Source organism: Pseudopipra pipra, chromosome 2 (assembly GCF_036250125.1).
Source record: "Pseudopipra pipra isolate bDixPip1 chromosome 2, bDixPip1.hap1, whole genome shotgun sequence".
NCBI classification, from domain to species: Eukaryota; Metazoa; Chordata; class Aves; order Passeriformes; family Pipridae; genus Pseudopipra; species Pseudopipra pipra.
In genome coordinates, this window is record NC_087550.1 from 75070965 (window position 1) to 75215143 (window position 144179).

Consider the following 144179-nt stretch of genomic DNA (forward strand, 5'->3'; position numbering starts at 1 on the left):
AATGACTACATTGTTTTTACAAATTTGTCACAAGGAGACTGTCATAGCAAAAGCAAATGGTAGATTAAGGGTGAGAGATACTGGACACAGTTTGGAACACCTGAAATACTGATTAGGTGTAAGAAATAATTTTTTTTTACCATGAAGGTCATAAAATCCCTGAATTATTTTCCCAGAGGTGTAGTGGAATTTCTAACCTTGGAGTTGTTCAAGAATTGACTAAAAATCGTCCCGAGCAATTTGATGTTACTGAGTCGGCTTTGAGTGAGGAGGTAGGACTAGAGGTCTCCCGAGGTTCCTTTCATCCAAGTCATTATGAGATTATATTATATAATTAAAATAGAAGGTACAGATGAATTTTTAGCATAAAGAATTGTTCAATTATCACAGTATTATAATGTACTTTCATGAAATTTTTTCAAAGTTCTGTCTTTGAAATACATTCACTGAGACATCTTGCAGTTTTGGAATTAAGACAATCAGATTCTCCAACTATTTCTAAACTAGTTGAGAACAGAAAATTAGAAAACTGGCAGATTTAGAGTGTTAAAGATTTTCTTAAGGGACCCTGACTTTTTAAAATATTTGGGTGCAACCTTAAGAAGCATGACCTAGTGCAGGTTAAAGGATTAATAGTTATTTAGTGTCACATGGTTATTATAAGCACATATATAATACTTAGACTCTGATTCCATAATATGCTTAGTATGCTGGCTGCTCCTGCTGAAGTCATATATATTTTTGCAGTATTGAGGTCAGATTAAAATAAAGGACTTCAGTACATAAACATGAAAGATGCCTGAAGTTAGCTGATCACATTTGGAATTAACAAAGTAATACAACTTCTAAATTAATCTCTTAAATGAAAAACATCTGCTTGTGTTAAACTGAGACATCCAGTAATAGGTTTGCCTTCATTCATCTCTGTCAAAGTGAGTTACTTTTGCATGCAGACCCTAGGCAGCTACCCCCATTTTTCCAACTGTGCTAACATTAGTGATTTAACCAGGATCCAGGTAACTATTTATCTGTAGCTTTTTTTTCCCCCCCTCAGGATTCAGCTTTCTTCCAAAGTTATTTTTAGTTCAAACAGCTGTTTAGTCACAAAAAGAGCAGTTTCAATCCCAGAATAACAAGCTGTGCAGAGAGGCAGAAGCTCTGCCGTAGCACTAGGCTAACTTGCCTTCAAGGCTTCCTGGTTGGAGCTGACAAGCATCTGGCTAGTGACAGGCTGGTCTGTAACACTGCATGAGCTCACTTGTATCTGTTTGCAAATTACCGTGTAAACATGGGTAAAGTAAAACAGACTAAATTGTTGCAGCATCTTGTCTGTCAGACTCAGCCTATTCAGGAATTCATTGTGCTGATAAATAAACCGAAGCTTATAAGATTCTCACAAAACAAATAAATGCTCAGTTCTATGACACTTATTGTCATAGAATGACAAATTCTATGACAAATTCTATTCAAAATGACAGCGCCCTCAGATAGCAAAATTACAAACCTATAGATTTAGTTTTCTTTATATCTTCATAGAAGGCTATATACAGCTGTAAAACATAATTTGACTTTACTTTGGCTTTTTTAATTGCTAGAATTTCAATCTGAATGTTAATAGCAAATGAATATAAAATTATGTTTCTTTTTAGATGGATAGAAAGATATAGTTTCTTCATCTGATATATACTGTGTACAATATCTGATAATCTTTGTTTATCTGCAATCCTCTTTCATTTTGTTTCTCAGATGATAAATGTCGAACATACTTTTTTAAAATATAGCCATTAAACCAGTTGTGATTTAGACAACAAAAGACCATTGGAATAGATCTGATAAAGAGCACACCAAACAATTTCCAGCTGATCCTATTCTGAATGCAAAAGCTGCTGGTGCTGATCACATTTAATAAATTATAAGGAAGGTTAAAGAAGGTGTACCCCCCCCAAAAAAAAAAAAAAAAACAAAACAAAAACAGTGCTGCAAAACTGGTAACAATGGATGAGGAGGAGGCTGAGGTGCTCAAAAAATGTTTTGCCTCAGTCTTCAATTGCAAACTTTCTTCCCGTACCTCTCAAGTGGATGGACTGCAGGACTGGGACTAGGGGAGCAAAGTCACTCCCACTGCAAAAAAAGGTGAGGTTTGTGACCCCCTGAGGAACCTGAATGTACATATGTCTATGGGACCTGATGAAATGCATCCCAGAGTCCTGAGGGAATCGGCTGATATAGTTGACCAGCCACTTTCCATGATATTTTAAAAGTCACGGCAGTCAGGTGAAGTTCTTGGTGATTGAAAAAGGAGAAACTTTGCATGTCTTTTTAAAAAGGATAGAAAGGAGGAACCTGGAAACTACTGACCTGTCAGGCTCACCTCTGTGCCTGGGAGGATCATGGAACAGATCCTCCTAGAAGCTATGCTAAGGCACATGGGGAACAGGGAGGTGATTTGAGAAAGCCAGCACAGCTTTATCAAGGGTAAGTTCTGCTTGACCAACTTAGTGATCTTCTAGGATGGAGTAACTGCATCAGTGATCAAGGGTAGGGTTACAGATAGCATTTGCCTGGACTTCTGTAAAGCCTTTGACACGGGCCTCCAAAATATCCTTCTCTTTAAATTGGAGAGAGAAGGATTTGATGAGAGGACTGTTAGATGAATAAGAAATTGGTTGCATCTAGAGGGTAGTGGTCAATGGCTCAGAGTCCTGATGAAGGACATCAATGACAAGTGGTGTTCGTCAGAGGTCTGTATTGAGACCAGTGTTATTTAACATCTTCATTAATTGCAAAGATGAAGGGATTAAGTGCACCATCAGCAAATTTATAGAGCTGAGCAGTGCTGTTGATAGACCTGCAGAACAGCATGCCGTCTGGCAGGAACCTGAACAAGCTCAAGGAGTGGTCCCATGAGAATCTTAGAGGTTTAATAAGACCAAATGCAAGGTGCTGCACCTGGGTCAGACTAACACCCAGTATCAATTCAGGCTGGGGGATGAACAGATTGAGAGAAGCTCTGCTCAGAAGGACTTGGAGATGCTGGTGGTTGAGAGGCTGGACATGAGACAATTGTATCCTGGGCTGAGTCAAAAAAGTGTGGTCAGCAAGTCAAGGGAGGTGATTCTCCGGCTCTACTCTGCTCTGGTGAGACCCCAGGTGAAGTGCTGCATCCAGCTCTTGGGTCCCCAGCACAGGACAAACATTGACCTGTTGGAGCAAGTCCAGAGGAAGGCAACCAAGATGATTAGAAGAATGGAACTCCTCTTCTATGAGGAAAGGCTGAGAGAACTGGATTTGTTCAGCCTGGAAAAGAGACTGCTTAGCAGTGACCTAACTGGGATCTTCCAGTACCCGAAGGGAGCCTATAAGAAAGGTGGAGAGGGACTTTTTTCAAGAGCATGAAGTGATAGGACAAGAGGGAATGGATTAAAACTAAAAGAGAGTAGATTTAGATTAGATATTAGGAAGAAATTGTGAGCATGAGCGTGATGAGGCCCTTGAACAGGTTGCCCAGAAAAGTTGTGGATATCCTATCTCTGGAGGTGTTCTAAGGTTAGGCTGTATGTAGGTCTGAGCAACCCAGTCTAACAAAAGGTGTCCCTTTCCATGGCGAAGGGGTTAGAACTATATGATCTTTAAGGTGCCTTTCAACCCAAACCATTCTATGATTCTATGAATGTAAAACACAAACTCCCTATTTGCAATTTCAGACTTTCTGCAACAAGTAAGATTGTTTAGTCCCATAAGTCAGTCATGATTCTGATACAGTAAAGTTCCTAAACATCCAAATTTTATGTTTTACCCAAATTAGATTTTTTGGTATTTTGTTAAATATTATCCATGTGCTTGATAGAGCAGACTTGACTGCAACTAACAGCTGTACAGAAAAGCAGTTCATCAGCAGTTTCCCAGATGATGTGGAGCTCACAGTAAAAAGGTGGCAGAGCTATCCTATCCTAGCCTTATCCTATCCTAGCCCTTCCCAAAAATTAATGTAGCTTGCATTGTTTCCTATAGGAGACTGAACTCCTTTGAATTATTTCTGAAATGTACTCTTTACTATTAATTGTTCTTCATCAAAATACCTTACTTTAAGTAGCAGGTAGTGCAATTAATTGCTTACCACAGCTAGTAAAGATAAGTATTTTGCATCGAGCAGGTCATATAGAAGACAAGCTTAAAAAAACTTCATTTGTTATGAGAAAATTAACTTACTTCTACAACTTCTGTTGCAGGTAAAGACATAATCATGACAAAAAGTAATAAATATATTAGAATAGAAGAAACATATTATTTGTATTACGAGTCTTGACATGTATCACAGTACTAAAATATATTTTCATGAAATTGATTCAAATTTCTATTTTAGAAAGACATTCATTGAAACAGCTTTCAGTAGTGAATATAAGTATTTTTGGGAGCTTCAGATATAGCTGACAGCCAACTCATGAGCCAATATATTTCTTGAACTCCTACACATTCAAAAAAGTGCGTAAATACTTTAAAACTATACAATGAAGCTTATAAAGAGTAAATGAAAACTGGTATTATGTACCTGTAAGCTCCAAGTAGTTACTGCAAAATAAATAATAAAAAAAAGTCTTGACAAAGAATAAAACTCCTCTGAGAAGAGAGAGGGAAGGTAAACATTACTTACACAAATGGTTCTTTTCCTGTTCTAGGAAGCAGATTAGGCATCTAGAGTGCATTTTTCAGTTCTTTAGAAATGTTGTATTTGGGATTATGAGGAAGATCATGATAAAAAGATTTGCCACGCACTTCTCTGAAACTCAGGGAGAAACAGAAAGTAGTATAGCATTTAGTTATACGTTTTCTTTCTCTCTGCACATCATTATTTGTGGAACATTAGTTTTCCTATTTTGGTTTTTATTTAGACTACCCACCCAGCAGAGCAGGAGTTTATTATTTTAGCTGAATGTCACACTAACACTACACTAAACAGGCTAATTTTTTCTCACACTTTAATGCTAATATTTCAAATGTTTTCATGTCTCTGTTCCATAATTCTAGTCTTCATGTATGTGGGTGTATGAGGAAAAATTATTTTTAATTTTTTTTTGCCTTTTTGGTTGGTTTGAGGTTCTTTTGCTTTAGTTTGTTTTGGTTTTTGTCTTTCCATTGCTCACTTCACTGAAGGTTTAGACTATCCAGTGCAGAAATTACCACTTCTGGAAAATACTTTCATGACTGCATCATCATGTTAGAGACTTCTAAGAAATGAAAAAAACCCTAACAATCCATTTTATACACAAGATTAACAACCAAAACAACTGAAATATACCATGTAGGACTGCACTGGTAAGCAGCTTAGGGTACACTCCTGACCTCACACTTAGGTGTCCAATCTTTCCTCCAACATTTGCCTGTAGTTTGTGTGCACATGTAATGTGTGCAAATACTGTGTTTACCCAGCATACAAATGATATTTTGGTAACACATCTGTGTTGCTATTTTGGAGGAGTTAACATTAGACCTGCTTCCATTTGCAGAGTTTGTCCTAAATATTACAAGGTAGGAATTAACCTTTTAGCTGAACTCCAGTGCCAACCTGTTTGTAGTGATTTCTTTAACTTTTCAATATGGGAATATGATGCTTACAGAACCAAGATTAAATATAGTTTGGTTGAGGTATTTCTTTTTAATTATTATTGTTATTACCAAATGCTATAGCACTTCTGCAGAGTTCAGTAGTTTAAAACAACTTTTTTACAATATACCCAAAATTCATGTTCAGTAGAAAATATCAACTCACTTTAAAACTATTGCTGCTTTACCCTGCTAGGTTTACCTTCTGGCAATATTCAAAATTAAATGCTAGTCCTGATGAATCAAGGCTTAAACTTACATTGAATTCATTCATAGCAAGATTTGACCTTTAATTGACATCTAGTTAAATCTCTTTTACTGGAATAATCACTACAAAACAGAATAAAAATGGTAAATCTAATTACTTTTAACAAGTGCCAAATTATTTACCTCATCTGTTCAAATGGTAAACTGGTGTTATTTTTAAGTCTACACACAGTAATTATCTGAAAAAAATTGCAGCTTTGCAGAACAAATGTCTTTTTTATATAAAATTTTAGTCCTTCTATTTTCCCTGAGGTATTCTAATTGTGTTACACTTACTTTAAAGAGCAAGACTGTTAAAAGACATGGATCCAAAATTAAGGAAGAGATTATTTGAAAGAAATTTTGAAAATACATACAATGGATTTAGCCTCATCCCAGATACCCTAACACATGAGTAAAAACACCTAATCAAGCAAACTTTCTCTAGCAATGAAAACATGCTGTGCAGCAAGTGGGTAGAAAAATTAAATGCTAAAAGCCTTACCAATACTAACTCCACTTTAGAAGAAAGATGAAAATATACAGGTTGTTACTTAGGAGTTCAAAATTTTTTGCTATGTTAGTGAATTGAAAATCAACTTACATGTAATTTTCTAGTGGCCATGAGGCTCATCGAATATATTCTGATACAGAAAAGAATGAAATAAAAAGAAAATGTTAGAAAATTTTAATAATCACACGTAATCAAAAGAATTTTGAAGCATAATTTATCTTAAAATCAATAGTGAATATCTAAGTCATTACTTTTACTGCCATTTATGAAATAAAAGTGTATGTTGCTTCTATCAGCAGGTTCCAATTAAAAAAATATAATGTGTGCTGATGTAAAAGGCAGCTGTAGCATCTTAGGAAGTGTCAAAGACTCCTGAAATGTCCTGCAATTCAGCATTACATCATCCAGTGTAAAATTCCCCAGTCTAGGGAAGGTATTGGGGGTTTTCTCACCTAGCTTAAGCTGTATAAAGCCCCACCAAATTCCCTCACCACCCTGGACTTCCCTTGACGGCAAGGTAGGCATTGAGGGGGTTTGCCTGCCACCCTGATCAAGGACTTGCCTCCATTCATACCTTTTCTTTGAGCTACTATCTTCTGGAAAGGGAAGGATACAGGATCCCCCTTGATTTGTTTTTATTTTCTGGTGGCTGTTCCTGTTTCTGTCTCAAGGAGGGCAGAGCATGGTTCCACCCGTCTCCCTCAGATTCCCTGATATTCCTTAAGCTTTGTACTTCCTCTCATAGTTCTACCATGAGACTGAACAAGTTGGCCACTTGGTCACTCCTCACAGAGTTGTTCTCACTACTGCCATCAGGTACTAGTGAAAACTCTGGCACTCTCTGCACCTTAGACCTGGACAGCTGCATGTTTTCATGGAAACTCTGTCTGGGTTGCCACATCCTTTCTGGTAGATGCAGAGGTCATAGATTTCTGTCAGGTGGATACCATAACTAAGCTCCTTCTGAGAGGATGATGACCACAAGTTGAACTCACCTCGAGCTGATAGGGTAACAACACTGTGTGTGCCCTTCCATGTGAACTACTGTCTAATTGCTGCACTGTGACCTCACTGACACCCCATGTCCTGTTTGCCTGCTCTGATCACAGTGTTCCTGGTCACTTGTGTTCCCAAAACTACATGCAGTTGTGGGGGTGGCCATAATTCCCAGGCTCCCACAAAAGCTGTTGGTACCTCACTACCTCCCCCCTTCATGGTGATTCTCTGCCCCAGGAAACCCTCTTGTGCATCAAGATCTACTGCTTCACTGTAAATAGTCCTGGCTTCAGAACACCTTGCCTCAGATTGACTTTCTTCCCATTCTACTTTTCATTCTGGCTACACTGGGGTGCATGATATCTTGAGCTTACATGAGGACTTTATCCAATATTGTCTATCATCTTCAAAGGAAGATGAAAGTAAATTTAACCTATGTGAATTATTTTTAAATCTACCATAGATTGTGGGGCTACTTTTTTTTTTCTTCTCTGTTTTAACTAGTTTTTTTCCTATCATAAGTATATTAAGGTGATAATACTTTTAGTTTCATTACCATTTTGTACTTTTATTCCTTCTGCATGCAGCTAGTTTCTTTTTGATATTCAAAGCAACAAATTATGTTAATTTCTTCAGTAACTTATCCCACTCAAATTCATTATACTGTTCCACGTTGTGAACAGCAGGAGTGTGATCCCTCAGCTAGCAGAGGCCAGAAAACAATAGCATTATATGAGTGTGAATGGCAGTTCCTTTTCTTCTGTTTTTTTTTTTTTGGTTTTGTTTTCTTTCCTTTTATTTGGTTTTGATTTGTTGTTAAAGGCAAACAACATTTTATTTCATTTACCAAAAACCAGCTTATATATTGAAATAATCACTTTTCAAAATATTTAGTGTTCTTTGATGTAAACAAAGCAAGACATTGACACTAACGATGTTTTGATACTTATGTTGCATCTCCATCAGAATATATGCGTATTGCACCCATTAAAATATCAAATGAATTAACTATGATCATGCTATTAGGATTAGCACCACGTGAATTCATAATGTCAGAATTTATTTTATTGTTTCTCTATTTCATTTCAAGTGTCCCATCATTTTCAACATATTTGGTATTCACTGTGTTAATAGTGATCATTACTAATTCATTCAGAACTGTCATGGAAATTTCCACCAAAATCTCACCATAATTCCTATTTATAAAAACATTTAAGCCCTATCCTTAGATAATGATGACTGATGTTATTGATGAACTGAAGCTAAACAGTTTAGCTACATAGTGTCACTTCTGTAATCTCTGAAAATATGTTTTGACAGACATCAAAAACTTCAGACTATAACCATGAAATAATATGTGTGACTTTTTTGCATTCTTACGGAATTTTCATACTTTAACATTCAGAAGGATAATTTTTAATCCTTTAATTGTGATAATCTAATTATTTTCTGATTTTATAGGAGAAAAAAAGAGAACAGTGTATTTTCAACAATACCGTCCATTATGTTTTTCAAGTTTGTTTGTGTTACGTTTACATAAAAATATTTCAAAATTGGTAATTTGAAAATGTATGGAGTTACAGTGATACTGTTTTTACCCCATTTCCTGATTTTGTATTGGAAGGAAGGATTATATTATTCAGTGAAAGCTGAAATACAACCCTATGAGTTGGATTTTAATCATGTTTTATTCAATAGGATATTATTTTGCAAACAGTGACACTGGCTACACTGTTAATAATATTTGGCCTTAAATCCAAAATAACATCGTGGAATGTGAAACCACATTTCAGAAAATGAAAACCTGAACCTTTTTCTGTTGTAGTTTAAGCCCAGATGGCAACTAAGCACTACACAGTCATTCACTCACTGCCCCCAGTGGGATGGGAAAGAGAACTGGAAGAGTCGAAGCGAGAAAAGTCATGGGTTGAGGTAAAGAAAGTTTAATAGGTACAGCAGAAGCCGTGAACTGAAGCAAAGCAGAACAAGGAGTTCATTCTCCACTTCCCACCAACAGGTAAGTGTTCAGCCATCTCCAGGAAAACAGAGCTCCAACATATGTAATAGTTACTTGGGAAGACAAACAGCATCACTCTGAACGTTCCCCCCTTCCTTCTTTCCCCCCAGTTTATAGACTGAGCATGATGCCATACAGCACAGGACATCCCTTTGGTCAGTTGAGGTCAGCTGTCCTGGCTTTATTTCCTCACAACTGTTTTTGCATTCCCAGATTACTGGGTGAGAAAAGGCCTTAACTCTGTAGTGAGTCAGAAAAGGCCTTAACTCTGTAGAAGCACTGCTCAGCAGTAATAGAAATGTCTTTGTATTATCAACTCTGTTTCCAACACAAATCCAAAACATAACTCCATACCAGCTACTATGAGGAAAATTAACTCAGTACCAGCCAAAACCAGCACAGGAAGTAATTTAATTGTTAAGCTGTACCATAATGCTTCTTTTTTTGGTGGTCGTTTATGGTCCAAAAAGTTTAAATTAAATTGCACAGGTTCAACAAGTGGAGGATGCTGTCTCTGAAAATAATTTACAGATTAGTGAAAGATGCATGTTTGAATCTGTTCTGAGATAAAAGATACTTGAATCTGTGAATCACACATCTTGGGCAAGGCTCTCATGTACTCGAGTTTGAATAAAAATAAGCTTACCACATCCAAGTATGTAAACACTCCAGCTGTTATTCCAGAAATATATTGGTTTCCAGTACCATGTTTTTGCTAGCCCAAGGCATCTCAATAGACACTAGATACTTAAATGGATACAACTGAATTTTACGCTTAGAGTGGTATTTATTTGCATAAATACAGATATTTAATGTAATTTCAGTTTCTCTAAGATATTCCTTCTGGTCTTGAGCAGTAGCAAAAGATGACAATGGATATTTCATAAATTCTGTGTTATTCTCATAGCCTGGTGTGCTTGTCTCAGATACTCTGGAGCATCTGACTATGTTTAAGTCATTTCATAGAGCTCTAGATTTTCACTGACAAAAATGAAGTTGTGAAGGTGAATTTGAACAACTTGCTCTCATTGAGCACCCCTTTGTATGCTTCTGTATTTAGATACTACAACCTGGAGCTGAACTATGCCATCGAGTCAGGATTTAAAATTATTCCATTCTGTTTTTTTTCATTAATTTGAACTGTCTTTTGAAAAATATATTGTAACACTACTTCTGAGTAAAGGACTGAATAATTTAGATTCCATCAAGTGGCACCTAGCTCTTCTAAAAGCACATCTTTATGGTTTCAGACTCCCTTTTTGGAAGCTAGATGAGTGAGTAAGCATGTGAAATAATCAAGTAGGGTCTTTATTAAGCTGTAATATCAGTGGTTCTTCAATAAACTCCAGTACTCCAAAACCACCATGGGTTAATTTGTGTCACTGTAACAGAAGGCACGTACCTGTCACTGGCAGTTCTGTGACAACCCATTGTTCCAAAATGCTCTCCAAACCTTTTGTGCAGTGCTACCTTACATCAAATCCACAAGCAATCAGCTATGAGACCATGTAAGTACGTTTGCTTTTTGTAAAGAGACGGGAGAAGAGGATACAGATTTCCTGATTCCAAGATTAATCACTGGCCAAACTACAACCTTTGGAATCCCTTTGGTTCAGAGTATTTACAAGTCCTTCCTCTGTCACATAAGGACCAGTTGGAGCAAGCATGCCAGACCTCGCTATCCCAGCTGACTTTCATTTGAGAAACTCTATTCTAATAGGATTTCCTGGTCTGATATTGTTTAATTTTATTTATCGTTCTCACTTAATGTAATTTAATTTTTCTCTTCCCCAATGCCATCGTTGTCTGTTTATATGAATGTATATGCTCCACATCTTCTTTGAAAACTTCTTAGTCTTTGAAGAATCTATGAGTGTATACTAAGGCAAAGTCAATCCAATTATTGCCTTAACCTACTCATAAATTTTTTTCTTGCCTACATGCTACTCCAAAACTTTCTACATATATTTCAGATATTTCTAATTAATTAGAATGCACTACTGTTTGTGGTACTTGTCTGAACTTGTCCTTGAATCTGTTACAGGAGGGTTACTGTGAAGAGTAAATAGGTTCTTACATTGTACTAGATATAGACTTTTGTCTTCAGTGATGGAGTCCTTTGTTCACAGAACCTAGTTTAAAACAGTAATGGTATTCTTTAAAAAAAAATAAAATTAGGAATACAAGTAATTTCTATATTAGAACACCAGAAAACAGGTTTGAAAGCAAATATCTAATACATTTTTGTATCTCACATATTAATCAAAACTAATTTTAAAGATCTCTAGTTATGAAGGTAGTGTTACCTTCCTATTAAATTCCTTTTTCACTTTGAGATCCTTACTTAAAAAAGAAAAATTAGGACTTCTTTATTTAAATATTTTTTGTCTTTATGTGGCAGACATGAAAACAGTCTTTCTTTCCTGCTTTTCAGGTAAAGTTTGCTTGTTTTTGACATTTTTGAGATAGATTATCCAGCTTTCTCACCACTTCCTTTCTATTAAAGTCACCCTGTTCTTCCCAGTTTACTTAGTATATAATATTTTTTTCTACAAGAACAGTGACTAATAACAAGACCAGCTTTAATATCAGTTCCAAATTCTAGATGCTTGTCCTTTATTGGAAGCAGTTTTTTTTCCTTGATGAACCTCAATATTTGCTATAAGATTTGCTTATTTACTATATGTGTATGATACATAACAAATATACATATATATGACTGAAGCGTCAGTACTTATCTAGCTATTACATGAATTCATAATGTCAGAATCATGATTTTTTCCTTTTTCTCTTGCCTTCAAGTACATCGACTTCAATAACTTTGTAAACAAGGATGATACCTATTCTCCTGGCCATGGCAAGTTTCCCTACTTCCAGGTTCACTGGTATTCTTCCAGAATCTTGTGCACGGTGAAGATTAAATACACACCGACTATATGTGCAGGGACTATACATTTTTTAACTATGCCAACGATCATATACACCTATTTTAGATAGAGGTCATACATTACCTATGATTCTAACCCATGCATCTGGATTAGCCATTATGTGGATCTCTAATTTCTCATAAAATGATCTTGAGATCTGGTCACTATATGTCTTTGGTTTTTTTGGTAAAACAAGACCCAGTAAAGATGCCCTGTTATAATTTATTTTAGTTTGTACACCACCAACATTAGTTCAGAGGTTAATGTTTTCTCATCGTCATGTGCATTCTGACAACCTTGTAATAGCTAAAAGACAGATTTCACTAACTTTGAAAGTTAGTGAAATCTGTATTTCACTTGTTGGTTAAAAAAATAAAATCAACGAACAACTAATCTTGGGACAAACACAATAACTGAAGTTGATGTCCCTTGGTAATGTAAAGCTGTATGACTCACAGTTTCTTTCTGAATATAGTCTAAATAACTTTATTTTGAAATATTTTTTTTGTCACAAATAATGATGTCAGTGTTCCATGTGAACAGAATGGTTAAATGACTGAAATAAAGAGAACATTTCAATCACACATTCGTTTCTAGTGGGGATTAATTAAAAAAGAAATCTTTTTCTGGTCTTATTAGTTGTGAATTAGGCCTTTTGCTGAGTTAAAAGAGTAGGATGCCTGCCATGAAATTAAAACAGCATAGATAGAAACAAACAAAAAGCCCCAGCCTTTTTCACATTAAGACATTGATGGTGGCATTCATCGCTATCTACAATTAGTTGCTGGAATTATTTAAAGGAACTAATGATTCACATGAAGGTCGTTGTACTATGAAAAACACTCTTTGTAAAAAGTAAGAATATTAAACTTGCATCCTAGATCTTTTCAAATTAAATGTTTTCAGAGAATAGGTCAGGTACTATTTCGTTCTTATTACCCATGGAGAGAATATTAGCAAAGTTCTAATAAAGATTAACCTTTAATGAATTATCCCTATAAAATAATTCCTTCAGGGAAACAGGCAGAGCTACCTGCCTGCTCCAACAGTAAATCTTTTTTTTCAATATTCTAAGCTAGGAACATGAGCACAAGGAATGCTAAAACTCGGTTATGCATTTTTAAAAAAAAATTGCATGTAGGGGAAAATAAGCAGGGAAAAAGTTTCAAGTTTTAGAGAATTCAATCTCATTTGCAGGCAAAAATTTCCAGAAGAATTACCCTAATGTTTCAAGTCATTGTTTATCAGTGTTTATATTTTGACCTAGGTGTTGAACCTAAATGCCACTACAAATTTCAGATTTTTTTTAATAACAATGGAAAAGTGGGCCAACATAAATTTTTGCCTACAGTAAGAAGAGTTTTCTTGATAAGAACTACTTTGTAGTTAAATTTACTATTTCACGATTGTTTATTTTTATGTTTTATCAACGTAAGAAGAAAATACATCTTATTGCAAACACGGTACACTACTAAGCAAAAGCCACTCTTAACACTTCTAGACAGTAATTTCTTGTTTCTTGAGAGATGAGATAATTTGCTTAGCTGAATATGAGATTACAACAGGTATGACACCGCAGCTTTTTGTTTTGTTCTGTTTTGTAATTGTCTAACAGAAAAAAAACCTTTCAGAAAGAAAAATATTGAAAATGTTAAAACATTAGGGTAGATTGAAATGGATTCAAATATTAGTCAAGTAGATCTCAAAAGATAGATTTTTTTTTTCCAATTTCTTAATATCAACATAATACAAGCTGTTTCACTGTCTTAAAATTGGGGATTTAGATTTGGGTCTTGAAGTTTTTTATTATATGATGAAGTATCTACAGTGGATTGAGCTTGGCTGGCTGCCAGGTACCCACCAAGCAGCTCTATATCTCCCACTTCATCAGCATAATAAAGGGAAAAAATACAACAAAAAGGTTTTTGATTGTGTTAAGGGCAAGGAATGTGTGTAGTAATAGGACTAGGAATAATGGGTACAAATTGAAAGAGAGGAACTTTAGGGGAAATTTAGGTAGGATATTAGGAAGAAATTCTTTACTGTGAGGGTGTTGAGGTACTGGAACAGGTTGCCCAGGGATGTTGTGGATGCCCCCACCCTGGTAGTGTTTAAGACCAGGTTGGATAAGGTCTTGAGCAACCTGTTATAGTGGAGAACAAATAACTCTTCACCTTGGAAACATAGATTTCTTGTAGAATCTTGAAAAAGAAACAGCATTTGCAATATCAGGCAGATGGAACTTAGTCTTAAATAAGAAATCAAATTTAAAATACAATATTTTCTTCTTTCTCTGCACTTTATATGTTACAATGTTTTCTTACATCTTTTTGTTGTGAGATGATTTTCTTAATGTTACAGACATTAATCATGCATCTCTTTTCTTGTTACAAAGCAGACACTGCAAATCACAACAAAACCATTAATACAAAGACTGGATGAAGTGGCTACAATAAATCATCTTCAAAGACACTTTTATCACTTTCGTTCTTCAGTTTTCATTAGGTCTATTGAAATTTTCAGTACAATCTTTTGCAAGTGAAATTTGTCTTTTGTTGAGTTTTAACTTGTGAAGGTGATCGGACTTTCTGAAAATGTTAAACTGTGCTATAGCTTAATTGATCATTTTTTGAAGATGAATGGAAATCATAGACTCTATAGACTGATTAACTTCTCTTTTACCATTCATATGGAATATGAATGAAAATTTTCATTTGCTCAGTTTCTTTACCTTATCATTAGATAATGATGTAAAATGGAATCTTTTGAGTTTTCCATGGTAAGAACTTAACAGTGTTATGGAGTGATGACTGTACTACGCTTTTTCATGAACAAATTGATTATCATAGAATCATAAAATCAGAGAAGGGTTTGGGTTTTAAGGGACCTTAAAGATCATCTAGTTCCAACCCCTCTGCCATGGGCAGGGAACCATACACTAGACCAGGTTACACAGAACCCCATCCAGCCTGGTCTTGAATACTTCCAGGGATGGGGCATCCACAGCTTCTCTGGGCAACCTGTTCCACTGCCTCATTACCCTCATAGTAATTAATTTCTTCCTTATATCTAATCTAAACTTACCCTTCTTTGGCTTAAGACCATTCTCCTTTGTCCTATCACTCACTATATGCTCTTGTAAAAAGTCGCTCTCCAGACTTCTTGTAAGTCCCCTTTAGGTACTGGAAGGTGCTATACGGTTTCTCTGCAGCCTTCTCTTCTCCAGGCTGAACAACTCCAGCTCTCAGCCTGTGAGAGGTGCTCCCATCCTATGATCAAGTTCATGGTCCTCCTCTGGACTCATTCAAACAGGTCAATGTCTTTCTTCTTGTTGAGGGATTAAGACCTAGATGCAGCATTGCGTAATGTAATTCTCATTTTGGAGAATTTTAAGCATATCTTTTAGTACAGGACACTTAGTGTACTTAATACACACATAGTGATTCTCTCTATGAACCAAACACATATGAAGGGCACACCCATAGTATAACTATGGCAATACAGTAATTTTTATGCACATAGCTGGATTTTCAGTCATTTTATTGCTTTCAGATCAGATGATCTGAAAGGTGCAGTGATAGTGACACATCGCTTGTAAGACTAAACAAAAAAAGAACGTGATAAAAAGGGGTCTTGGTGCACATTTGCTTTTTTTTCTTGTCTTCATAAAAATTAGAGACAAAACCAGACAAAAATGCTATTTGAATATTTTATCTAGTATATTTAGATGCATTTAAAGGAAATCACTGGCATATTTACTACAGAGAGTGGTGATTTTAAACAAACATATCACATCCTTTTCTCCATGTACTAGTTTCTCAAACTTGTTCTAGATAAAGACTAAGTCTAGATATATTAAAAAACTGACTCATGAAATATTACTATATTAATGGTTTTGGTTATTTATGGAATGTTATGAGATTTTTTTCACAAGAAACACTCAGCTGTATGCATATTTTCCTTATTCGTTCATTGCAGATGGCCAAAAAGAAATATGTTAAGAAAAAAAGTAAAAAAAACCCAAAAAACATACTGTGCTGTGCAGTTTTCTCAGAATAAAAAAGAAAAAAAACTGAAAAAAATAGAAGCCTTATCATTAATCACTTGATTGTAGTTTGTAATTTTCCCACAATATACAGGGAATATTCTGGATTATACACAGACTTTTGTATCAAAAAATATCATTAATATATTTGTGAAGAAAAATTCTATTCTTGCGCAAGAAACAGTGATTGGGTCACTTTGAAGTTCAGGAAATCTTGACTGTTTATGTAACTGGAAAAATTTCAAAAGAGAAAAAAATCTTTTTGCTTTTTCCTACTCTGAGAAATTAGGTCATAGTTATATCCATGTTAGATCATCTTGGACCATTTGGTCATCATAAATACTTGAATAACTCTTCCTTGTAGGTCCCTGCATTTTCAAGACAAAGTTTAGTTTTCGGTTACTTTGCAAGGATCTGAAATGCAAGCACAAATGTCTAGTACATAGTGGTTAAAAATTCTAATTCAATATTTCTGCCAGTGATAATAGTTTACTAATTTGCCACAACTATGCAAAAATATTAGAGAGTCTGTAATGATCCAACGACTTAAAATGGAAAATTAGCTTACATTCTCCCCATATCTTACTCAATGGTATTTTCAGTAAATGTGTACTTGTAAAATTTTTCATTGTTAATAACTAATAAATTTTCTTAACATATCTGCTAAACAGTAATTACAAACCAGAAACTCAGTAAATCTATTCATTTACTGAGAGGATGATGAGTGTCATCAAAGAGATGAAGTGTTTTAGAACTTTAAAAATATCACACCTTCTATAATTTACTTAGTAATCTATAGAATTTTCTGACAGAAAATTGTCCTTCCCTATATTCTAAAGGGCAGAAAAAATATGTAGATAAATGACATAATTCTCCATTACTGTCAGAGAATTCAGAAAGTTGAATAACTGAAATAGTTCATAATTACAGGTCAAAAGCTGTATGATATCCAAAGACTCTATCTGGCTCAGACAATTTCATTTCATTTTCAGGTACGGTTCTGTGTGTATGTTACTTCACAAGAATAGCTGTATCCACTACAGTTATGTTTTTCTTGGATGCTACTTAAAGCACTGTCATTCTATAATATGACAGGAAAAATGGCATCAAAGATTATATGTCAAATTTCTCTTAATGGTTACCCAAAATATAGCCTTACATTCCATTTGAATCAATCATTAATAGATCATGTATGAGCAAATATAAAGATATGTTTTTTCATTTTTGTTTTCCTATATGCAAATTCATTATTTGGGCTGAAAAGCCAACGTTGCTTTTTACCCTTCTTAATTCTGTTGACATGGCTTTTAATCATATTTTACTCATGTTACCACCCATAAAATATTCTGAATTCCTGATTTAAAGAGTTGACTTGCAGCACCTTTTACGCCAAATATTGAAGGTGGGTTACCATGGAACCAGAAATAGAAGATCCATCAATTTAGATGAACAGAAAAAGATCTGGATTCAGTTCAAATCTCCACTCTATTACAGAAAAATTGGCTTCTACTCCTACAGTACTGAATCCAAGGACATCAGTGCTCAGTACCATCCACGTATATAAGTGGAGTCACGGTCAGTCTCTCTAAGGAAGACAAGTGCTTTTCATTTTGAAAATGGCACATCTGGGAATGTTTGGACAACAAAAATATGGTGCTTGTAAGACTTAAGGGCCAGATTGGAGATATCTAGAAAATGTAACTGACTCTGACTGTAGGCACTGCTTGAACTGCTGTTTGAGATTGAGGTGAATTTTGGTTTCATTAGCAACAATTTCAGCAGACAAGACTTGTGTCATTGTTATCACTTCACTTTCAAGTCCAAGACACTAGCACAGTAACCTGGTCTATGATGCCCTCAGCTCAAGCACTGGTGAGGTCACACCTGAACTCACGAAGATGGTTAAGTGAAGGCTGAGGGAATTGATACTTTTATCCTAAAGAAGAGGAGGCTTGGATCACATCAATGTATATAAATACTGAATTATCTTTATTAATGGTCTGGATGATGATTGTCAGAAAATTTGCAGATGACACTGAACTGTGAAGAGTGGCTGAATTTGACTTCTGAAAAAGTCAGATGAATCAAAAATTTATCTTATATTTGCTTTCACATATCTTCAGAAACTTAGTTGGTAACATCCATGCCTTGAATAGTCACAGGGATGTGATACAGGAATCATAGCAAAGGCTACTCTTTAAGTTCACATAGTTTAGACAATGCTGTTAGTGAATGATTTGTTCATTTGTTAATGAATAGTGTCTATTGCAAAGCTGGTATTGTGCCAACTCTAATCAGACTAAACGACATGTACATGTGCAATCTGAAATTGGAAAGTATCTAAGAACTAGAATATAAACAGTTCAGAGTAGAAAATAAGAGCCGTCAATAACAGAGCAGTTCATATATTAATGACTGATTATTTGAAAGCTGAAATGGGAAATGACTTTCAAAGAAATAAAACTCCTGAAAGAGACACAAACTGTAATTTTATGCATAATAAACACCTATCATCAAGGTAAGAGAGGGATATGAGTTGTGATGAGAGACATTTAGAACACAGGAAACTCTCCAAACAATATTTTTCAACCTTAGCCACTAGTGTCTAACAGTTAGAACATTAAAAATTTGAAAGCAAAAACTGCTGAAACACCAGGAATGATTCTTACAGCTGAGCATATGCTAGGATGAATTTATAATTATTTCACTTGTAATCTTTTGTTTCACACTGTTAGCTAATTGTTGACCTTCCCTCTGGTTTAATTACCTTTTATTACTTTTTCATTAAGGATGCTTAGCTTTGAACAAGATGCGCCTAGATGAAACTAGCATAGAAAAGCATTGACTTCCAGCTATGATCAAATTCAGGTCCTGTTTTTGAGTAATACTAAATGATATATCTCAGGATGAATTTAGAAAATCCCAGTTCTGGAATCTATTTCTCGCCAAGGTGAAAAGATGGTGAACGTGCATCTCCTTTTTCTAAGGAATTTCCCTAATTTCTGAGGGAACCAATTTTCCAGCCTTTTATGGAGTAGCATAATTTGATGAATGGATTATGGAGTAGCATAAATTGATTAAATATTTTTTTACCAAATATTTCAAATTGATGAAACCAATTTTCTAATTAAAAAAGCTAACTATAATTCCCCAAAAGCAAAGAGTCAAACAAAAAAAGTGGGTTTTCATTCTTTTGTTTCTCATGTCATCCATGGTTCTAACATATCTGTAATAGCAAATGATAAGTAAAAAAGGATTTTAAAGTACTAAGATAATTGAAGCTCAGGATGTGGTACTCAAAACTGGTTTTGACATCAGAACTTCAAAATCATCACAAAAAAAGTCATTAAAATACCTTGCTTAGTTTAACATAGGGGAAAAAAAAGGATTTTACCCCAGTCTACTCATCCTCTGTACCTAAGCATTGAGTTATGTACCTCTGTATTTTCAGTATGCCATCAATATGTACTTGTTAGTTGCACTATTAGCAGATATTTTTAATCTGGCTCACTTAGTTGGGTTACTGAAGCATGTGACTCAAAATATTTTCATCAGCTTTACTTCCATATGCCACCGATTTCTTCAGTCTATAAGCATGTCACATAGCTTCTGGGTATGCTGATTTATCCATCTTTGCTAAAATTTTATCCATGTGTCTAGTGGCATTTCACACAAAAGTGAAAATGCTTTCACTAGAAATGTCTATCCTGGCTTATTTTACTAAAAAAACATATTAAATAATCATAACACTAACATTTCATGAGTGTAATGGCAATTTATTAATTATAGTTCATAGAGAATTTTTATTTCCTAAAATTGTTTCTTATTTTTTTATTTTTTTTATTTGTTTATTATTTATAATAATTTGTGAGTTTTAATTAGTAAATATCAATATAATTTGAGTAGTATATAAGATTTAGTCAAGGAACCAAACTGCAAATGAAAGTCAGTTTCTGTATTAGTATGCTAAGACTTTAAAAATATTATACCCATGTTTTACAAGAATTTTACAATATAAACTATTTACACAGGGGAAATGAATAAACATTTACTTATCTGTGGTTCAGACATGATGAAGGAGCAGAGCAATTATTTAATTGCTTTATCTTGCTACTTAATAATACAGTGCATTTTGCAGAGGAAAAGGAATCCAATTGTTATAGTAACAGCCCTGTAGTATGTCTTAAGACACAAAGATATAAACTGAGTGAATAAATTTAGGATTGAAACAAGAAAATTTCTAGTAATTTCTGCAGAGAGATTTCAGAATAATTTTTAAATTGGATCGTAACAAGCGCTGGCCTTCACTAAATTGTTAGCATAATATAGCAGAGGACAGGGACTCTCTCTGAGTTCTGTGCTTATATAGGTGATACTCTTGTTTCAAATACATTTCCTGAAGTACCTTTAAGAATTGTCTAAGCATCACGTGTCTCAGGCTTTCTATAATAAAAAAGGACAATTATGTTCCCATGGAGAAACAAACATTTTTTAATGCATGTTAGTTTTAGAGCTAGCACAAAGATGAGAATCAGACAAAGCAATGTAACGATAGAACCTCTCACAGTTTCAATTACAATTAAAAACCAAAAAAGTTGTTGAAAGTTTGTCAGGGGACAGGATTAGCTTCTGACTTCAGCCTTCAAAATAACTTATCTAGCAAACTGAGAAGAAGGACAGACTCATAGCTTAGGTTTGTTCTTTCAGACATACCTAAACTTCTCCAAGGGAAAAGAACCGATGTGTCAGGTTCAGTTCCTTCAACTAAGCACGCATGTGGGGGGCATAAATAAATAAATAAAAATAAAGCATCTTATGTTTTCTTCCTCAATGTGTTCCAATCCATTGAATCAAATCCCTGACCAGCTGCCACCCATTCCCATTACGATCTTTCTAAATTTGTTTGTTCGAAGAGGTAGTAAAACAAGTATTCTCTTTTCGTTACTGGTGGCCAGTTGATTAAAGCCACTTCCTAACTATCTTAGAGTTAGGAGGTATGAGTCAATTCCTGTTATGTTGGATAAGAGTCCAGAACACTTTGGTTAGAAATCTACATAAATGTGAATAACTGCTACAACATCTGTGATAGCACCTCTGCATTTGGCTGTTTGTCCATGATAATCTAATATATGTTTATGCTTTGAGTGAGAGAGAAACTATCACTTCCATAACAGCCTCTGAGAATATATTAGAAAGTAGTTGGTAGGGATGTAGAAAAGGTGACATTATGCTTGTCATGTATTCATGTAAACTTTTATTATGTTTCAGTGAGAAAGAGAGGAAATAATATTGTCCCGGCTATGTTAATGTGGTGTCATGTCAAGTTTTAGTTGCTTAGGACGGTGGGATCCCTTGTTTCAACATAAAAAAAATCCTCACCTTTGAAATGGACATGTGTTAAATACTAGATATTAAGGCATTATTTAAAACATTTTTGATCATATGCTATAGTTTTGCATTCAGTTATGTTTAAGGTAAACAAGTGACAGAATTTTAACTCGGAATATTAAGGAAATACCTTCTGTGCAACACTTCTATTGCAAACTCAGATCTACAAATATGGATCTTTTGATGCCAAATTTTACATTGTAGTATGTTTCTCTTTTTCTACCTGTTAAATTAAAACATACTTTCTGTGGTTTTGGTCATTTATGAAAGAAAAAAAATAACAAAAAAAGGAAAGGAAATGAACAGATTTTTAAGCAGTCATAGGGTTTAGGTTTATTTTTTCTTCTGATTTCAACACAGAGACAAACTGCTGTCAGCAAGTGCCAAGGTGCCTGATCAGGGGTCTGACTAGCTGTTACATTTTTTGTCTGACATGGTAGGCATCTTCTTGCATCAAACTTCAGATGTCAGCAGCAATGAGGGCCTTTGCTTTTTCTGGAACTATAAAATTGGAAAAGACCATCTGCTCAGCCTTCTGTTATCTGAATTCTTCCCTAGAAATAGTTTTCAAGAATATATAAAGAACTGCAAAGAAAGAGATAATGTGCAAGATGTTGGTAATGTACTTTTAACCCTTTCCTTTCACTTCATGAGACATAATTTGTTAGAGATGCTAAAAAAATGAAAAGCAAAAGAAAATTTGTGTAGTTCACAACAGTTTGATTCAAGGCATTGAATTATTTAATACCACAATTCTTTACTTTATAATTAATTTTTTTCTGTACAATTTTAAATGTTATTGGGATCATATATCCAATATATAAGATTCTCTAGATATTCTATTCACATCCAAAGCTTGGGCAATGTGCATTCAGCAGTAATCTGTGCCAGAACAAGTAATCTACTACCAGAACACTCGCAAAACAGCAACAGATGAAATATAGCCTATGTAAATTTTAATTTGGAATAAAAAATTTGTATGGATTTCTTTGTGAAAATTACCGTGGATAAAGGGTTTTTTTCTCTCCTAAAAGAGGGTCCACTCTACAGCTGCTTAATGCTGATCTCATATACAGAGTTTTTTTATTCACACTTCATTGGTTGTATACCCTGTATACCATTGCTGATTCCGCAATGAGAGTACAACATAGAAGTTATCTAGCAGTATATAGAACACTGGGGTCCCAAACATGGACAATGCTAAATACGCGGTTAACTTTGAAGGCTAGCAAACACCTTCTAATTCTTTACAGTTGCAATGAGTGTAAAGGCAACTTTAATGTTCAGTATTTATACAGACAGAAATCTGATAAATATTTAAAATGTTTCACATCAAACAAAAATTAAGCCTATGGGAACATTCTCATTGTCTTGAATGAAATGTGGAACTAGATTTCTCATCATTAGCCCCTCTCTGCTTGGGAAACATGAAATATCCTAGGCTGTAGAGCTATTAGGTTTTTCAATATGAGCGTACTGCAGTAGTTTCTAACACTGAAAAATTTTCCTATTTTCTTTCTATTATTACTTGGAAAAGAAAAAAACCTAGTGTAATTACATTTTCTATAGATCAGAGTTCATTTGAAATGCACTGTCATAACTTAACAATTCATCTTGTAACATTGTGTTCATGTAATGGAAACTTTTAAAAAAATCATACAACAGCTCATTGTTATGTGGAGCATCTATTGTTCTCCTTTGTTTTTCAAACTCAAACAAGAAAACTGTTTCCATAGTTTGTTTCATTAAGAAGACAGATGTGACTGGTAGTGTGCCAACATTGTTTTATTATCAGCTGATGACAGAGTATTAAAAGCTATAGTCAAGAAAAAACCACATAGCACTCAGTGCTTGGCTTTTTTATTTTATTTTAATATAACTTTGCAAAGCAAAGTTTTACTGAAAAAAATACACAACTGTTGATACTGTAATTTGAAATCAATCTCGACTTCCTTTTCTGAATGAAGTAATAAACCAGTTTAGCAACTTGAAAAATTAACATTTTTGAGTAATTTTAATTTTAACATAAGCCTCTTTCTGAAAAAAATCACGCACAGAAAGGACCCACGTATCTTTCATATTGGAATTGGTATGAAACTTGAGCAGGGCTTTACTTCAGAAAAAAGCAGATCTTCATTTAAAAATTACACTTTATTTATAATTATCTAAATAGCACATAATACTAATAATTACAAAAACTGTTATTATTGAATTTTTATTAGTAATTATTATATAAAAGCTGCTCAGAACATAAAAGTCTTCCTTCTTCCTAATTATCTAATCCCAGATTGAACAAATGCTGCACAAACAAAATTTTCCTATAATATTTTGAAACCTAGACACTTGGACACCCCTGTAAGTGTTTCTCTACAGTACGGCAAAAGATTGGGGTCAATTTCCTAACTATATGACCACTAGGCTACATAGAGTGAAGAATTAACCATTGAATATTTTAGGGTTTTTTTATTCTTTCTGAGAGGTCAAGCCCACTGTGATCTGGTCGGAAGCAAAACTTCTACGTGGCCCTTGAAGTTTAAGTCTATATTTTGATGCTTCATTGCATGTTTGAGAACCTGCAGTCTTCCTGACAGTCATTGGAGAAAAAGTCTGTCTCTGCTGACCTGTCTGGACCATTACTCCACTGATCCTTCACAGAAGCAGTATAGATACAGTTAGGCTAATAAAAGAATGACTTATTTTCCTTATGTAACTGCATAAATTTTTCTGTTTCTCTTTGTCCAGAATTCTCGGCTTTTATAGTCAATATCCTCCTCCAAAGTTTAGCTCAATTAATCTTTCCCATGCCAACATGCCCCTTCTCTTTTCTTCTCTGGCTGGGGCAAAAAAAATGAGCTCTTCTCAGTAACAATAAAAGTTGTATTTCCATTGCTGTGTAAAGGTCTAGGTTGTTATGCTGGGAAGCAACCTTAGTATTTACCTTGTCAGCATCTGATAAACTATACTTTTCTTCAACTACCTATGAAATTCTCTTTTTTCTTTGTAGTGGTTGTTGGGTACTCTTCAGTAAGGAATAGATAATTTGCTGATTCTTACTTTTTACCTCGGACTACACATTAAAATATGCAAAAAAATTAAACAGATGTTATATGTAGAGGGCTTTTTGTTTTTCTGACTGTAACAGACCAGAGATAACAGAAATCAAACACTCTTAGGTGTAATAGGTATAAGGTAACAAATTTTCAACCTGTGTCTCTCAGATAAACTCAAGGGATGATCATAGCATATATATAACTTTCTTCAGATAAATCTATTACCTACTTCAAATTATTTTAAAAAATTCAAATAAAATGTATGATCAAGATAAGTGCAATATACTGTGAATTTTGAATCACCAGGATGCATTTTCTAGGATAAATCTTATTTTATATCTGTTCTTGATAGAATAACATTTCAAATAAATAGCTTTTGTTATTGACAACTTCAGGTACCCAGAAATGTTATGCAAGTGACAGTGATTATAGCTATAGATTCTGAAAGAACAATAAGGTCAAAATGGTTCCATTTTTTTTGTTTAGGACGGTGTGCTGGTTTAAAGGTAAACCAGCAGGGGAAATGAACTCAACTCAAAAGAGAGATTATAAATCAGAATAACAATTTAATAAAATAATACAATAAGTACGATTATACAGACAAACAATTGGTTGTAACCCACAAAACCCAAATATATAACCCAGCACCCTGGGACATGAACAGAGTGGTGTTCTTTGGGCCCCCTGAGTCCAAAGGAAAAGGAGAGGGGAAAACCTGTTGGTGAGAGTGCTGTTGCAGTCTGGTCAAGAGTGGTGATTGCAGTCCGGTCGAGAGTGATGGTTGCAGTCTCATTGAAAAGTGGTGGTTGCAGTCCAGTCGAGAGTGGTGGTCTGCAGTCTGGTTGAGAGCGGTGATCTGCAGTCTTCCTCTGGATCCCATAAGTGGTTCCAAAGGTCCCAAAACTCCAAGATTATGTATCCTCCAGTTCAGGCAGGAATGCTCAGTACCTCCCTCAGGGCGGGAGGTTCCTTAATGGGTGTGCGGACAAGAGCAACTCCTATCTCGCAGGCCTCTTAGCACCTAGTTTATAGCCTGAGGAGTCAGGCTCTATGTGTAGATAGTGTAAATGGTTCATTGATAACAGTTTCTGGGAAATGGTTTCTGGGAAATGGCATGGAAGGCTATAGAATGCACAGTTTTGGGTTACACCTATCCAGTGATGAACTGGTCTCAGTTCTCCTAACTAGGACAGATGGCATGAAGTACGTCTGATGTTAGACATGCAAAAGTCACAATTTGTTATTCAAGCAGAATGATTTCAAAGACCATACTTCTGGTTACCATGCTTCTTTTCTGGTGCCTGGGTAAATACATAGCAATCAAATTAAGCAAATCAAGTAAAATCAAATATTCTTCCTTTTTATATCATTGTCTTTATCTATTTGATGAATATATCATTCTTAGATCCTTATAGCCTGCAGTCTTCTGCCAGTAAGTTACATGCTAAGGCAAGATTTCAAAAACTGTTGTCAAAATTGTGAAGAAAAGCAACACACAAGTTCAGCATGTGAAAGAGAAAATAATCTGTCTCTTGTAGGATTTGACTATCTCTACACATTAGAGATAGTCTACACATTCCTACTTTTAATTAAAAGGTAGGAATTATTATCTTCTCAAATAAAACAGTGACTGCAGTGGGGTGCAACCATCATTTTATCAGTTTTAATTATCTCAGTTCCTCACACTTATCTTTCCCAACACTGACATATCATTCTTGAACTGTAAAGATCAACAGAAATGTTATGCTTTTTTATACCGTTCTGTTACTCTCAGCCACAACAACTGTTTCTATTTCCTCGGTGATATGTATCTTTATATTTCAAAATGAATGAAATATTTATGAAGTTTCCTTCTGGTCACTGGGATACTTGAAATGAGAAACTGTTTAATTTTCAGTGAAACACACTTTCCTGATGTTATGAACAGGATAAAAATTATGGAGGTACCAACATTGTTTCCTAAAAATGTATTCATTATTTTCTTTAGAGTCAAACTCCAAACTCCATACTAACTATTCTTAAATGCTGTAAAATTTATTGCATCAAGTTGGTCCTACACTTTACTTTGACTCACATGACATATTCAATTTTATTTTTAGATTGCACATGAAATTCTTAATTGGAAAAATAAAGACAATGTTTGATATTCCTGTGATATTTCTGTGATTCTGCCCCTTTTTTTTCCCTTTAAACATGTTATAAAGAATTTTCTATTTCACTGGAATACTTTGAACTTCCAAAATAAATATTCTGAGTCATGAAAACCCATGATTGTAGTTGCAGGCACACAAAATAAGCTAAACTAAATCAAAATACCAAACTTTAGCAATTTGATCTGCCCTATCTGGCCTCCATCTTCAGAGATCTTCAGAGATCTTTTCTGTCATTTGATAAAATGAGCCTATAAAAGGAATTTAATTATTCTGATGGACAAAGAATAACAAAAATTCAATGTATTTATGTTTTTTGTGAGAATGTAACTCAGTCTCCCCAAAATGTGTTAGAGAGAGAGCAAGAAATTGTCTTGGGTTTGTGTCTGTAGTTGCAAAAAAAAATGTTTTTCTGTTCAGAAATGGTTGGACTGTGTTGGCAGGCAGCCCGGGATTTGGTGGCTAATTTACCCAGGGAACACTGGAAGGCCAGCTGGGGAGTATTCACACTAGCAGCCAATAAAAAAATTAGAAAATCAGCTCTTTTTAGTGTAGAAGAGAAACTCAATATGCACAGAAGACAGTTAAGAAAGGAACTAGTTTTTTAGGCAATATCTGTGTGTGTCTCAAATCCTCTCTTCCATTTTGTTGTGTTAGATTAGTTAATGAAAAAAAAGGTGTATAAACCCTACTTTCTTTCTGTTAAAAAACAGATCTTAAATTATACAAGCCCACCTGTCAAGTAACCTCACATGATTTATTACTTTGAATGTCAAGTTTCAGATCAGGAAATTTCAAGGAAAAGAGGGAGTAGAAATTGTAAGATGTTGGACAGGAAAAATGACATCAAAAGTATGTTTTCTGCATCCTGAATACACACTTCCCCTATATTCTACAATATCAAATGGGCAAAAGTTTGGTTACGAAGATTACAGCTTTCTCCTGACATAATTATCATATTTTTTCTTAATAGATAATCCTTTAGGCTTTAAGTTATCAGTGTCAGAAGGGTGAATTAATTCTTTTGTTTCCACTACTGATATTACATCTGATTTGTCACTGAGTCAGTGCCCTTAGTGATACTTCAGGCAGAAACAACAGAATGAATTATATAATCAATACCACTCCAGGAGAGCATTCACCCATAGACAAGAACATTAGATTTTTACGTTGTGTTCAGTCTTCAGTTGTTTATTGGCTTGTTTTAAGGTTTAGTAGGAGGTCAGTGACTTAGGGGATAATTCATAAAAAAACCATCTGTGAGAGTACACTTTTGCTATGCCTATGGGAAGGCTGAGAAAAAAATTACAAGCTTGTAATTACTTTTAAGAAGACATATATCAGAATGAGACCTGCTGTGAAAAAAGTCACATGAAGATTGTTACATTTATGAAACAAACCTTATTACCATTACATATTGTAACCAAGTTCAGACAATTTCACTACAATCTGATATGAATAGTGTTATGGCTTTGAGTAAGTCCAGGATGTCTGAGATTAGAAAGCGTTTGAGAAGTCCTTGCCCAATCTGAAATAAGCCCAGAACGTCACATGGTACTTATTATAACTGTTTCATGGATGGATTAAAAAGATGTGGTTACTACAGAATAGGAAGCTATGTAGGGGTAAAATTATGGCCAAAATATTGATGTTTTTAAATCGCATGTCATTGTTTTAAGCAGTATGCTATACAGTTTAGGAAATTGTATTCCTCAACTTTCCTTTTTATAAAGAGAATATGTAGTAAGAATTTATATTTATGACATAAATAATGTCATATTTACGTGAGAATAGAGACAGCATTTAAATACAAATACTCTTTACAAGAGCTGGAACAACAGCACGTACATTTTGACATAAGGCAAAACCCATTATTTCCATAATATAAGCAAGAGCAAGACATGCAACACTTGGCATCCCAGTTCGCTGCATATTTCTCCTTTCCTTTTTCCACTTGTCAAGTAGTCAGTGAGAACCAATTAAGACCACTGTTCCCTCAGGGTAAAAAAAATAATTCTATGCTCAGTTACTCAGAAGTGATACAGGTCTCCATTTGCACTGGTCTTTCCACTGTTTCTCTTTTATATTTCAAATTCTCTTATGATTCAGAGTCTCTCCTTTACTTGATTTTCTTTTTTCTGTATTAAGGAAAAGTACCAAATTTTATTTTTTTTTTCTCTCAGAACTCAATTCAGTTCAGTCTGAGGTTCGTTTTTTGTAGAACTTCCTTGGTTTTCTTTTTTCTCTTCTTTTCCACACCCACTCTTATTACTTTATTTCCCAGTTATTTTCCCAATTTTTCTGTCATTTATTCTAATATTTATACATACATCTAGCAGCTTATGTACTCTGTGAGCAGTTACAGTGCTCTATGACTCTTTTAAGTTTGCTTGTTACAGTATATCTTTGGACTTTCCATTTTGGTGGCTATTGCATTTTGGAGCACAATGCAACCATGAATTTTAAAGAACCAAAAGATAGGCATCATATTATCGTAATAGGACTTGACTTGAAGTCCGTTCTTCTTCACGAGTGTGACAGAAGCCAGCGTAACTCCAGTTGGACAGCAGCAGCAATCACAGTACACTAAATAATTAAACTGAAAATTATCAAGACTTTGTCCTGATTTTGACAGTGATAGTTATTCTTCTTCCTAGTAGCTAGTACAGTGCTAGGTTTTGGATTTATGACAAGAATGATATTGATAACATACCAATGTTTTAGTAGTAGCTGAGCAGTGCTTACTCTAAGTCAAGAAGTTTTCAGTTTTCCACTACCAGTGAGCAGGTGCACCATAAGCGGGGGGGTAGCACAGCCAGGACAACTGACCTGACCCAGCCAAAGGTATATTCCACACTATAGAAAATCACACTCAGTAGGTAAAGTGGGAGGAGCTGATCACTGCTCAAGGACAGGCTGGGCATAGGTCAGTGAGTAGTAAGCAATTGTATTGTGCCTCACTTGTTTTCCTTTGGGTTTATTTCTCTCTACTTTTCTTTTTTTTTTTTTTTTTAAACTTAATTTCAGTTATTAAACTCATCTTAACCCACAGGTTTTACTTTTTTTTTTTTCCTGACTGTCCTCCCCATCCCACTAGCGCTAGAGGGGGTGGTGGGCAGATTTGGAAATGAGTGAACAGCTGGGGTTAAACTATGACAGACTTGTAACATTTTTTGCCCTCAGATATGTCTTGACTGATGAAGACACAGTTGAATAACAAGTTAAGATGACCATGCACCTTTTTGTAAAAGATCTGTCCCTTAGAGTGATTGTACATCTTGTGTTATAAGGACACAAATCCTTTTTAATTCATTTGTCACAGTAAGTGGAAACTTCAATCAATCAAACCTTCACATAGTAACACTAAGGTTGCAACTGATGATTAAATCTAGCTTTTTTATAGCATTCAAACAAAAAAAAGGGTTTTTTAATAAAAAATGCATGGCAAAACTTCTTTTTTGGTATCTTGAACAAGGATAAACAGCAAACCTTTAAGAAAAAGTTTATAGGTTAAATATTTTACTAGTTAAAATGTCTAAACTGCTGTATTTCACACATCCAACCTTAAAATAATGAAAGAGAATGAAAGAAAAGAAAGTTCCAAAAAATTACTATGGAATTGGACTTTCCTGGAAATGTTGAGTGAGTACAGAAGGCATAATGTATCTTTGTTTTGCACTATTAAGTAGGTCATGGCCTAAAATTTTTTTATGAAGGCTATTCCACAGCTCTCAGGAATGTTCCAGTCCCAGTAACTTATAAATAGAGGAGAACTCCAGTTCTCTCTGAGATTAGCTGCTTGTGGCGTGCTCCTAGCTACTGAAGAGATGAAGGTGAGCTTCAGAGATGTGTGTGGAACAAAAGACAAGGAGGTTCTTTTGAGCTTAGGCACAGGCCAGCATAACGCTTAAAAGAGTACTGAAGACTCCCACAAAAAAGACTGTGCTGGTTCTTTCAGAACCTTTACTAAGATGATGTTTTGATGCATGAAGAATATGAGACAGAGGGAAGAATCTGGAAAGGACTGAGAGAATAATATGATTATTCACTTCTCTGGCATTTCTTCAAAACTGAACGTGAGCTGTCGTTGCTGAAAGTTGTCTCATTTGCCCAAGCCAGCAGTTGTTTGAGAACAAATTCTATTCTCTGATCTCAAGAAGCAATATTATGAATTTCTTTAGAACTTTTTATACTGGAAGATGTTAAAATTCTTTTAAAATCTTGTCAAAAAGAAAGAAAAAATTAGAGAGAAAGACAAAGAGCTGAATTCTAAGAGAACTGTAGATAGAATTGTCTCGTATGCTCATGCTTTTGGCATATGAAGTTGAAATGTAGAATGAAAATCAATAATCAAGTGCTAGCTACCTTTACATACCCAGTTAAATTTGTCAAAATTTTCTTTTCATGACTTTTAAAGATCTAAAAGGCTTTAGCATTAGCTTTCTCTTGAAGGTTTCATAAGCTGCATTTACTACACATGTACTGATTGTCTCATGTTAAAGGAACTGTCAAAGAAACATTAGGTAAAAGTTAAGCACTCTGGTTAAGTGACCTTCCTCTGGTCAAGGTTTCCTTGTATAAGTATCAAGCAAAGTGCACAGTTTATACTGAATATTTATGTTAAAAGAGTAACCCTAAAACTTGCAACTATTATCACCTTTTTAATAAATGCTTTGAAATAAAAAAGATATATACTTAAAAGTAGAAAAAAACACAGGGAGAAAAGAACTGTAAGGATATTATGAATGCTAATAAACCATAACAGAATCACTTAGATATATTAATTGTGTTGCAACTACTTAATATGATACCACCTGGTAACAACTGGTAGTTTGGTAATATCACATCAGTTTTTCCAGAAAAGGAAATTATGTAATTTTTTATATGATTACCACAACATTCTTTGTTCAGTAATTTAAATTCAATTGTTATGAAAACATATAGTTTTTATTGGCTTATATCAAAATCAGATGACTTTTAACAAATACAAAGCTTGTAACCCAGGAAACTTCTGGATCTTCATGCTCTCATGTAGCAAAATTTCTTTCCATAAAACCTTACAGCTAAAAGAATCTTTATATTTGAAAAGAAAGAAAATCTGAATGTAGAGATTAAAAGCACTCATTTTGGCATTCCCATAATGAGTTCAGCAAACAAAGTCTGTTAATCTGTTTTAAGTCTTTTTTGTGGATAAAGGGAGAGTCTTTTTTTGTTTTAAGATGGAAAGGATTTGGACCATGAATTTACAGAGCTGTAGTTAACATCCCACTTTCAGTATTTCAGGTTTTGGTGTTAAAAGGTCTGTTAGAACTAGAATTTGCAAACAAGGGAAAAAACTGACTAATGTGTTCAGTTATAATCACATAGAATAATTTAGGTTGGAAGGAACCTGCAGAGGTCATCAAGTCCAAACACCTGCTCAGAGTAGGTTGAACTAGACCAGGTTACTCAGGGACCTTTCTGGTTAAGTTCTGTATACTTCTGAAATTCCACAACCTTCTAGATAACTTTTTAAACTTCCTTAGATAACTTTTCCCCCCCTTAATCATGATTTCCCACATTCTGCCTTGTGTCCATCATCTTCGATCCTATCGCAATGCACTCTTGAGAAGAAGAGTCTACCTCCATTTCTTTATAGACTCCCGTTAGGGAATTGAAGAAAGTAATGAAGCATCTCTTTAATTTTCTGCTCTTAAGGCTCAACAAACACAGGTCTCTCAGCTTTTCCTCATGATAAGCCTGCAGTTCCCAATATCCTCCTTCTTTCTTTCTGAAATTCCTCTGACTTCTGCCAGGAAGTCGAGGCCAGCGGAAAAAAAAAAACGGACTCAAGGCTCCCCTCTCCCAAACTGCCCTCACACAGACCCTGTCTCCATTCCAGAGAGAGAACCCAGCAAAACTGCCCTCTTCCTTCTGAGAAGAGCCAGCCCACCCCTCCCCCAAAATTCCTCCCCTCTCCCCCCCAGCCTCTGATGGACCATCCATTAGAAATGCAGTTCAGCCAGCTAGGTTCTTTTGTAAAGCTAATTGTCCCCTCTTTCCATTCAAACTCCACCTCTCCTACAGTGGGGGTAGGGAGAAGAAAAATTCCCCCTCTAGGATTTCTAACCTATAACACATCCATAGAGAGGTTCTTTCAGTTGCCTTTTATAGTTTCAGCTTCAGTTGAGTATTGGAGTTTTGAGAGTCTTTCTTTTTTCTTAGGCTACTTCCTCACAGTTATCTAAGTCTTTTCTTCAGGTCATTTCAAAGCCCTCCTCACTAGATTAGCAATCCTGTTATCAAAGATGCTCTTTTCCCAATTTTTCAGATGGACTACATTCCCATGCAGCAGCTCTCATTCTTGAGAAGAGCTGTGACATCACCTACACAGACAACTGTTGAGCTGCAAGGTGCATGAAGTCTTAGCTGACTCTTTCTCCCTCACTGAAAGGACTGAGAAGAACATTACCACAATCCCTACACCCTTATCCTAGCATCCAGAGCTCTACAGGCACTCTTTATGTTTCAGGTTATTTTTCACAGTGTCATTGACACCCACTGGATGAACAGCATATTGTATAAGTCAGAGAATTAGATAAGATCTCTTCAAAATCTCTTGGATCTGAGACCTTAGCCAGCAACTAGCCTGGTCCATAGATGCTTCACGCTCAGCTGTCTGTGATACCCTTGCTAATTGCCTAGTTCCTCTTTATCTCTTTCCAGAACACCTTATCTATTCTGTAATTGCAGATTAGCAAAGCAAATTTCCAGCTTTCCCCGTCATGAGATGGACAGCCACTCCTCTTCTAAGTGCAGTTGCTTTTTGTCCCTTCTTCCTCACATCATGGGGCTCAAGTTCTAACCTCTGCAAGATCTGTGTGAAAAACCTCTTGTTCAGCTCCCTAGGTGGTATGCAGTCTGCTGAACACTGCTCACAGCCCCTTCACTTAGTAGCTCAGTGCCCACAGCAGACTTCACATCCAACTAGCGTCTGACTAGCCCAAGCAGGAGACACCTTCTGTTCCTTCACCCTAAAGCCTTCCTCTGGGGTGAGGTATCTGATATGCCAGTATTTTCTTCTGCTTCTGTTGCACAGTCTCAAGAAGTTCTGTACTGTCTCAAGTAGACCTTCTGGGACCTCTTTGTGCTCCACTGAGATAGCTGTTTTGAAAACCGCTGGATTTCTGGTAGTTGCCTCTGTTTGCAGTACTCATCTTTAGTATTGCTAGTCACTGAATCCCGAGGGTTGATACTACAACTTCTTTCAGGAACTTAATAAGTGCTTTTAATTCGTGCAGGGATAAACAGGGAGTGTAGAATTGTAGGAGTAAGCCCACTAGGAGGTTTCAAGAATCATGAGTTGGGATAAAGACAGTAAGATGGCAAGAAGAAAATGCAAAGCATTTCTTAGATGCAAATCCTAGTCCATCAAGGCATGGAAACATATTATTCTCTTGAGCTTTTAGACTAGCTTGTAGTAAGTCAAAATTAATTTTGCTTACCACTTCACTTTCTTTTTCTTGTCTTTTCTCTTGGTCTGTTTTCACCCACTTGATTTTTTTTTTTTTGACAAAGCGAATTTTTCACTTATCAAAGCCAATTTGTATTATTCACAGACTTATAGAGCAGGCTTATTTTGCAAATCTAAGCAGACTTTTTAAAAAATATGCTGAATCTCAAATTGGAACTATATATTCAAGTAGTTAGTGCTGTACGTGGAATTCAGGTTTGCAAATACAAAATGGAATTAAAAGAGAACTTTTTCAGTCTAAATTTTACCTACAAAAAGTATACTGTGATTTGTTAAAAACATACACCAGTTTTCTGCAAGTAGTCAGAAGACAAGATTTTTTGAAAATTTTGATTGTCTTGTCTTTTATATTTTTTACTTTTTTTCTCTCTCTTTAAGGAGGAAGTTAATTAATTTAAAATCATGTGTTTAGAATAATGAAAGACATAGGGTTTTTTCCCTTGCTTTATTGGTCTCAGTTTGGCATGTCTAGAATTGCTAGCATTAACTCTTCAACTTGTCTTAAAACACTTATCTATCTTGCTTTATATCATACAAGGAAAAAACCCCAAGCTTTCACTCTGTGTAAATTTTGAATCATGGTAGTTGTTTGTGCTCTAGCAATAAGTAATAACTTTTAGCAATATATATGTAACGCTTTTATAGATATTTTTATTTCTGTGAGCGGGGAAGCTAAATTAAAATATGAGAATAGGAAACAATCTGGATTAAACTAAAATTTAATTAATTGAGTTGCTCTAGTTCCAGTTATAAAGTTAGGTTCAGCCTGCGTAGCTTCATTAATAGCCTGAGACTAGAAATCTTTATGAGACTCTCAACCTCAGCTTTGACTTGCTTTGAAAAAAGGGCATGTATTAGGCTGAAGGCTCTCTGCACTTGTTTTCACAGGTAGAAGGAAACAAAATCCAGGCTATGTGAATAATTAGGAAGAGAAATGGCAGCTTTATAATAGTGTTACTTATTACCTCAGTCTCACACAGTCTTTCACATTGATTTCCTGCATTCTTGTCCTGAAGCAGAAAAGACCACACTCAGAAAGTCTCATCAGCCTGACAATGTGAAAGGGATTCTGTACAAACAAACACTGTAAAAACACAAAAGGAAGGAAAAATCATAGGGTGGCAGCAGCCTGACAGAATGACAGGTAACACATTGTCAAAAGAATTAAATTTAATTGGAAGCAATACAGGGGAAAAAAATCTTTTTTTAAGGGTAACAAAAGGCTGACTTACCTGCAAACATATTTTATTTCTCCACTGGTCTATCGACTCATACTTTTTTGAAAGTGTCTTTCTGATAGACCTTTATAAATTGAACCAGATGGATTTTCCTGTATGATCATAGAATCACTCAATAGTTTGGGCTAGAAGGCACCTTTAAAGGTCATCTAGTCCAAGCTCCCTGCAATAACGAGGGACATCTCCAACTAGATCAGGTTGCTCAGAACTCTGTTCAATTTGACCTTGAATATTTTTAGAGATGAAGCATCTCACACTTCTATGGGCAACCTGTCCCAAGGTTTTACTACCCTCATTGTTTCATGATAATTTCCTTGTGTAGAAATGTGGAAGTAGAGTCCCTATATGCATTCAGACTGGTTCTTAGAAAAATATTGGCTTTCCAACTTGAATCTGTCAGAGACTGAAATTGTTAATGATTTATGCATTCTAGGAGACTTTTGCAGGCTTTTGACTTGCATGATACCTCTGATAAGCAGTCGGGCCCCTCCCTCCCTCCAGTGCTGAAGGTGTGAAGTCCTGAAAAGGCAAGAGCTGAGCTTGCAGGCTTTTGACTATTGATACATCTGACGAGCAATCAGGACCCTCCCTCCCTCCAGTGCTGGAGGTGTGAAGTCCTGAAAGATAAGAGCTGACCTTGCAGGCTTTTGACTATTGATACATCTGACGAGCAATCAGGACCCGCCCTCCCTCTGCCAAACTTGAAAGGCGGGAGCCAGGCCAGACACAGCAGCTCTCTTGCGCAGGGCCCAGGGAGAGGTTGGAGGCTCGAGGCATGGCCTGTGACACTGACCATGGATATGATAATTCATAACTTCTTGGAGTGTGGGGGCTTCCCTCCTTCACCCCCAGCAGATCAAGACCACCACTTCAAGTGACAGACATGGAAGCTGCAACTATCAAGTTTCATCGCTGGACCCCGTGGGCGGTGACTATGGACATCTGTCCACTCTCAGCTTTTCTTTCCCTTACTCTCCCTTGCTCTTATCCTGCCTTTCTCTCCCCTATGCATTTTTCTCCTCCCCAGAAAGGTTATGACAGCACCCAAAAATGTTAGCTTACCTATTGATTATGACAGCACCCAAAAATGTTAGCTTACCTATTGATTATGACAGAATCTAACATGTCAAAACTCACAAATATTTAGAGCACAAAATAAAGGGAAATGTGGGCACCACCTATCTGATCTAATGTAGAGGTTTCTTTATTTTTATTATGAATAATTAGGCAATATTATTACACAAGTCATATCATCCTAAGTTAGAATATTCAAATAAAGCAAATGAATCCCACTGTCCAAGTGCTAACTTGGGGGCGTTGATTTTAAAGACATCTAGACAACTTACCTATAAACCCACATACTCTAGAAGTGTTAAATAATGTGACATGGATTCATGTTTTGATGCATTATTTAAAAATGTCAAACAGAAATCAAACTTAGGAGTAATATATCATCAGCTCCTTATCTGGCAACATCATCTTTATGAATAATGGATATTATTAATAAAATTTTAAATTAAAAAAAAATTAATGATGTGTTGATTACCCCAAATGAATCCTTACATCTGACACAGAGCTTAGATGTTATGTGTAGTCACTAATATGTCAATAAATGATAGAAATATTTTATTCTCACAAATTTCCTTCTACTATTTTTATGTGTTCTAGGGAAATAATTTTTAGATTAAAAAAAACATTTTCTTGCTAATTCAGAAGCTTAGCCAGCAATGTAATTATCTGGTTAATTATTGTTTTCTTTGTGAAAGAAATCACCTTTAAGGATGAACTTGTTCAAAGATGAAAAGCTGTATATTTGACATACACTTTTGTTCCTTGCTGATAAAGTGCCAAGGAATCTATTTTGGTCTTCTCTCACCAACGTACTTTAATCATCATAAAAATCACTCAAAGGATCAGCCAATGCCTAACTGACATAGGGCAAGTTCCTTGAAAAAGATATAGAGAGTTCCAGCTGAAACATTACAAATAATTTGGTTTCATCTTCCTTGATGTTGCTGGTAAATGACAAAGTAATATTTATGATTATTAAGCTTTCAAGTAAATCAGAAAAAGTTTCTTTTTTGTTTTTGGGGTTTTTTTTTTAATGTCAAACCACTAAATATAAAATGTTTGATTGCTCTTATAGGAAACAAAACCTCTTCAAGTACTTTCCATAAAGTGTTTCCTCACAGTCATAGGAGGTAGATCTTAATTAACCTTTCTAGTGCCCTTGTGTTGTAGTTAATTAAACCTGCACAAACCATACTTAATTCTAGTTTAGTTCTGAATTATAAACTTATAATGATCAAAATGGTGAACAAAACCCCTTTTTTGAGCTTTTAACTGACCTTGTAATTTAGGAGTGTATAGCTCTTGTTAAGAATACCAACTTTTAAAGGAACAATTCATTCACGCCATAGATTTTTCAAAGTGTCTTCAGGTAATCATTATTTCTAGAGCAAGTTAATGGCAGTTACTGCTCCCCTACTGTGACAGGTTGTTACAACCCACCCTTAAAGGCAAGGATAACCCAAGTTCTTGTTAATAGATACCTTGGGGCAGGTTAGAGAGAAACGACTTTGAATGATTGGTATTTGTAAATACATATATGTAGGGGTTATTTTAGAACTATTTGGTTGCAATGGAAAGCAGGTGTGTAGCCATTTTGGTTATGATTCTCTATCGTAATGTGGTAATACAAAAGCATAAAAATTTCACTGAATAGACTGTATAAGGGAAAAGCAAGAAAGAGAAAGAAAGTATAAGAGTTCATAACCACCACCCATGGATCTACAATGAGACTTGATTGTTCCATTGGTTGAAGTGATGGTCTTGATCCATCAGGGGTGGGGGAAGAAGACCACAAATAAAAAAGTCCAGTGGGTTAATTGGACTTAGGTTCAGATGGGAATGCCCTGGTACCTCCCCTGTGTGTGTGGAGGGGACCTTTCTCTGAGGGTGTTTCGGGGGGGTCTTTGATGGTTTATGACACCTTCTAAGACACAACAGCTGCATGTCATGTCAGTGCAGTTGAGCCAGTCATGCCCCATTAGACCTTCCTCAGGTGGAGGGGGAAGAGTTTTACAGCTGATCAGAGGACAATAGCAGCAACTGAGCAAAGGATCAAGAGCACTATCCGAAATCAGCCTCAAAGCCCAGCTTCAGCAAAGCACCCTGGTGCTTCCCTGAGTGGGCAAATGTTTTGAGTCATTAACCATTAATGGTCCAGTTTCTCACAAAGGTACCTTTGAAAAAAGTTAAATATCACACATATATATGTACATTCATACATACACACACACAAACATGTATATATATGTATATATATGAATATATCTATCTATAACGCTGCTGCTTTTTTTGAGAACACACGCAGGATCACTCTCGAGGAGAAAAGACAACACAGAAAGAATCACGTCTTGCTGATACCATCCAAAGAGTCTTTCTGCTGTGCCTTTTGCAACCGGACTTGTCTATCTTGCACTGGCCTCTTTAGCCACCAGCACACCTGTAGCAAATGTGGGTAGAGTCCTTCCCAAATCTTCATTCGCGAAGCCTAGCCATGATGATGATATGAATACATATACATGTTTGGTGTACAGATGTAGAAATAGTCTTTAGACAGTTTCCTAGATGTGAATAAAAATTCTACTGATCACCTATACTGTTACAATTAGAGGTAAAATGAAACATTTAAATCTTTATATTGAGTAAACAAAGAATGCCAAAAACCTGTGTTTGAGACTATATGAACAGGAGCACGTGTTTACCTAAGAGCCAGTGAGATCTCAGGACCAAGGCAGCAGATCCACCTTTCAGGAACTAAAGTATGCTGATATGCAATCAACTGCTCAGTGTTCTCATTTTCTTTCCTAATGTGGTTTAAACATGGCATCTCCAGGGAATTTGGGAATCACTCAATTAGCCTTCTTATGTCCATAAATGATCACATTCCTCTACTTGCTGTCCCTCTGCTCCATTCATTAAACATTGCAAAAATTACTTTGTTGTAATCAAAAGTAACACTTTTAAGAGGAGATTTATGGATGTGAGGACAATGTTCAGTCTTGAATAATTTTCTTCATCTTCATTGAAAAACGTCAAGAAGCTATACAAAAAGATAGCAACAGGAGAGTTGCAAACAGGCTGCATTTTATTTTATTTTATTTAAATAAAACATTTAAAATATACACTATCAAGTGGTGGTCTAAAGAATAAAAGCTAGACACGATCCCAGTATGGGGAAACTGGAATAGTTTATTGAACACGAGAACACTATTTTAAAGGCATCTGGGGCTGTATGTTAATGAAGGGGACAACCTATGTTAATTGGGGAGTTACACAATTTTTTACTGTAATTTCCAAATAGTTAATTTTTCTTCTAGTAGGATTATATGGGATAGAGGGATTACAGGGGTTTAGACATGGTTTGATACAATCATCTCAAAAGTCTTTTCTGATTTCTGCTGGAGCCAAGCTTGATCCATGAGGTAGAACTTTAACAGGTCTTGTGAGAAGGGTCCAGCTCCTTCAGATCACGAGGTTTTTGTCAGCCCTTGTTTTCCAAGGTTTGTGATTCAGATTTATCGAGTTTCCTTTTGCTGAGAACTGGGTTTTGGTTCCCACACTATGATTTATTTATAATTCAACAAAGGAAATGTAGATTAACTTCTCTCCCTTTAATCTTTTTATGGGCATCTTCCTGCTTCAAAGTTTAAAGCAAACTATCTTACAAGTGATACCAACCATTTCATGACATAAATCCTCGGCAGTTTCTATGTGTTCATGAAAAGCCGGGACTATATAAAATGGCCAGAGTTACATTTACTGGAGAGGAATTACAGTGATGCAGAATTATACATGGATACAGTTAGGATATGAGTGTGTTAGGTTTTATATCAATGAAAAATGGCTCAGTTTACCTCCAGGTAAAGGTACTCTCAGTGAAAGTATTAACATGAACAAACAAAGCTGGTAAAATAGATTTTTTTTTAAAATTCAATTTAATTGTAATCAATGTAAATTTAATTTTATATTTTCTTTAATAATCATAACTCTGTTAGATACCCACACTCATTTTGATAAGACCATTTTATAACAGTTCCTGGTATCAGGTGATCTTATTTCATTTGTTGTTAATCAAATACACACCCTCCCAAAAAATCTCCAAAAAATGAAGAACAAACAAACCAACTCTTCTCTATCCAGTGCCTCATGAGTCTTTGAACAGTAGTCACACAAGGACCCACATGTTGTGGATTTATACATATATTACATCTGTACTGATACTCTGAGCTAGATTCAGCACCAGTGACAAATTGTCTCCTTAACAATATTCTGCAGATTGCTCATAATACAAATTTTATTAAGAGATACAGCATCTTACATTGGTGCTAGCTAAATCAAAGCCTCAGTGTACTTTATAAATATGTATAATTAACAATAAAAGCTTGGAGAGTAACAGATCAGTCATTAATAGTATAGTCTGAAGTGCAATGGATTACCTACAATATGTAATATAAGACCAAGTCTTCTAAATTACATTTTCAGCCTTATTGATGAGGACTCAGTTTCATGAGATTTCATGGGAAAATTCAGGTCTTTTCCTTGCACAATGTAATAGACTTAGTTAAAGTTTGCTTCAAAATCTGCAAACTGCAGTGTTCATACATTTCATGCTGGGGCACACCTTAATTAATGAGCAAAGATTTTCTCAATCAGCATTCCTAAATAGTAGGGTTTGATGGTTTTTACTCAGACTTCCATAGAAGAACTCTCTAAAAAAGATCCATCAAGTCTCTGAAATATTTTCTTTATCTTCTGTACATCTGCATGGGATTATATGGCAGGAAAAATCCTAAAGAGTTCCATTGGATTCCGACCTAGTAGAATGTGATTCTACATCTATAAATATCTATCATATAGACCAAAGTTTTCATGCATCTGTCTTTCGGTTCTCTGCTACTGGGCTGTAAAATAATTGCATAGTCTCCCAGGCTATATTTACATTTACCTGCAGTGATCTGGAAGGATTGGATCCTAAGGTAGCCCATGTCAGTCACCTGGAAATACACTGTTTCCAATCATAGAAGGTGGGGCAAAGAACAAGGAAGGGAGCCTTCATCTTGATAAAAGCACTTGGTTTTATTAAAAGTTCATTCTAAGGTCAAAGCTTGAAATTGCTATGCCAAGAATTCTCAGTGACTTTGGTTTCAAGAAGATTTACTGCTCTGCTGACAAAATATAGAATGACTATGAACAGGCTATATTGAGAACAGGTAAATGGAATGGGGAGAAAAATCTTCCATCAGAGAATATCCTCAAATTGAGTGACCATCGGACCTAGAGGTGTTCCCAAAGACATAGAGCAGGAAATGACTCATTTTCCCCCATCTTCTTAATGAGAAAGAGAGTATTATCCAATTTTTCTTTCCTTCTCTGAACAGAAGGAGTATGCATCTGTCTTCTTTCACCTCCAGCTCCTAAGAAGGATGGGATGGACAGTTTCTATATTTGTTTTGCATTAATTTGCTTCAATAGAACAAGAGTTCAGGTGACCTCATTTCTCCTTTGATTAACTTATCAGCTTGGCAATTTTCCTATGATATTTTTAATCTGTGTGGTTCTGTTCATTTGTGACTATAAATAAAATTATCCTAAAATAATGCCTCTCGGCTGTCAGCATGGCCATTTAATACCCACTTCACACACTAGGAATCTCACTAAAACTTCATATTGTTAGGTTTAGGGAACTGACCTAGTGATTAATTGATTAATAAAAGAACAGGAAAATAATTTCTTTACTGACTTCTGCTTTAATTACCCGATTTCACTCATAAGTTGATGAGTGAACTATGTTTTATTTATTTCCTTCTGCTAATAATCCTTTTTTTTTTTTTTTTTTTAAGAAATCAGGGCCCAATGGATGTTTACATTAAGTTTAGGAGTCATATGAGTAATTTTATTAAGAAAATTCATTTAGCTATTTGAATTATCAAACACATTAGTTTTTTAAATATATAAGCTATTTTAAAATCTTAGTGAAAAGAAGCAGTCATATAGCTCCCACTTTCAAAATACATGCTTATCTAGTTAAAAAATGGGGCTTGGTGGGAGGGGAAAAGTTTTAGTTTCTGATTTGGTCAAATGACAAATTTTCAAAAAAGACACCCTGATGCTAATGGAGACCTTTCCAAATATTTCACTTGGGTTTATGTCACCCTTTAAGACATTTATAAATAAGAAATATTATATATTGAAAAAAATATTCTACTGTGATGAATGAAATCTTGGTAGGGGAACAAAAACCTGTTTAATAGTGTCTAGAGACAAAAAACCCCAAAAGACAAAAAACCCCCAAAAAAACAAAACCAAAAAACTGCCAGAAAAATCAGGAATATATTTTCTCATCTTAACATATGAAAAGAATATAATGTGGCACTAAGATCCATCATAGGAATTCTATGTTTTCCACCTGTCAATCAAGCATAAGCTATTGACAATTTTTTCTGAGTGATAATTCTCAAATCTTTACTGTGTGATTAGATGGATCAGTTATGATACAGCATAAAAGATAATGTAGTAGTCAAAAGTTTAAATTGTGGTAGTCCACAACATCTCAACTGTCTTCATTAGCTGACCCATTACATATAGTCTTTCCTTGAGGTTTAAATATATGTTTGGTTTTGTTGTGTGCCGGCAAAAGCGAATGTTTTATTGACCAGTTAGGAAAGCCACAAACGAGTTTGCAGGAGAGTTACAAAGCATTATGAAGCATCGTGTGGACAATAGTAAGTATAATATTCAATTCTGCCGAGCTGTTGAATATTAGTGACTCCAAAAGAACATAAATAAATAGATAAAATCAGACTGAAAATAAAATAAATCAGGCAAGAGGAAATAGCATTGTTCCAACAACAAGCCATCACAACAAAGCAAGATAAGCTCTTGGAAGCAAATCTAAACTGACATGGAAAAATGAAAAACACAAACACATAGAATGAAACATTCATAAGTTTGTTTGAACACACTGGGGAGCCCTGAGAGGTTTATAATTCACTTCAGTGAGGATAGAATTAAAACCAGAGACAGACTTTTAGATGCACTAAGACATTTCATTTGCTAACTGCCAGAATTTAAGCGCAATACTGGTATTAAATGGAACTGCCCTCTTTTCCTGTCTGAGCTGCCTTTAGCAACTTAGGGGGAACATCTTTCCTGCTTTAGACATCTGAGATCAGTAGATGATTACCAGAGTAGTTACCAGAAATGTTGCCTGGGTTTCTTTTGCAATCCTTCCATTAAAAAAAAAATAAAATCTACTATCAAGCTTTTGATGAGTAATCAAGAAGTAAGTAAAAGAATATCCCAAAAACACAGTAAAGTCTGAACTTTCACTTCTCTGAAATGCACGTACCTAACTGAAGGCTGCACACCGGTCATCTCCATTCTCAAAAGATGTGCAGACAGTACAGCTCAGCTGAGTCTTCTCAGAAGTGTTACATTTGAGAGTGAAGGAGTGAAACTAAGCCTGGTAAGGGGGAAGAGAGGTATTCATTTAGTGTTGGTCTTTTTGCCCTCATCTACCTGAAACAGTAAATAAATATTTAATGGACAATAAATTTAGTTTTTTCTAAATTTATTTTGTTTTGCCTAATATGATAATTAGTAGCAATCTCCTTGTCTTTATCTCCACTTTTGCTTTGCCATTCCTATGCTTTCTATTTCCTACCTCCATCCTTCTGGGAAAAGAAGTGAGCAGATGGCTGAGTAGGAGCTCATTTTTTCGCCAAAGCTAACCCACCATAAACTACTAAACACAAAACACCATTGTTGACTTTTCATGAATATGTTCATTGCAAAGCAGGAAAAAAAATATTTAATATTTGTCACAGCAGATTGTGATAAAGAGATGTCGGATTTAACTTTGTTACTTTTCCTCACTTTCATAGTACTTTTTTCAACATAATACTTCATGGTTTTAATATATTTAGTTGAAAATACATATTTACAAAACAAATGAGATGATTTCAGGCAGGGACAAACTTTTTTTTCTCTTTGGAGAAAACGTTGGTGTGCAATGACAGCAAATATGTTATTCCTTACCTATAATAAAAAAACAAGTAGACTTCTCACTTTTATTCAACATCTATATGCCTGTCATTTAGTCAATAATTTTTTTCTAAAATATTTCAGAATTTTTCAGAAAAGACTTCTCTGACATTTTGAATTTAGTAACTAATAGGAATGTCATGTTGATTAATATACTACACACAAAATTAATTTAGTTTTTCTGTTGAGCAACATGGTCCTTTATTAGCAGTATGCGGTCAGAGCAAAAAAACTCACAGTTACTTCTTTAAGGAGTACATTGTTTTAAATTATATTAGTTTCAGCTCTTTTGTTTCACGTTGGAGCAGAAAACTAGCGACTAAAATTAGCAGTTGTGGCTTGAATTAATAGAGGAATTGCTCAATAGGTACAAAATGTAAATTTGAGAGGAATTGCTAAAACTTGCTAGAGGTTTCAAATCTAGATACTGTTTCCAGGGGGGTGGTATTCTAAATGTCCCTGCATATATCATATTCCAATGAATATTTGGTGTATCTCAGTGGTCTAAAGAGTGAAAAAAGTGTCTCAGTTATGCTGTAAAGACAAAATGAATAACTCAGACAGACTTACTTCCTAAAACTTGATTTTATATTGTCTTTTCATTTAGCGACCACAGCGAAGTTTTAAAGTGACATCTTAAAGGTGTTTTATACGTAAATGTACGTATCTGCATATGTATTATAGTTTTTAAAATGCTATCTATGAAAGTGAAATGTAACATATAGGATTTCCAAGGGGAAAAAAAAATCAAACTGTGAAAAGCATAAAGTTTTATTGTCATACTTGTTTCAGGTATGGCATCTTCAGACAAAGATATGGAGGAGAAGTCAAATAAGCTATACACTACACTAGTATAGAGCTTTGCCTAAGATCATACTAAGGTGGTTTTACAGTTCTTGGAGTCAATTTTGCTCTCATCTGTCCAGTTCAAAATACTGGTAGAGAATCTTGATACTTTCTGAATTTTCATGTCAGCATATCTCAGGTGATGTATCTAGGGCCCAGTACATAACTTCATAACAAGAAAATATTTCACTTCTCCATTTAAAGACATTACGTCTCTTAAAACACATAGTCTCTTCCCCAAAGTAAACAATGGATAAGTGGGACAGTATAGACTTCTATGAGCTTCTGTTTTTCCTATTTCCATATACGAGTTGAAGTTTCCAAAGGAAACTGTCTCTGTATACAAGATCTACCATAACTCACATGTACAGACCAGACAAGAGGACGTGAAAGTTCCTTGAAAATCATTCGCTTTCTTAGGCATGCTGGGATAAATAACAGCCTTTTAGTTGACATTTCTTTTGTGCAGTACATTTTATGCTCATTTATTATGTTTTTAACTTGAAAGGGACAAAAATGATACAATATGACTATGGTGACTAACTAAAAAGTAAACCCAAATATACATTTGGAAAAAATCAGTGTTTACAGTCCTCAGCAATTAAAAATGGTCTTACACTGAAAGGATAACTTCATCCTCAGTGACTAATTTTCCAAGCTGTAATGTAGATGACCTTTGGTGATACTGTCATTTGGCTCATTTTGAAAACTATATGTAAGGGAAACGTACGGAACTGAAGCAAGTGAGTACTACAGTCCTAAACCAGTCAAGCGGGAACAAAGTGGCTCTTGGGGAGAAGTTTAGAGTTAGAATTAGTCTTTCCTTGAGGGCGAATTAGAACTAGATTCTATTCATTCTTGCAATTCAAATTAGAATTCCAGTATTTAAATTTAAAATCAGAATAATTTTTATATAAAACACTGAGTAGAACTCCAAGCAGTGCTGTGTGATGGTACTAGAGGTGATCTGCTCCATAACCTTCCCCAGCATTGAGGTCAGACTGACAGGCCTATTTGTTCCCTGGATTCACCTTCTGGCCCTTCTGGTAGATAGGCATCACAGTCACTAATCTCCAGTCAACAGGGACCTCCCCAGTTAGCCAGGACTGCTGGCAAACGATGGAAACTGGATTGGTGAGCACTTCTGCCAGCTCACTCTGTACCCTTGGGCAGATTCCATCCAGCCCCATAGACTAGTGTCTGTCTAAGTGGTGTAGCAGGTCACTGACCATTTGCCCTAGGATCATAGGGGCTTCGTTCTGCTCCCATCCCTGTGTTCCAGTTCAGTGGCCTTGGTACCTGGAGAACAAATAGTCTTACTCTTAAAGACTGAGGTAAAGAAAGAATTACCTACCTAAACTTCATGCAACAGCACACAGAGTCACTGAGCTGGAAGATGACCCAGCTGCTGCAGGATATAGAGCAGACCCAGGAACAGAACAGGATGAATGGGGAAGTTGTGCTTCTTACTGCCTTCCAGAAATTGTGGTTCTGGGATTCTGCTCTTGGGGCAGGAGACCTGGTCCTGTTCCTGTGGCTCTGTTGGAGCTGTAGGGCCTTGGAGAAATGAATTCTGCCTACAACAAAAAATAAATACATGAATACCTAAAAAACAAATTCTGTGCAGAGTAGATAAAACTAAAAAGAAAACCACAAAGCAAACAAACAAACAAAAATCAAACAAGCGAAAAACCAAAACAAAAAACAAAAAACAACAACAACAACTACTACAAAAACCTGCAAAAATTCCTAATTTTTTATAAAGAACAACTATACTCAGTTATTCAGTTTCTGGAAAGAAACTTACTTTGTACTTCCACTGTAATACACTAATTAGATATAAAAAATAATTAAATATTTTAATTAATATTCTTAGTACTATATACTGTGAGTAAGTCCATGTACCAGTTTCCTGTAAATATTCAGTTTTCTGTAAATATTCTGTGTCTTTGAGAAGTTTCTTTACAATAAATTGAATTTAATATGAATGTTGATGCAATCTTAACTTTAGACATTAATCTCTTACATAAGGCAAAGATATTGCTGAAGGAAAAAGCTTTTAACTATCCATTAAGTTTGTATAATATCATATAATAGAAGCTTTCTGTGTTAAGCTGCCTTCCCTAATATACTCACTTTGGTAATTTACATAACAAATTATGGTACTTAAAGGTCAACTTAAAAAACGTAATTTCACTCTTAAATTTATCAAACTTCAGAGATAACACTTGTCTTAAATATTTTTCTGACAGCTGTATGGTTTTATTGTTTTTGTTGTTCTAGAGGAACACAAGGGTCTTATATAGTAAACCAGAAAAAAAACCAACTTAAAATAATCTGGCATATTCTCAAACCTTAGACAAAGTATTATGTCAGTCACATTAGGCATGTGACTTGGTGACTAGGCAACCAAGGGATTCACTAAAGTCTTCACAGGGATAGTCACAGCATCTTGCTTATGAATTATGCATATTTACCTATTTACTTCTATTTGAAACATTAAAATGATTCTGATTATGTCATATATGTCAAATCTGTATGCAAAACCAGTTACAATTTAGTGGGAAAAAAAGGAAGTTTTTGATACTTATTAAGGGAATAAATATTTTTTTTCTTTTCCTAAGACTGTTTTCCTGTGCTGATGGTTTAATTCCCACTGGATGTGTTCTGATTCTTCAGATAGCTAGTGAAAGTGTCACTCTTCCTGTCTTTCTCCTATTATGTATTTCACTGAAATTCTCCGTATAACTGAATTTAATTTAGATGACACTTCACTTAGGACCTGATCTAAACTCTATGAAAGGAGATGATTTTCTTTGGGAATAAAGTTCCAAAAATAGTTTTAAAATATTTTTGACATAATGATAACCTGAATATATGTCTCAAAAGATTCCTTTGTTCTGGGACTGTTTTATAGAATCATAGAATCATAGAATGTTAGGGGTTGGAAGGGACCTTAAAGATTATTAAGTCCCAGCCCTCCCTGTCATGGGCAGGTGTCACATGAAAAGGGAAGATTTCCTCGACCCTTGGAGTTTTATTTGTCTGTCAGCACACCAGGAAAGCCAAGACCCTTGTGCCCGACCAGTCTGTCAGTGTCCCGTTATGGGAACCCCTCACTGAACAGTCCTAATGGATCAGAGGGTGGTTTGATGGACTTATTCAGGGACACATGGCAACAGAATAGGGGAGACCTCTCAGCAGGTCTGCCCACTTTATCTGAGTATGTTACCCATTTCCAGCAGCTGCTAGTACCCGTTAAGGACTCATACTAACAGTTTACAGAATAACACCCTTTATTAATAGAAAATTGTGACAGGTTAAAGTTCAAGTATTGCCAGTGATAGTATCTGACTGCAAAAACATGTTGAAAGCGAAAACAGACAAGCTCTAATCCCCAATAAAAACATTCAACACCCATAGAGTACAATAGCCTTCCCTGTGGGGGAGAAGACAGGTTCAATGAGTCACTGATCCCAACAGTCATGGTGGAGTGTTCCCTATATTTTCCCCAATTCTTGACTTTTAGACAATTTCTTTATGTTCAGGTGGTGCTTGAGTGACTTTAGTCATGGATACTTTTGTTGCTGATTGGTGTAAAATTCTCTCACTTCACTTTTAAAGATACAGTCAAAAAATACAGAGTGTGTGCCCAGTGAAGGGTGGTTGTACCTTGGAGGTAACTTTGAGATGGAGGTGTGTGTTAATATTACAATTAGGTTATAATGAACCAAGTTTGTCTGAGGAGAGAGATTTCGCCACAGCTGTTGGGTTAGCAGCAGGACATCTCCTCTTCTCTCCTTAGTTGGCAGGTGCTATGCAGTTTATCATCTTCAAAGTACCATCGAGTTCCCCTTCCTGCAAGGATTTCCACAGAGCCTGGCCACAGTGTTTCCACTCTGCTCCACCCTCCATTCCATCCCCCTTAACAAGTGCTTACTGTTGTATCATAGTGGAGGAATCATAGCGGAGCATGCCAACCACATTCCATCCAGGGAGTAGCAACTGCATTTTACCCTATAATTTCTGTATCATTATAACTTCTGTTAGGATATGAATATAACTTTTTAGTTTCCTCTAATTTTACCCCAGGCATCTTTCCACAGGGTACCCAACCATCTTTCAACAGCTGGGGTTTATGAATTCAAGCTTAATGTAATAGGAAGGCTGAGAAATCTCCAGACTTCAGCAATGCTCACAGGTTACACTTACTTAGAAGTCAGGAAACACAGGCTCTGAGAAGCTTTCAGAGAACATATTTAAGGCTTCTTACAGTGATTCACAGAATCATAGAATAGTGTGGTTTGCAAGGGACCTTAAAGATCATCTAGTTCCAACCCCTCTGCCATGGGCAGGAACACATTCCATTAGACTAGGTTGCTCAGACCCCCACCCAACAAGTTTTGGTGTTTCAAGTTGTTTTAGAATTATTCTTTATAAAGACTTACACATTCATTATAATGAGTGACAGACATTGCACAATATAGGACCCTACTAGACCATTAAAACATCTGAAGAGTTAGGAAGGACTGCCTAAATTTCCTTGTGTATCTCATGTGGGGTATCTTACTTACACCAATTGTATAAGGACTGAGTAACATTTAATTCTGAGATGGGGCTGTTTATCTCCAAGGAAGGTAAGAAACATTTCACCAGTCTTGTACTTCAGGCAAGCAGACTTCACCTTTTTGAGAGAGCTGGGATCACAGGGGAGGAAACTCTGAAGGTATTAGTGTGACAATCAAAATAGTAGCCTATCCTGGAAAATGCTCTTTTCAGCATCTTTATAAATGAGCCAGAGGAGTGAATAGAGAACTTGTGATAAGGTTTGCAGATGAGACTTAATAGTGGAAACTAGTTGATATGCTGGAGCCACCCCTGGTTCTTACATGGAGGTCACCAAAAAAGACGGAGTCAGTCTCTTTATGGTGGTGTGTAGTGGCTGGATCAATTACAAGGATAAATTGAAACAAAAGAGATTCAGACAAGTTATCAGGAGAAACCTTTACCCTATAAGAACAGTAAAGTAGGGAGGTAGGTTGTACTGAGAGATTGTGCAGACTCCATCCTTGGAGTTTTTCAAGACCTGACCTTATCAAGCTCTGGTCAGCCTTATCTGCTTGGAGCAGAAGACTGGAAAAAAACTTCCACAGATCTATTCCAGCAAGAATCCTCTTGTGATTTTTATCATTATTTCCTGGCTCTTTTAATTACCAGAACCAAATTTTGGCTTTGAGAAGATTAACTTTCTGAAATCATTCAGAGCCAATATTCCCTGGGAATTCTTAGGAACTTAGACCTCAATCGAAATAATAGTCTATGTCAGAAACTGATGCTTTAGTATCATTCAATGCCCCTTTCAATGAGGGAGTATCTTAGAAAAACTTATAGGTGTTTTAAAATTATGCCATACAGTGGCATACATTTGCCTTCATGTTTTATGATGAAAAAAAAGAGGTAGTAGCTTCTTCTACTTAAAGAAATTTCATCTGTGAATCATTTGCCTTAGAAGTTCAAGATGAGACCTTAGGCTAAGCTTACAGGTTTGATCTTCACTTCTCATGTCCTAGAGGAGTGCTTTAACTGTAAGGGTAGAGACAAAATGATGACTCTAATTTTTTTTACATTCCTTCAACCTCCTAGCTTCTGGGGAAGGTATGCATATTTTTGCAGGGATCACTGACATGTACAAACGGATGAATAACAGTGGAGTGAGAAACTAAGATTTAGGATTCCCTTTACACTGATTTCTTTCATCAGGCTGTAGTCAGCTAGTCTATCGACTAGCTTCTTTGTCTCTTTATGTTCTAATAACTCTTACATTGATGGTTGGAGGTGTGGCTTAAATCTCATGCATGATAAGGGGTTTTCTACTTCCTAGGCTTGTGTGTGAAACTGTCATGTTTTAAGATTAATTTGTTGCTGGGGAGACAATATGAACTTCAGTACCATAACATTTAAATTACAGATCTATACAAAATTTTGTGAATGATACAACTTTTTTATACTATGGGAGAGACAGTTCAGTCCAGTAGAGAGGCTGAGCATCTCATGTTAGTAGTTTCTCACACAGCCTTCCTGTCCTGCAGGAGAGATGGAATGTGTAAAGCAAGATACACAGAAATGCCAAGGCAGTGGAAAGAATTCAAAAAGTTTATTTTGAAGGTGAACACAAGAAACTTACGAAATATCCGGCAGAGCAGGCCCCAGGGAGAAAAAGGCAAGTTCCCGCCCTCTCAGGGCCTCTTTATCCTCTCTGTTTCTCCTCTGCCTTCCCAAGGCCTCTGTACATGTCTGTTCTAGGGTACCATCCACCTCTATGGTATAGCTATAATACATTACTCTCCCCTGAGTATAGTTTGGATTCTTATTTGCTGAATTTGAAAGAGCTTCCCTTATAACCCTCTGGCTGACTGCAGCTTTTGAGACAAACTAGGAAAAGAAAAAAAAAAAAAAGCTTTTTCATTATGCCAAACTTTTACTACAGATGTGAGAGTAATTATCCATTTAATGGTACTAACCACACTATAACAATTGTAAAAATCATAGTGAAAATTCCATTGTTCAAGTTTGCATATTTCTAATGTTAAAATATTATTCAACTTTCCAGATGCCAGGCCTTGGAGTATGTATCAACTAATAAAAATTGTTAATATATATCTCTTAATATATATAAAGATAGAACCAGAAATGGGAAATAAACCAAGAAATAAATACCAGAATTAAAAGAAGAGAAACTAGAAAATGAAAATAAAATTATAAATATATAATTAAAAAAACCTTCTCTGAAGATGATTGTATTTGATGAACGCTGAGATTATTACTATATTTCAATAATAAATATTCAAGTAATATTTGCTATATTATATTGAACTATATATATGCAATGTACTAACAGAAATATTCAAGACTTTCTTTCCTTTAAACTAGAAAATTAATAATTTTCAACTTTTGAAAAAGGAAGTATTGTTTCCTCAGTTAGCTGTAGTCATCTTAAAGGAGAAATCAATTAAGAATATCTGTTACAATTATGTCCCTGTTAACATTAATCATCAGCTAAGTACAGTTGTGACTTGTTTCTAGAAGTACTAAGCAATAGCACAGAAAAGTTCATATAAAAAGTTATATATCCTGATCAAGCAACGAGATACTGTAAAATAAATTTCATGCAGTAAATATCTAGACAATTATATCAATCAAGTATATCCTAGCAATACAGAAGTTTAAAAATCCTTTATACTTAATAGTTCCAAAGGTAAAATTTTGTTTCACTTCTGGAAGCATATTGTTTACTTACTTTTCAATAGCTTATTTTTGGAATAATGCTTAACCGACTTAATGAAAGCTATATAGTGACATGGGTAACTTCTTCCTTCAAAATAATCCCTTCAAATTGATTAGATTAAGAATGAGGTTCAGTAAACCTGGATCACATGAATGACTGCTAAATATCTAGACAAATAACTTTATTTTTTTCTAAATCTCAATTTCCTCATTTCAAAAGTAATTTGTCATATTTGAAAGCCAAACGAAATGCTACAAATAAATAAAAAATGCATAATTTAATATATATAGAAGCGAGATGTTGCCATCATCACCCAGAATATAAGTAAAAACTCAGACAACCTCCTTCCTTAGCCAGAAACTAAGTTAAATGCTTTGTTGGTGAAAAATTATGTTGCATATATTAGCAAATTGAATGTGCTCTGTGGTATTCCTTATTCTTTGATTGTACTTCTCTTGTGCAGTTGGTCTGAAAGTTAATTATGATAATAATTCAACTGCTGGTAAACTCTTATGTGACAGCAGGTCAGCTAGAAGGAACTGGAAATTTCTAATTCACCAATTGCATAGTTAAATCAACATTAAAAGAGAAATAAAAAAGGATTTCTGGAATAAATTGTAAATTGAAGCTTAAAAAAATTACTTACAGAATAAATTTATTTGTTTCCTGGAATAAATTAGCATATTCTTACACATATAACATTTTCACTTAAACATTGCCTTTTTATTATGTTGTATAAGATTGATATCTATATAATTTTTACCCTGGGTATTGTTTTATTCTGAATGCTGTTTTGAAACCTGCGAAAAGTGCCTACAGCACATTGAACCAATTACAGAACTGTCCCAGCTGGTTAGTAGAATTTTGCTCTGTTTCACAGCTGAGACTTAATGTAGGATGCTAATGGCTACAGAGAAACTAACTTGATTTATAATCCTCAACTAAATCTCCCTCTGCAGTGGTTAATTAAGAGCAATGCAACAGCAAATTATTCTTATTCTAACTTACAAAAATCATATACAAAATAAAGAAAATAGTTATATAAAAAACAGGATTGTCAGATTGTCAAATGGGAACTTAAAGTAAGTTAAAAATGTGACTTGTTTTAGAATAGTGAAACTCCTAAAGAACCAGTACAATGCCACCTTTCCTTTTTCTCTAAGCAGATACGGCATCATTCAACTTGTACTATTCTTGCAATGTATTCAGAAGACTAATAAATTGTAAATCAGGAAACATATGAAAAGGAAAACTAACATCCTTTGAACTCTTAACCATTACACTGACTGCTGTCATAGTAGCTCTGGTTTTAGTTGTACCTATACACAACAGAGATCTAAGGAAAGAAAGAATTTATTTAAGTTGAATTTTCTGTTGTTCTGAAAATACTTGGTGAATTTACATGTGGAGATATATATACCTATTAATAATGTCTCATGATATTCAGTTTCTAGAGAAGAAATTCTGAAGCACAACACAGACAAGCAAAGCAGAGCTTGCAAATAGTGCAAATATTATTTTAAAATAAGTATTTAATTAAAAGACCAAAAGTTTACCACTAGAGAAAGCTTGGAAAACTTTGGGAGCTCCCTACATCCTGAACAACAGCAGCTTTTGGTCTGGACTACATTACTGGTTTGGGTATTTGTAGTGAATATTGAATATTATTATTGAAACTTAGGACAAAGACAAATGATTTCTCTTAAATTCAGACTACTTCCTGTCCTTGAAACATATACATAAAAGGAAAATATTCAGTGGTGAATTGCACATTTGACTTAAATCCCTGCCCCTTTAATACCATCTCTTCCTTGTTCAGCTCAAACTATCACTCTGGTATCTGGAAAACAGGCTAATATAGTGATTTATGTCAAATCCTCGTCCTTCAAATTGCAAAAACATTTTTTTGTAATTAAATATTTCCTTGCCACCTAATTATCAGTACAGGTTTATTTGATTTTTTTTATTGTTTTAATTTTGTATGAGTTCACATAAGACATGGTTTTACTCCAATTAATAAAACAATGAAGTAATCAAATAAAAATCAAATATAACTAGTTAAAACTGAATAATATACTTGATCAAAAATTAAATCAGTTAGATGAGACTGGATTAAATACAACATACATTTAACAAATATAGATCATGTCCAATTTACCTGCTAAATTCTTGGACAGGATAATTGATTTTCTCACAGTAGTAAAATACACTTAATCTAATCTTCTTAGACATTGATAAAGACCTTGGTACACTGCCACATTATTAGGAGAGCTGGAGAATGTAGAGATTTCTCAAGCAAAAAGGAATTGTTCAAAAGGAAAGATACTGTTGATAGTCATGAAAGGGGGCCACAAATTTATTTGTGCAGGAAGAAGATCCTCAGCAGTCTTATTTAATATTTAATACCTTTCATCAGTGATTTATACCAAAACAATGGTGTGACAGCTAATAAAATTGCTGACAAACAATAAGGAAGCAATAATACTTTGCATGATTGGAATGTTATTAGGTGATGTTGAGAACCTAATTTATAAAGTGGGGCTCCATTTCTCATCCAAAAATGTAGGTTATACACTTTGACATCATAAGAAGTTTTTCTGATACAGTATGGAGCCTCTTCAATTAGGAAAGACACATCAAAGAATGTAGCTACGTGTATAAATCATTCAGAGGATGCCTATAGGTAACAGTATTACAAGGTTGGGAAAACAGCAAAGACAACCCTAGAATGTATTAGCTAAGAAATCTAAAGTGAACAGAGCTTTAGCCATCTATCTAGCAAACCCTATTGGGTCCATTCCCAAGAGAATAGAAAATTTTTATATTCTTGGAAATCACCCAGCACTTTTGTTCCAAAAAATCTATAAAAATTAAGTTCCCTTCAAGAAACACTGAGCAATATACCAAGGTCCTTGTATGTACATAATATGCAATAACTTTTATCATTTACATCAGCTAATATATAAAATATGCATCACCAAACAACCCTGATTAAGAAGTATTTACGAGAAATTTCTATGTTCTGAGGTTTTATGAAAGTTACAGTATCTGTATCATATCTAAGACCTTATTGAGATTTATGATCAGGTAGAACTAAGAGCATTTAAATTATTTTTTTTAATTTAATGATTGAATATAACACAATTGCTTTTCAATATATTGTTGCACTTCACATAATTTTTTTTGCAATAATCACATTATTTTTTTCAGATGACTTTTAAGGAAAACCTGTTTCCCTTTAAAGACTTATTTTGCCTCCTCTAATTGAAAAGTCCCATTTTTAGTATAACTGCAGTTCTCATACAAATGAAATTTCTTATTTGATTAAATGAATAGTAATTATATAGAAATGCACAAAACACTTCATTATCATTATTAATTGGAACATCATAGAAAGTGAACTCTTCAGAACCACCACCTACTACTATTCATCAGTGTTTCAACTCTGATTCCTTTTTCTCAATATATTTTCCTGTTTTTAACAACTTATTATAGTAAGTACTTGGATTTTCTTCATTATAGAGAGTAATAAAATATTATTTTATAGCCTATTTTTAGATGGTACAATATATTCCTATTCTAAATGTAGATAAATGTTGTATATATCAGTATATTAATATGTATAAATATTTTTGTATATATAATGTATATTTTTATACCTCTAAATATCCTCTTTCTTTGTGACATGGGAAGGTTCTCCTTTACCCATATCATTGCCATCTGTGGCTTCTTTCATCTTCTTTGTGGTGTGAAAATCTTCAGAAGTCAGTTGATATGTTTGGTTTGACCCATTAAAAATCATCATATATAGTAATTTCTTCTGTAGCTAAATTCCAAGCTTCCTTCCTCAGACATACCTTTCAATTTTCTCTTTGGTCTGCATCTTCACAGATTATTTTACCCTGTAGTCCAACTAGCATTACCTGGAGCTAGAAAACAATCAATTCTCAATCTGTGCTGAAAAGAAATTTTGATATTATTTAATATAATGATTTCCTTTTCTAGTTTGTATTCATATATGAATAAGTAAGACTTGACTGTAAGCAATACATATTTATGAGAGAGAGGGCAATAATAAAATCTGTCCTGTATTGTTTGTACATCAAATTACAGGAGGCGTCGTTTATATGTTCATTTTGTCACAGCTTGGACCTGAAAGGCAATTTAACATGGAGCCTGAAGCCTCTTTGTGTTTGAGTTCCATGAGCTGCCAGTAATGTTTCTGAGCTGAAACTCTGTAAAACCCAGTTTGGCTGTATTCTTTCGTTTTTAACAATTTCGTACATTTTTAATGACTGTTTTAATAGAAAACTGAACCATGTGTTTTCTAAGATGAAAACCAAATGCTGGTTTAGTGTCAGATCTGGACCATATCCCCCATCTCCTCAGAGCTGACCTGCCTGCACTCCAGGCCAGTGGAGGGATGCAGCTTAGTGGTGCAATCTTGACTCAGACTGCTGTGTGAGAAGGAAATGGAGAAAGACCTGTTGGGGAGGCCGTGCTTCTCTTCACTGTAGCTTTGTCCCTTATCCCAGAGCTATGTCACATCCCTACGCTTGCCCAACCACATCACTGCTCATCCCAGCCCTGGTCCTCACTTGCTGACTTGACTTCTGAAGTGAGCAGCCATAAAGGTGTTCTGGTTAGAAGGGAAAAATTATTGAGCAGAAGAAAAATACTGCTGAAAAATATTGACAGACTCTTGCTTAAGGTGGTGGGCCCCCTTGTTGGGGATGCCCCTGCCCTCTCAGCATGGCGGGCACCTCCTGCCCCTTTCCGTACAGGACAGCCAGGTCTTGCTGCTCCTGCATCATTTAGTTTGGTTGTATTTGGTTAGGAATTATTCTCATGTTAAATTAATACTGCGGTAGAAAGGATGAAATAATGCAGTTTAAGAATTTATCATTGCATTCCTGGCAAATGAATACAAACAAATTCATTATCCTGAAAAAAAACAAACAAAACAACAAAAAACCACCTCTTTCCAGTACGAATATTCCTTTATTTATTTTTTTATTATTATTTTACATGTGGTTTGATGATAGGTCCTGTTAAATAAAGATATTTACAATGTATTACTTAAAAGTTAATGAACACTTAATAAAAAATACTTCTATGAAATTGCTTTTCAAGACCAACAGCTACTAAATGAATAGCATTTAGTCAACTGCAGCTGGGCTGCCATGTTTCTCACCAATGGAAATTACTGCCAGCAGAGGTCACAGCTATATTTGCCATGTATTCTTTATTCTTCATGTCAAAATAAGGATCTTTTCCCCATGACCATTTTCACATCACTTTTCATGAAGAGAATAGTTACATTTGGTCAATTGTTCTTTAAAAATAATTGGTCTGGAATTCCTGCTCATGAACCAATCTTCAAATTCCAGTAAGTCTATGAGATGAATAGGTCTTTTTGAGGCCAAACCCATTTATCACATCACTGGTTTAATACAGAATCCTTTAGTCAGCTGGCTGATCACTTAGTCTGCAAGAGGAAATGCTGATAGAAGCAGCTCCTGGTATCAGAAGGAGAAGCTTAAACATGGTCATAAAGCAAAGACATTTATATCACTATGCACGTCAGATATTGAGGGAGGGAAAAAGGTACCATAATGTGTTTCTATAAATAGTGTGGAGACTAAAATTATAGACATTACACTCCAATGCCCTGCTGGCAGAAATTATATGGGAAGCTGGGACAGACGGTAACTTTTATATGAGATAGATTAACCAAGGGAGATAAACTGAATTTTCATAAACCTAATGTTTCTCTCAAGACGTGAAGGAGAGATGGAAAATAAGCAGTCTGCAAAAAGGAGAAATAGAATTCAGAGAGAGCTAATGAATGAAAGAGAAGGTCACTTTTATTGTGAAAAACAGAAAAAATTTAGCATGGAAATATTCAAGGTAGAGAAAGAGTAAAAATATGTTCTCAGATAAGTCTTAAATGAAATAGATCTCACCCGTATTACACAAATAATACTATATATAAATAATAACTATGCCAAAGTTACAGGTTTTATGTATTTAAGATGACAAAGCAAATCAGCCTCAGCTCTGTGCCTCATGAGATCATTGAATAGCTCCTCCTGAAAGACATATTTAAACATATGGAAAGCAGGGAGGTGATCTTTAACAAAGTAGATAAAACCCTCATATTTTTCTGTATTACATAATTCTACAAAGTCATGTCATGTACAGTATACACCCAAAGGTAATTCTTTAGGTTGTGACAAGTTGAAGTTACAGTTTTTTCATTCCATCAAAGACAGTTGAATAAAAAAAGGTGTGATTACATCCCGCACTGAAGTATGACCCAACCCTCACTATTTCCATGTGGGTACTAAGGAGAATAGACTAGACTAATTTTCCTTTATGACAGATTTTTCTTTTTTTAATTCTTAGGATATTCTATACCTATTGCACATACTTCAAACAAGACCTGGAACAAATTTTCAATACTCTACTTACAAAACCAATAGATTATCCTAGGGCTTGGCTTGCACAGCCAGTTCTGGTCTAAAAAAGCCATATGAATTAAGACTTCATAAAACACACCCCCAAAAACTATTTCTTTGACCCAACATCTATACCATTTTAATGTAGTTTAACAACTATTATTTTCCAAAGATTTCTCAAACCAAGGAAGGTATAACTAAAATATGATAAAAAACTGAAATACATTTGAACAACTAATAGAATCCCATATTCAATAGTTTCAACTGAAGATAGCAAAATATTAGGAAGCTTTATGCTATTCTAGTAGAATATTTTTTTTAAATGAAGGACTTTACAAAGTGAATTTTTCATTTAAATTATCAATCAACTGTTCTAATATGTGGGAACAAAATTTTAATTTCCAGTAGCCTGTTTAGTATTTTTTTCTTAACAACTTTCCCGTATGAATAAAAAAGATTTTTCCTGTAACACGGTCAGAATTCAGTACTGGAAACAAGAGATGTGTCTTCAAATATAGTGATGAAATGCCCAGGAAACAATATTCTGAGCACCCTCACAGAGAACACTCTTGAGTGAGATAACTCTGAGTTAAAGCTCTGGAAGAAAAGTGATGGTTCTCACACTGAATAGACTACTCTTGCTATGTGGATGTAAAAAGACTGAATCAGAGCTGTACATCAAAGATGATTTAGCTGAGGTGTATCTTTTTTACCACCTTTTGTGTCTTATTCAGTGATCAGTAAGTGAGATTGGGAACTGACCATATAACAGTTTTTCAAGTGAAACTCATTAGTACGCTTGAGAATAACTAACAGTTATGCTCTAGGTCTTGTAAACCTAAAAGTAATGGCTGAGGGTCAAAAAGGATTATCTTTCTAAATAGTTCATAACAGTAACTGACTGTAAATGTTTTGAGGCTGTGTTAAACCCAAATATATGACCTTGAATGGAGTTCTAAACTCCTCTGATTCAAATGATAGGACGGACCCATATGCCGTTCTTATGTTCAGACTTATATTTTCTAAAAAAATCCTGTTCTAAACCAATTATGAAGGCTTCCTCTGTGGCCAAAAGAAAGATATATATCTATCCAGAGGATGAGTTTAAGGTGACATTCTACCTTTGCTGAGCCTACTGTTTGGTTGGCTGTCACATATCCAAAGAGCTTTGAGAGACTATAGAGAAAGCAAACAAAAGGAAATATGATTCTTTATTATTGATTGTTATTTTATTATAATCAATGAAAAACATTTATAAATATCATAAGGAAGAGGAACACATGATTGTTCAGTGGGATGTCCATTACTGCTTTTAGATACAGCAGTCTTATGCTACTGACTGTGAAGCATTTCATTTCAAGCAATAGTACTGAGAATTCTCCTAAATGGATACACTGTGACAATATTCAATAGACAGTACAATTCTTTGTATTTGAGTCATCATGAATTCCAAACCTCTGAAAAAAATCTCTGTGAAGTGTGACAAGAATGATGTTTTATTATCAATAATGTTAAAAGCAAGCTTTAAAGACTAATCATTAAATTGCCCTAATAGTCATGAGATTTAAAATATTGATCAATATTGTGGTTTCACACCCATGTTTTTTTAATCAGTCAATCATGTTTTTTTATCTGAATTCTCATACAAAGATGGTAGTTCATTTAAAAAGAAAATATAGCCTAGCATAATCACAAGGCTTTAGGACTTGAATCTGTAAAAAAAGCATCGACTTAAAAAATCCTGTAATGCATATAATATAAATACATTGCAGTTCTGAAAGTCCTTCTCCAGTTTAAGTCTGAATTTGGAAATCATACTCTACCTTGAGTTCTAAAACAGGCATTAATGGATCTTATTAATTAACCCTAAAATAAAGCAAATAAATCCTAACTGTATATTTCTTGTTGTAATCCGCCTAATGGTTTCTCTTCTTAGGTATTTGCCTACCCTGCAAGAATTAGAAGAACAACCAATTTGTTTTAGAGAAAAACTGTTCCAGTTTTCATTAAGTGAATGGGCCAAAAAAGAACAAAACCCCTCAAAACATAATGACAATGTATGTTTATTTCAAACAATACTGAACAAATATTGGGTTTTCTGTAGATTTTCAGTTGTTGCTGTATATTCTTGATCTGCAGATATAAACTGTAAGAAATATACTGCCAAATATAGTAAAAATACCTCTATGCACTTTTTTTAGAAGTAATTTTATTTTTTAAAATATTTGAAAGTAGCAGAAAAAGCTTAGGTGTTTGACATATGGAAATTCTGTTTTCTTTATAAATTCCATGTTGAGTTTCCTTTAGGGGCAGATAATGACATACTAGAGTCAGAGCAGTGCATAATTTTATATTTCTTTTTGTGAAATGTTAGTTTTTAAAATTAAATGCAATGTTTTTATGAAATATCATAAAACCAGCATATTTGGCTACGATAAAGAGAACAGCTAATTATTTTGTAATTTATAATCAAAAATAAAAGAACAATTATGATAACATTAAATAGCTATGCATTTACTGAAGAATCACAAGCATATTCAAACAATAATATTATAGCTTACTCAAAACCACGCCATTTATTTCAGTGCAGTTCTTTCATAAATCATACTTTATTATATCCACAAGAATTATGCTGACCAGAAAATTCTCTTACTGAGTGCTTTATATTGAAATTGTTTTCCTATCCACAAGTAACAACCTATTTCATCATCTACCTCTTTTTAAAACGGAAACAGAGATTTATGACATTAAATTTAACTTTGGGGAAACACTGATTACAGAAAAGTGAGGTATACCAGCAAGATCTTACATGGAAAAAAATAACCTATATTTTATATCATGATGCTTTGGTAATATAGCAGATGAAAATATAAAGTAATTGAGTGTTGCTTAAGTTTCTTTGGTTCCATTTCCGTAGCTCCAGTAGTTGTAAAATATTTCGTTAAAGGTAATGACATTTGATGATGTAATTCTAGCAGATATGGAAAAATTAATGAGCATTACTATCTAGAAAATAGGCTAAGAGAGAACATAAAACTCAAAAGTGACACTTAAATGGGACTATCTGCTGTGATGGCTTGGAAAACCCATCTAGGTATCTCAACTGTGATCTGTTTATGATATAACTGATAAATGAGAAGAAGATACACACATTATCTGAAATCTGATGTCCTTTGTGTTTATCTGTGCCTGTCAGGAACATCTAGTTCACTGCTTCTACAAGAAGGAGATTTTCACATGCTGAGACATGGAAATTTTTCCCAGAATTTTGATCTTCATATAATTTCTATATGAGTGAAGGTATATTTCCAAAGCTGTAGCCTATGAGTATGGAAGAGGAAAAAAAAAAAGAGAAGAAGAATAAACCCACTGTTTTGATGAGCTATAAGCTATCACCCTTCCAAAATAACCTTATATATTTTTTTGAAAGTTATATCCATAAAACTTCCAATATTGGTGTATTAACTGTATGCAAGATACAGATATCAGTGTTTCAGAACATCTAAAAATGTTTCAGAATAAACAAAGTTAATTCATAGGTGAGTCTCAACTTCAATGACACACTTTATTTCTTGATTTTTCCATGAATTTTTCTTTAGCTATTGCAATAACAAAACCAATAAATTATCTGAGACCAAAGTCTTCTGATAGGTGGAAGAGATGATAAACAGGAAAAAGCAATATGAGTTACTAAAGCATGAATATATTACATCTCAAAAAATTTATGCTAGCTTATGATCCATTCTAGATGTTTCAGTGGAAATTATATGAAATTTGTGAGGAGGAATTGTTTAGCTCTATTCACAGATTACTTTTTTCACACACTACCATGTGAGTTATTGCAATGTCTTTTACCCAGAGATAACCATATAAATCTCCTGTGTTTGTAGAAATATGTTCAAATAAATAAGAGCTAGTGCAATGTGAGAAGTAGATGATGGTGATAAAGTGCCAGACTAGAACTTTGTAACATAGTTTTGAATGCCTGTATATATATGCATGGTAAGATTGCTTTTTTAGTAGTAGAGGAGGAAATATTGTAGAAATCAAGATGCTAGGAACCTAAATGAGAGTTTGGACTTCACACACCTAAGAAATATTCTCAAAAAAAAATGCAGAATACTTAATTGCAGCAATTAAATTAATACTTTTTCAGCTGACTTGGAAAATGAAGTTCAGCAATGGGTAAAAGAGGGAAAAGACTTTGGAGGCAAGGGTAGAAAGTTCAGATCTGACTGTTTCTGTGTTTAACTGTTTGATATTTTAATAAGAAAATGTAAAGAAATGGGTTGAGATTTTGGTTTAAACATTGGGCAAATATCTAAGGAAAAGAAGTAGCTAGGAAATTATCAGCGGCCTGCTACATTCATGTGTAAGAGCTTTTACTGGAGAAGGAAATTTAAGAAAAAAGACTGACATCAGAGTAAAGATGCACGATAGAAATGATGGTAGAAGGATGAGTGATGAAATGAATGATAAATTCAGGTATTATTGGAACAGAAGTCCCTATAAAATAAAAAGAAAGAGCAGAAAACTTATTTGAGAATGAATTTAAATTCTACATAATTTAGAAGTTTCAGTTTTCATGCATATATTTATTTCCTTACAAAGCGTTGCTATTGTGATTACTCTTTTTTGATTTACAGTTACCATATTTTAAACAAGAATAATTTTCATCTTTTATGACTATTTCTAGAGAAAAAACAGTATCATGTTCTGCTTCCAGTTTTAATAATATAACCTAATTTATTTTAGTGGCACTTACATGGATTTAACTAAAAGAACAATCTCATCCAAGACATGAAAACTGTACCCTTTTAATCCTAAACAATTACAGAGGACTGTCATCTCAAGCTTGTAAGTAATTTTTCTCGCCGTAATAAGTTAATGCTGGCTCATTTCCATGGCAACATCCAATTCAACAGTGAATGGTTCTGCATTTGTATTTTCTCCTCCTGGCATTTTCAATAAATGCTTGAGACCTGCCAAATGTACGCAAAGAGATAAAGGTCTTACCTCAAAGCTTAATGGATACAAAACTGCTACTCTGGTATTTACGTATATGAAAGATTGTCTTACCACAACTGATTTAGTTCTGTGCCTCTTCTCTGGACTAAATTCTTTTCTTACACTTCAAGTAGTTATAAAGTAACTCCCTATTTCCATTCTTCTCTTTCCCCAATATTGGTTTAAGTAGCCTCAATGTATTGTGCCATTCCCTACAAATCTGTGTAGTTTATCTGAGTGGTGGTACACACCTCAGAAATATTCAACTATTTTGAAAATCAGGATTGAGTTTTTTACCTATTTGCTTCTTGCTCAGAGAACCTGATGTAGCTGTGTCTACAGATTGAAACCCTTTTACAAAATCAGTGGCAAAAGTGTCATGAGCTCAAATAACATTCTACCTTCAAATGTCACAATAATTTACAGAGAACTAAATATGCCAGTTTCAGAGGTTCCTTTTTCAAACCTATTTGTGGCCTTGGTGACATAAGGACAATGGACAGTTTTCCAAACTGCGCAAAATTTCATTTATTACAACATTATTCTCCATTCTCTTAAATCTGTAAAAGGGTAATCAAATCAATATTACATAGCACACACAGCTCTGAGACACATATATATCTCAGCTATATCTGTAGTAGTCAGACTTAACTTCCCACACTGTTTCAAAGACATAGGTATTTTAGAAATGTCTGACTCATTTAAATGTATACCCTGGAGGGCAAAGGGGTTTATTGTGCTCAATAAGGGTCTCTGTCTGTCCATTACCTATAAAGTAGTCTGACAGATTCATTCTCCCTCTACAAAGTGAGCCCAATGAGTCATTTGTTTACATGATATTCATCCATCAAAAATCCTGGCAAGACAAAAATGTTATTACTTGGCTTCAGTCAAACAAATTAGGCAAGAGACACAGTAATTAATAGTTCTGTCATGCCTTTAATCTTTCTTGTAAAAAAATAGAGCCTTTGCAATGACTTGGCATGACAAGGAGTTGTCACGCTACCTTTCTTTTTCCTGCTCACTCATTTGTTACAATATGCTTAAAAGGATTAATTAAAGGCAACAAACAAATTAAGCTCACTTGTAAGTTATGGGCAACAATAAGAGGAAGTGAACAGGAAGCTGCTGAAAAAAAGGAAAAGAACCTCAGTTAGTGTCTTACCTGATTCTGTTGCAAAAGGGTAAGTTCCTTGTGAGCTGTAGTTCGGTGAGATGACATCAAGCTCTCCATCCCACAAGTCACTGACTCGTCATAATAACTTGCTTGACGAGCTGGTGTCAAGTATCAGACTGTGGGAGAGAAAGCATTTATAACTCATTTGGAAAAAGTCTGACCCCACACCTTTTCATTATATTACTGGATAAACTGTCTCTTATTTCCTTGGTCTCAACATAGAATGAGACTTGCTGGCTCAGGGTTCTAGTTTGCTGAACTGACATAAAACAACAGTTACCTATTACTGACCACTTATTCAGTTTGTTTGTTGGGGTATTTCTATCTTCAGATCAGAAAGAAAGATTAAACTTTGTCATCAGAGTAAAGCCATATTAGTTATAGCATAAGAGCAATGGTTGTATGTAACAGGATTGATGTGATTTTATAGCTATGTTGTTGAAAGAGCACAAGAAATATTTGTCAATTCCAAACTGAGACAGCTGGTGAGAAAAGATAACTGGTGTTGGTGATAAAAAAAACAGGAGCAGAAAGATATTTCTGAATTAAAATTATGTATTCAAGTATATTCCTTTCTCCTTATCTTGAGGAATGAAAAAGTAGATTACCTCCTATCACCTGCACCACTGTGTCCTCCCAGTATGCAGTTTGCTTTGTTGGCATTGAGAAGGCGCTTTCAGCTCATATTCGGCCTGCATTCTACTGTAATCCCCAGGTCCTTTTCACTAAGGCTATTGTTCATCCAGTTAGTTTTCTTTCTTTTCCTGTACCATGCATGTAGCCCTGATTTTCTTGATCCTTATGATAACGTAACAACTTCCAAAATAGATTTCTTCTCCATAATCTCAGTCATCTGTCTTTGTCCTTAGCTACTTCTTTTTACTCTTTCTTGCCTAATCTCATATTTCATCTTTGTAAAAAAATTATGGACAGAATTATCTCAGTTAAAAGAATTATTCTGATCAATTCTCTGTCCACACTTTGCCACTGGTATCATACTTAAGTCTATTAAGTATTCATAATAAATACTATTAATTTTACCACAATGAATCAAATGACTTAAATCCCAAAGTTAATGTCAATTCAATCTGAATTTCCCATTTGTTACTTCATCAAAATACAAGAAAATTGGCTTCAGGGAAAATGTTTTATTCTCATCCTTCTCTGCTCTTGCACTACTTCTGCAGACTATCTTCATTCGAATAAAAGAAAAGATTTTTCTAATGTACCTACATAATTTTTTAACTTTTCCCTAGGGCTAAAATCCAGATTCTCCAGCAAGTTCCCAACTCTTCTATTTTTTCATTTAGAAGACTTAAAAAATGTTTTAGTTTTCCGTACTGTAAAGAATAGCAGAAGTACTGTTCAGTTGTTTTCTCTAAAGTCAATATAGATTAGGCAATGGTTAATTAGCTAATCAGCAGACTATCTCATGCTGGTAGTTCACCTTTTTTTTGATAGTCATAGAATCATAGAATCAGCTGGGTTGCTGTACCCCATAATATCTAAACAATATTATTATCTTATATTAATTAACTTTACACTAGCCATGAACTGTATGGGTGTGAGACTCTGAGGGCTGGCACTATTTTCTCTGTTTTCCAGTATAGACATAGACACTGACACCAGTCTCTCTCAGTAACAGACAAATGCAAAAAGTCTACAGAACTGCTGTTGTACATGATCCTACTGAACACTTGGAACAGCCTGCAGTTGTGAACACTTCTAACAGCCTGTAACAATCTAAACATCTGAAGTACGACCAAGTAAAAAAATAGATGACACCATAATGAGACCTGAAGTCTGCCAAAGCAGAGAGTTTGGGATCTGACATGATGATCCTTAGGAGAGGACTATGCCTCATGGAAGAGAAGACAGAAAAATTGTCCAGGACTCTTTGCAGATATGAAAATTCCACCATGATCCAAAATTTGATTTTACAGTTGACTAAACATCTGAAAGATCCTTTGCAACAGCCTGCAGTTCAGAGCTGTTACTCTCAATGACCTCTGCGTTGTTTGTAAAAGACATGTCAGATATTGCTTTAACCTGTAATATATTGCTTTCTTAACCTATTACAGGAAAAAGGTACGTCTTTGCTTTAATGAAATATAATGATTTTGTTATGAATATGCATCTTCATTCATGATCCCATAACATTTCCGATTGTAAATTGTAACTGTGAAGCTGCTCTCTTAGAGGTGACAGTAGTTTTAGCCCATTGTTAAAAGAGACTCTTTTTTGACAGTGGGTAACCCTGGATTTACCAACATAAGTCTATGATATCTCTTCTAATGTCTTTCTATATCTTTATGAACATTTCGACTTGTTAAGAAGCTTTATCCTAGCAGCATTAATTGTAGGGGTTTTCTAGCTAAATCTTGGAAAATAATTTTAAAACCTGAAAATCAGTAGTACACTCTCTTGAAAAGCCAGAAAACTCTTCTTAGAAGAAGAGTTTATTGCATTTATAAGTTTACAAGGGAAACATCATTGTGAGCACCTGTGTTTAAACTTACCATGCCTTTACAGAACAATTTGATCATAGTGGTAACTGGGCATTATGTAAGATGTTTTTAACAATCTGGGAAGATTGGTTAAGGAGAGGAAAAAAAAAGGGAACAAGTCAACTGTATTTCTCAGAGAAAGGCTAAGCCCTCCAACTGGAGGATAAAGGCAAAAAAAAGAATGTAGGTCTGTTAGAAGAAGCGGGTTGAGATAGATGTTACAAAAGACATGGTTTTTGCAAAGAAACTAATTTTTTTTACACTGAGTGAGGATGATCTACAGGCATCTCATTGCAAATACTCGCATTTCTACAGTGTCCTATGGCCATTTATAATTAATGAAAGAGATTCAGGCACTCATTCTGTACAATTTGTTTCACAGTAAGTAGAAAAAACCAGCTCAGATAACTCACACCATGATAGTGGAATACTACCTATGATTTAGACACTTCAAAAGCTTCAATTAAAGTGTTAAACTAACTGGGAAAAAAAAAGATATTTTCATAGCCAAATTATAAGAAAAACACATTTTTTCTATGTGAAATAGTTCAAAGAAAACTTGTTGATTTCAAACAAATGTTTTCTGTATTTTGCTCCATAACATTGAGCTTTCATGGTTTGTTTTTGCTTTTCAATAGAAAACCAATTTGTAACTAGAAGCTGATTTAGAACAGGTTTTTAAAGCCTGATACCTTATTTTACATTGATAGTTTACTTTTTTGTATGTGTTGTGAGTTAACCTTGCTTATAACCTGGTATAATCCAAATTATACCCTGAAAGACAAACAGGCATTGTGCTGCTTCTGATGCATTTTAAATAGTTTAGATACATTGTAAGTGTTCACATACATTAGGAGAGAAATAAAGTAAGAGAATTTGTAGTGAATAGGTAGTGACCATATTTTGGTGTAAACCAGTTTTCATGTTGTCCAGAAACTTTATAACTTTGTGACTTAAGCACTTTCATAAATGGAAAATTGGAAGTTCATGAACTTTGTTATTGTGAATGTAAATATAAACAGAGCTTAGAGGTTAGACTTGCCAATTAACAGGGAATTTCAAGGTAGAATTAATTCCTTTTGAATTAAGGAACACAAACCTTTCAAATTTAGGCACACAAATAGTATGGTGGGAGTCTGAGCTATGTCTCATATAGTAAAAGTACTACATTAGTAAATGAAGCCATATTAACTTGGTCCAGACTATTTTAAAAATCATTTATTAGTGAGTCAGTGGCTATGATGCGTTCTTATATTTCTACCAAAAAAAAAAGAGAGAGAAAAAAAAGCAGAAAATATTGCTATTTTAACAAGGTAACATACAATTGTTGTCAAGAAAACAATATCATCTGGTTGTAATATCAATATTATAGAAGACATATGTTAAAATGAATAAAAGTAAAAAGTAAAATATCTTTAAAAACATAATTCTTATGGTAGTATAAAATACAAAGTACAAAAGTAAACAGAAGGATTTGAATGTAAAACCTCAAGTCCTTCACATTTCAACTATTTCTGTGATAGAAGCACTTTGTGACTGCTTTGATCTACAAGTTTTAGGTAAACAAATCTCTACAAAATTATTAAAACTAGGATTATGTTTTTATTCCGATATATTTTCTATGTATCCACAGAAGCTAAAACTTCATTTACCACCACCCACACCATCGAATCCAAAAAAAAGGAGGTCAGCTTTTTTACTCTCTTCTAACAATGCAAGCATTTACAGTCTACTTTATTGACTTTCTTCCATGCTCATAGTCTTCATTTGCCACTAAAAGTTTTTTTTTTTTGAAAGACTCAAGCTGTGAGCAGGTGTTGATCTTGCTGGGGAAAGAATTAAATATCACTTATGACAGTCAGGCACAGGAGCTGTTATTACCTTATTCTGTTGAAAGAAGGCAATAGCAACTTTTCTGACAGGGAAGCCAGAAAACTGGTTTGATAGCCCTCAAGGAGAAACTCTTTGAATCAGCTGAATATCAGAACACAATTTTCGTCAATTTAATGTTATACAAGAGTACATCACCCAGGGTGAGATCTGCTAAAGTACTCTACGTAAAGAATCTCTTGGAGAATCTCATTGGAAGTAGTAGAGATAGTCCAGGTATGAAGAGGGGAATATAGCTATGAAGAGGGGATTATAGGAAATATGAATCTAGTTGTGTGTTGCTGCACAGGAGTGAGTTTTAGGCAGCTTCGGGTTAAGATGGTTGTAACAGTCTTTGCCTTCTGATTAATTTTCTTTGATTGAAGGACCCAAATTTTCTTCAGCATCCACCCTTGTAGAGATACTTGTTCTTAGCAGAGGGGTCTCAGGTTTGCTGCGTTCTACAACTGACAGCATTACTTAGTATTCAATATACCTCTATTGGTTTCTGCATTGTGTGAATCTTAGATGAAAGGAAGTTGACTGCTCTCTGAAATGTTTAACAGAGGATTTAATACATAGTGATCCTACTCTAATGTCAGCTCAGGTTTTTTTTGTTGCTGTCAGGATTTGTTTGTTGGATGCTTTGAAACTTCTGATTGAGTCTATCTTAAATTTAGCAGCTGTACTGTAGACAAATACACTGATTTTATTTTCAAATTTTAACTATAATATTTATCAGAACTGTGAAACAGAAACTGTGGTTACAAACTTGGAGGACAAGGTTACTTTCAGGTATGAAACGGAGTCTAGTTTTGTATTAATATTTACGTTCCTCAGACTGTACTAAAATATCTTGTAATAGAAAAAATGGTTTACAACAGACAATATAAAACTTGTCAACCTGTCTCTTGTAAAAGGCTTGACCCTCCTGTTGGCAAAATTTTTGGAGGTCCAATGATATTTTTGCTCAAATAAAGTCTGCAGAATCATACAATCATAGAATATCCTGAGCTGGAAAGGAAACACAAGGATCATTGAGTCCAACACTTAGCCCTGCACAGCACCATCCCCAAGATCATTCAAACGCTTCTTGAACTCTGTCAGGCTTGGTGCTGTGACCACTTTCCTGGGGAGTCTGTTCCAGTACCCAACCACCCTCAGGGACAAGAACCCCTTTCTAATATTCAACCTAAACCTTCCATGACACAACTTCAGGGCATTCCCTGGTTTCCTGTCACTGGTCACCACAGAGAAGAGATCACTGTCTGCCCCTTCACTTCCCCTCATAAGGAAGCTGTAGACAGCAGCAAGGTCTCCCCTCAGTCTCCTCTTCTCCAGGCTGAATAGACCAAGTGACCTCAGCTTCCCCTCTAGACCCTTCTCCATCTTTGTAAGTTTTTATTGAACGCTCTCTAATAGCTCTATATCTTTCTTATTTTGTGGCACTCAAAGCTGCAGGACTCAAGGTGAGACTGAACCACAGAGCAGGACAATCACTTCCTTCGACTAGTTGGCAATGCTGTGCTTGGTGTACCGTGGGACACAGTTGTCCCTCCTGACTGCCAGGGCACTGCTGACTCATATTCAATTTGCCACTGACTGGGAATCACAGGTCCCTTTCTGTGGCACTGCTTTCCAGCATCTCATTCCCCAGTTTGCATGAACATTTAGGGTTGCCCTGTCCCAAGTGCAGAATCTGGCACTTGTTGAATTTCATACTTCACCCAGTCATCTACTTTTCAAGGTCTCTCTGCAGGGCCTCCCTGCCTTCAAGGGAGTCAACAGTTTCATCGAATTAAGTATTGTTGGTAAACTTACTAAGTATGCCTTCAAGTCCTACGTCCAACTCATTTATGAAGACATTGAACAGAACTGGGTCTAAGATGGAGCCCTGAGGAATCCAGCTAGTAAGGGTTGCCAGCCTGAAGTAACCCCTGAAGTAACCCCATTTTCTATTACCCTCTGTGCTCGACCCATAAGCCAATTGTTCACCAACCATATGATGTGTTTTTCCAGCTGTGCTGGACATTTTGTCCAGAAGGATCCTGTGAGAGACATTATCGAAAACTTTATTGAAATCCAAAAGGATTACATGAAGTGGCTTCCCTGGATCAACTAGGTGGATTACCTTGCCATAGAAGGAAATTAAGTTTGACAAACCTGACTTTCCTCACACGAAGCCATGCTGTCTGTGACCGATGTCTTTCAGGTGTTTTTCAATACCTCTCAGAATAATCTTCACTATAATTTTACCAATCACTGAAGCTTCAGGCCTGTAGTTCCCAGGGTCATTTTTCTTTCCTTCTTTTAAACTGGGACAACATTAGCCATCTTCCAGGTCAATGGGACCTCTCCAGATATCTAAGACCATTCCAAAATCTTTGAGGCCTTAGTATAACATTAGCCAGCACTTTGAGTATCCTCTGATGAATCCCGTCAGGGCCCATAAATTTGTAGGGATCCAGACGGAGGACTAGATCCCACACAAATTCAGGGTCAACTTTAATTTTTTTCTCACAGTTATGGTCCTCCAGCTCAAGGCACTGGGACACCCTTAGCCCACCAGAAATAAGTCATAATACACTATATATTACCCCAAAACACAATCCTGGTTGTAACTTTTTACTCAAGTAAGAAAATACATTGTGTTCTATAGAGGGAAATTCGAATTTCTTTATAAAAAAAAGTGTTTCAGCTGTCAAAAAAGATGTGTAGTACAATCCAACAGCCTTCTATCTTCTTTATGTAATTTTTGCATTACCTAAGACTCTGTTTCTTGAGGATCTCCCAAAGTTATTGCTCATGACTGTAACACAATAGTTCTCTGTTTTTCTTCCCTCCTGGCAGTAGAAATGTGACTCTCCACATCATTTTTTGGTTTGTTTTCATATATATTATGTTGTGGTGACAAGGTTTAGTCCAAGACAAACTTAGATTTGGTCTCATGGTTGTTGTCATTCAATTATCTTAGTGTGTGATTAAAACACACACAAAAAATAATTTCTGTACTAATCTCTCAATCGAGATATTTCTATCCTAAAATATGCTTTGTATCTGAAAGTTGGTGTGCAGTTTTGACAGAACCACTTCTAAAGGCATCCAAAACTCTCTTGACCTAGAAAGTATCAGCTTTCAGTGTCCAACACTGAACTCCTCAGGTGTTTTTCAATTATTTTATTAACTTAGAATAAAAAACAGTCCTGTGAAAGGAATACTTGATCTTTCTGTTTCTCTCTTTATTCTTGCTAACATATATGTTTCAGATAATTCTGTTAGATATAGAACTCAAATTTTGAAAACAAATGACAAGTAATGAAAAAACAAATTTTTTTGAACATTTGATACCATTTTGATTTGCTGATCAGAGTATCCATCAGATAAAAAAAAGATAATACCTAATATACTTTCTCTTGTATTAATCAATCCCATTATTTGATTAAGTCTGAATCAATTTCTGATTTGATGTCCCAGTACTAATATATGGGTAGTTAACCTATCAGACAATTAATTCAAACAAATGTGTAACATTTATGTTTAATTTAATTATATATAAATATAATTTTGGAAGGCATAGAACTAGTTTTCTTTCTAGCACCAAGTATGGTGCTTTTGTTTGGATTCATGATTAATACAGTCTTGATAACATAGAGATGTTTAAGCTACTGTTGAACAGTGTCATGTTTTTCTTTTTCTAGTCCTGCTCTGCCAGTAGAGCTGGTTGGGAGTTCACAAGAAGTTGTTAGGGGACACAGCCAGGACAGCTGCCCCCAACTGACCAAAGGGATATCCCACACTGTATGGTGTCATGTTCAGCAACAAAAGTTGGGGGAAGAAAGTGGAAACATTCAGAGTGATGGTGTTCGTCTTCACAAGTCACCGTTATGCATGATGGGACCCTGCTATCCTGGAAATGTCTGAATACCTGCCTGCCCATGGTTAATCAGTGAATGAATTCCTTGTTTTGCTTTGTTTCTGTGTCAGACATTTTGCTTTACCTATTAAACTGTCTTTACCTGAAGCTACAAGTTGTCTCACTTTTACCCTTCCAGTTCTCTCCGCCACTCCATTAGGGTGGGAAGTGAGTGAGCAACAGGGTGTGGACCTAGTTGCCTACCAACACACCACTGACCTGTCAAAATTCTGCATACTAACAGAAAACTCAGTCATTCCTGCTCATGAAATACAATAATTTAAATTGCTTGCATTTGGCTAAGTCAATATAACCTCATGCAGACATTTGATGGCCAAGAATAGCGCTATTTTGGTTCCAGTTACATTTTATTTCTCTCCTTGCCTATTCAATGTGTAGCCAACACAAAGATCCAAAAAACATACCCCAAATTTCATGAGATATCCTACCTAATAGGTATTTATTTCACCCACTGAAAAATACTGAGGCAATACCAAGTATTCTAGCAATGCCAAAAAGGTATCAGTGATGGTGGTTTATGGTAGGTCAGTTTTCACATTCTACCTAATTATTTTTTCTATACTTTGCTAAACGTCTAAACTCTGATTTTTCTTGCTTAAGTATATTTTTTTCACATTTTACACTGTTACAAAAAATATTTTAGACAAAAGTTCATGAGATTAATGCAAAAATAAAAATAAACATGGAGGAATATATAGGTTAGATGCAATTTTTGTGTATTTTGTAAGGTTTTGACTAATAATTAGGTAAGAATGGCTCCTAATCCTATGATTAGATCATGTCCTATCTAGGAAATACATGGATATTTTTCTTTGTGATTTGACCTTCTGTCAATCTCTTGTGAGGAAAAGAATGCAAAAGTGGAAAGTGAATTGATTTCTAATAGCAAACCTGGTGTTACCTGTAGATCTGTACAGCCTGATGTGCTTTTATGAGCATTTTATAAATCCAGGAACAGACTTTGTTCACTTTCTGAGGTATAAGGTGACAGCAGATAATGCACACAAAAAGCTGATCAGTTTAACCTATCCTTTGGTAATATTCTTGAGGTGAATATATCAGATGCTGATCCCTTGAATAGCATTATATGTTACATGGATATAATAAAGCAGTTACAATGAGAAAACAATTTACATGTTTCTTAACTCTGGTGGTTTTAAAATCTCAGTCTTGTCTTTGAATAGACTTCTGCAGTGTCCTTGAAAAACAAATTTCCTACTCAAATCAAGGAAAAGGATGTGCCAGTATGGTAATTTTGCTCCTACTGAGAAAAAGAATCTGTATCTCAGCTAAACAAGATTGATTTGCATTTTTTTCACGCAAAAATGTTCATTATCTTATATTAATATTCATGATAGTCTTTTAGCATAATTATAAATTGTCTTATAGCTGTTTTAATTTAGTCAATAATTACAAGTCTTCTTCCCTATAAAAATTACTCTAAATAATTGTTTTTTAAAATATGAAAATTACCAAATGGAATGCAAAATATATAGCAAAATATATCAACGATGTATTGAACAAAATATGACTACATGATTAACGCATAAAAAGTGCATAGCATAGATCACAAAGTAAAAGTGTTATATGCTATACAGAACTTGCATGGGAAAATCTAAATATTTTTTCATATCTATGTTTTCAGAATTTGTGGTACAGACTTTTAAGGCACTTAATTCCAAATATATGTCAACATATATATGCAAACATATATATAAATACATAAATGCCTTTGCATGAATAAAATGAACTGAAATATTTTCATTCATATTTTCCATTGCCACCTTCAGGGCAAGCAAATTAACAAGCAAACCTTTCTTTGCACAGATTTTATCAGAAGACTGTATAAGAGAGTTCCTATTTAGCATGATATTCCTTTCCTAAAAACTTTACTTAAAGACTACCACTTCTCTTTCAGGAATTCCCTTTGTTTTGCTCACTTTTAGCCTTACACCTTTCAACTTGCACTTACAACCAAGGTACTGTAACTTTTGAAGGATCCTGTGTGAAACGAGGTGAAGTTCGTCTTAATGCAAATGTTGGAATATTTAGTTTAAATTTTTTGGGGCAAATGAGATACCATTTTAGTTTTTGGGATACCAGTTCAATTGTCAGTGCTTGTATGGGTCAGTACTTGTATATGTTTGCATGTGTGTTTGTGAGTGTAGGTGTACATGGAATGTAAATATTCTTACTCAACTGGAAAAGCTCTAAAAAGCATCATTTCCTCCTGCTCTCCAAGGAATCCTGGAAAATTTCTCCTTAATGTAAAAAACTAAAAATGTGAAACTATGCCCTTTCCATTACTACTGCTTTTATTTTTTCTTTACAATCCACTCTTCACCATATAAACTCTGTAATGCAATGAAGAGTATTGAACAGGTATCAATTTCCATCTCCTGACAACCCTATAACCAGTGGGTTATCTATAAAAACATACACCAAGGAAAGGGAATTTTAGTCCATGCTTTGCAAGAAATGGATGTTTGCCATATATTCTGTATGAATTCTCACTATTTTAGAAGGCCAAACATAGTGTTCCTAATGGCAATTAGGTAATTTATCATGACTTTGCTAAATGCCTTGGAATTTACTATGACTTGTCTTGTTAGTGCATTTTTCTGTCTTTGAAAATTTTTTGTGGAAATTTAAAAGCTCTGAAAATATCTTTTTGCCTTAAACAACTCATGGTAATGCAACTCATGGTAATGCCTTGATTTCTAATAATAGATTTATTCTCAAAGTCTTTGACTGATTTAGTATCTGTGTGGTTGATTGAATCCAAGAGAGTAAATTAAATGCCTCCAAACTTTCTAAAAGATATTTTGAATGCCACTTTTACAATATATTTTAGTGTTACTGCCTTTTCAGGAGCCACAGACTAGGACATTGCAGTCATTTATGATAATGAACTAATGAAAATTTTAATAACTTCATGTAACTACAAAAAAAATTTCAAAAAATGCACAAATTTCACAATAAAAATTTACTGGTTTAGGTACAAAACAAATGTATTGTTTATCTGCAAGCAAATTAAAAAGAGAGGAATGGATAGATATAGATATAAATGATATAGATACAGATATAGATATAGATAGATATAAATATAGATATCTTTGTAGTCTGGCTACAGAAATATATATGCTTGTTTCAACAAAATAATTTTTAAAATTGAAACAAAATTATTGCTGCTGCATCTCCTTTGAAATTTCTAAGCTTTTCAGAATTCTGGTATTTCAGGAAATTGAGATGATTTTCTATATATACACAAAATCATAGAATCAGCTGGATTGGAAAGGACCTCCGAGATCATCAAGTCCAACCCTTGATCCAATTCCGCCGTGATAGCATATATATAGATAACATATATATACTCTCACACGATTCAGCAGAAGTATACACAGTTGTCATAAATAGCATTTTTAGGCTGTACAGCTTTTAAGGTACATCTTTAAAGGGAAACATTTTCGTGTCACTAATACAGCTATAAGAACTCAAGGAAATTAGTTATTTGGCCTCATCTCCATTTAAACCAGATAACCTGGTATACAGGATTTTCTTTTCCTTTTTCTGTTGTGGAACATATGGAGAGAATTCTCAACATTTGATACTATGACTCTACCACTCAAAAGTAGCCACAGAAAGTGAGACAATTCAATTTCTGTTTTAATATCTTTACTAGCAAGACATATGAATGGTGCTAAAAGTAATGTATGAATTACTGTTGCTTAAATCTGTCTACTACAGCCCTTTCAGTGATAATGGGGTCCTGTAGATAGGTCTCCTGAGGCTTTTTCCTATCTAACTTCACAATGGCTAACATAATGATTTTCTGAAATCTTTAATAACAAGAATACTCCACTCAGATTTTTTACGTAGACCTATTTTATGCTCTTATCTATTTTAATTAATATTAGGCTTTTTTTCCTTTTTTTTAATCTAAAACAAGAAATCAGCGTCTCTAGGAAAAGAATGTATATCTGATATTCAAGTATATTTTTCTGTGTTTCCCAACAATGTTGTGGAAAAAAAGATCAGTACCAGAAAAGATTAGAAAAAGGTTTATCCCAAAATTCAGCTAGTTATTATGTAGCAGAGTATAGTGCTATATACCACTGATCCCTAATCCTGAATTCACTGCTATAGATGAACACTATTTAAGGTCTTTACCACCAGGACATTTTCGAAAATAGCAGAATATTAAGTAAGGAGATAGAGATGTTTACAATTGGAAGGCTTGTGGAAAATAATGTCGTTTTTGAAAAATCAGTCCCATGGTAACTTGTTTCACTGTTCTTTAACCATAAAATTAACATTCCATCCCATTTCCAGATGGAGTACAGCTGTGAACAGTTACTACCAAAACACGTATAATGATGACCTGAAACACATATAAATGAAAGTCCAAGCAGAGTAGATGGCTAATATTGTTGTTGACTATATGGCACTAAATGTGAAATATGCATTATTTTACGTATTATGTTTACTAAGCTTTAGTAGATTCAATTTTATGCTATCTCCATTTTAATTTATGTGGAAAATCAAGGGAAAATGCACAGTATTGAACACTATAATGCATGACACTTCTCTTTCACTAATAGACATTATGGATTTTCAGGAATCTTTAAAAATTTTGTAATTATTTTTAAAGGAAACAGAGATGATATTATTCAGAATGAAAAATATAGTAAGACATGATAAAGTTCAATTTCTTTTAGCTGCAGGAATCACTCGATGAGCCTCCAGACAGCCAGATCTGCTGGTAGAAGATGCAGCTCTCTAGGTCACAGGTTGCCAGGAGTGCCTGCGGCCTCTTTGTGAGGCTGGGGCTGACAGACAGTTATTCTGCAGAAGGTGTGCCGTAGTTGAAGAGCTGTGTCACCAGGTGAAGGAGCTGTGGAAAGAAGCGAACAGGCTGCATAGTATTCTAGAAAAAAAGCAAGATATAGATGGATTATTTTCAGAGACACCACAGTCTCAAGACTGTCAGGAGTCTCCAACCACCACTGTAGTGGAGAAGGAGGTGGACTTAGAACCCTGCAGGGTAATTAGTCAAAGGACTATTAGTCAATGGTCTGTCGAAGATAAAGGCTGAGAAGCTCATCACTGCACATACTGGGAGGAAGGTTCCTCCTCCTTCTCAAAAGGTAGAACTGGTACCATCCACAGTGGGTGTGAGGGCCTGGAACTAGAAGGCCAGACAAACTGATGAGGTCCTTCTGGGGTAGTGGCGCCTCCTGAAACAACATCATTGTATGCCACATCAGGAAAAGAAGGGTAGTTGTAATAGGAGACTCCCTTCTAAGGGGAATGAAGGGCCTGATATGCAGACTGGACCCAACTCATGGGGAATTCTCCTGTCTGCCAGAGGCATAGGTAATGGGCATTACTGGAAAACTCTCCAGTCTGTAAGGCCCTCTGATTACTATCTATTATTCGTTGTTCAAACTGGCAGTGACAAAATAACAGTCTGAGGCAATCAAAAGAGACTTCAGGGCCCTGGGAGGATTGGTAGAGGGATCGGGAGCAGAGGCAGTGATTTCTTTGATCCTTCCAGTAACAAGGAATAATATCAATAGGAGTAGGCAGATCCATCAGGTCAATGAGTGGCTCTGAGGTTGTTATAATTGGAAAAATTTTTTTTTCCACTTGGATCACACGCAATCCTCTGGTGGTGGAAGGTCTCAGAAATGTGTTTGGGGGGAGGTGCTTTGAGGGTCTTTGATGATTTATGACCCCTATTCAGCTGACTCTCCAGTAAATATTCTGTGTGTACATGGTTCTCCTGGAGTGGGGGGGATTACTGTCTTCGGTGTGGAGAGATTTTGCCATCACAGACTCAAAACCCTTCTCCCACACCACCCACTGAGCCCAGTTAGGACTGATTCTTAACACACATACATTCTTCTTCCCTGAGCCTTGTTTACTTCTCCTCAGACCCAAGATAATTAGACAGTAGTCTTATCTAAGGTCCCCTTTCACAGTCCAAATTCCAGTCAGGAAGTATATTGGGGAGGGAGGTGCTTCCGTGGTCACAGATATGCAGTTGCTTCCTTGCAGTTTGACATAAAGGCTTTCTATGATGTTGACAATGTTTAAGACATTAGCAACATTTCAGTCCATCACACACCGCAATATAAAAAAGACATTAAGCTATTAGAAGCATTCAAAAGAGGGCAACAAAAATGGTGAAAAGCCTTGAGGGGAAGCCATATGAGGAACTGAGGTCACTTGGTCTGTTCAGCCTGGAGGAGACTGCAGTCTACAACTTCCTTGTGAGAGGAAGAGGTGGGGCAGGCAGTGATCTCTTCTCTGTGGTGACCAGTGACAGGACCCCAGGGAACGGCCTGAAGTTGTGCCAGGGAAGGTTTAGGTTGGATGTTAGAAAAAGGTTTTTAGCACAGGGAAGTGGTCACAGCACCAAGCCTGACAGAGTTCAAGAAGCCTTTGGATGATACTGTCAGGCATATGGTCTTGGGGATGGTCCTATACAGGGCTGAGACTTGGACTCAGTGATCCTTGTGGATTCCTTCCATAGAATCATATTCTGTGATTCTATTTCAGAAGTGTAGCAGATCACCTCAGTGCTGGACAAACTAAACGAACAACTGATATCTTGATGTCAAAAGAGTCTAAGAAGTCTCCCTGGTAGTGACAGGAGTGAGGAAGTTTCTAATGCACTGCACTCAGAATTAAGATATTACCTAATCCTTTAGTAGTGCATATGTGTGCATACTATATAAGGTACGAATGACTTTCAGAGACAAAATTGTGCATCTCAAGATCATGAGGCCTGTTCTGGAGGAACTCAGGAAAAAAAAATTGATGAACATCTTGGGGCATATCTTTCAACTACTAGGAAAGCTGCCTCGATACTACAGAGAAACAGAAAGAGAAGGAAACAAGCTTGTCAGGGACATTGCATAATGTTTCAATTTACAAAACAGCATATTCAGCCTCATGTCAGCAAGAAACTGAGCTGATGAACATGGAAATGATTTCTAGATTAAGAACTGATAGAAATATATAAAATTATTTGCATTGTAGAGATGACAAATTAGAAACTACTCTCATTGCCTCTTCTGTAATGAAACAAGGGGCAGTGAATGAAACCAAGGGTGGCAAGCTAAAGCTGAAAAAAAAAAGGTACCAAACTTTTACTAATTTTTTCCTTATGCTCTCATTTCCATCTCAGAAAATTAAAGAGTGGTATATACTGTTTCCCTTCCTCTGTACACTGGTTGTACAGAGAATTCCTCACTAGTCTCAGGAAAATAATCTGAAATAATCATACTTGTATCAGATAAGCTGTATTTACATAGTTCATTTTTTTCCTAAGAGTTTTAATGCCACTATCAGATAAATAAAAATATTTATGTTAATCAAGACTATGGGAAAAATGAGTCCCAAACAGGCTTTGGATCAAAGAAATTTTATTAGCAACTGGGCATAATTTCCCTTTTGGCATTGTACCTTTAAGCATTGAGACAGAAAATGTCTTTAACAAACCCACACAAATTAACAGTAGAATCACAGATTTAAAGTTACAGATAACCCCCCCAGATTTCCTTCACATGAATTCAGGAATTAAAATAAGATATCAATTAGACAATGATGGATCAGGGTTCACATTGTACTCAACAGAGAGAGATAAGCATTCCCCAAATCATCTTATCATGGTATGTTTCTCTCTTTTGACTTTATTAATAGCTGAGGAAAGGCTACAAAGTACAGTTAAGCTTGCAAAATTAATTGAAATTAATCCAGACTTTAGCCCTGTTTTAAAAAACCTGGTTTATTCTCCTTCAGTAAGCATAATTACTGACATGTTTTCCATCTCAATGGTATAAAGCAAAACATAGCACCCCTTTCTTCACTTTTTTCGTCAACATGTTGCACCAGATTGCTGAATTTCCCAGATACCCATATATCAAACTACATAGATAGGAGAAAGAGCATTCCAATGTGTAATTTACTTCCTAAAGAGCAAATTTTTTGCCATCATCACAGGCAATTATGTAAAAATGTTTCTGTCAGACATCTTGAATGTTATCTTAAGAGTATGGAACTGAGGCTGCTACAAAGTATGAGTAAATATGATCATAGAATAGAATTTAAATTTTAGTTTAATTTTGAACTTTTTTGACACATTACTTACTGCTTTGTTTGGTTTTTAAAATTTATTTTTAGATGAAGATTGTGTGAAAAAGGTGTCATTAAGAGCTAAGGAAAATATTACATGAGCTTTATAAGTTTGTAAGCAAGAGTAAGAAGAGCATAGTCTCTCATCTCAAGCTCTTAGAGATGCCAACTTAGTATACTAAACATACTCTAATACTACTCCATCTTTTTTCTGTAACTCAGAGAAAGCAGTCTTATTTGAAAATTTTGACTTAACACTTTGAATCATAAATATAGAGCAAGTACAATAACGATTTACACCACTATGGTGGTACGAATATATTATTTGTTTGTATTTCCTTGTATGCTGCTATTTGATTTGAAAATTAGTCCTTTGTTTAAAAAAATATGCTGTAGTCTTTTTTCCGTTAGAGGTATTTTTTTCCTTAGATTTTCTGAAAATAATAGTTTCATTGTTATTGCCAAGGAGCAATGTTATTGGCATGGCAAGATAGAATACATGCACAGAAGTTTTTTCTCTTTTTCTACTGGCTTTGTTCCAATGGAAGGCTTCTCTTGCATTTCAAATCTTCAAATGCAGAATCTTGGTGGAAGCACATGCTATGACAGTTTAAGTCTTTTTTACCTTGCTTTTGTCAGAAATATATTTGGGTTTATTTCAGCTGTACTTTTAGAAGTATATTATACTACAATAGAAAGTGGAAAATTTTATAAAAGAAGGTTCTTTCTGGATGTCATTTCTAATATGCCTCCCCCTGAGTCTCTGACAGAGGTCACTTTTCAATAGAAGTCAAGTATGTCAGCTTTTAAAAGGAAATGCACAGAAAAGATAATCTTGACAAAGTAGTTATGTTCTAAGGTTCACTGATTGTCGACTGGTGTCTTAATTTGTTGCTTTACTAGAAGACTGTAGGAGTATACATAAAAGAGGTAAATTAAATGTAGGTAAAATTTGCATGTTGTGTGATATATCCCAATTGTCCTTCCATTTGAGCTGGATTCTGAGCAAAAATAGTGCATGAGCTTCTACTGGATTCCCGACCTTTACATTGTATTAGAGTAACTGAAAGGAAGAGAAAAAATACTGCATTATGAAAGGATGATGCTGAACTATACATGAAAATAAAGTTATCTTACAGTTTTGAAATTGAGGAAACTAACACTGGATATAACTTTATACTTCACTGAAGTTACTACATATTAAATCATACTGTTTCCTTATAAAAGAAAAAATTCCTTCATGAAGTTAGTTACTTCCAAATAGCTGTTAAACTACTGACTATTTAACACTTGGAATCATTTCAAGTCCTGCCAACTTCAGCTTTTGCTAGGTATAAATTACTGAAGAAGTGACATTATCAATAATAAATTTTCCAGACTCTTTTTCTTTCTTTTACAATTTTTTTACTTTTTTTTTTATTTTATTCTTGTAATAATGTCTTTTTCTACAGAATTATGACTGATAACAGATCAGTGTTTACGGAGCCATTGTGCTGTCTACTCTTTTATATGGATCCGAATCATGGGTCATCTACCGTCACCACCTGCGACTCCTAGAACGCTTCCATCAACGTTGCCTCCGTACAATCCTAAACATCCACTGGTCAAATTATGTGACTAATACATCAGTTCTAGAACAAGTAGCAGTCACAAGTATTGAGGCCATGTTGCTGACAACACAGCTGCATTGGGCAGGGCACGTCTCCAGGATGAAGGACCACCGCCTCCCTAAGATCTTGCTTTATGGTGAACTGGCCATCAGCTGCCACGAGAGGAGCCCCAAAGACAAGATACAAGGACTCCCTGAAACAACATCTCTGCCTCGGCCATATTGATCACCATAACTGGTCCACTCTGGCCTCCAATTGGGAGGTCTGGAGACACACTATCTATAACGCTGCCGATGCCTTTGAGAAAGCACGTAGGATAACTCTTGAGGAGAAAAGACAATGCAGAAAGAATCGTGTCTTGCAGAATATATCATCTAAGGAGTCTTTCTGCTGTGCCTTTTGCAACCGGACATGTCTATCTCATATTGGCCTTTTTAGCCACCAACGCACTTGCAACAAACATGGGTAGAGCCCTTCCCAAATCTTCGTTCACGAAGCCTAGCCATGATGATGATGATGATGATGACTGATAACAATATACTCTATTGAGAAAACTACATTTGTAGAAATATTTAAGATGAATACTAATGAGATTTTTTTATGTCAACAACTTATCACAGTCTTCATTGAGGGCAGCAAAGTTGTGTATATTACATACAGTTGTAGGGCATCATAATTTCTAAGTCTTCTTCCCTGACAATACTTTTTAATTTGGATCACAGTGTCTTGTCTGTGAAAATACTGATCTCTCCAAACACTTAGTAAGGAGTATTAACATTGTCAACTAAGTCTTTTCTCAGTATGTATCAGCTGTCACAAGAAATCATTTTCAGTTTATATTTTGATATTGGTTTCAAGTTTAAATACAAGTAGTTCTGAAAGCACTATGCACAGTATTGTAAGTTTCAAATGGCACAATCGTTTTCCAGGGAAGAATCTTTTTTGTTGAGTATTTCACTATATCAGTTTTCTCTCTTTGTGCATTATTGTTTTCCCTGTCTTCATTAATTCTTTAAAAATACCAGCTTTAGGCTGTTCTCTCATATTTTACATTGGGTCCGGATAATCTTAGATCAAATTATTCTTTCTTTATGTAAAAGGAACACAGGAAACTTAGTTTGAGTACAATAACAAATGCCCAACAATAAGAGAAATCGATGTATAGTAAGTAAATAAATAAATGAATAAATAAATAAAAAAGCAGGCAAAGCCCCAAGTGTAAGTAACCAGCTAAATCAACATAATCTAAGCTTTTTCTGGTGAAAAATTCTAATAAGAAGCAGCCTACATCAAGATTACCTGAAACCCATTGGAGTGGCTAAAGAATGTAATTCTTGTTATTGTTGCTACATTATACCACCTTCTCTCTTCTTTTCAAGAGACAACATGCTTTTTTTTTTATGAACACAGAAACTGTTGAACTTTATTATTGTTAATGAATGCTTCAGCATTTTGTACAAACAAAGGATAGTTGATACTAAGTAATAATAAAAATATATGTACCATTAAATTACAATTTAAGCCTTCTGATATTTCTGTTGTTTTAAGGACTGACAATTTTCACTGCTGTTTGCAGCCAACAGTTGCATATTTGGAGTTTATCACTCCTTCCCTTCTTTAAACAAGTCAATCTCTACCCGTCTTTCATTATCATTCATGTTTTGTAGGTCACTGATTCTTCTGCACTTTTTCCAATTAACCCATTACCACTAAATATTAAGTATTTGAGCAGACTAGTTCCACTATCCACTTTAATCTTCCATGGTAACTCAATTAGAAGCCTGTTAAAGTAGTAGAATTTAGGAGCCTTAAGCTCACTCTTTACAGGGAGGTTTCAGGAGTCAGTTAATAATACCAAAGTTATTTATTTGAAGTTTGAAGGTCTGACTACTTCTCCAAATGCAATAGCATGGCACCATGTAGGATCCCAAAAATATAATATCAGCAGAGAAGGAGCTGATGAGATTATGCGGCAGGCCATGAACAGCAGGAGCTGGGAGAAACTCCTTGCTCTGAGGACACTCCATCACAAGACCTTAATATTTAGATATTTAGATATATTGATTGGCCTGTCTTCTCCAGCAAGATATGGAAAGAGTTTGTGATGATGTTATCAGACCATGTAGAAACCCCTTTGTCCTTTTCTCCCTATGTGATCCTAGCTAAGGGAAAATATTAACCAACTGTGTAACTGCAGCAGAAAATGGTGTAATCCTCTAGTTAGCATGATCCATCCTCTAATTAACATAGCTCGTCCTCCTCATTAACATGTCCAACCCCAAAGGTCCTTAAATTAGTTCTCTCGTTCAATAAAGTATTCCAGTTTATACCCCATAATGGGATCTTTTAGTTTTTGGACCCTCACTGCACCATTTATCAAATACTAGCACAATGAAGATATAGAATGCCACAGTTTCTGGTTTATGATTTTTTTGGAGTCTGTTCACATTTTATTTGCTGTTGTCTTAAAACACAAGGCAATAGCAAACTTCTTATATATGTGATAGGAGCTGTTGATGCATATGTGAGACACATTCAATAACCCTTCATTTAATCTGATGTTTTAAACAAAATAGAAAACATAAATCCTAGGATAATTTTCATCCCAGCTCCCTCCATTATTAGAACTTTTCCCACAAATACTCTTTAGCTCTATTCTCTACTACCTACTATGTCTACTGCTGTTCTCTAATCAGTGTTTTTAAGTAGCCTTTCTCTTTTTGGATGGATAAGGGCAGATGAGCATAAGCCACATTGTCAACCTAAAATTTTACATGAGTAGAATAACATTAGAATAACATTGCCTAATTTTCCCTTTTGTCAGGATTTTTACAGGACTCTTATATAACATTTTTCCCTTTCAAGGCAAGTAAGAATGAAGATAGATTCTGGAGCATAAAATACACCTGTAACATATATATTGAAGAAATGGACATATAGTTCAAGATTTCAGATCCAAGGGACAATAAAACCTATTTTATCTGTCATATATCATTCATCAAGTACCTTATGCTCACTAATCTGCCTGAGTCAGAAGATGAAACAATGCATTTACTATTATTACAAGATATCTGCAAGTTTCATGGTTTTCCTCTTGAAACAATTACTTAGAATAGTTTGTTCCTGAAGATCATGACAGGCAACTTTTTTTCTGTATTATCATACATTTTATTCTGTTAAACGTGTAAAATATTATCTTAGTCACTGTTAAAGATAACATTACAAAACAATTCTAGATTTTTACAGATAAAGAACAGGAATTAAAATAAGAATGTGTGAACAAAGCACCAATAAACCAAGACTGGTGTTTCAATAGGTGTTTCAATATCTACTTTTTTTTCAGTTAGTGTCCTTGTAGGAACTCCTTCAGGCATTTTTTTCTTCCCTGAAATTTCTTTAGTAAGTTAGTTCTATTTTAAATCTGTAAGAAATATGCTGATTTTTAACACTTTTGTTGCTTAGTAGTTTTGATTTTTAGAACTGGAATTTTGCAAGTGAGTAACACATGTCCTGACTGCTTGCAATTTGAGTTTGAAAGAAGGATGTTATGCCTTCAGAGAAAATAAAAGGTTTCTGAGAATTTTTTGAGGATTTTTTTCAGAAAAATCTCAGGTATTACTTCAGTATTTTTTGTTAGGAAAAATTCTGGTTAGTGTCCTTCTGCACAGCATCTGATCATTCAACAAGATAATGAAGACCTTCTGACACCATATAACTGTTTAATCTTCCAGCAATGTCAGTGTTGCCATTGTTGATGTCGAGTTAGAGATAGGTACAGATATAAAACCAAAGAATTCTTCCTAGTTGCTGTTTGATCTTCTGGCACATATATAATTATGTGCCAAACAGTGCAATTGTAGAGTCTGCTTATATTCAAAATATGCAATATATAGTTAAATAGTTGTGCATCCTCATTTTTATGGCAACCTGATTCTAATATTCATTTTACATTAAAAACGCATAGTTCCAAGAGAAGTCTTTTGAAAAGAAAATATTTTGCCTTCATGGGGAGTATAGAACATTTGGTCAAACAAAGAATATAGAAGGTAAATTTGAAAACCACAAGAAGACGGGTCATTCTTGTGACTAAAGATGGAGTGGTCCCTGTTGAGAACTTGATTCTATTCCTTTTTCTTTAGGAGTCCTGTGTAACATTGAAGAAGTCAGTGGAAGTAAATCTTTCACCCATGAGAAGTCTCAGCTTAGTCTAGTCTAATTTGTAGTTAAAAATTCTAACAGACCTCCAGAAGGTGTTAATTTTGAACAATGAATCGAGTATGAATTGCTGTGAAAAAATCGTGTCTGTAACTTGAAAAACTGAATGTTGAGGTTAGTGGCAATTAACCCAATTCATTGTATAGGTTGTTCATTAAAACTCAAATGGAATATCTTCAAGGAAAGAATCTAGTCTTAGTAAGATTCCTCTGACAGTGAAAGTCCAGCAGAACCCTTCTTGCTTAGCAACAATACATTTGTCTTTGACAGGCCATCTCAGAATCATAGTAACCCTGCCTTTAATGGCTTCTCACTAGTATGTGTTCTAAAGAGTTGTAGGAACACTGGTTTTTTGGTATAACTTAGGTAGTGCATATATACTTTTCCACAGAGCATTGACGGTTATGATTTACAAGAGGAATGAAATTGAAGGGAGGAACGAAATTGAGTTTAGGGAAAATCAGATGTCAAAATCCTTTATGAAACAGAATTACTATGACTATTTGTCATTAAATTCAAGTGGAAACTACTAATTTCACTTTCTTGGTATCTCTATAAAACTATTCATAATGTCTCTTCTCCTCGCAGGATCTGTTATGCACATAAAAAGTCATCAATATTCCTAAAGCATTCTAATTACATAGATAGGGTGACAAGCACCACAGACAAGTCCTGTGAGAACATGAATATTTGATTGTTCAGAACAGAGCTAGAATAATATGGAACAAGCAAAGAAAGTAAAATGTAAGTATTGAATAGCTGCTTATGAGGGAAAATCCAATGTCTTTTGTATTGACTGAGGCCAAGGTCCATTAGGGAAAAAACCTGATAATTAATAGGCTAGTTTGCAATAAGCCTATTGTGACATTAATACTTAAAACAAGATTGTGTGATCCCAAGTGTGCAGTTGTGATGAAACGATAAAGCACTAGCTTCTCCAAATGGTTTAATTGAAAATAAAACCTCAAACTTCTCAAATTCTCAAAATTCTTTCTAGACCTTTCTGAGGTTAAGAAATATACCTTTTGCAACAGATTCATGGGAACAAAAGAAATTTTGCTTCCAATCAAAGAAAGGCACCTTGATAATGCATTCTGGGAGTCCACTGGAAAATACCAAGAAATTGAAACTTTATTTTTTATTTAAGTGTTTATTCTAGACAAGAATTTCACAGCATAGCCAATTAGAAGTAGGCAGTCTAAAGTTCATTGAGTCTGTCTTTGCATAGACTCATCAAACACAGACAAACTAGATGGTCTGTTGATCAAGAATCAACAAATATTCAACACCAAAGCCTCAAAACCTGGAGGTAAATATAAGAGGTAAAACCTCACATTCAGCCTATTAAATTTCCTAATATGTTTTTCCTACCAGCACCACTGAAAGTCACCCTTCTCTTTATTTTCCAGCTGAAAAAGAGAAGCACCACAAATAAAGTTTCTTCAGTCACAAAAGGAATTTTTGCATGTCTTGTCCTCACTGACTATCGTCAATTTTAGTCTGAGTAGAATTTGTAATATTAGCCAAGTTACATTCATTCCCTGTACAATTCAGGAGGATAATTTAGTTCCTCTTAAAAAACATTCATAAATCCATCACAAAGGAGACCTAAACCAGGTGATAATTAAAAACAATGGACAGGAAGAATGCAAAATAGATTATTTAAAGAAAAGCAGAAAGTCATTGGCTTGATGGTTTGACCATGTTACCTTTAGGTTAAAAATAAAGTGTTCCTGAGTTTTTGCTCCCAGAATTAGTCATGGAATTTATACTGGAGAGTGAGTTCACATAAAGTAAAAAAAGTTGGAAAGAAATGGAGTCTTGGAGTCTGTTCCAGAGTCTCTGGAAGGTGTGATTGGGTTAGGCTAGAATAATTCCATAAACTTCAGTTTTGTAGGGAATGTTCCAACGGGCAGTAATATGGCCCAGCATATATTATGTCCCCCTTTTCTCCAACTTCATGTCCATTTTTCATTATTAATAAATACTTTTGATGAGAGACATATTTAACTGCTGCAAATTCTAGAGAACATGAAGAAATGCTTCAGTGTGTTCTCTTCCTTTGGTGTTATGGTATTTGCCTCCAGTTGATGACTGAGAAAAAAAATCTTTCTATTTTCCTTCAATATAAGAAGATAGATTCTAAGAAATTTAACTTAAAACATAGATGTTCACCATATAGACTCCAAAAGTTAGAAACGACACAAGGAAATGTATAATTTTCATACTCTGTGGAATAAGCAGTCCTGCTGAAGTAAAAAATTCTAGCATTCCTGAGAACTAGTTTTATGAACTACTCCTGTTCATGTTTCATATCTGCCTAAGTTAATACATTCGGGGGGGGGGGGGGAACCCAAACATTAAAACTGGTTTCACTTGCTATATAAGCATTTTTTTCAAAGATACACATGTTTCCTCTATGCAGTGCTATAAATAATGATTAACTGAATAAATGTGAAACATTTTTAACACTTGTTTTTTCTGTATCTCTTTTATGCACCCAAGCACAATAACAATCTCAGCCTTCTGATTTGCTACATAACTTTTTTTATTTTTTAAAGAAGATAAATCAATCACCAAAAAATGAACCCTTTCAAAAGGAAACCTCCTTGTTTTCCTTTTGTAGGGACTGTTTCATAAACATGGAGATTGAATAACATCTTGTCAAGACAGGACTGTGTGACATGAATATTTTAAGAAACGCATATTAGTTACATAAAAGTGTTCCCATGTTGCCTTCAAATGGCCACTTGTACCACTTTTCACATCACTTAAAAGGATGTGAAAAGCAACACTGTGAACGTACTTCTTAGATAAATCTATCCTTATGTACTGTGATTTGACTGCTGTAATTCCCCTGGGGAAATAGGATAAATGCAAACAAAACAATGTGCATGTTTTTGTTTCCTCCAAGCAGATAATTTCTTATTAATTGCCACTCAGAATGCTATTTTGCATAATTTATATTCTGAATATCCAGCAGAGGAAGAAGAAATTAATAAATAGAGGACTTCTGTTTTCATGCTAAATGGCACCTCCAGAACAGATTCCAGGAACAAAGTAAATAACAATAAGGTGGGGTTTGCAACTTTCCTAAGAAGCATCCAGGAGAGAATGTGATGCTGCTCATACTTTCTTTAATCAAGCAGGTTAACTTGTATTTTACAGTCTGATTTCACGAATGAATACTTTTCCCAAATTCCATAAAAAGACAGATGATTTTTATAGGGTGCAGGAAAAATACCCACAACACAAAACCCAAATAATTCATTCACATATGTAGAAAGAATATTAATGAGGACAGAAAGAGATACTGATAATTCTGCTTAATAATTGCAGTTTCAATTATTTATATGCTGTTCTGTTCTGTTGTGCTTCTTATAATAGTAGCTGGAAGTCTTTTATTAACCAGTATTTTCTAAGACTTTTGAGAAAAATCATAAAATATACTATATTATAATATAGTACTTCAAATTAAAATATACTGCGGTTTTATTTGTTTGTTGTGGTTTTTACACAAAATAGCTTAAAAAAAGTAGATGAACTTTATGCAGACAGCACAGGAGCCAAAGACACATATAAGGTGCCTGGAGAAGAGGAAATTTTTATTTATTGCATAGCTTGAAAAGAAAAAGGCAATAGAAGAGAAGTCATGGGATGCATGACTTCAGAGAAGATCCCTGAACTAAGCTATTGGCAACACAAATCAAGCAGCCTTGGTGACATTTTAGGAAAACATTATGCAGTGGTAGATTTTGTACTGCTGGAGGAGTTTAGACTTTTGGAAGTTACCCATGCATTTTGCAATGAGACCTTCTCACCTACAAATATCCAACAGTTTAGAAGCATTGGCACTTGGTATTTCTGCATAGTGGAAGCATCCTATCATCCATTCAGCATAATTCATGTGCATTCAGAATTGTACAAATGTTACTGATTTTTAAATATAAAATATCTAGATCCTTTAAACAGTGTCACTGCAGAAGGTCCATAAACAAGATATAGCTATTTATTTATCAAATAAAAATAGAAATACAGCTGAAAAAGCAAACACTTTGAAGCTCATGCAGATTACTTCTCTTCCGCTCTCGTGTTTTATTCATTTAAAGCACAGTCACATGTCAAAATCGGCATGGCCAACTTAATTTAATCTTTGATCATGGAATCAGGTGGAATCTGTGAAAAAGTTCTTGGAGCTAAAGATAGGCTATGGTGCTGCGCCAAAGCAGAGTGTTTGGTGTATCGCACTTAGATAAGCCAGATATGAGCCCCACTTCCCACCTGGATCATGAGAATTATTAAGGTTCTTCACCTGTTATGTGATCCAGCATGTTCCTCCATCACTGCAGAATGCAGTGTTCTAAAAGCAGTACCCATCCCTCACATGAACTTATACAGGACAGCTGCATGCTTCAAAACAAAAATGATACTTCCCTGCTGTGGAAATAAAAGGGTTTCTTTCCATCTCCCTGTTGTGTTTCCAAACTGGAGAAAAAAATTGTTAAACTGGCAATTTAAACTCAGATAAGCGTTGTTCAGTAGTCTCTTCACTAAAGTAAGTCAGAAAAGTGCAATTTTTTGTTGCACCATATGTTGAGAGACCAGTAGAAATGCTTAGACAATAGTAAGTGCTTGTCTTCTCTGTGATGGCATTTTAAAAACATCTCTTAAACAAATTTTAAAAACCTCTTTCTGGTAAAACATAACCTGTGGGTTGTATTGCCCTCAATGTCAGAAAATGCCATGTTGCTTTAAGACCACAAAAGTGTAAGTCAAGAAAAGCATCTTAAATTTTGGAAAATTTTTTCTTTCTCGTATATAAAATTTGAAAGAAAAGATGTTAAACAGCCATCTAGCATGCTGTCCATAAGGATATGCAAATTTACTTGGAGAAAATGCCTGGTCTTATGCTGCTTATAATTGCCAATATCCTGAGTTATTATATCAGAAGGATTAAAAAAAAAAAAGTCTTGTCCATTCTTTTCCCCAAAATTTGTTTTTGTTTCTTTCTCTTAGATTATTTCCTACAAGCTCTTGCATGTGAAACTATCAGTAATAGGTTTTGCCACCTGTTTTTTTGTTTGTAGAATTTAAAGTCTATCATATTTTTTGAACTGGAAGACACAGGTAACTCTTAAAATGAAATCATTTTTATCCATGCTACCATAAATAACATTTCAAACCTTAAATAAAAAGTAAGAAAGTAAAAGAAATTCAAGTCTCAAAAAATTTCAGCTAAAGTCTCTCAAGATGGAGGCTCAGATAGGTCCTGTGTTTTAATTTGCTGTTCCTGAAATCTGATCCAAGAGCATGAAGAGATTAATTATATGTATATTTTTTATTATTTTACAGCTGTGCTGGGCAAGGCACGTCTCCAGGATGAAGGACCACCACCTCCCTAAGATCTTGCTTTATGGTGAACTTGCCACCGGCTGCCGTAAGAGAGGAGCCCCGAAGATACAAGGACTCCCTGAAACAACATCTCAGCCTTGGCCATATTGATCAACATAACTGGTCTACTCTGGCCTCCAGTCAGGAGGTCTGGAGACACACCATCTATAACGTTGCTGATGCTTTTGAGAAAGCACGCAGGATCACTCTCAAGGAGAAAAGACAACGCAGAAAGAATCGTGCCTTGCAGAATATATCACCTAAGGAGTCTTTCCGTTGCACCTTTTGCAACTGGACGTGCCTATCTTGTACTGGCTCTTTTAGCCACCAGCACGCTTGTAACAAACATGGGAAGAGTCCTCCCCAAATCTTCATTCACGAAGCCTAGCCATGAATGATTATATACATATATAAAATTTTAAGGGACAGTAAACTTTAAAGAACAGCATACTTCAAGGGAGAGCAGAAGAAATGTTAAGGGACAAACTTTAAGGAACAACATAAGAAATAAATAGAATATATATCGGAACTCAAAGAGAAAGCCATTTAAAATTTCTACTTATGTATTGTTTTGTTTGGGTTTTTTTATTCTTTGTTTTAAACATGGATCAAAACCAAAATAGGGCAAATCAAAGTGCATGGAAATTTTCATCTAACTTGGAGCTTAAACAGTCCTCTATCCACTGGGAGATATTCTGTTGAGGATGAAAATAACTACTTTCATCCCATTTTCCTAAAGAGATGAAGCTAATGCCATCATCCTACATACAATCTACCTGCCGTTATCTGTAGTATCCATTAGCAAACTTGACTAAAGGAAGGTTTTATGGTTACGTTCTTTATAAAAATGAGAAAGGAGTCAAAAATGAGAAGAAAGAGTGCACATGAGTGCACATAAATGACTGATCAAGTGAAAAGCTTCAGAATGAGGTCGTGTTCTTAGAAATCAGAGAATCCAGAGAGGAAAAAGACTTCACAAATGGGGGACAACTTCAGTAGACCTGTGCACAATATTAAAGAACAAAATCAGCCAATGACAGAGCCAGAATTAGACCTCAGTGGGTTGAAAGCTTAAGAAGTTCCTCGGTTTTTATGAATACAAATTTTGAAAGTCAAACTTCAGGACTTACTGACTAGAATGGTGGAGAAATAAGTCCATGATGCCACAGAAAAGATTTTTTCATTAATAAAAATAATAATTTAATAAAAAATGTTTAATGTAATTATAATTTGAGCCCTCCTTTAGAGAAAATTATCTCTAATTTGGAAAATCCAGAATTACAGAAATGGAGTATGGAATTTAATGTATGTTTGGTTTTATTTTTTTTCACAATGATTTTAGACTCTGATCAGTGATGTAGTTGTTCTGAAATTATTAATGAAATTTTATTTGAACTACATTTTTATCTTCCTTCTCTACTCACACTCACCAGAAAAAATAATGTGAGAGTCAGTATTTTCTTAATTGATCCTCAGGCTGGCAAGGTAATGACCATACATACAGTACAGTTTTGAAAAGTCTGCAATATGAGTTAGCACTAAAAAGTTTGTTACAGGTTGTCAAATAGTCAGTTATGGTTAAGAAATTTATGTTCCCAAATTAGACTTGTAGTTCCTTCTAAAATCTTCAAAGACAGCTGCTCATTTTCCCTGATTCTACAAAATAATTAAATATCTCCTGTTCTAGCTCATTTTAGAGCTGACCTTGGTGATGCTATGCATGATATTCATGCTTAGTGCAAGAGGAAAACAAATGACAGAAAACTACTGAGGATTATATTGCTTTAACCAAAGGATTTTAAATTCTGCTGGGAATAGATCTCGCTATTCCCAAGGTAAGAGCTGCCCTTGAATATTATAAATTCATAGATCTAGTTTTCAGATGTTGGAGAAGGCAAATTTACTTTAGTCTTTCTGATTTAAACAGCTAAGACTTCGTTATAAATGAGATCTGACCCAAATAATTCCCCTTTTGTGACAAACAAATAATAGGAAATGAACAAACTAATCTCCATAGTGATATTTAGCTGCTAAAATAAGGTTATGGCTAAGTCGTTTTTCTTTCTGTGCAATCAAAGCTTAGCATGTTATGGTTTATGTTGTTTTCCTCTGTCTTATTTTTCCCCAATTAAAATGTAACAAGATTGTTAAATCTTAACAGTTGTCTCAAAGAATAGTTTTTTTATGTCTTTTCGTTTTTCTTTAAGCATTTTAATTTATTAATGATCCATGCCCATCCTATGTGATCTTTTTGTCTATGCAAAACACCTTGACTTTGCTTCTAGAGGGAAATACTAATAAGTTCATAATTCAAGTAGAACCAATACTAAAAGCTAACAATTTTTCATTGTATTGCTTTTAGTGTAAAACTCATGGCCTATTCTGTGTCATCTTGTTTTCAGGCACAAAACTAAAATAATTGTATGGTGCATTCCATGAGTAAGTAAAAAGGGGAAATTTGTTGCCTCACGGTGAACACAGTGATAGTTATTCAGTAGTTATGGAACAGAGAAGAAAAAATAAAGGCTACATTATTGGCTCATCTACAGTTTACCTGCTTAGACTCGTAATATTATGCTACTGCACCTCAAATTGGAGGTGCATAGTGTGTTCTGGGCTTACCAACCCTTGAAAGTATCTAATGAAATTTCAGAATCTGCAGACTGTGGTTTTCAACAATAAATGAGGCTAAATATGTTGACTTTACCACTTCCTCACTATATACAAATCATAATTACAAAAATAAAAAGAAAAATAAGACAAAGCTCTGAACACAGGTACACAAACTTGGTTTGGTTTGCGATTTGAGAACAAATATTTTACTTCACAGTCTACACATCTTTCAGCAAAAATGCAGACAGCTCACTGTTACTATCAAAAAGTTTAGGTTAATCAATCCTAGCTTAAGACATTTAGAAATAAAATATTGTTTCAAAGTCTGTGTTCTAGGCACTTAACATTTACTTGAAAGATGTTTTCATAGGATATTTTTGTTCGCTCTTAAACAGACAAGCGAGGTTAAGTAAATTACCCCTTGGAAATGCTTTTGTATTAAGGTCATTTAAGGTGACCATTTCAGATATAAACACACAAACAATTTCAGATATAAACACACAACCTTTGGACACCTAATGTTAAACTAGATTATTCACCTCCTTGTATTACAGGGACAGAATGAAAAGTGTCATCAAATGTCATCAAATGTCATCAAATGAATTTTGTTTTCCAAAATTCAGTCATAAGTAATCTTAGCACACTATTTTATGATATTTAACTTTAGCAAAGTGTATAGCAAGCACATTTATGTGTTCAGTATGCATAGCTACTGTGATCTGATATAATGGAGGCAGGAGGATAAGAACCACAGATAGTGTGATTCCAGTACCTAGGGATTTATCTTTTCACCAGTTGGTAGACAAAAACTATAGATTACAGAATGTTATTCACTTTAGCTGTCCACAGAATATTTCTTGTTAAACTGATAAATGCCACAAACCTGATTGTGATGCATTGGTCTGGAAATTATAAATATTATTCTCTCTCTTAGACATGTTAAGACATAGAACTATGAATAATAACTAACTAGAATGTAGATAATTGCTATTATATGGCAATTTTTTATGACTCCGTTCTATTTTCAATTTTCAGGTACTGCACTGGTTGTAAATAAAGATAAATTTTATAATTTTATAATTCTTGATTTCATATTTCTCTGTGTTGTTTTCCCCAGAAAATTTAGTACTACAGAGCTCTTAGATTTCCTGCATGTGAGTTATTTGCCGCAGCGTCTTGAGACTTACATCTTAGAAGAAACCAAATTGGACTGTGAAAATCCTTATTTCCGTTGGGATTTTTATTTTTAGGTTTTTTTTACTTTTCCTCCATCTGCCTTTGAGCAATTTTCTGTGCTTCAAGCATGAACAAGCAATATTAATCCAATTTCTAGTTTCTGTGAGGCACATTAAGTTAGAGCAAATGCACCTCAGCTCACCTCTTTAGGAACTATGCATTTATTGAACTGTTTCATTGTCTCACTGCCATAAAATCTCTGCAAAAACCAGACCTATATACTATGAAAAATATGGATTTGTCTGAAGTGGATGTAGATATGAAAAGGAAAAATAAAAAAGTAGAAACCATATTTCTTTCTGATAAAGGAAGGATTCTACTCAGATTTCCAAACTAGGAATCACTTAAAATGATCATGATTTTAGGTTTATAATTCAGTCAGCGTTCAATTTACTCACCAGGTAAGGTGCAACAGCAGTAGAGTTAACACTTGCTCTCAAAAACACTTCAAAGACTATGAAGAAAAAAAGGCAAACAATCAGTTTATCTCTTCCCCTTTCCCAGCTTTCAGTCAGTTGTAGCAGAAAGAAATGGGAGTGTCAGTATTTTCCTCCTTCTCATTCACAGAGGAAGATATTATCTTCTGTACTCAGGAGGAGAACCAAGGTTGACCCAAACATTTCTCACTTTAGCTTGCTTCTCTTAACTGAGATTGACATCCTCTTTCTCTTATATTGTTTTTCCTTCAATAGTTTGCATCAATTTTTACTTATCGGTAGTAAATATTATGTAGAAATAGCGTGAGATACCACTTCAGCTTACTTGAATTTCATAGTTCTTACTAATTATTGTTTATTTTTGTAAATATATATATATACTGCATATATATATACTATATAAAGTTATATAGATATATATATAGAGAGAGATATACACAATTTTAAAGTTATAAATTCAAACCAGGAGGGAAAAATTTGCAGGTCACTGTTGCTTGACACATTTGCTACATTTATTATTACACCGGATAGTCTTTCTTCTTATTTTCTTCTTAAATCAAGTCTTTAAATGTGTTATTGGGTTTCACACCTACTTGGGAAAAAGAAAAACAAACCAAAGCAATAACAATATCTAATTGGAAAAAGCTCAAAATCCAACATTGCATTGTTATCTGGGTATAGTCTTCAGTATGTGAAGATTCTCCTTCCTTCTCTTTAGGAAAATAAAATGCAGAAGAATACCCTTATAAAATGAATTGTTGTTCAGGTTTTTTATTTGTTTCTTTTTTTTTCCTTACCAGTTCCTCTAAGGAAACATCTATTACAATTTCATGTCTTTCTGTTCCTATCCTATGACTCATCCTGCAGAAAATTGCAAAAATGCAAAACAAATGGGAATCTTTATCCATAAGTCAAAGAGCTCTTCTGTTGGTATTCCTTCACTAAGACATCAAGTAGTTTTATTGGTGAATTACAAAAAAATTTAATATGATATTTAACACTTAGAAGAGGTCACTTGTTTAGCATATACAAAACAGAGCTTCTCACGTTATCAGAAACAGAGTGGTCAGTAGGACAAGGTCAGTGTTTGTCTCTCTGTACTCAGCACTGGTGGAGCCACACCTCGAATCTCTGTTCAGCTTTGGGCCCCTCACTACAGGTAAGACATTGAGGTCCTGGAGGAAATCCAGAGAAGGGCAACTGCCACGACCCGAAGGAGAAGGGAATGGGGACACGACACTGCACAGAGGGTTCTGACACGGTAGAAGGTCAGGGTGCAATGGCCACTTTATTGAAGGAGAGCAAGGATTTATATAGGGTTTGGGTAAGGGGAGGTCTGATAACTGGGGCGGAGCATGGGATTGACATCTCAGGAGAACACGGGATTGGGGAATGAGGGAAAGATGGGAGGAACTTGGAAGTATCTGGGGGAAGGGGAGCAATGGGAGCTCACTCCGCACTGCGGCACCCATCAGCCAATCAGTGTGGGATGAGCGGGAAAGCAGGGGAGGACAAGGTGGTAAACAACTTTTAGCAGGAAAATGTGAGGGCACGTCCAGACAAGCCCTGAACAATACAAACCTAGGGGATTAACACAGAAGCATATGTGGGGGTTCATTAAACATAGTATAAAACTGGGGAATAACATGAAAGTCCATAGGTAGTTGTCTTCTTTCAGGCTCCATATAGGTCTCTCCAGGCTTTAAATCTCTCCCAGTGGCTCTGATGTTCCTCCACAGGCAACAAAGCTACTAAAAAGGCTAGAGAACAAGCCTTTATGAGGAGCTACTGCGGCAACTGGGTTTGTTTAACCCGAAGCAAAGGAGGCTGAGAGGAGACCTTATTGCTCTCTACAACAAGTAGTAGCAAAGTGGGGGTTGGTCTCTTCTCCAGAGTAACAAGCAACAGAACAAGAGTAAATGGCCTCAAGTTGCACCAGGGGAGGTTTAAATTCAATATCTGGGAAAAATTCTTCACCAAGAGGGTTGTCAAGCATTGGAACAGGCTACCCAGGGAGGTGGTTGAGTCACCATCCCTGGAAGTATTTAAAAGAGTATTTAAAAGACATGGCACTTAGGAACGTGATTTATTTGTGGCAGAGTGATGTTTACTATTGGACTCAATAATCTTAAGGCTGTTTTCCAATGTGAATGATTCTATGATTATATGTTATCCAGAGTTTTTAATGGAATATTGACATTATTTTCTTTGACACACATGAAAATAAAAAAATGAGTGATAAAAGACATTTAGTGAAATGTTCTAAATATTTTTCCTGTTCTCGTAGTGCATTTCTCCAAAACTGTGATGATGCTAAAATCTATACATTTCAAATACTAGAGAAAAAGACAGAAAATTCTCAACCTTTAAAAATTTCAGTAAAGAAAGCACTCATGCAACCAAAGTATTTGAGAGGTCTGTTCTGTTTTTTTCACAGGAACATAAATATGTTTCTAACACAAAATTCTTATAAGCTAGGGTTTGGTTTAGTTCTTTTAGTGGAATTTTCAGTAAATTGATGGTACAATCACAAGAAAATTTAACTTCATCATACATTTTACAAATACAATTTTCTACATTCTATTAAGCGCAGTATTGTTTCAAAACCAAAAACATATGTAAGACAACAGTTTAAGAAGAACTGCATGTTTCTTCAAATCAAATTCTATACTCTGTAACTCAAAATATGAATCTCAACTGACAACAAGCAAAAGAAAGGAGACTCTACAAATATATTTTCTTGTTAAGTGGAAGAGGGCAGAAACTAAACCTGCCTCGTTTCTCACCACTTTTCTTGAGAAAGGAAAAGACAAAATCATGTCTTGACATAATATACGATTAGAGGGATATCTGTTTATGGGAAGTTGCTTGTCTAGCTGCAGATACATATGTAAAAAAAACCACCAAAAAAACTGCTTTTGTAATTTTAATATTGAAGATGTTGATTACTAAACCTTGAAAGAAGAAACTGCTCTTTTTTCCTTTATATGATTGAAATTTCAAGATTGTCCTAATTTGTCTTCTTACTTCCTATTTTGTCTAAAAGGTGTAATAGTTTTTTAGACTAGATCATGTATTCCATATGCCAAACTCACACACAAATATCCAGGGGCTTTTATTAGAAATGCTCTAGAAAATGAATGAACAGGAAGAACAGGCATATGTTTTCATCTGACTCTTTCTGCTGTTACTGTCACTGCTTCTCAGAGAAGGTGACAAGGTCAGTAGTTAGAAACTGCAAGGGGTGGCATAAGACATTACTGAAAGGCAGAAAAAATCTGGATGAAATTGTTTAAGGAATGGTGTTGCTTGTTATCACTGCAACTCTGATATTTGTATACCTCTGTAAATATGTTACCTTCTATTTTACTAGGTGTGCCTGCTCTTCAGATTTCTTACACGCAACAAAGTTATGAGCAATGGCTGTAATGAACTGAATAGAATCATTTACAAAGGCAGCTTCTGGGCTGAATATAGTACCAATTTTTCTCTCTGTATCAACTGTCTGTGTAATTTCTTTTTAAAAACTTGATCAGTCTCCAGTACTAGAACATCATGTTATAAGGAATTAACCTTCACAACATTCATGTAGAGAAAGTATATATTGTTCACACTCCACTCAGGGGTTTTGACTGTCTCCTCTGACTGTTAAAGGAAAGGCTATATTTACATTATCAAATAGTGTTGCTCAGTAGAAGCAGATAACAGTTGGACATTCAACAGTCACATCATCTCCCTTCTGAGAAGACGGGAAGGGTTCCTTAGGATTAGCTCTAATAAAACCCACGGGCTAAGTGTTGTTACTGGTTGAACAGATTCTAATTTGTGCTCCTGTAGCACATCTTCCACTTCAGTTTCCTCTGAGAGACATTTTGTCAGATTAACTCTGTGAATCACAGCATAGTGGGAAAGGACAAATAGGAGATTCATTTTAAAAATGCAATTCTGGTATGAGCTTACATGCTAATGTGACTGCAATTGGTGTCAACCAAACCATGGTTTGAGGTAAATGGGTAATTCAGGCCCCACTAGACATAAAAAGTGGAATGTTATTTTAAGCAGCTTCAATCATGTGAGGAAGAGACCATGAGGAAATTAATAAGCCTGCTTTTCACCAGACTTTCATAGCTTCAATTTGAAAAGTGTACCAAATACTGACTGAATGTTCTTATGATAAAAAATTAGAGGTATACATGATAAAGTTCAAGCAGTATTTATTTTAAAATTATGGTATTTTTTCTTCCACGTCATTCTAATTTTAATGTTATTAATTCAGTGTTTAATTCTATGCATACAAATGATTAGTTTACATATTAAGAGGAAGGAAGAAGGAAATAATTTAAATCGCTGAGAATGGAATTGGTTTCTGTGTTCATGGTATTATGATATCTTGTCAAGCTACAAAATGACAATTTTTTGGTAGCTGTGAATTAAGATTTTTTAAAAAAACTTTGAATCTATATCTCAGAGAATGAACAAAAACTCACCAGTGGGTAACTTACTGGAGGTCTGAAGAATAGCCAGGGATTAAGTTCTATGGTTTTTTGATATCTAATTGTATTTTCCACTAACAGAGCATTTCAGATACCTAAATTTCCCTCAGTGTGGCCGGTTTCATATTCAAGTCAATGACAGAGCTCCCACTGGAGAGTCAGAATCAGCTTAACAAAGAATAGAAAGACATTTTTTTGAGAAAGTCTACCTCTGTGAGTAATTCTGGTATTTGATGCCTTTCTTCAGTTATTTGACAAAAATGAGATATTCACAGCTGTTTGAACCTCGTAAAATATTATATATTAGATTATAGGAGATCTATCTGATTTGTACTTCTTACGGTTAAAGAAAGGGTAAATATTATTGACCGTGGCAAAGAAAATGTCTCATATTCTAAGGCCAACAATGGTCAACAAGGTGGACAATATCTTATTTCTAAATATGAACTATTTCCTATTTTTAGTAATTATGAAAAACCAGAAGTGTTTTCTGTAGTCAAAACCATGCTACATTTCATTTACAAAAATAATCCAGCAGGCTCAAGAAAAATTTATATGTTATTTTCCATTTCTATTTGAATTAATTTCTTATTAGTTGATACATGCATATGCCTTTCAAGTTTTTCCTGTACCTTTGGCAATAGCATAATATTTATCCTAAGCACTTGGTGAAATGTCTGCACTATTTACTATATTGAATATTTAATTATTTCTCCGAAAAGCTAAAAATTGTAGTACATATTTTCCCCCAATATGGACTGAAGCTTTCAAAAAATGACTGATGATTGTTGACCTAAACTATAAGGACATTTTCTTGTTGGTTTTCACTTATGGTAAACTAATTCTTTCATGGTTCTATATAACATTAAAGGGGGCTGATTTTCTTGTTTGTTTCCTCAGCATCAAATACCACTGAATGGAACTGCTAATAGCCCTAACATCACAGGTAAACTCCCATGTCTTCAAGTATTCAACAAGAACACAAACAAAATAGTCGGCAGCATAAAATTAAACATTTATTTTAGTGAGCAGGATGATGGTTGGGGATAGATAGCAAGTTCTGTTCAACACAAACGCACCTGTTTTGGACCAAAAAAAACCCTCATGCCGGTCCCGTTCTCCAACCCAGCCGTGACTGGCAGCATGGACTCAGAAGAATAGGACACTTCCTTGCCAGATTGGTCAAGGTGTCCAAGTCCTAGCTGCTAGACTGTGTCTTACTGTATAATGATTCTACCTTGGGCTCAGTTTTCATACTTTGGTACAGTGTTAGAAGTTCAGTTATATGTTTCAGCTTCTATAGGATTATTTTCTGTTTCAATTTTCCAGTTATTGCTTTCAAAGAATTTTTGCAACAAGCAAAATTGTTTTCAGATAATGTTTCCATGTATTGTTTTTCATTTCTCTGTTTATTGCTTTCAAGCTTAAATGTTCTACATAAGCTGCCACAGACCTCTTTGATCAGTCAAGTCAGGGCCAAACCGTATGATCTTCTCTACATCCACTTGGGTCACTATCACCTTTGGGCATCCTGCCTTAAATGCCTTGTGAGGACATAAAGCTCTTGTGATTTCACCTATGTTTCTCTGTTTCTTTGCTAGAAAAAAGGAATTTCTTTGCTTTGTCTGAGGTTTCAGTAAGACTCCTCCATAAGAATTACCTGGGATTGGATTGTTTTCCTAGGTGTGTTGGTTTCATCTGGGAGAGAGTTAATTTTCTTCACAGATGCTAGTTCGGAATTATGTTTTAGATTTGTGCTGAACACAGGGTTGATAACATAGAAATGTTTTTGTTATTGATGTGTTGTGCTCACAAAGAGCCAAGGCTTTTTCTGCTTTTCACACTGCTACGCTGGTGAGGAAGTTGGGCGTAAATGGGAGGCTGGGAGGAGACACAGCCAGGACAGATGACCCAAAATGACCAGTGGGATATTCCATACCACATGATATCATGCTCAGTATATACAGTGGGTGGAAAAAGGAACAGGGGAGACATTTGGAGCGATAGCATTTGTCTTCCCAAGTAGCTGTTATGCATGATGGGACCTTGCTCTCCTGGGGATGGCTGAACACCTGCCTGCCCATGGGAAGCAGTAAATCAATCTTTTGTTTTGCTTTGCTTGTGTGCATGGTTTTTGCTTTCCCTATTAAACTGCCTTTATTTCAACCCCTGAGTTTTCTAGCTTTTATCCTTTCCATTCTCTCTCCAGTCCTGCTGGGGCGGGGTGAGTGGCTGTCTAGGGTTTGGTTGCCAGCTAGAGTGAAACAACAACACCAGGGCATACCAAAATAATCTACTGACCTAGAGTTGGGCAGATATAGTCACGGTCTTACATACCTGAGTGTTTCTTTTAGGTAGGTTTCATCCCTGAAAATTCCATCCGTGAACTCTTAACTTAACTCAGACATTTCTGTTATGGTTAATCCTTTATGATATGACTTGCCACAGTTTTCAGGGTGAGTAAGAAGGATGAGCTTCATTATTAACAGGCTTGCCAGTCTCATTTCCATGCCTGGTAAAATGATGAAAAAGATTATTTTGAGAGTTATTGAAAACCACTCAAGAGACAATGCAATCATTGATAATAGCCAGCATGGATTCACAGGGGTTAGCCCTTAAGTTGGTTTTGCTTAACCAATTTAATTCTGTTTTATGACAAGGTCCCTCCTCTAGTTGATCAAGGCAAGCAATAAGATGTGGATTTTTTTTTTAACTTTTGATAGTGTTTCTCATAGTATTCTTCAGGACAAGTGTCCAACATACAGCTAGGCAAGTCTATAATACTTTTGGTGAGCAATTGGCTGATGCTTGTGTCCTAGTTAGGACAGTTGAGACCAGTTCATCACTGGATGGGTGTAACCCAAAACTGTGTATTCTATAGCCTTCCATGCCATTTCCCAGAAACTGTTATCAATGAACCATTTACACTATCTGCACATAGAACCTGACTCCTCAGGCTATAAACTAGGTGCTAAGAGGCCTGTGAGATAGGAGTTGCTCTTGTCCTCACACCCATTAAGGAACCCCTCGCCCTGAGGGAGGTACTGAGCATTCCTGCCTGAACTGTAAGATATATAATCTTGGAGTCTTGGGACCTTTGGAATCACTCATGGGATCCAGAGGAAGACTGCAGATCACCGCTCTCAACCAGACTGCAGACCACCACTCTCAACTGGACTGCAACCACCACTTTTCAACCAGACTGCAACTACCACACTTGACCAGACTGCAACAGCACTCTCACCAACAGGTTTTCCCCTCTCCATTTCCTTTGGACTCAGGGGGCCCAATGAACTCTGTTCATGCCCTAGGGTGCTGGGTTATATATTTGGGTTTTGTGGGTTAAAACCAATTGTTTGTCTGTATAATCATACTTATTGTATTATTTTATTAAATTGTTATTCTGACTTATAATCTCTCTTTTGAGTTGAGTTCATTTCCCCTGCTGGTTTACCTTTAAACCAGCACAGAGTGGGGTTCTTATATCAAGCTGGCAGTCAGTCTTCAGTGGGGTGCCCCAAGGCTCAGTTTAAGCCTGGTGCTCTTTAATGTTTTTACAAATATTCTGGATGCAGGAATTAATTTTGCCAGCAATATCAAATGTGGAGGTGCTGTGGACTCCTTCAAGGCAGAGAGGCCTTTCAGAGAGATCTGGATAGAGGTAGAGTTTGGAAGGAAGGAAGAATCTGGGGAAGGTGTTTTTAAGATTATTTTACTTCTCACTCTTTTACTCTTATCCTGTTAGTAATAAATTTAGGTAATGTCCCCACTTTGAGTCTGTTATGTCCATGATGGTGATCAGTAACTGACCTCTCCCAGCTCTTAACTCATAAATCCTTTGCTGTTTTTTTTCTCTCCTCTGTCTAGTTGCAGAGGGGAGGGAGAGAGTGGCTTTAGTGGGTACTTGGCATCCAGCCAAGATCAACCCACTACAACAGACAAATAGGGGAGCAGCGCTATGGCAAGAAATATGGAGTTGTATGTGTTTTTATGTAGTCCTGCAAGAAGCAGGGAGTTGGATGTAATGATCTTTATGGATCCTTTGCAATTTGAAATATTCTATGATTCTGTGACTCTTTGAATAAAATATCTGTTGCTTCAGTGCTCGAAGCTATGGAGTTTGTTTCTCTGAGACTACTGTCTGAAGTTTTTTCTTTCTTGTCATCAGTACCTTTCACAGGAAAACTCTTGTTTTAGTTTCAAGATCACTAAAATATTATATAAAATAATATCCTTAGTCAATTATTGTGGAACTTTGTTCCTCAGATGCTCACTTCATGTAAGCAGGAAACCTCATATTTCTCTAGAGTGCTTCTTACATACTGTGTTAATCAAAAGTTTGCTGGAATAGATCATATTTGTAATAAACTTTCAAACAGTTACTTGAAATAATTTTTCAGAAATTCAGGAGTGAATGGTACTACAAATGAAACTATAAGAGTAGAGTGCAAATATGATATTAAAGTCCCAGACAGTCCCATTACCTGGAACACCTATTTTTTGTTTGTTTTGTGTACAGTAATACTCAGCACAGATCTTTACAGTCAGGCAATTATTAACATGTTTTAAATAGCAGTAATAGTAATTTATTTTACATGTGGTTTCATGTTGTTAAAAACTGAATGTTTTACGTTCTGTAAAATCATGAAGTCTAGAAAATCTCCTTAATAATACTGATAACAATAAAAAGTATCTAATTTTGATGGATTGTTCCTGCATTAGAGTAACAATTATTTAAATTTGCAGAGTGCAACTATGCTTTAGCTGTCATAACTAGTCTGTTAACCACATTCAGCAGTTCTTTCCTTTTACACTGCTACTCTTCTCAAAAAATACCTGTTCAGATTTATTGAGATAAATTGCAGTCATTATGTTGAAATTATTCCCTTAGTTAAATGCTTTATAATGAAGACACTATATGTTCTTTGGGGGATTAAAAAGAAAAAAAGTGTGGATCAATGTATGGTGTTAACACAAAGACAAGTTAACATAAATTGAGAAGGTCATCCGGTGAAAAGCCCCAATAATCAGTCTTAAGTATTCCAATGGTCTGCTAATGTAACTTTTGCTAGCACCTGTGATCAAATGCTACTTAGTTTTCCTTGGTAGTCTTTCATGAGTCCTTTGCTGCTTTTGCAAAGGCTAATCTAAGATTGCCTACAGATGAAATGGCTGCTTTACTAAAACAGTGATCTGAGAGAGGTAAAAGCAGAGATCAGATTTATAAGAGATACTCTGTTTCCAGTGAAATACATTGCATTGTGATTCCCTCTGGGATATGCTACCCTACTGTTATCTTAAAACTCTTCCTCTCTGCTGGGCAGAAGAGTCAAATACAGCCTGACCTTTACCAATTCATGCACACTTTTCCTGGGCTACTTGAGTCAGTTAACAAATTCTTTAAATCATCCTGAGAAGTACTACGGATGCATCTGGTGCTCTACTCTGCCATCATTAGCTCACTATATAACTAGAGCTCCAGATACAACAGATTAAAATAATAGAGGCTTCCCAGCTATGACTTCTGTCTTTTGTGTGTCTACATGATTGATGAGAAAGCTATTAAAAGTTAGGCACGGCAAATGCCTTTAGACCTCTGTCTCTGAGACAGAAGTATAGACAGATTACCAGCCTCTGATTTCCTAGAAGAATGGTGTTACAGAAAGGGAGCCCTGCAAAGGGAGTAGCGCCATTTCCTCTGTAGTCAGATTCCGAAACTGAACACAGTTTGTAATGTGCTTTACACAAGCAGGGGAAGACATGTTTACACAAATGTTGAATAAACGATAGCAGTAATGGTTACATAGCCATTCTATGATTCCATGATTCTAACTCCCTGGTTAGATTATCGCCATGCAGGGAACTAGCAAAAAAGTTGTGTTTTTCAATAAAGAATGTGTCAATTGCTTTTAATCTAACTCTGTGCTATTACAAATTATTCAGCTTCTATGTTTGAAGAAAGTAGAAAGAAATATTGAGTGTTCACTGAGCATGTCAGGCATGGAAGTTGTATGGAAGAAATTAGTTCTTTGTATCACCTGGAAGCCTAGAGAGTGACTGATGTGCAGGACTTACAATGCCTTAAGTACTCAAGGAGCAAATGGAAGAAATATAAGTAAAATAAGTTCAAAAAATGTGACATCCTAAATTTGGCTCTTCCCTATTTTCACACATCACAAAAACATAGCTTTACTTTATTTCGACATCTTTTGTTCTTGAGGAAGGAAAAAGGGGAACAGAGTTGTGGGAAGGGCTCCTGAACAAAGTGAAAACCCTTAAAGCTGTGTGTATTACTTATCTGAGTATTTGTATACTTGGAATTACTGAAGAGAATATTTAAAAAATAGAATAATGGCTTTAACTCACTGTTTTGGAATAAGTGCTTATGTGAAGTATCTGGAATAAAATACCATATGCTTCAGCTATAGCTTTTCTTCAGCAGAATTTCAGTATAGGGGAGAAGGCTATAAAGTATGATATTCTTAACTCATGTCTCTAAGTCTGACTTTTTCTTGATTTAATCAGCTTATAGAAAGTAGTTAGAAGAAATGTAAGTAACAGAAGAAAAAGAGGAAGTCCAAATGGTTTTTATTTTTGTTGTTGCACTTATTTTTAAGAAGTTGTGTTTTTTGCTTCATTTAATAAGAGAGCGTTAATGTAATCTAAAAGATATGTACAGTAAATAAAAAAGGCATTTTATAGATATTAATATTTGTTTCTAATAAAATAAAAAATATATTAAATTACATCAGCTAAAAAGTATTAATAAGTACTCTGATGTACTCACATATTTTAATGGTTCCTAAAATTGATTCCTGATGAACCAGAATATGTCACTCTACCTTTTTAGCTACTTAGGTATATTGTCAAGAATATAAGTTTCAATCACCCTTCATCTTTACTAATTAAGATATCGCAGTATTTAAGCATATAGGCTAAAAAAAAATCTAGACTTCTTCCACAGTCATTGAAGGATAAGGTCCTTAAAAGGATGCTTCACCCTAAGGTTTTTTTTCAGCTACCTTAAAATGAGGTAAAGTACCTTCTGCAGGTTCAACTCTCTCCCCTGACTGGAGAGTTAGAACTGAATGGCTACATTTGCGTGCCTGGAAGAGACAAAGATGAATTGCATCCTTGACTTGTTGGACTTAAACACGTAGTTCTCATCTGTTTGTTTCAAACCTTGTACTGTATAATTTGTATTAGCTCCAAACCCATAAATTTAAGGTGATATTTTAATAGTTTAACCAATATTTGCATAAAGTAGTAGTATATTAATATTTACTCCAAGGGTATTACTGCTTCTTTCTACTTTTCGCCATCTGCATTTACTCCATAGTAATAAATGTAGCATTTTTGATAGGTGAGCACTTATTAAATATTTCATTATATCATTAAGAACTGAATGAGTCAATATTTTTTGCCTAATCTAGTACATTTTAATGGCATTAATTTAAGGTTACTTAACTAGTCCTTTTACAACATTACAGACAGACTACCTCATCTTGGCAGATGAACAATAAAACATGTCTTTTTCTGGTTATTTTATGTCCACAAGAGTTAATTATGAAAATTTTATTGGTATAGCAAACATGATGCTTATTTTAGGATTTCCTTTAGGTGTTCAAGATTTTATTAAAATGAGACTGAATTTTCAGAACTGTAAAGTAGATATAGCTTGAAATTTAATGATGAGCATATAGGTACTTGCAGGTTTATCTTGTTCTTGACTCTAAGAATAAAATAAGTATTAGCCTCAACTGCAGTATAAGATACTCCTTTTAATACACATGGTTTCCAATTCAGTAACTGCTCTTAATTAAAATAAAAGTGCTTATTGCTCACAATGTATAAAAGGGAGAAAGGAGCTTATTAATTTGAACTATTAAGTCTTAGGTAATAGATCTTTGAATATTTAAGCAGCTATCATCTGTCTGATCAAAGAAAGTACATTTTTAGGATATTACTTTTTACATCTAGAGACTGGATCTTATAAGAATCCCAGTAATCAATTTTTTTTCCTAAAACTACAACCCATTACAATCATGATTCTGGAGGTCTTGGTTTGAAAAAAAAATACTTTCTTCTTTAGGAAGAAAATATTAGTGTGGTCTTTCACTTTATCCAATATCACAGAATCACAGAATATGCCAAACTGGAAAGGACACACAGGATCATTGAGTCCAACTCCTGGCTCTGCGTCCATTCCCAAAAATCACACGATGTGCCTGAAAGTATTGTCCAAATGCTTTTTGCATGGTTACATGCAGACATGAAATACAACTATCTCCTCTAGCTGGCTCCAGTCACTCATTTTTTCTTTTAGCTGGATCCAGACACTTGCTCTCCTCTGCTAGCTGGCATTCAAAACTTCAAACTCCTTGCCCCTACTCAGGCCTCTTGTCCTACTTGTTGGCTAGGCTGACTGCAAATTTTCTAGTGGCTCATATGCCCAGGCTGAAAATGGAGAGACCACGCCTGTAGAAAATTGTTAGAATTAGGATTTATTACAAAGCTGAGTCAGACCATGGTGATAAGGTATGAGGCTTAGTGCAGCAAGGAGTTAGGAAGTCAGTTCTGCAATGCGAATAGGTCTATGAAATTGTACAAAATAGCACAAATGGATAAAGTAAGGGCTTTTAATCAGAATGTGACACAATTTCAAAAGGAATTGAAGCTACTGTGCAACAATTTAAAAATATCATACATCAGTCTGTTTATTAAGAAGTTTGTCTTACCAAGATATTGTTCCTTTAATGTTCTAAGAAAAAGCACTCAAATTAGAAACAACAATATAAACCATTGCCTGAATAAATAAAAGCTTACCAAAATCATTAACAAGAATTGGTATTCTTAGCTTTGTCAGCTTACTGAATCATAGTTGACAATTACATCCAAGTCAGGGAAGTGGCAAGAATACAAACACTGTTACATGCGAAAGAGAAGAGACTAGATACCTGGAAACAAGCACTTACTGTTAGCCTAAGTAAAATCCTAATAAATCAGTGTCATCAGAATTCTACACTTGTCATTTTTCCTGTTAAAGTAGTACTGACACTTGCCATACTAATTAATGGAGAAAAATCTCATTAGTATCAGAGCCAAAGTAGTTGTACAAAAAGTCTCAGAAGTATCAACTCCATTTTTTTGCGTGTTATATTTCCCCTCCCAAGGTCATTTGGAATGCTAAATTTAATGACAACAGTCTCTTGCAAGCAGGGAACTGGTGGGTGTCACTGAAGCTTCAGCATCCTTATTTGCTCAATGAGGTGAATGCAGACCAAGTGAAGATCCCTGTCCTTTATTCTTACGTACATGTGGAGTTGCATTTACACACTCAGTGGTCACAGTCTACTCACCTCTCTGAGTTTCCCAACTAAATTGTGAAGGCCCAGACATTTCATGGGATTCTGTAGTACAAAGATTGTAGCTTTTACTAAGTGGGCGAATAAATATCTGATTTAGTGGGTGGCAGTGTTTGGATTTCTTTTATCAAGACTGCCATCAGAATATTAACTTTATATAACTCATTATGAAGGACTGAATGATTTAGGTGAGAAATGTATAGATTTTAAAAATCTTTTCACAAAATACGTTTTTTTAATTTTAAAATTAAAAAGAAATGTTCTGCCTTAAGAAAAGTGTTTGGGCATATTCATCATTGTCCATAGTTTCCTGGTAATAAACTTTCAGGATGTAGCACGTTAGGGCAGCTGACATACAGGGCACTGTTGTTAAGAGTTCAGTCTAACGGTAGGAGAATTGTATGATTCAACCTGAGAAGAGATAAAGGCAAAAAGACTGACATTTGAGAAGTATAATCAGAGAGACTGAGAAGTGGGAAGAACTGCAGCCAGGCTGTAACTCTGATCTCTCTCTAAAAAAGTTTAAAAATCCTTTGTCTATGGAAAGTCATTCAGTCTGTCAAGTCTTCAGGGATTAACGTACAAAATTAAATTTACCTTTTTTTTTAACAAAAAGGTTTCAACCCTTCCTTCGTGTCTGGGCAGTCAAATGTCAGCATGGCACTAAATGTTCTTTTTGTATTACAAAGTGAATTGGAGCTCTTTAAAGAAGCTGCTAGACTTTCAGTTTGGTTTGACAGAATAGTTATATTATTAAATGAACCAAGAAGATTTTATAGTTACTAAATATGATTCTGAGTTTTTACTTGTTAGCTTGCAACCCACAGATACTTTAGACACATTTTTCTGATTTCCTAATTCATTCATTGGTATCAGTATATTTTTCACATTATCTTTCAATAATTCCTGTTTAAACAAAATTACAAAATAAAGGTTAGTTAGATTTGCAAGAAATGAAGCAAGAACATGCTGTGAATGCTGTGGCATTCAGCTAGTCAGTGCAGCACAACTTAGTGTATTTCATTATTCAATACTTGTCCATATTAAAGCATTATATTTTAGGGAAACTCCCCGCTCCCCACAGAAACCTTTTTTTTTAAATAACCGTGATGTCAGATGCATTATAGACCTTATTGGACTCTTCATATGGCCAATCATTTTTATACTAAAAAAAAAAAAGAAAGTACCCTCATTTTCTTTTTTTATTTTTTTTATTTTCTTCTTCAGTGTTTAAAATCTCTACCGAGAGCGCTCAACAAGTTTCCTTCTTCTAGCAGGTGCCTAATGTTCAGTGATCATTCTTGCTTAACGTTTATGCAAGACACAAGCTTTGATTTGCTTCAGCTTCTGATCGTCATCATCATGGCTAGTCTTCATGAACGAAGATTTGGGAAGGCTCTATCCACATTTGATACAAGCACGCTGGTGGCTAATAAGGCCAATACGAGATAGGCATGTCTGATTGCAGATAGTGCATGACAAACGAGCTTCATAGATTTTTTTTTTTTTTTTTTACTTAAACTGATTGGGAAAGCTCTACTTTTCCCCTCTTCCTTCTCCCATCTACACACAATCCTTTCTAAGATAAAACAGAGCAATGTTTTCCAGGTGTGTTTATATTTATATAGAAATAAAATGTACAATTAAAACAGAATGTAGTAGTTATATTTAGTATATTTTATCTACTATGAAATACCTTAATGCCTATGCAATTAAAGACAAAAGTATCATTCCTCCTCTGAAGAACGGAAAATTCTTCTTGTCTACTTATTGCACTTCCAAACCAGGTTATCTGCACTTCTTTCCTCTCTCTAGTTTCTTAGAGAAGATATCACTTGTTCTGCCACAGTGCATATTATAGCACTGTCTTGTACTTACATAATGGTACTTTTGTAATTAAAATATTACTTCAGCTGTCATATGATCTGCTTTGTACCTTGGTATATTGCATTTTCTCTGAATTGTATACCTTTACTCAGAGTTATAGATACTTATGTTTTCATTCTGTAGGAGAAACTCTGATTCTTTCAAAAATACTTATAGAACTTGACAATGGCCTTCTACTGCTTGGGCTTTTTTTCCAGTTCAAGTATTCTCTTAATATCCTGTGTACCAAAGATAAGTGTCATATATATTTTAAAGAAAAAAAAAAGAGAAGCCAGACTAAAGCAAGAGGGGATATTACATTGTCGTAAATATGGGCTCCATTCTCTAAGATTTTGTTGATACACGATGCATAGAAAAATATTTACCATCATCATTTCCATGAGTGTTTTAATATTTTCTTAGGGTCCAAACTATCATTTGTATTCTACTGTATAGTTATTTCTTAATTTAAATCTAAAGTAAGTGTCCATAATCTGCTGAATGTGTATGGTCTACACTAAGATTCTTACAAGGTGATGGAGTCCATTTCATTTTTTCCTTTGTTCTTATATGACCAGCATTATATCAGTTCATCTTAGCTGTCAGTGATGCAACTCTATACATCGCTTCTGCTGATTATTTAGCTTCTCAATTCCCCTTTTTAGAACTAAGATACTCCAGTCAACAAGGCCATTTAGGATGTTTGGCTTATTTTGCTTTCTTTTTAACACAATGAATTTTTGTTTTGCTTGGGAAATGATTAATTTATTACATACCTTCTCATAAAATGCTGTTTTATAACATGCTCTATCTTCTTGGTTTGCAGACGAGTGACACTCAGTTATCTCAAACAGAAAAATCCTCTCCTCTCCGAACCTTTCCTCTCCTCTCTTCCATTCCATGCTAATATAACATAGGCACAAAAATTAATCCTTAGTGATCAAATTGGAAATATATCTGTTCAGTAAAGGTTTTATTCAGTTGATGTGTCAGGGTTTTTTCTTTGTGGATATGTTTTGGGTTTTTTCTTTTTTATTAACAGTATCTTCTGTCTTTGATCAGTTTGTAATTGACATATTATTACAGTTTCTTTATCAAAATGTCAAAAATATCAAAATGTGTTATCAAAAAAAAGTTTATATTTTATTATCAAACTGACATTAAACAGAAATTTTTGTTATCATCTGCTCTTTCCACATAACATGGGAGTGGGAGAGGAGGGAGAGGGGTAAACTTTTTACTCGTAATTTTCATAATTTAAGATCAGAACCTCTTCATGGGAAAAAAATTGCAAAAGTGATTTTCTCTTTTATAAATTTATTTCACAGATTATTTGATAGCTGTTGATTATTTAATTTTAAATTTTAATACAAAGAGGAACTAATCCACTAATCCTTACTGAATACAACTGTAGGCTCCTTAAATGCCTTATCAGAACGGTAGCTGATCAGGTAGTCAGAATGTATTCAGAAACGTATATTCCTACACCCAATTATAATGGTTTATTTATTTTTGAATATTCAAATGCTTAGCATTGGTATTTCTATTTCTATCAAAATGAATTATAAAGCACAAATCTCATTCACTTGAATAGGAATTCTTAAACCAGCACAATATTATGCATAACATTTGTCGAACATTATAGCTGGATAATTTTCTGAAGAATTACACATTATGTTCAAGAATATTTAAATGCCAAAAAAAGTAAGTCATGTAAGCAGCTCACAGCAATAATGACAAAAATAAAATATAACGTTTTACAGTGAATTTTCAAGTAAATGTACTGCATTTGATTAATTTAGGTTTCAAAAAATCTCATCAAAATTATCTGATTCTGAGGAATGAAAGACTGACACAGAATCAATAAGCATTCAGCGAATGTAAAAAACTCAACAATATTCTAAAAAGAAAACATTTGGACTTTTTAGCATATGCATGCTTTGAATACTCATTTAAAACAAGGAATTTGAATCATAAATATAGTTTTTAGAATTCATGCTTTTTCTGGGGTTCTTGAATTTGACTGGGCAGATAGTAGGTACTCAGCTCATTGCTAAATAACATTTCAGGAAAGAACAGAGATTTCTTTGGCTATGAGATCCCTCGTTGTGAGACATGCCACAAACCAGTATCATGACATTTTCAGCCTCTAGTGTTTCCAGGCACAATTGATTTGCAGAAAAATAGACCATCACAAGCTACTACATCTAATACAGACTGCTAAAAACCAAGGGGACACGGTATAGTGTATCATAATTGTATAAGACACAGGTGTAGACAGGTAAAGGAAAAGGAAGGGAAGAATCAGATATACCACTCTTATGTCTGACATACTCAAAGTGACATGGTATTTTTGGGGTGTTGGTTGAGTGCTATGTTCAGTCTGAGGCAGGGATTTATATCTGTAAAGTCAAGCTTATTTAAATGTAGGATACCTCACCCAATACCCATTCATAACAATTTAGAGGCTCAAAGGATGAGAATTCATCTCACAGAAACTTAATATCTACAGTTGTTTTTTTCCATTTCATCTGGTCTACTCCATCTCACTTCCTACCTCACACAAATAGTGGAACTTTAGAATGTAAAGTTCGCATCTTCCTACAGATGACTCAGAGGTTTTTTTTCAAGTATCTATTTTGATTTTGCAGTTTAGAGGAGAACATACATAGTTTAGCTTTGTGCAGGTAATGAGTCAGCTTAGAAAAATTTTATCTCTTATGTCTTCGTTGAGCAAAAAGTGTTACTCCATTTGTGTCTACATAAATGATCTGTATAAGCATTACTCACTTAAGGTATGTAAAAGTGGTAAAGAACCGAAGGCTTAATATACAGAAATTTGAAGAAGCATAACAGACATTATCTCTTAGATCCCTGACTTCACTGCAATATGGAGTTCCCCCTTGAGATCTGGGGTACAGTGCTTCTACTACATAGGGACAGATCTGAAGTTGCGAAATAATCCTTTAGTTCCTATGTTGTCTGTTTCACCAGTTGAGAATGTGATCTCCCCCAAAATTGCATTTATAAACTTCCTAAAAATCAGATAATTCTTTCTATATGTACGTGTGATCCTGGACTTTAATCACAAAAACTACATTCACAAATGTAGTCACAAAACTACATTTTGGTAGCGGGGGGTTATAGTGGTGGATTCTGTGAGAAGTGTTCCCCATGTCTGGCAGAGCCAATGCCAGCCTACTCCAGGACAGATCTACCACTGGCCAAGGCCAAGCCAATTAGGAATGACAGTAATGCCTCTGTGATAACATATTTAAGAAGGAAAAAAAAAAGTTTTTTTGGCAGATGTAATTGTGGCCAGGGAAGAGCTGAGTGAGAATATGTGAGAGAAACAACCCTACTGATAACAAGGTCAGGGGAGAAGAAGGGCCAAATGCCGCTCCAGGCACTGGAGCTGAGGTTCTCTTGCAGCCCATGGTGCAGCCCACGGTGAGGGTGGCTGCCCCCTGCAGCACATGGAGGACCATGGGGATGCAGAGATCTACCTGAGGCCCACGGAGGAGGCCCATGCTGGAGCAGGTGGATTCCTGAAAGGAGGCTGTGAACCCATGGAAAACCTGTGCTGGAGCAGGGTCCTGGCAGGGACCTGTGGACTTGCAGAGACAGTTGCCCACGCTGGAGCAGGTTTCCTGGTAGAACTTATGACCCTGTGGGGTGCCCAACCTGGAGCAGCCTGTGTCTAAAGGAATCCACCCTGTGAAAAAGTGACCCATGTTGGAGGAGTTCATGGAGAACTGTTCACTGTGGGACGGATTCACGTTGGGGAAGTTCAAGGAAAACTGTCTCCTGTGGGAGGGGCTCAACACTGGACTCCTCTCCCTAGACAGCATCAGGAACAATGTGTGATGAACTGACCAAAACCCCCATTACACATCTCCCTGTACCACTGCAGGGGAGGAGATCGAGCTTGGGTAGCAGTGAGGGGTGGAGAGAAGGTGTTCCTTAAGACTTATTTTACTTCTCATCATCCTGCTCTGGTTTTGTTGGTAATGAGTTCTAATAATATCCCCAAACTGAGTCTGTTTTGCCTGTGACAGTAATTAGTGAGTGATCTCTCCCTGTCCTTGAACTTTGTCACCCATGAACTTTTTGTTATATTTTCTCTCCCTTGTCCAGCTGTGGAGGGGAGTGATAGAGCGGCTTTGGTGGGTGCCTGACATCCAGCCAAGATCAACCCACTACACATGGCAAAACATTTTTGAATCATTCTACTGTTATAGCTTGACACTATAGTAAAAGCACTTGCTTTTACTAAAATTGTGATAACAAAAATACAACAGAATTAAAGGCACTTAGTACGGCTTCTTTTGAAAATTCTTGCTTAAAAACAAAAAAAAGATACTAAATTGCTAAGGAAATTTCTGAATTCCATTCATAGACAACACTATAAATTAAAAATTATCTTTTAAATATTTGACAATTTATTCTCTAAAGTACTAGATTTTGTGATATTACCCTATTTCAAACACAATTATACATCATTTAATAACTTAACACAAACCAAAACTAGTTACAATAAAAATAAAACGTATTAGTATTCCCCTAAATTATTGTCATTGATATTCCATTGCCACTGGGTTAAATCAGTTCTTAACCATTGTCATTAGATTAAAGCTGTTCTTAAAAAGATGTCCTGAAAAAATGGCACCTGAATTATTGAATATCTTTTCTTCCTCTTTCTCCTTTGGTAATGCATATCATATGTGTATAGAATCCGTCAAACGTAAAGTAAGCTGTGCAACCTGAAAAATACTAGCATGTAAAAAGATATAGAATTTTTTCCCATTGTTGGTGGCATTCCTTCAGACTTTTCTGCCAGAGAGTCTGTGAGCCATAAAGATTTTTACCCCTCGCATAGTGCATCATGCAATGAATCTGTAGACAACATTCAGTGCTCTAAACTGTCTCTCCATATGTAAGGCTTATCAATTCAAATGGGACTTAAACACCTAACATACTTTGAGGTTGCAACATATTCTAAATATTACCAAACCACAAGAGATGAACACTCTTGTTCTTTTGGAGATGATTTACTACAGGAAACAATTCATGGCCATATCAGCAGAATGAACAAGGTGGACAGGAACTGCTCGTTCACAGGAATTGTTTTTTATGTTTAAACACAAAGGGAACATCAGAAGGACACATAAGATGAGAAAAGGAATACTTTTCTTTTTCCTACACATACACAACGTGTGGTTAGGCTGGGGAACTCTTTCATAAAAGTTGACATAATTCAAAGAAATGCTGGGCTACCCTGTGGAAAAGAAACAATTATGGGTTACATAGGCACTTAGATGAGTTATAACTTTTTGAAAGCTGAAGATTATTAGAGGGAAATACGTGCTTTCCCTTTTCTTTATGTCCTTTCTGATAGATTGACATTTGGCCGTTATCAAAGATGTTGATCTAACCCAGTACTTTTGACCTCATGTTTTTATGTTCAAAAAGAAATGTACAGGTCAAGAACTGGAAATATCCTAGGCATTATTAGGATCTGAAGACCTCTGCAGAGTGTTAGAGGAGAATGCTCGCTGAACAGGCTAGGAATCCAACTGAGGTGATGAAAGCAAAAGCTATGAAATTTTAGGTTTTACACCAAGACAGTTTAAGGAAACTTCCCTAAACAGCAATGTCTTATAATTTATTTCCTTCATATAGGGTAAAAATAGATTAAATATTATTGCACACAAGATTTTATTTGAAAGTGTCTTATTTCTGACTAAAAGATTGGCACACTGAGTGACAAGATCTCCAGAGAAAAGCACTGACATGCATGCTATCAAAATTAATCTTCTGCATGTACTTGAGACAAAAGTACCATGTTGCCAAAACATAATATTAGTTTTCATGTTTATAACTTCTAAATTTTTGGTATTTTTTTTAAATCTACAAGGTTCAATTCAGCATTTTCTGAAAACTTGTAATAAAAAGTGTATTTTTCATTCCCTGGGAATACTTCATACATGCAAAACCACTGTTAAGATCAGAATTCATTACCCATCTTCAACGTTTGAAAATTCTTCTTGTTATTCTGCATTATTTTTCCACTTCTATTTCTATATTGGGAGAATTGGGTTTGATTCTATGTCTTATACAAAATCTTATGGGAACTTGTTCTCCTTTATGAAGTTCCTGAGACAAGTTTCAATGCTCAAAGGATGAAAGAAAGAAATCATTTGTTTTCCACAAAATGTAATTCAACAGATTGAAGGATTTACCCCTAATCTATACTATATTTGAACTGTACCTTACTAGTATATCTGTCTTTTGAGTAAGTACTAAAATTTTATCTAGCACACATTTTGAATTCCATTTTCCCCATCCCGCCTGTCCCTACTTCCCTCCCTTTCTTCCTCCCTTCCTTCCTCCTTCCCTCCCGCTGTCTGTACATCCCTCCATGACACCCATACTTCCTTTCTAGAAATCCAAACAGCTGTTATTCATAGGAAGAACCACAAGTTTGTGTAGTGGGTTGACCCTAGCCGGATGCCAGGCATCCACTAAAGTCACTCTCTCCCTCCCCTCTGCAACTGGACAGAGGAGAGAAAAAAAACAGCCGAGGATTCATGAGTTGAGATAACAGCTGGGAGAGGTCACTTACTGATTACCTTCACAGGCAAAACAGACTCAAAGTGCGATATTATTTAACTTTATTACTAACAGGATAAGAGCAGAACGGTGAGAAATAAAACAGTCTTAAAAACACCTTCCCTCCACCCCTCCTTCGATGTTCTCCCTCCTCCCCCCCAGTGGTACAGGGGGATGGGGAATGGAGATTATGATCAGTTGTTGTTTCTACCCCTGCTCAGGGAGAGGAGTCCTTCCCCTGCTCTCGTGGGGTCTCTCTCATGGGACACAGTCCTTGAGGGACCTCTCCAGCATGAGTCCATCCCTTGGGCAACAGTTCTTCCCAAGCTGCTCTCCCGTGGGTCACTTCTCCTTGGGGTGCTGTTCCGGCTGTGACCCACCCCCCCAGAGGGACCATAAGTCCTAAGCAGGAAAAAACCTGCTCCAGTGTGAGCTTCCCTCTCCACAGGCTGCAGGCTCCACAGGACCCTGCTCCATCCTGGGCCTCCCATGGGGGTCACAGCCTTCTTCATGCATCCCTGCTCCAGCATGGGCTTCTCATGGGCTGCAGGTGGGTCTCTGCACCCCGATGGTCCTCCATGGGCTGCAGGGGCACAGGTACTTCACCATGGGCTGCACCACGGGCTGCAGGGGCCTCAGCTCCGATGCCTGGAGAACTTCCTCCCCCTTTTTCTCCACTGACCTTGGTGTCTACATTGTTGTTCACATGTTCACTCCACTCTTCCCTGACTGGACTTCCTTCTGTGCCACAATCTGCTGTTCTTAAATATGTTATCACAGAGGTGTTACTATCATTCCTAATTGGCTTGGCCTTGGTCAGCTGCAGGAAGTCTGTCCTGGAGCCGGCTGGCATTGGCTCCACTGGACAGAGGAAGCTTCTGGTAGCTTCTAATGGAAGCCATCCCTGCAGCCCCCCCACTACCAAAACCCAGCCACAGAAACCCACTACAGTTTGTATAAAAAAAATTAGTTTATAGAAATTCTAAACACCATGCTCCCTCTCCTTTTTCAGTTCAGCCAAAGCAGAATGTTACAAGTGCTAAGGACATTTATCAAGAAAATCTGCAGTTGATGCATTTTTATATCTTTTTCTGTTTGAGCTCAGTCAAGGAATAGGATTTGCTCAGAAAATAGTAAAGCCCAATAAATCAAGATAGACTCTTTTTCTATGTATTTCAGTATTTAATCCACTATCAGCATATATATACACCATAAAATTTTTTCTCCTTTGACTGGTCCAACAGCAGAATTTGCACAAAGCACAGAGCATAATTTCTACTGTATTGACATTCTCCAGAAGATTATGTGTTCAGGGTTTTGCAACCTGATAAAACAAAGGAGTTCATGGAGAAAACATTTCCAGTAAAGAATACAGAAACTGCAAATTTAATAATTTTAATCACCAAAATAAATATTTTGTTATTTATATTAGTTAATAAGCTAAGAATTATAAAATCTGAGTGTGTATTCACATATATATGAACAGAATTTTTAGCCCTATTTTTAGCAACATGTGGGAAGTTAATAAATATTCATGAGCATATAAAACAAAACAGGTACAAGGACTACAACTATGAAAAGTCTTTGGTATTTATACCAGTTTATAAATGCAGTCAAAGTTATCTTCTTTGGAGCTGATTCCAAGAGAGTATTTACAAAACACATTCAATATACTCTGCTAGAACAGATAATGAAATTTATTTGTGAAAAATAGACCATTACTACTGGTCACAAGTAATGCAGTCAGCTTGAAAAGATGTAAAAGTTTTGGAGAAATCGTTACAAATTGGATTGAACATATTTTGGCATCCAGGAAAAACAGCCAAACTTATGTCCCAGAGAGCAACTTGTATTAAACTATACATGCAGAGTTGTGAAATCACAACTAAGTAAATAAAGAACTTTTCTGTTGCCTTTGTTGTATAGGATATATCTTTCATAGGATGCAATGACTTTCTGATGCTCTTGAGGAACAGAAAGAAATTGTATTCTACCTCATTGTTATTTGTGTCTGATTTTTTTTCCAAGCAGCTATCCCTTTACACTTTGTGAGGAAAGAAGCTAAACTCAAGAGTAATCAGATTATACAATGGTTCATATTTTTCTTTGCTTCTTTCATGATTCTGAAGACCAAAATGCTTACTAGACTCTAGCTTCTGTTGTTCTCATAAAGCATGAGGGAAAAAAACAGTGATGTTCAATTTCATGTCTTAATAAAAAACTAAAAACAAACAAACAAAAAACAACAAAAACCCACCAAAACCCCCACAAACAAACAAACAAAACCAAAACAAACCAACAAAAAAACCCCAAAAACCCAAAAAAACAGCTTGGGCTTTCCAAGAAGTTTTTGGTGGTTTTGAGGTAGCTGCACAATGCAAGTGATGATAAGAGAATTCTAGCATACATCATACTCTGAAAATTAGTTTCCACCAGGGATACATTAAGATGCCTGTCTTGTTTGTACTATTTTATATAATGGCGCATTTTGTAATATTTAAATGCATAGTTGGATTGATCCTGAAAACTTTTAAAACTTCTGGTTTTTTCACTGTTACAGTATAAGTACATTACTGTCTTTCAGTGCTCAAATATAAGATTTACTTGTGAACATTTTGATCTTTCAAAAGACAAATCCCCTATACTATTGTTCTCTCTCAGGTTTAAAATTCTGCACAGGCACTACATAAGTTTTCTCAGTAGTTGAAATGGGTAGTGCAGTTATATTAGTATTTAAGTAAAGTATCCTGTGGTTTTGCCAGAAATGATTAGCATGTCAATGTGATAATTAATAATTAAAAATTCAAATTGTCATATTTAATGCCTTTCATGTATCCATAATTGTCATTGACTTTTTCAGGACCTTAGTTTTAATTAAAAATAAACAACAATGAAAGTATGTAGCATTTTCAGATAAAATATTAATTAGTTTGTTGTGAATTACAATGTCCAGTGGGAAATAAAGAATTTGCTAAGCTGCCCTAATTGCCCTACAAAGTATCTGTAAAAAAAATTGAGTTTCATAAAAGACATTCCAGTTATTTGACAAAAAATGCAGCATCTACTGAATTAGTTTATTCAATGTAGCAGTCTAGCAGAAAGTAATGGGATCATTAAAACTAAATTCCCCTCTTCTGTCTGCACAATAGAGCACTTATTATCTATTCTGCTCTTCTTCCTTGCAGAGAACTCTTATTGCTGGCAATGGTGTTTTTACACATGCAGGAAGATCAGAATAGCCCTGCAAATCTGTTCTGTTCACATGAAAGAGAAAAATTTAGTCAGAAGACTCTAACAAAAGCTCAGAACCGAATTTTTCTTTTAGCCATTGAATGGAGTGCCATCTGATACCTGTGGGAAATTCACATATAGATTGAGAATAAACAGTTGGGACTATATGTCCCTAATTTCCATGGAAAAAAATTCATTTTTGCCTGCCTCAGACCTTTTTAATGTAGTCCATTCTTGTAATAACCTAAGGTTTCCCTGATTCTACTTTCCCTTGATGCTTTGTGATGCTATACCCTTGGCTCAGCTTTTTACCATAAAACACTAAGCCAGTGAAATACTGTCCTAATTTCTCAGATGATGTGAATGTGTCTAAACTGAGTATCTCTGAAATACACCCTTGTTCCAAAGGACACCACTGACAAACTTCTGCACATGAGACCTGGAATCACATATCTCTCCCTTCATGCTCACATTTTTACTAAGAAACATGGTGTAGGAGCAGAGAAAAACCTGTGGTGCTTGGACATATTGTGATGTAGTTTAAATAGAAACCGTGTTTCCTGGTAGAAGCACTGAGACAAGCATGCACAAAAATCTTACAAATCAACCTTCTTACCATAAAAATACACTCACATGATGTGATAAATATCTTGTATTCCTGGTTATCTATTTTTTTTTTCATAAGAAGTCATGCTTTGTAACTGTTTTGTACTGTGAAAAAATAAACAGATTTTAAAATGAGGAATTTTCTGTTCTGACGGCTTCCTATGTGATAGAGTCTCACAAATACAAATACAAACACAAGGTAGTTCCACTAAGAATTATTTTTTTTTGTCTGCTTAAACTTTTTAATTTTGAGGGATTGTTTGCTTTCTAAAATCCTAGGTAGCACTTATGCAACAAAAAATATATGCAGCAAATCCTGTGTAGTGGAGAAAACAGACCTATTTTATTTTAACAACTGACCTCCTAGAGAAGCTGAGTCTGTCCTGGTAGAAATCATTCCTGAAATTTCCCACAGGCTGTAAAAAGGAGTAAAATGATATAGTCATTCCCACTTACAATTCACTGTCTGTAATAGTACATGTGTACTGTCATGATGGCAATGAGTTTAAAAAAATACATTGAAAATAATACAGATCCCAAGGGAATTGAGACATTCATATACGTTCTGTGTAGATGTTAAAGTGTTATTTTACCTAATAACTGGTTATAAGCTGAAAACTTCAGATATACAATGTACAGTGTTACTTATCCCAGAAGAAAGATAAGTACACTTTGGTGGGAGAGCCAACACTGCAAAGAAACTGATTCAGAAAAGCTGTTATTATTATAGCCATTGCATTGTCAAACATAATAAGCAAGAATTTTAGAAGAAAATAAGTGAAGGGAAAGTGTCCTATAAGTTAAAGAAACAGAGACTGAATTTTCACAACTGAAATTAGTCTTGTGGTACTTCATTTTTTAAATTGAAGCAATAAAGATGCTGGAAGTTATTCATCCAAGATAACTGAGTGTCTAATTTAAGTATTCAGAATTTCTCTTATATATTCCGCTCCAGTTTGGTGTAAGCACTCAGTGTGAGGTTTGCCATAAATTTGGTGTTCAAAATATCACTTTCTAGTAATTCAGAATATGTTTTTTCTTTTTCTCTGAATATACATATTGATTTCATGAGGAACCTATAGAATTAGGTCTTCTCTTTGGTGTCCACCTAATCTGAAATATTTTTAACTATTTCTACTATTTGGCTGTGTCAACAAATTGTTTTTCCCTTTTCTCTCTCTCTCCCTCTCTCTCCCTCTCTCTCTCTCTCTCTCTCTCTTTCTCTAGACCCCAAAAAACCAAAAGATCATAACGACTATAAACCTCAATAAAACTAGAAAAAAGCCAAAGAAATGCACAAAAAGACAATCCTCTGAAAAAACATAGATATATTTATAGATTTGCTTCTCACAGAGACTAATATAAACAATTTCACATTAAAAGAAAGTGCATGAAAAGAAAAACAGAATTATGCATAGGATGATGTCTCTAGCATTCTCTGTGTAATAAAGAAAGAAACAATACATATCCTTACAATAATTTTCTGTATGTTGACTCAAAAAAAGAATTTACATGAACCCCCTTCAAACTAGTATCTATTTAAGTGAGCTGGAATATCAGTTTATAGAACACCAGTCTAAAACATACTTAAAGATAAGACTTGTAGGTGTGTAATTTTAGATGCAATCAGATTCCATTCCCTTACTCATATGCATCTACTTATATTTACAACTCTAATTTGTTGTCTGTATCTAGATTCCATCCATGAAGTTTGACACCATCACCACTGTGTTACTTAATAGATATTTAGCAGGCTGAATGAAAATTCTGAATAATGGACCTAAGCAGCAAGTTGCATTAGACAAGGTGAATGAAATGTGACTTTTTTCTTTCCTTCTCCCCTTTTTTGTGGCAATTCTGAAATAGAGAATGTGATCATATAATTAAGGACTATTGTATAAAGTATATGCACAAGACTCCCAAATTAACATATCATCTGACCTTAATGCCAGCATTTTCTACTTGCATGTGCTTAATTATTTACCAGTCTCAGAGAATCTGAATGAGTATACTACAAAATATGGGACATTTGTGTAGATTATGACAAAATCATTTTTGTCTTCTCTGACTGAATTCAATTTGCAACTAAGTAACAAAGGTCAGATATCAAAATAAAGACCCCAAGCAGCTTATGTGGGTTAAGGAAACACAGCTAATATGTACATACAATAATTTGTTGACAGTGTAAATAAAACATTAGTAGGAATATAATCATATCATTATTATGAATCGAATTACCATTATGCTAACACATACCCTCTCAAGTATTCTATCAGTGCTACTTCCCAATAATAATAGTTTAAACTGATACACACAAGCTTTCCAGTATTCCTATTTCTGCTTTGCCAACCCGTGCTGTGCTGCTCTTGGTCCTTAAGAAGTCAGATGTTGAAAGAGTTGCAGTAAATTTTCAATATGACAAATTCTTTGTCAAGAAAAGTACAATGTTAATGGTCCAGGTTTCTTTCTCCTTCTCCTAGAATTCACTAAGCACTACTCTAAAATACTTTCTAATACTCAGTATGCCTTGCTCTTTCTTCCTACATGATCTTTTTTCTCTTTGTTATCTCCATGCCCTTTTTACCTGGCACTTTAAGTTGCTTTCCTTTGATGGTCAGTAAATGGTGATCCATGACCTGCATGTAGTTCTGGGCTTTCTGGATTCACCCTGTGCCTGCATTTTAAAGACTGCTCTCATGTATTATATTCCATGGCTCTCATGTATTATATTCCATTCCATTTCATTCTGCACTGAATTGCTATTTGTTAATAATATTAGTAAAAGTTATGGTAATAGTGGTTTAACAACAAAATTGCACAAAGCAAACAACAACTAAAAATAATAGTATAACAGTCATCTGTCTGTGAGACTGTTGCTTTACCTAAGCTAAAACAAAAGTTCCTGGCAGATCAAGACATGTCCATACAAAGTAAGCCTCACTTTAACCATGCAGAGATAATACAAAGCCTGAGGTCTGCTACTGGGAATGGAAGCACTGTAATCAGAGGTCTAAAGTGTTATAGTCTACATTGGTGACACTTTTCCATGTACAGATAAAAACTTTTTTCCAGGAAGGGTCCTCCTAGAAATTGTACTTTTAGTTAATGAAGAGAAAATTATTGAAACAATAAAATTGCATTAATTTGGCAGTTTTCTTTTCTAAAATATTTAAAGAAAATAAAAAAAAAAATCCCAGTAAATAGAGACTTCACTGTTCAAGTATAACTACTCCAGAAAATTCATGGCTTATCCCAGATAATGCTGCAATGATTTGCCCTATTCTATTTAGTTAAAACTCTCAATAAAATTGTATTCAGTGAGTTGGCTTGGGGAAGGAGAGATGGATAGGTGATAAGAATTAAAGTCATGTTTGCAAGGTTTATGAAGTTTTTTTGAGAATTAGAACTTAATGTGACTTTGAATAATTTAACAAATTCCATGACATTTCAAGTCATCAAGAAAAAGTATTTTTCTTAATTCTGGTGCAGATTGGTTTATTTCTGCACAGTATAAAACTGTTATCACAATGTGTGCAATTGCATTTGTAAGAGATTTTATTATCTGAGTATCTGCTTTGACAAATATTTTTGACAGCTTTGTCAACTCCAATGGATAAATGCACAATGCAAACGATTGTTTGATGATGTGTTCCTAGGTCTTCATTTGAAAATTTTTGCAGCAATATTGCTTTAGTAGAAAAAATGTAAATTGGTTTAATTGTGTGACTTGTCTCAAATTCCTTGATGGTCTAATGCTCTCTGAAAGTTCCTCATGCTTTATATTAAAATAAAAACAACAAACAAAAACCAAAAACCACAACATAAATAGAAAACCAACCCACCAAGAACAAACCAACCAACCAACTAAATAAATAAAAAAATCAGAAAAATATACTTTAAAAATATTTTATTGCTTGAAAAAGTGTATTGATTTTACTTTTTGTTCATTTTTGCATTTCCATTGTACAGTTCTTCCAGGAAAGCATACACAATTACTTTTCTTCAGGATTTATTCAGGTACCTCAACTCAGGGTCTTTTGCTGCTCCAACACCATGCCTATGTGTTCCGTAAGAAGTTGGCAGGTGTCACATAAAATTACAAGGAAACTATATTTGTTACGGGGCAGCAGCTACAGACCTGTCAAGATACTGAAGGATTTCTCATATGGCGTGAGTTACCTGGGTTTTGACAGCTGAATCATTTTCTAGATTCTGCATTGACTAACAACTCATATGTAGCACATTCATTGACCTTTGAGATATTTCAAGGTACCCAGCATATCTACCTTGGACCAGTACATATGGCACACAGATGGCTTATTCCAATAAACACCTCTCATATATTGTCTGATCCTCTAAGTGCTAGTAAACCAAGCTGCTTTGCTCACATGGAAACCCATAGGAAAACTTAAGTGTCTTAATGTGGAGTTTATTCATGCCTTATAATTATACTTTTTTTTTCTATTCGGAATTGCAGAGGAATTTTTCCTTTAGGATATTTTTGAATTGAGGAAAACTTATCTCTTTGTTAGAAGTACAGTGTAACATAGCATAATTTGTACATTCTTAGTCATCATAGTACATCCCAAGAAACTGTTCTAGAGTTTGGTGAGCCAGTCTTCAAGCACATTAGACTAAAGTTTTTGTGTCTATTCAGAAACTCTAAGATAAATATTCAAATTCTAGTGAAATTAAGCTATCTGCTGACCATTGCACAGGTCAAAACCTCTTGGGAACAGAAATTATCTTCATTTGTTTGCAGGTTTTTTACTATGTTTAGCCCATGTTGCTTTGTAGCACATGCAGCTTCATGTGGGGGCCTTTGGGTGTTAAAACAGTATAAATAATAAGAAAGCCTATGCCACAAAACCGCAGAAGGGGAGAGGTGCTCTTTTCTTTTTTCCTTTTTTTTCCCCTAAAAAGCCATAAAAAGATTTCCTCACTTCAAAATGAGTTGAAGTCTTTAATTGTAGAGGCACACCAAAGAGTACAAAAAAGGGAAAGTGTAGCAATCCAAGTGCAAATATGAACTACAAGGGAAAAATAATAACACAGAAAGGTTAACTAATGATGTTAACAGCATTTTTTAGACACTTTTGTTAAGATCATTATAAAACCAGTCATTTTTGTGCCTTAATAATTTACCTGCTTTTTTCTTCAACCTATTTTTATATCTAAATAGGTACTTTTAGCCTTGTGCAGGTATGACAATGTTGCATCACTTCTTTCATTCAATCTACAGCATGGATGTTATCATTCTAATATAAATGTATTTTGTATGAACAAATCTTCACTTTTATATATAGAAATCAACAACTCCATTGTTAATATGAGTTTAAGGACAATCAAAACTTTGGCACACTGAGGAAAAGCTTTCGTGCTTAATATGTATGTTCAAGCCTTACTAATGTTATATAAAAGCACAGGTTTCTTCAAGAGATTATCATAGTGAACCAACTGCAGTATTATTTCGTGTGCCAAAAATACTTCTGTCAATGTATTGATCAGGGTGATGTGGAGGCAAAAGTGGGGGGGTGGGAAGAGAATTACAGTCTTATAACTATAGCTAGTCTGTATATGGAAATGCACTAGTATCACAGCTTCATTTATCCTAAGAAAGGAAATAGTTGGTTGAGGCTGAGATTTCTTGATCCTTGGAGATGTTATGAACTTAACTGCCAAAGGCCCTAAGCAACCCTCTCTAACCTGCTCTGAGTGGGAAGTTGGAATAGTCAATCTTCAAGATCTCCTGAGGCCTGTTTGAAACAAAGATTTTATGGTAAACAAAGGTTTCTAGTGTAATATTAGATTAAGTTTGGGAAAGACTTCCAAGATCAACAAGTTCAACCCTAATATGAGAACTTCCAAGTTATCCAAGGCATCTTTGCATAGACAGTAGACATGGTAAATGACTTCCAAGAAACATAAACCATTCTGCAGTGTAAACAAAATAGGACAAAACAAGCTTTAAAAAGCAGTGTAGAAACTTAGTGTTTGCTAATCTTTAGCTTTCAGTAACAACTTCTGAGGTTGTTACTGTATGTGGGCCAACTATAAAAGAATAAGAGTTATCATTTATTATTGATAGATAATAATCATGCCATGGGTCATAACATGATGTCTTTTCCAAATGTTGTGCTTTCTGCTTTAAGTGACAGCATGTATCCTTTAAAGAATAGATGACAGATTTATTCTTTTCAGCATCCCACAGAGAAAAACTGTAATAATTTTTTAAGACTTCAAAGTAATTGTTAGAAGTATGTGGAACATCTTGCTAATGTGTTCTAGATATGCTGATAAACTCTCACAACTACGTTACATTTCTAAACTATATCTTACTATATGTAAGATATTCTCAGCAGGTTGTGTATTTCAATATTACCATCCATCAAATCAGTCTATCTTTGCTAAAAGCTGCAGAAAGTAAAATGTCAAACCTACATGATCAAGCCTTTGTTTTGGAGGAAAGACAAGTGTTAAATGACCCAGAACCGCTTTTCAGAGAAGCCAGGAGAACAGAAGGACAATACAAAGAAAAACAGATTTTTTAAGGATGAATAAAGAAATGTATCTACTGGTTTTGGGTTTTTTCGTTAAGGGATATGTTTATTATGCAATAATCTGCTTAGTAGCTCATTAAAGAACAATATCCAGATTTTACTTCTATTCTTCATACTTAGCAGCTTCAGTATATCTGAAATGTTCAAATACCATCATATCTCCTCTCTTAAGAACAAGAGGTAGCACCTTCTCCTCAGTCATGCTTTCAGTAGAAACCCTAATGTTATCCCTCATCTCAGAAAAATACAATGACTCTGGGGAACCACTAAGCTGTAACTATAAAACATAGCTAAAGGGGATATTTAACAGAATAACTTCCTGCCTAGTAGCAGATAAAAAAACCTCTCATAATCTGAGCAGAAATCAATGCTGTAGACCAAGGACATATAATTACATCATACATGGTTGCCTGGAGACCAGCCCCTTGTACTTGGTATGTTCCTTTTTCTTATACGTACCTCTTTACCAGAAAGATAATCAATGCTTGGAAAGACTTCAGAAGAAGGTGTCTGAAGAACTGACACATGAGCATAAGTCTTAAATAAATTCAGTATATAAGGCTTGTCTTGAAGACTAAAAATAAAAATTACAGTATTTGTACTGAAGACTGAGGAAGTATCTTAACCAGGCGCAAAGAAAATAAAAACAAATAAATAAATAAATTTTAAACAAAGTAGTTATATAAATGAGCTTCCATAGTGAGATATAAAATGGCTTTGCAGGGGAACTAGTGGAAATTTCAGAGCCTTGCACACTTTAAATAACAAAAGAAAAAAAAATACTGTCAAGCATCCTGCTTTTGTAGGGATTTACATCCAAACAATGCAGCATCTATCCGTAAGAGCTTTTTTTCAAGTTGTAGTCCCATTTTCACTTCCATTTAAAATAACCCTAGCACTAGGTTCAGCTATACATCGATTTTTCAAATATTTTATTATACTAAATGAGTATTTCATGGCTCTGCTTATCACTTACAGCAGATGGGGAAGATTTTTTTCTTTGCTCTTCATATACAATGTTTTAGTTTTTTTCACTTTTCTATCTCGCATTAGGTACTGATCACAGAAAAAGATAGTGTGCATAGCAGAACATATAAGTTTTTTCACTGCTGTTAAAATCTTGAATTTTCCTTATTGATATCTTGCTCAAGTACTCAGTGTTTAGATGATCACCAGATTTTGACACAGGAAGAAATTCTCAATGCATTGATTTTTGAGAAACTGTTAAGGATTATTGTCCTTTCCCCTTTGGCATGGAGAACATCAAATTTCATACTGCTGAAAGTAGAATACTTGCAGCACTTTTGATGTTTCTTGCTCACTTTTCACAGAACTTCACAGCTGTGACTTTTAGTCTTTCTGCAAGTATATATATATATATTTCCTCAGTTTCAGGAACTGCAAAGTGCTTTGTGAGCTGTGGTAGACTTTGTAGCGGATACTTTATGCACACTTCAGATCAAATTTTGAGTGTTTGGGTGTATATTGTTGCAACAGACAAAATTCAATTATAAATTGACACCTTATTCTATATATTTCAAAACACTTTCTAGCAAAATCATTATTCTTCTTTTTCAGTGTAACAGTTCTGCAAGTTTTTTCATCGTGGATGTTACTCTCATTCTAGAAAATTGATCATCGTATTTCTAATTTTTGTTACAAAAAAATAGAATTTAATTCATATGGGCTTTTGTGTCTTCAACTTTGAGTTTCAGCATGTTACTTTTGTTTTTCAAGTTTTTTTTTATCATTGAATTTCATAGAATCATAGAATATTCTGAGACGGAAGGGAAACACAAGGATTATCAAAGTCCAGCTCCTGGCTCTGCCCAGGACCATCCCCAAGAATCACACCATGCACCTGAGAGCTTTGTCCAAACTCTGTCAGGATTGATGATGTGATAATTTTCCTGGGGAGCCTTGGCTGAACAAGCCAATTAACCTCAGCCGCTCCTCATATGGCTTCCTCTCAAGGCCCTTCAGCATGTTTTCTGCCCTCCTTTGGATGTTCTCTAACAGCTTAATATCTTTCTTACACTGTGGTGCCCAAACTGCACACAATATCCAATGTGAGGCCACCTCAGTGCAGAGCAGAGCAGGACAATCCTCTCCCTCAACCAGCTGGTGATGCTTTGCCTGATGCCCCTCCGGACATGGTTGACCCTCCTGGTTGCCAGGGCACTGCTGACTCATATTCAACTTGCCATCAACCAGGATCCCCAGGTCCCTTTCCACAGCACTGCTCTCCAGCATATTGTAATATGGGCTGATACTAAATGCATAAATTTGGGAGCTCTTAGAAAAATAATAATGACAGAAGATTGCCATAGAGTTTAGAAATCTGTAAAAATAATCATTGGTTAAGATATTCAGGCATTGGAGGAAAACCCAGACATATTAGTTGTAAATCTGTAACATAGTGTGAGAAAGTTTAATATTCCATTTAATACTGTAACATAAAGTATAAAGAAGGTAGTTCTTTGTATAAAGAGGTATAAAGCTGTGCTTATTTCCTCCAGTTTTATATGGCTTTTTAAAAAATGATTTATACTCTATCTTTAATAAGATTAATCTAAACTCCTATCAAATTTGATTATTAACTCATTTTGGGGTATCTTTCCTTGGAATGATGAAATAATTCTTCAAGCTTAGTAAATCAAAAAGTATGCAAACATTGACATAAAAGACTCTGACATGTTACGAATTAAAAAAAAAAGGATTTAGGTAATTGGCTATGCACTGAGAAGTTCCAAAATATTTCCTTCTCATGAGAATTCTTTCATGATATTTCTGAAGCAACATGTATTTTCAGAAGCTACTTTTTTTGCACATTCTATGTTGATGCATAAAGATATAGAAACTCTACAAATAAAAGTTCTCATTCTGATGCAATCTCATCTGAAATTCTTTGAGATGACATAGAAGCACTAGTTTGAACCCATGGAAATAGCAAACAGCTTCCAGCAAGTGCAAAGCAGTAAGCTGATTATTATAATCACGTCTTAGGGTTTCAGGAGAAGCTATGCAGTCTGTGTATTCTGATATGATGTCTTTTGAAACACTAGATATTTGGACTGGCCCATCAAAATAACATGTGAACAACTATGACTGTCCATCACATCAAATTATTAACTATTGTGTTCTATTAATATTGTTCAATCACATCAAATTATTGTCATGTTACACCATGACGATATTAAGGCTTTTAACATACAGCTAAGAAAGAAAAGCTTTTAATTAATAAAATACATCAAAGAAATGTTTCTTGAACTTGCTGTAAGAACAAGTACTGGATATGCTCAGCTCTTTTTTTTTTCACTTAATACTTTGTACATGTAGACAGAATTTGAATTCTTCTGGGGTTGGAATGTTTTTTTAAAGAAATGACAAGAAGTAAATAAAGATCTCCTGTAGCATCATAGATAGAGGAAGACTTATTGAGGCACACAGCAGCAGAACCAGTTCCCTTTGTCTAGAAAAGATGGGACAGTGGCAGCAAACAATGCTATTCTTGTATGAATCAATGAGATGTATTTTGAGAAAACTCCATTGCAAAGATAAATATTAAAGCACTAGGGAAAAAAAACCAAAACAAAACACAAAACCAAAGCCAACAGAAAAACAACACAACAGATACAACAGTCAAGAAAGTATGTTTCCATGGAAATATACAGATATTGAGAGAAAAAATATCCCCCTCAAAAAAAACTAACAAAAAACAAACCACACCAAAAAACACCAACCAACGAAACAAATAAAAAACCCCCAATGTTAAGAACTAAGAACTGTTAATAAGAAATTGGGACCGAGTTATCTATTACTTTTAAAAAATAATTTGAGGATAAACTATAGAACATTAAAAATAATGTTGATGCATATTTAATCATCTTTTGAATATAATAGAGAATTTTATTTCCTAGCATGATTTTGGCAAGGATTATTTATGAAGTCTATAGAAAAACAATAGCACTCTCTGTTAAATTTGGCAATTTTTCGAGAGTAATTTTTTCAGAACTGTCATTCGTTGTGAATCCTCTGACTTCTATGAAGGTCTGTAAAATTTTTCATTAAAGCTTTGTATGTGGGTATGTTAAAGAATTTTCACTATCACTCTTTTGAAGATGTTGACTCTTGGATTAGACTTGACAGCAGAACTCACACAAAATTCATAGAGAATTTAGATATAAGGAAAAGTTACATTTGATCAAGATTCAATGGAAAATTGGCCCAGGCCTGATTTTCTATCGTTTTGTCATTCTGTCTCCTGCAAGTGCCACTTGCAGACAGATATCAAAAATAAAGTGCAGTCCTGATACAGGTAATTCCTTCACTACTTTGCTGCTCACAAATGTGAAGAATTTCATTCAAAGCACTGTATCCTTTACAGAAACGAAACAGTTTTCCATATTTCCTCTTACTTGTACCTTGCTCACACAGTCTCATGTTGTTTTTTACAAGGCTGATGATGATCCTTTAGTTCTCATAAAAAAAAAAAGCAACAAAGAACTTGTTTCCCTTTGGTTAAACTGAAAGTTTCTGTTTCATTTCAGATTCACTTAAAAAAGATACTATGAATGAGATTAATGATCACTTGCAGTCTTTGAAAAGAAACAAGTTTCTTTATAAGGCAGAAAATTGTTTGCACAATATAATGGACTGAGGAAAAAATGTAATTATAGGTTTCTTATTCTTTATGAGTGCCACTTTCAAGATTGGTCTCAAAGGAGCAAGGAAGACAACACCAATAAATCTGAACATTTCTTAGTTGCTTTTTGCATCCCAATAACAGACCCATCTTTTAGAAAATAGTCACTAATTGCATACTGCTGATTGATATTTTTTGAAGGTTTTTAGGGGTTTATTTCTTTCCTTTAATCAGTATGGCTGTTTAGAACTTCCCATGATTCGTATCTTATTTAGAGAAAGCCAAAAGCACATAAGAGTAAAAATACTGTCTAGAGAAAATTAGTAAAGAATAGGATTTATCTCACCTAACTTCAAGTCTCCAGAAAGCTCTCTTCTCCTTATTCAGATTTCTTCCAGAGTTAATTGAGAAACATAATAACTCTTTAGGGAATGACTTCTTCCACTTACATGTATTACAAAAATGAACAACTTGATGGAGATGCTTCTCCCTCTGCTATAAGTGGAGGCAGTTTACATCAATAACTTAAACTAGATACCTGACTTTGAGATGGCTAAAATTACATGCAAAAAAATCCTATCATAGGCAACAGTAAGCATGTGTTTGAAGTATGTTATTTTTTCAGAGCTGTGGTGCCTGAATGCTGACTGCACATGGTGCCTCTGTCTACTTAGAATCTAACATCTGGAGCCATTTCTTAAAGGTAGGCACATATGAGAAAGAACAGCCATGACAGACTTCTGGTATATCTTGTAATAGTCAAAGGGCAGGAAAAAAACCAAAGATTTCTTTGGTGTTTCGAAAGTGGTGGTAAAATTAAACATCATAAGTCAATCATTAGGTGTTTTGCTTTGCAAATATAAGATGTGATAGTGTAATGTACTGAACAATTCTTTATATAAAAATTCAAAAGGATGAGCAAGCCTATGATGATTTTGATTTTCAGTTTCTTGATCAGACTAACACAGATAAGGCTTTAACTAGTATGTAGTCTCTTTCAGACCTTTAAAATCCCATAATTAAACAAATTGGCTTTCCTAGACAAATGAAAATGTTTCCTTTTCCAACCAGTAAGTTACCAAAAGGAAAACAACATGAAAATCATCTGCCGTGTATTACAAACATCTGAAAGATTCTGGTTTTCTAAATATATCATCAAGAAAAAAAAAATCTAAGGGGGAAAAATTTTGACACCCTCTCTGACAATTTTATTAATACTATATCTCATTTGTGGGCCTTTCTAAGATGTCTATAAGTTTTTATTAGGAAAAAATATATGTACTACTACTTACAATACAGTGTGTGAAAGGGAAAAGACAGAGTGTATTGTGTATCTCAGAGGTGCCAGAAGTAGTCCTCAAACACAGATACCACTCGGTATACTGATTATTTTCTGAACAGAATATCTCATGGAAGAAAATAAAAAAAAAAAATGAAGCCAAACTGTTGTATTATTGCCTTTTAATAAACATTGTATTCACCCCAGGAAGTGTTTTTATGTTTGAATTGGGAAGTCCATACAGTTCAAAATATTTATTGTCAGAAGACGTGCACATATTTATCAGAGCATTTTACATACTACAGAGACAACAAAAAGAAGGAAAGTGTGAAAGTACATAAAAGGTCACTGTACTGAGTGTAGGTGTCAAGGTTTTGGCAGGGGGGGGCTTCAGGGGTGACCTCTGTAAGGAAAGAAAATAGGCTGTCCTATGCTGGACACAGATAATTCCAGCTGATTCCAACGGGCACATCATAGGACACAGCTGAGCCCCTTAGCCAAGATGGTTGCACCTCTGGGAAAATGTATTCAAGAAGAAGCAAAATGCTGCCCACAAAGGAGGAGGGATGGAAAAATTTAAAAACAAACAAAAAATCAAAAACAACCAAACAAAAAAACCCTGCAAGAAATAGTTCTGCAGACACGATGAGAGATGAAGTGGGCAAGGAGGTGCTACTTTAGGAGGTGAAGAGGACGTATCTCTATGGATGTCCACACTACACACCGCGGAGGTTCCCACACCAGAGAAGATGGATACTTCCTAAAGGAACTGTGGATCAAAGAGAAAATATATGCTGGGGCAGGAGAAAAATGTTAAGAGGAAGGAGAGGTAGAGATGAAATGTTGTGAACTGACCATAATGCTATATCCCTCATCACTACTGTGCTGCTCAGGCTAAGGGAAGGTAAAGAAGTCAGCAGTGAAGGAGTAAAGTTGAGCTGGAGGAAAAGGGAATGGATCAGGAGAGAGTGTTTAAATTTTTGTCTTTGTTTCTCAACATCCAACTTTATTTTATTTTGAAATAAATTAAATTTACTTTCCTCAAGTCGACTGTTTTGCCTATTACAGTATTTGGGAAATGATCTCACTGCCTGCCTCTTGACCCTTGGGATTTAACATTTATTTTCTCTCTTTGTGCTGTTGTGGAGTGAGGTGAGAAATCAACTGGATGGGGGTATGGCAGCAAGCCCAGGTCAACCTACCGCAGTTATTCAAAGAATATGGTGATCATAACTTTTCATTAGAGAAGTTCTAAATATTTTTGTCCTACAGAGAGTTGGTTTTAGACAAAATTTTTACATTCTAGTTAAAGAATAATAAATAATTTTCTCTTAAATACCTTTGGCTGAAGGCTTGATAATATGATAAACCAATTTTCTCCTCATTTGATAATCTCATTTGTCAGTTCTATCTAGTCTTTATTTCTTTTATATATACCATTACTGGGATTTCTGGAGGAGAGGGGTGGATTTCTTTGATTGTTTATTTTGTTTGGGTCTTGGTGTGTTTTGTTTGTTCTATTTTTTTTCTCCCGTCACCTCTCTTCTTCAAATGGAGACTTCTACAACGATATATTTAAAGTTATCTTCCGGAAAATTGTATTAATTCCTCATCAAACCAATTTTCTGCAATATCTAAACACTAGAGCAGCTTTAGTTTAGTTTTGTACTTTTACCATGTGTGCTGGTTTGGCTGGGTTAATATATTTTAATATTTGGTTGAGTTAACATTTTTCACAGAGGTTGTGTTATGGATTTGTGCTGAAAACAGAGTTAATAATGCAACAGGTTTTGGTTTTTCTAAGCATTGCTTACACAGAGTCAAGGCCTTTCTGTTTCTTGTACTCGGAAAAATTTTGAGTTTTTTGACCATGGGATGATCTACTCAACACCTATCTACTGACACCTGATGGGATGCACCTATCTCAGGGGGAAAAAAGAGTTCTAGTACAGGAGCTGGCGAGGCTTGTTGGTAGAGCTTTAAACTGGTTTGGAAGGGGAAAAGAGACAAAACCAGGCTCGCCAGTGATGAGCAATGGGGTGGTCCTGTGTGGAGCTAAGAGTTGGACTCCACGATCCTTGTGGGTACCTTCTAAGTCAGCATGTTCTGTGATTCTGTAGAGCCTCACCACTGAGGAGGCTGGGGTGTACAAGAAATTGAGAGGGGACAAAGCCAGGACAGCTGACCTCAACTGACCAAAGGTATATTCCGTACCATCTGGCACAATGCTCAGCATGTAAGGCTGGTGGAAGAATAAGAAGAAAGGGGGAGACCTTTGGTGTAATGGCATTTGTCTTCCCAGACAATTACACATGATGGAGCCCTGCTTTCCTGAGGATGGCTGATCACCTGCTTTGCTTTGCTTACGTGCACGTCTTTTGCTCTACCTATTAAACTGTTACCTATTAAACTGTTTTAATCTCAGCCAAGAATTTTCTCACTTTTACCCATCTGATTCTCTTTCCCCCATCCCACTGGGAGGAAATGAGTGAGTGACTGCATGGTACTTGGTTAAACCACAACATGCGGCACTGTCAATCTGTTCTGTTGAAAATAACTTTCACTTTCTGACTTCAGAAGAAGAATACAGATAATAATAGCTAATACAATTTTTGAAATAAACTTCGAGATCTTGTCAAGCCTATATCAACAGACCAAAAAGGAAAATATTTAGTGAAACTGGTAAGAAATTCAATGATGTGTTGTGAGCATTAAATGAAAGACTGAATACAGTCTAATAAACAGATTAAATTAACAGTTGGAGGTACTTGTTGCTCTTCTGTAGGTACCCCAGCAGCATGGAATTGGCTTCACCCATTAAAAGTCACAATCTTAAGGAAATTGTATTTCTGAAGAATGAATTTTATGTAGAATTCCAAAGTACATCTACAAGAGTAGGTGACTGACACAGACAAGACTCACCTTCTTCAGTATTACTAAGTTGCCCTAAGTTATCTGAAATATCCACACATGGCTGACGCCGAAAAGAGGGACTAAAGAAAACAGGGCATGAGACAAAATGTGAGGCAAAATTTAAAGGAGACCTAAGCCATGCAGAGCAGCAACTGATGGGCTCACAGTATATATTGACCTTTTAAATTAATTACATTAGGTCCAACTTCTGGTGACGAGACAATGAGCTGAAAATTGTAGATTATTTACACTGTGGGAGAAGAATGGTCTGTCTAAAGTTGGTATCAGCTTTGAGCTTTGAAGTGCTAGTCACAAGGCAGAGCAAGGCCATGGGCAGAGGTGAAGTCAATTTAATCTCTAAAACAGAGTTGTTGCAATCTTGATAAAGCTGAAACTATTTGCCAAGGAAATAGGCCTGGAAGCACATATGTGTGAAGTTAAATCCATCCATCCAGGAAGTTATGACCTGGAAAGTCACTGGTATACAGTACTGACCTTACTGTTCCTCAGAAAAAATGTAAATTTGGCCACAATTTTCACAATTCCTATATGATCTATATATCATCTATCAATGAATAACTGAACAAGATTTACTGATGCTGAATATTTTCTAGTTTGTTTGTTTGATTATTGTTTTGTTTTATCTTTCGACTGCAACTACCTACCTCTTATTAATGCACTTAAAAAGAATAAGCACTTTCAAAAACGCCCAGTCTTTGATCAATATATGGATCCCTGGTGGTAGAAAGCATACTATTAAAGGTTTGAGCAGAGTCAAGCTAAAGTGGAACAGTTAATCATGATAATTGCTCATTTACCTCATTTCTACAAAAATATTTCTAACATGAATATCACTCATGACTCTGTGCACCTTTCTGGCAGAAGTGCAGGTGGTCCTGAATTTCCATTTGAAATGTACAAATCTACGTTAGACTCCCTTCCACATTTTTTTTTTCTAATACTTGAAGAAGAAGAGTGTGATAAATTGGCAATGGTATTATTTGCCTTCCTGCCATCCTGCTTGATGATCTCTGAGGTCTTTTCCAACCTGATTGATTCTATACTTTCCCTCCCGTTGTTTCCAGCAACCCTGCAATTCTCTAAACATGTAGTCTAGCAAGTGTCAACTGTTGCTGAATGAATATGGATTTACTCAAATAAACCTATGCCGTTTTTATATAAGGTTCTATTGGAAAAATTTGCAGTCATGAAATGTTAGGAATAACTAATGTTAATAAATAAGAAAAGGACAGTTTACATATTTTTGTGTTTTTTTCTACAATTTCAGTATGACACCTTTAACTATCCACGTGTCCCCTTAAATATTCATAATATTTTTCCAGAGATAGCCTTTATAAATGCCTTTTTTATTTTATAATGAAGATTGATTTCTTAAATGAAATTTACTGTGGGATTTCTGTTGGTTTTTGTTGTTACTGTCTCTAGTACAGCATGTTGACCTTGGTAGAAATGAAGGAACAGGGATATGAACAAAAGAATCATAAATGAATCCTGGCATTGTGCAGCACTGATGTGGAAAGTGGAAAAAAGGTCTTAGCTCTCACATCTTATTTCTACTAGAGCTGCCTGATATGCTATAAAGTTTTGTGACTTACATGAAATCTCATTTTGATCAATGTCATTAAGCCTATGTTTAGTATTCCATGGCAGAAGGTCAGGAGGCAGGAATTACTCAGTTTTAGTTTGGTTGAATAAAGGTCCATGGTTTATCAGAACTTATTTTTTTCCCCATTAGAAAAACCCTGAGAATAAAATCTTGTTATTCATTTCATTTTATTAAAAAAATAATAATAATAATAATAAAAGACTAGCATTTCTAGTCTGGTCCCATTCATGGCTAGAAATTCTGCAATAATAGCCTTTCTACCAGTATTTTATCATTTCTGGATCTTGGTTGCAGATATAATCCTTAACAGGAAATTAAAAGCAAAGGCGAAGAGTTAAGAATCTCTAGACTGTCCACTAATTCAGAACTAACTTAAACCTTTGTTCAATCTTAGTTTACCCTGTTTCCTTCTATTATATCCAGTATTTAAAAGAAACTTCCATGCATACTTTCAATTTTTAAACATACTTATAATACAGAGACTTAGGAAAGAATTAATTTCTTTTATCTTGAGTTACCTCAGAGGCAATTATTTAGATTCTGTCTTCAGCCAATGGAAAAAGCTAGAAACCACAAAGATACTGATCTTATTCTGTGCTCTGAGCTGCTCTCTAACCTAATTCATAATTGATCTAAATTAGATGAGCTGAATCTTGGATCATTGGTTGCTGTGATATACAGTTAACATATTTAGCTATATGTAAGTCTGAAATCTCAGACTTTGAAAACTAACCGCTTATATCCCTTCTTAGGTATCTGAATTCAAAAGTGTTGTGTGGATGTTCATGATTCTGGAATCTATCCTAAGATTTTCTAGGAGTCTGAATAAAACTGTAAACTAGAACGTGAAGAGGTAACCAGATCTAAAAATCTCTGCTCTAAAATTCTGACTTGAAAACTCTTTCTATGATGTTGGAATAAACACAACAGCTAAAAATTGTTGCATGCTCATTGAGATGCACATATCCCATAAAAAGACAACAGATATCTTTAAAAATAAATAATAAAATGAAAGTTTAAGAAGGACAGTCATTAAGAATGCTGAATGTTTGCATCACTATCAAACTCCAGGGAAATAATTTTCTGAAGTAATAACATAAGAATAACAGATGGAACAAGCTGGCCTTCAAAAAAAAGCCTACTTATATCACAGCAACTCTTAAAATGATACCAATCCTGGAAAGGAATTTATGCCAGTCTTAGCTTCTGCCAAGCAACGTACCTGTTCTGGAGTTAGGTACCCTTGGGACACTGTTGTCTTGTCTACTATGTCTCTTTCACCTCACATGAGTGTTTACAGTTGCATCACAGTAATGTTTCTGAAGATGACAAGGATTTGTACTAAAGGCTATACATAGTTGCTGGACATAAAATGGGTAATTTCCGAAGGAAGAGAAAGATGGATGCGTCCCACAAAATTTTTAATGTGTAAACAGGTCATTAGTCTAAGCCAGGTATAGCTGCATTTGACAAGGAGAGATAGACACTTTTAAAAGCCTTAAATAAGCATTTGAGATAAATGAGGTAAATATCTTCCTCTGGACCACTAAGTCATTAGATGTTCTTGTTCACATTGGAATTTTTTCTTTGTGTGTATTTAAAAGAAGATAAAATTTATTAAGATACTTATTTCCAAATATCATTACAAAATTCTACACAGAAATAGATGGGAATATCTTTGGCGGGGGGTGGGGGTGGGGTGGATGTACTAGGTGTTTAAAAAAAAAAACAAAACCAAAACATTAAAATCTTATTTACTAAGAAAGCATATGCACAGCATATATGTTCTGTGGGAGTCCTGGCTCCTATGAAAGGAGGACTCTTGATCGTATAACGGTCTAGTTGGCTTAGTATAAACTGAAAGTAGGTCTAATTTATTTTTAATGGTTATAATCCTGATCCCTGATTGTTCAGAATAGGCAACCTCTATACTGGCTTAGTTTTTTTTCTAATAGGAACCATAAGATGTGGAGCAACGTCCTCTACCTGAGTCTTGTCCCACCACAATTTAAGATAGACACATAATATCTGTCTATCGAGATGTGGGATATGGACTGCCATAAGGATTCCCCCAGCTCTTGAAAGTATACATTAAGATTTTGAGGTTTCAGGGACAAATACTCAAATTTTACAACTTTGTCTATATAAATTTCCTAAGAAACGTTGCAGTTAAAAATGTTGAACATTAACTGCATATTCACATCATCACTAAACAAGAATCAAATTACTTAAAAAGGAAATATCTTGGAAACCTCTTCCTATCATAACTCAGAATACAAAGGTGGTCTAATTCCTTGGCTAATAGGTTCCATAAATAGGACTAATGCTTTATCATTTCAGGGCTGAAATTACCTAGAAAACAACACTATGCACACAAAATGAAAACAGCCTGATTGAATTGAAATATAATACAAGAGAGAGCCCTGCTGGCAGAGCTTAACAAATACATTTACTATTTTAGTAGTCTAAGTAAATAACTTACTTATAATAAATAGGTGAAACACACATCCTGGAATATTTGCCTCTTCATATCTTCCTTCAATTTAAATGGTTCATTGAGAAATCCTGAAACATGTTCGTGCAGTCTAGATACTTAATTATCCCATTGCCCATGGTAGTAGTGCTGTGATGTAACACCCCTCCGAATGGAATAAATGGACTATGAGACATTTTACCACAAGCAGACAGGAAAGCTCCCTCACTCCCTGCTCTTGGGTGCTCTAAAAATATGAGAATAAATGTGAACTTTTAGATTTTTAATTACTCTGTATTGAATTTCCAGGGAATTTTAGAAAAGAGAAGCAGAAATTATGCACCCAGATAAAAAGATAGAAGGCTGAAAAGGAAATCCTTTACTGTTTAATATAGGTAGTCAGGAATACAAAAATATTTATTCAGGTTGACTAAAGCATCTAAACTTTAGGTTTCTGAAATACCTTTCTGCCATGTGTGCGTGATGCTGGGGATTCCAGGTATTCCAGGAGATTTTACATAGGCTTAAATTTGTCTTCTCTATAATAGAAAGAAAAATTCCAAGAACAGTTGGATTTGAATAAAGTTGTATTTTGAGGGCCAGCATCGAATCTAAATGAAGGTGAATGCAGGGCACAATGCATTCAAGAAAGACTTAGTTACTGGAAGAAAAGAAAGAAAGAACATTTCTTGTCTCAATTTACATTATGACTTAGCAGATATATTAATCTCACTCATCAGCTTATGAAATAATCACAAGTGAAAAATTTAAGACTGAAGTAAAAGCAAAAGGATTTCTTTATATCTATGTATTGTGTATTTTTTCTTAATCTTCCATTCAAAGCATCAGTGACAGCCCAGTAAAAAGCAGATACAGCACCAAATACTTTCTTATATGAAATAGTAATTTCCTAAAAAAAGTAATTCAGTAGTTCAAAATAAGTATCTAATGCAATATGAGATATGTAAGAAATCCAGCTTGGC